At 37.5% G+C, this 133,305-nt stretch overlaps 9 protein-coding genes, 1 non-coding gene and 2 pseudogenes across 15 annotated transcripts in view; 4 read left to right on the top strand and 8 right to left on the bottom strand.

Moving 5' to 3' along the window:
- Positions 1-295: 295 nt before the first annotated feature.
- Positions 296-4,909, top strand: MAN7 (Glycosyl hydrolase superfamily protein). Its single transcript, XM_077364463.1, has 5 exons — positions 296-730; positions 814-1,008; positions 1,361-1,483; positions 3,549-3,751; positions 4,177-4,909. Exons 1-5 carry the CDS (start codon positions 410-412, stop codon positions 4,631-4,633), a joined length of 1,299 nt encoding a protein of 432 aa, XP_077220578.1. The 5' UTR covers positions 296-409; the 3' UTR covers positions 4,634-4,909.
- Positions 4,910-7,203: 2,294 nt separating this feature from the next.
- On the bottom strand, positions 7,204-18,473 carry LOC143854721 (glucose-1-phosphate adenylyltransferase large subunit 1-like). The gene is made up of 15 exons (XM_077364820.1): positions 17,919-18,473; positions 17,083-17,205; positions 16,350-16,523; positions 14,674-14,766; positions 14,453-14,536; positions 14,289-14,344; positions 13,903-13,996; positions 13,604-13,716; positions 13,236-13,308; positions 12,900-12,980; positions 12,517-12,603; positions 12,335-12,439; positions 7,899-8,005; positions 7,753-7,813; positions 7,204-7,630 (listed from the first exon to the last, which is right to left on the bottom strand). The coding sequence occupies exons 1-15, from the start codon at positions 18,132-18,134 to the stop codon at positions 7,529-7,531; spliced, it is 1,569 nt and encodes a 522-aa protein (XP_077220935.1). The 5' UTR covers positions 18,135-18,473; the 3' UTR covers positions 7,204-7,528.
- Positions 18,474-26,403: 7,930 nt separating this feature from the next.
- On the bottom strand, positions 26,404-30,471 carry LOC143854373 (ent-kaurenoic acid oxidase 2-like). The gene is made up of 9 exons (XM_077364285.1): positions 30,203-30,471; positions 29,206-29,536; positions 28,477-28,626; positions 28,118-28,366; positions 27,934-28,020; positions 27,758-27,839; positions 27,138-27,244; positions 26,737-26,858; positions 26,404-26,621 (listed from the first exon to the last, which is right to left on the bottom strand). Exons 1-9 carry the CDS (start codon positions 30,436-30,438, stop codon positions 26,528-26,530), a joined length of 1,458 nt encoding a protein of 485 aa, XP_077220400.1. The 5' UTR covers positions 30,439-30,471; the 3' UTR covers positions 26,404-26,527.
- A 3,343-nt stretch (positions 30,472-33,814) lies between these two features.
- CYP722A1 (cytochrome P450, family 722, subfamily A, polypeptide 1) lies at positions 33,815-41,438 on the bottom strand. The gene is made up of 10 exons (XM_077365377.1): positions 41,080-41,438; positions 37,777-38,098; positions 36,750-36,899; positions 36,447-36,618; positions 35,976-36,055; positions 35,789-35,872; positions 35,253-35,331; positions 34,892-34,998; positions 34,255-34,373; positions 33,815-34,057 (listed from the first exon to the last, which is right to left on the bottom strand). The coding sequence occupies exons 1-10, from the start codon at positions 41,295-41,297 to the stop codon at positions 33,955-33,957; spliced, it is 1,434 nt and encodes a 477-aa protein (XP_077221492.1). The 5' UTR covers positions 41,298-41,438; the 3' UTR covers positions 33,815-33,954.
- A 1,242-nt stretch (positions 41,439-42,680) lies between these two features.
- LOC143854876 (diaminopimelate decarboxylase 2, chloroplastic-like) lies at positions 42,681-52,891 on the bottom strand (annotated as a pseudogene).
- Positions 52,892-56,456: 3,565 nt separating this feature from the next.
- On the bottom strand, positions 56,457-69,251 carry LOC143853735 (diaminopimelate decarboxylase 2, chloroplastic-like). Its single transcript, XM_077363477.1, has 8 exons — positions 68,590-69,251; positions 62,379-62,553; positions 61,675-61,824; positions 59,694-59,855; positions 58,746-58,931; positions 57,632-57,754; positions 57,429-57,518; positions 56,457-56,750 (listed from the first exon to the last, which is right to left on the bottom strand). The coding sequence occupies exons 1-8, from the start codon at positions 69,063-69,065 to the stop codon at positions 56,670-56,672; spliced, it is 1,443 nt and encodes a 480-aa protein (XP_077219592.1). The 5' UTR covers positions 69,066-69,251; the 3' UTR covers positions 56,457-56,669.
- Positions 69,252-70,243: 992 nt separating this feature from the next.
- On the top strand, positions 70,244-82,059 carry LOC143853734 (phosphatidylinositol/phosphatidylcholine transfer protein SFH3-like). The gene is made up of 15 exons (XM_077363476.1): positions 70,244-70,445; positions 70,848-70,978; positions 73,334-73,616; positions 74,416-74,515; positions 74,669-74,935; positions 75,221-75,298; positions 75,413-75,514; positions 75,603-75,652; positions 76,123-76,222; positions 76,302-76,400; positions 76,508-76,624; positions 78,249-78,372; positions 79,965-80,359; positions 81,199-81,276; positions 81,478-82,059. Exons 2-15 carry the CDS (start codon positions 70,933-70,935, stop codon positions 81,493-81,495), a joined length of 1,857 nt encoding a protein of 618 aa, XP_077219591.1. The 5' UTR covers positions 70,244-70,445; positions 70,848-70,932; the 3' UTR covers positions 81,496-82,059.
- A 3,566-nt stretch (positions 82,060-85,625) lies between these two features.
- Positions 85,626-87,784, bottom strand: LOC143855116 (clathrin coat assembly protein AP180-like). The gene is made up of 2 exons (XM_077365308.1): positions 87,247-87,784; positions 85,626-86,804 (listed from the first exon to the last, which is right to left on the bottom strand). The coding sequence occupies exons 1-2, from the start codon at positions 87,776-87,778 to the stop codon at positions 85,747-85,749; spliced, it is 1,590 nt and encodes a 529-aa protein (XP_077221423.1). The 5' UTR covers positions 87,779-87,784; the 3' UTR covers positions 85,626-85,746.
- Positions 87,785-88,418: 634 nt separating this feature from the next.
- On the bottom strand, positions 88,419-95,348 carry LOC143855040 (bifunctional nuclease 1-like; annotated as a pseudogene). Its single transcript, XR_013237657.1, has 10 exons — positions 95,043-95,348; positions 94,556-94,740; positions 94,366-94,415; positions 94,191-94,247; positions 93,776-94,075; positions 92,414-92,532; positions 91,687-91,778; positions 89,201-89,259; positions 89,003-89,052; positions 88,419-88,881 (listed from the first exon to the last, which is right to left on the bottom strand). The product of XR_013237657.1 is annotated as a bifunctional nuclease 1-like (transcript).
- A 4,724-nt stretch (positions 95,349-100,072) lies between these two features.
- Positions 100,073-107,281, bottom strand: LOC143855136 (transcription factor bHLH110-like). Of its 4 annotated transcripts, none has more exons than XM_077365344.1 (8): positions 106,881-107,281; positions 106,659-106,810; positions 105,269-105,920; positions 104,070-104,192; positions 103,884-103,949; positions 101,795-101,860; positions 101,622-101,681; positions 100,073-100,495 (listed from the first exon to the last, which is right to left on the bottom strand). In XM_077365344.1, exons 2-8 carry the CDS (start codon positions 106,766-106,768, stop codon positions 100,349-100,351), a joined length of 1,224 nt encoding a protein of 407 aa, XP_077221459.1. In that variant the 5' UTR covers positions 106,769-106,810; positions 106,881-107,281; the 3' UTR covers positions 100,073-100,348. The 4 variants fall into 4 exon arrangements, with proteins under 4 accessions (XP_077221459.1, XP_077221461.1, XP_077221462.1 ...); XM_077365346.1 differs by having other exon boundaries at positions 106,659-106,779; XM_077365347.1 differs by having other exon boundaries at positions 106,682-107,281.
- Positions 107,282-120,791: 13,510 nt separating this feature from the next.
- On the top strand, positions 120,792-120,863 carry TRNAH-GUG (transfer RNA histidin (anticodon GUG)). The gene has a single exon. It is a non-coding gene; the product is annotated as a tRNA-His (tRNA).
- Positions 120,864-128,950: 8,087 nt separating this feature from the next.
- LOC143854003 (mitogen-activated protein kinase homolog NTF3) overlaps positions 128,951-133,305 on the top strand; it is a 7,122-nt gene continuing 2,767 nt past the window's right edge. Inside the window, exons 1-2 of one of the 2 annotated variants that reach the window (XM_077363702.1) lie at positions 128,951-129,858; positions 132,709-133,100. The gene's annotated coding sequence lies outside the window, so the exon portion shown is untranslated. The remainder of the gene's footprint in view (positions 129,859-132,708; positions 133,101-133,305) is intronic. The other variant, XM_077363701.1, reaches the window with a different exon arrangement.

The raw sequence follows: 133,305 nt of genomic DNA, 5'->3' as shown, positions 1-133,305 counted from the left end.
CCCGGCTCGACCCGAAACCCATGAAACCTGAACCCGACCCAGGCTATTTTCGGGTCGGGTCGATGCGGGTCGGGTTTTACCCGGCTCGAGTTGCAGCCCTAGAGGGCAAACCATGGCAAGGCCTAGGAAATAAATGATTTGGACATTATGCAAGAACAACAATTTGGGTATTCTCACTCATTGGGAAAATGCTTAGATTAAAGAGGGGCTGTATTTATCAACTCAAGAGTCAAGAGTAACTTTTAACTTTGACACAGACACATACACATACAGAGCTATTTAAAGTAAAACTCTCAATCACCCTCTTAAAACAAAGGTTCTGTATCTCTGAAAGCCCACCACCATTTATGCTTCGTCCCTCCTACATTTCTGAAAAAGAGAGAGTATAGTGAGTGAGAGGGCTTCTGAAATGAAGCAACTGAGTCTGGTTTTCTTTGTGCTCTTGTTAATCCAACAACAAAACCTTCTGAGTGTTGGAGCAGATAGTGGTTTCATCAGAACCAAAGGACTCCATTTTATATTGAATGGCAGTCCTTATTTTGCAAATGGCTTCAATGCATATTGGTTAATGTATATAGCTTCAGACCCATCTCAGAGAAGCAAAGTTTCATCAGCATTTCAAGAAGCCTCTTCACATGGGCTTACAGTAGCAAGAACTTGGGCCTTCAGTGATGGTGGATATGGAGCTTTACAGTACTCTCCAGGATCATATAATGAACAAATGTTTAAGGTCTCACTAACCCATTTTCTATTTTTGCTTCTTTTGTCATATAATGTCTTGATTTGGTTGCTGATTTGATTTTTTTTTAACAGGGGTTGGATTTTGTAATATCTGAGGCAAAAAGATATGGCATTAGGCTGATCTTTAGCATGGTGAATAACTATGACAGCTTTGGAGGGAAAAAGCAGTATGTTGATTGGGCTAGGAATCAAGGGCAGTACTTGAGTTCAGATGATGATTTCTTTAGCAACCCTGTTGTTAAGGGATATTATAAGAACCATGTGAAGGTAAGAAACAGAATGCAACTATTATTTAGTATTTTTCATGATTTCAATTGTTTTCTTGGGCTTATCTGTTCTTGATATGAGTTTTCCTTGGGTTTTATTTTTTGGTAAAAGATAATTTTTTGCTCTTCATTTGGGATTAATGCTTTTTTTTTTTTCATAAGCCAAAGGATACTATTAAAATCATAATCAGGTGAAAATATAAAATTTCAAATCATGTTGTGTAGATTTTTCATTATGCTGTTTTGATATATATTGTTAATAGTATCATTTCTGGGAAGAATGGTGTTCTATCTCTGTATTTCTATCTTTTTTTCCTATTTCATGATGGTGTTTTCCCCCCTTTGTTTTAAAGGCTGTCCTCACAAGATTTAATAGCATGACTGGAGTTGCTTACAAGGATGACCCAACAATCTTTGCTTGGGAACTTATGAATGAACCCAGATGCACTTCTGATCCATCAGGAAGAACCATACAGGTATAAAACTCTTTTTTCCCCTTATTTTAATTTTGGTACATTAGTTGATTTACTTTTGCTCCTATTTTTCTACTTTTTACTGCTAGGCCAGGACAGCTCAAGAGCGTCTTGATTGCAGGAAATGCTAAAGTTTTTCTTAGTGTTATTATTACTTTTGAACAGCATAGTCCCTGCTGTTCCCTGCTGACTTTTAGCTCTTTTTTTCTGGGGGATATTGCAAATTACTCTGTTTTTAAATAGGAATCAATACAACAGACAGACCCCCATTCCTTGAAATTTTGTCAATTGAGAGCATCGGTGGATCATTAATAAGCATCCATGCCTAGTTATTTCTAACATTTCACTGATTTTTCTTGAAAAGTATACAGTTTTACAAAAGGCTCTTAAAATACTGTTCCATTTTGGTAATAAAATGGTGGATCAAAATGACAAATATACCTTTATGTAAGGGCTAGATTTTCATCACCACTAACACTGCCACTAGCAACCAAATGAGACCAACACCGACCAGAGTTTCTCCAATCAGCCAATTCAGGCGTCGGAGAATTGTTCAGCCAGCAAAAAGTTGTAGATTTTGGATTTGTCTTTTGGTGGCCCATGGGCCTGTTAAAGTATAAAAGATGAGATAACGCCATCTTCAACGGCTTAAGCTTTTGGAGTAATTGGTTGTTTCACATGGTATCAGAGCCAAAAGTCCTAGAGTTCAAAACTTCTTGATATTAAAAATCAACGTGTAGGCCAACCCAAAAGAGGGGCCACATGTAGGCCAACTCTAAAAAGAGGGGCCATACGTGAGTATAAAAGATTAGATAACGCCGTCTCCAACGGCTTAAGCTTTTGGAGTAACTGGCTGTTTCACAGGGCCATCACGGGCCACCTTTCGTCAGTTGAACTCTCCTCCAATGCCTTGTTGGCCAGATGCTCCAGTTTATGTGGGTCTTGCCTGTCCATAGCAGATTGATAGCCTTTCATTTTAAAGCTACCCTTGCAATTAGGGATTTTTTTTGTTTTTATGATTTTGTTGGAATCTGATTTTTGGCACTCTTTCTTGTCTCAGTGTATTCCTGTTCCCAGGACCCTGTTCGTTTTAGATTGTGACAACCGATTGTTAGCCCCTAACATTTCTCGTCTTAAAATATGTTTCAATTAATCACTGAGGCCATGTTTGGCAGCAATGAATATTTCTTTCCTGGATTATTAGTTTATCCAGTGATGAGAGAGGCCCAAGGAAGGTGAGAGACAGAGAGAATTGAGACATTGAGACAGCATGAGTGAGGGGAAAGAAAAACTCTACTCAAAATTGAGTTTTATTTTTTTCCTATTTTTTCAGCCACTTCACTAAAATCATTTTTTCCTTCTAGATTAAGAAAGATTGATTTTTTTTTTCAAAAGATTTAATAACAACAGTTTTGGAGCAATACATAAGGCATTTTTTGTCCCAAAAAAAGGTTTGTAAAATCATTTTTTTGCCTTCTCATATAAAACAATTGAAGTTTTCATAGAAGAAAACAAAAGCTGTTGGGTAAAAACATTTTGCTTATAGAGTAATACTCGAATGGCATATTTCTCAAGAAAAATTGTCTAAGTTAAGAAGTAGCCATTGAAGAAAATTTTAACATAAGTAGTACTTGGGGCTTTTTGACAATATTTTTCAAGTTATTCCATTTGGCCGTTGTACGATTTTCAAGACTAATGGGGATATACTTTGCAAATTGCAATTTATTGGGAAAAATCCCTTTTCTATTGTTCTTTACCCTGCCAGACACTCTAATGTAAAGTACTAGATCATGTGTACGTGTACAAAGATCTAAAACAGGCCCCATCATGAATGACCTTAGCCTCTAGCCACATATTTACATGGGTTCCCTTTAAACTGTGCCAATGGTGGCATTATTAATAGGTGCCACATGATCTGGCCTTGGCATATTGAATGCAGGCTTTGAAAACTCTTACGTGCATGAAAATATAGAGGTTCATTTAAGTAACTATTCTTGGCATTAATGTTGTGTGTGGCAGTCTTTTGTGTAGTTCTTGCTAAAATTCTCTTCATTGCTGCTTTTTATAGGCTTGGATCACGGAAATGGCCGCTTATGTGAAGTCCATAGACAGTAATCACTTACTGGAAGCTGGTTTGGAAGGATTTTATGGAGAATCGTCGCCTCAAAGGAAGCAATTCAATCCAGGTTTTCAAGTAGGAACAGATTTCATCTCAAACAATCAGATCTCGGGCATCGATTTTGTCACAGTTCATTCATATCCAGACCAATGGTAACACTCTAACCAAACAACATGAAGAATAGCTCAATTTAGAAATTTTAGGAAATCTTCTTAGTATTTAAGCTTAAGCTTTTGGGGTAATTGGTTGTTTCACATGGTATCAGAGTTATTGCCTCACAGCAGGTCCTGTGTTCAAAACCCAACAGCTCCTTGATATTAAAATCCACGTGTAGGGCCAATCCAAAAGAGAGGCCACATGTGTCACGTGTACGCTCAACCCAGAAAAAAAGAGGGGGGCCACACGTGAGGGGGAGTGTTGAAGTATAAATGATTAAATAACACCAACTCTAACAGCTTCAGCTTTTGGAGTAATTGGTTGTTTCATAGGGGAGATTTTCAAGTACTTGATTGTGTTTTTCTGCCTTTTAAGCTATAATTCAAACTATAACAGAAATCCCCTTTTATTCCTTGATCAGGCTATCCAGTTCAAATGATCAAGCCCAACTTTCTTTCTTGGAAAATTGGCTCAGTGTCCACATCCAGGATGTGCAAAACACGCTCAGAAAGCCATTACTCTTAGCTGAGTTTGGGAAATCTTCGAAAGATCCAGGCTTCAACAATTACCAGAGGGACATGGTGTTCAGTACAGTTTACAATAAAATCTTTTCATCAGCAAGAAGTGGCGGTGCGGCTGCCGGTGGACTGTTCTGGCAACTTTTGACTGAAGGGATGGACAACTTTAGAGATGGTTATGAGATTATTTTGAGTGAGAACCCCTCAATGGCTAGTATGATTTCTCAAGAGTCTCATAAGCTTTATCACCTTGGGAAGATGTATGCCAGGCTAAGAAATATTGAGAAATTGAAGAGAGCAAAGGGCATTCGCCAAGCCCAATGGTTGGCCAGGAAGAATGGAAAAAATGTGGGAAATTGAAAGATGAAAGCTCTTAGATGAACTTACAGCTAGAAATGTATAATCATAGTAGTTTGATATATGTGTTTTGGGTTTGATTAATGTCGAGGAAGCAGTCTCTTTGAGATGAGATGTTCATCCAAGAGAAGGATTATGTGGTTTTCTAATATTAGTCTAAGAAATACAGTGGTTGTTTTGGTTGATAAGTTGGTGGAGTTTTTGTAAAATTATACCCTTGCTTCTTTGTTCTGTTTTGTTATGCTATTTAAATGACAAATTTACATTTGTGTTATTCAACCAGAGGATCAATATTTAGGGTTTAACCACTAAATGGAAGCTACTTTGTGAAGGTAAGAGGCTTTGTTTACTATGTGCAGAATGATGGAAGAAATACAATTAATGCATGGGAGTCTTCAGAGAAGCGTAACAACCTCTCTCTGTGAGTTTTCATAGAGAAGAGTAAACATATCCCAATTCTCAAATAAGTTTCCTGAACCTCATATAGGTCTCTCTCCTCACTACATGTATTTAAGTGCCCCTTGCTAGAACTAGAATTCAAGGCAAAAAACTGATATAATTAACCCTACTTTGGCTTGAATTCTGTTGAGAAAATCCGCCTGGCAAACCTGTTCCAATCATGCATGCACAAATAAACGGAAAAAGTAAAAGTAAACACAAGCCACAAGATAGACACCAAGATTTACATGGTTCTGCAAGATGCCAACATCCATGGGCGAGAACATGATCTTTCACTATGAGAAAAACAACATACAAGATTACAATGGATTAAACCCACAAACCCGCAACACTTTCCTTGCCCTCTCACCCATGATCGTACACAAGAGAAACCCAAGAGAAAACATAACAGAAAAATCCATGAGAGAACCCGGTAGAGAATCCTCTCTCTCTCTGAAAACCCAAGAGAGTACCCTCCCTCCTCTTTCTCTCTCCTTCTCTCTCTCTCTCTCCCTCTTCCCTTGAGGTAGCCGACACACCCAAGCCTTGAGCCGCCCACTCGATCCCTTTTATAGCTAGGTTTTCGAAAACCCAGAGCTGTACCTTACTATTTTGGTGTCTCACCAAAATAAGAAACTAAACTTGGGAAATAAGACACTTTCCCAACAAATTCTATCAAGCTTTTAGAGTTCCTCATCAATTGTCTTATCCAATAAACCCCTTAGGATGTTCCAATCAACTTATAAAATGTTGGTCCAGTCCAAACAGTGCTTAAACCCATGTACAACATCATATTATCATGTGACTTTCGGGAGTCCTTGTTTTCACTCGATCAATATGTTTCTTTTCCCTAGGCAATTTTACTGATGCCGAGTTTGTTTCTTGGGAAATGTCTCATTTCTTCACTCATTAAAAACTTTTTTCCTTGCTACAATTTTTAATCATTAACTGCTTATGTTTGGATCTCCTGTCAAATTTTCTTAATACCCCAACTTTAATTGTGCCTTTTGTTATTTGTTACTTCGACATCCAAAACTGAGAGTTTTCCTCTACTTAGTCTTATTTATCTCATTCATCTTAGAAAGTTTATGAATCCACAATGTAATGTTCAGAAAAGCATGATGTCTACCTCTTCCACCTGCAAAGATGGTGATGGTTCAACTCCACTTGTACAAAGTCATGCATACTCTATAATCACATATTGTATAGCCCCATCACCATATGCAATAAAAATAAGCATGGCATGAATACTAGTATAACAACCAAATATCTTGAGATATAACTAATCTAACAAGTTTACCAGACTATACCTTTTCTTCCTAAAGAGTAGAAAGGCTCTTCTCAGAATACATTTCTTTGCAAATTTAATTTCCACCTTTCATCCACTTGAGATTCGAAGCTTTGCATAGTTCTAGAGAGGTGAAATTTAGAGATGCACCATGTTAATATAGCTGTGGGTTTAGTTGAATATCTTTATTAAAGAAACTGTCCATATAAATCTGTTGGATTGTTTTAAGGGCTGATGCAGCTGTTCTTGCTCTTGCCAGATCTCAGTCACTGTAGGTTTGCTTAATTTCAGTTTTTCACCTTACTAAAACAAAATAGATGGAATTGATATCTGCATTCCCTTATTTCAATAATTACACTCCACTCCTTTGTACTTCTTAAAGAAGTGTTGCAATCTTCGAGATGCTGCTAACAGCCAATCAGAGAAGTGGTTAGTAAAGTGTAGGCCTGTAGGGTGTCATTATCAAAATAAGGAAGTGCCAACATCATTTCCCTCAAGAAAAGGCCTTTGATTTAATCTGTCCCACCACATTACTGTTTAGACAATGACACATACTTCATTAAACACTTCTTTAACCGGCTGTTGATAGTTTTTTGGGTAATGCCAAATGCCTTTAAGGAGTCGTTACAGAAGTGCAAAATGAAGAAAGAAGTGTATTAAAACAAGGGCGTGTGGATATGATTTCTGTAATATAAACCAAGACAGGTTATAGTGGGAGTAAGTTGTAGTAGAACTTTCACTTTCAAAGATCCAATTGCTTGAAATTAATGCCACAAGCACTCTTTCTTACCAATCAAAGCCAAGAGCTTCAACATGGTCTGAAAGATTGCCACTGAACTTATATACAGAGAGAAAAGCATACAGCCCTTCAATTTATTCAGGAACACATTAGGCTTTTCTAGCATAAGGAAAGAAAGAACTAATTTACATACAAGATTTAGATGCTAGTTTCTTCTACTTGAGCTAAGTATCCCAAAAACAGTTCATCTAACTTCTTAAATACGAAAACATGCTAAGCCATTTGTACGATGATATTTTGATATGGATGGACAATACTTTCTAACGGATTAGCAGCTTTCTGAACATGCTTTGATGAGCATATGGTCATCGGCCTTGATAGTGACAACTTCATCTTCAACAAGAAGAGAATTGGCGTAAGATATCAGCCAGTTCTATATGACAGTCCCATCCTTGATTGTTGAGTTCTTCAGTATAACGGTGATCCCTGATCGAATATAGAACCCTTCTTCTGGCCTATCTGCTTCTTGAACATCCTAAGAAGTTAAGCATTCAAATCAGTGAAAGGGTATAGATATTTACATTTTATAATTCATGCCATTATTCTTCCAAGAAAGCTTCTAAATGAGTTTAAATGACAACAAACAGCTGTACTTACATCTTTATTTTTTATGATAACGCTCTTCCCTATCTTAGCATTCTTGTCAATGATGCAATTCCTTGAACAACATAGAGAGAATTATCAGTAACTTGTTATGATCTGTTTCATGTATTATTCTTAAAATAATGTGATCCAAATCTCACCTGATCTTGGTATTTTGTCCTACACCAATGGGAACCTTCCCCTCTGCAAGTAGAGCTGCTATTTCAGCTTCAGTTTGATAATAGTCTGATCCCATCATCATGCTATCCTGAAAAGAAGACAAGCATATGTTATATATTATTAAGTATATTATATTACTAATAATGTACTTTATATTATAAACTATATGATATTAAATTAGTGTATTTGAAGGGAAAGTCAAAGTTTTGAGACTTGTGCAAGTTCCCTCCATTAATTTGAAGGGAAAAATCAAAGTCTTGAGAGTTGTGCAAGTTCCCTCCATCTTTTTCATTTTGGAATCTTTTCAATTGTTTTGGTGGGAATTATTTGAAATTGTTGAATCCCACTTGTAGATCTGGGATTCAAACCCCTTCACTCCTTCATCTATAAATAGGAGATGGTTTCACTCATCTCATTCAAGTTCTACTTTCTTTGGAGCTCTTTCTCTTTGAGAGAGCACCACAAAAGAACTTCAAGTTTAATAATAATAATAATATATATATATATATATATATATATATATATAGAGAGAGAGAGAGAGAGAGAGAGAGAGAGAGAGAGAGAGAAAGAGAGAGAGAGAAGAAGAAGAACAAAGGAAGGAAGAAGAAGAATAAGAAATAGAAAGACGGTTAGGCCTAACGGCTATAACGGTCGTTTTAAACAATTTTAATTTTAATTGCCGAAACAGTTAACTGTTAAACGACTATTGTTAGAATATGTGACATCTCACCAATAGGTTAGATTAGGCAACTATGGTTTGATTATGTAGAATAAAATCACATCTTCCAAGATTTGATTTGGATTAATTGGGGAAGATTATGCAGAGAGGCTAGATTAGGCATTGAGATTATCTTCTCATATCTTGTGAAATCTCTTTCCATAAATCTTGTGATACTAGTTTCTATGTTTATCCTCTTGAGTGTTCTATATAAACACTCATTAGGCTTGATTGTAAGATAAGCAAAGATTAGAGGAAATCTTCAATATTTAACATGGTATCAAAGCCACCGATCTTGGAGTGACCACAAGACAAATAGCTGCTCTCTCCGGCGGACGGCCGATCTAGCCGTCCGTCCAGCCACCATTGCTCCCACATTCTCTTTCTCAAATTAACACCACTAGTAGTGCCTTCCTTACCAGCTTCATTAGTTTCAATCTCCTTGCATCCTTAGCATAATTCCTTAGCATTCTTGTTCAATCTCCTTGCATTCTTTTCCCATCTAATTTTCAAGACTTTCTTGGTTGCCTTCAATAACCCCTCATCTTCTTGAATGCGCCCCTCTCATCATCTTGTGCCAATTACACGGTCTCCATATTTTGCTGTCAACACCTTCACAAAAAAAAAGAAAAAAGGGATTTGCATTTTCAAAACACATATTTGATATTTGCACACTTTTTCCCAATATCCAATTTTTCGTCGATAATTGTTGCCACCATTCCTAGCCGCTATTTGTCGCTTTCTCTTCTATTTCTTTCCTCTCTTTCTTTATATTTTTGTCTTTCGCCTATTTCGGTTGAGGTACCTCTTTGTGGTGCGTACCTGAAATAGGAGCTCTACTCAGTTGAGGGGCCTCTCTCCTTGAGGTTTGTGCCTGAGAGAGCAATTTCTCTCTTTCATAAGGATTGGTATCTCAAGCTGACCTGTGAAGTCTGCCCATTGAGGCTTTCTTTTGCCCATAGAGGCCATTTCTTGCCCATTCTGGCACTGATCCATTGTGACCCATTTTCAGAAGGTTCGATATTCTAATCGGCCTAATGACTCGCCCATTCAGGCTTGAGTCCAATCCAGTTCATTGAAGCTTTTTGCGGCTCACCTTTTTAATGCGACACATTCTTCAACAACATGCGGCCATCATCCATCATCTTCAATAATATTGGCAACATACATCAAGCAGACATCAATCGTGACAACGTGCAACAAAGTTGGCAAATTTTTACATTTTTTTGGGGATATTCATTGTAAGCAAACGTATATCGATTTTCAATCCATGTACGTTTGAGGGGGCATGTTAGAATATGTGAGATCTCACCAATAGGTTAGATTAGGCAACTATGGTTTGATTAGGTAGAATAAAATCACATCTTCCAAGATTTGATTTGGATTAATTGGGGAAGATTATGCAGGGAGGCTAGATTAGGTATTGAGATTATCTTCTCATATCTTGTGAAATCTCTTTCCATAAATCTTGTGATACTAGTTTCTATGTTTATCCTCTGGAGTGTTCTATATAAACACTCATTAGGCTTGATTGTAAGATAAGCAAAGATTAGTGGAAATCTTCAATATTTAACAGCTATAAACGAAGAGTTGTGCCTCTTCTTTAGAGGGTGCAAGTCTCTTCGGAAAAGGGTGTTCTTTGCATCGATTCTGAGTCTCTTCAAAAGGGTGTCTTTGCACCTATTCGAAGTCTTTAAAAATAACTAGATTCGAGTTTATTAAAATCTTCTTCTTCTGGAATTTCTTCTATCTTTCATACTAGTTTTAAAAGTTTTTCTGAGTGGGTTATGATTCGTGAGAATACAAGAAGTGCAGTCATGTTAAAATTCTTAGTGTTGGGCATTGTATCATGGAGATAGAATTTCAAGAGTCAATCTACATCTATACGTGGGAAATTACTATCTTAAAGATAGCTTCCTGGAAGTGCCTTGCCCAACTATTTATACTGTTATGTTTTCTGCATTATGTTCTTATTATTTTCTACAACAGCAAAAACTCAACTCAACTCAACAAAGCCTTTGTCCCAAACTAGTTGGGGTCGGCCAAATGAATCCTTTAGAAAAAAATTATCAAGAAGGTAAAAGGAATCTATCCGGCTCTAATCCTGGTTCTAGTTGGGTTCTTCTACGTGGATCATTTTCTTCCACTCTATCCTATCCAAGGTCATGTTCTCTGTTATGTTCCTAGCTATCAAGTCTTTCCTCACTGTTTCTACCCAAGTTGTTTTCGGTTTGCCCCTACCTCTTTTTACTCCATCAATTTCGCATGAGTCGCCTCTTCTCTCCGGAGCATCTAAAGGCCTACGTTGGATATGTCCAAACCATCTTAAGCGGTGCTCTCTCATCTTCTCCTCAATTGGAGCCACCCCCACCTTTTTACGAATGTCTTCATTTTTAATTCTATCTAGTCTTGTGTGGCCGCACATCTATCTAAGCATTCGCATCTCCGCTACACTCATCTTATGAACATGCTGCTTCTTGGTGGCCCAACATTCTGAGCCATACAGCATGGCTGGCCTCACAGCTGTCTTACAAACACCGCCTATGTTTTTCACAGCCTGTCCCAAGCCAGGATAAAGGAGGAGGGTTGGCGTCAGGTTGGCAGCTGACCGAAAAACTTTGCCACTCTTCTATTAAATGAATCTTATAGAAAAGCAGACAAGCATATTCCCATATAAAGAAAATCATTTCAAATAGATGTTCATATAGTCGGAGCCCACCTTCTTGTGTTTGAGAAAGTGGTGTGTGTGTGTGTGCGCACACGCGAGTATGCTAGTTCACATATCTTCTACCAATACAATTCTTAATATATCTTGTACCAAAATATCTAGTATCTGCCTATTAAAATACGTTTGTTAGCATTATACGCGTAATCATTTGTTGCCACTTGCCAAGTGAGTTTAAGTTAGAACATCTAGTTAGGTGCTTGCATCTTCCATTAGATTCAACATCTCATCAAAGTGGGGCCTGCTGCTGAAAAAACTGAACCCAACACTCTATTGGGCTTCCTCATATTAGCATGTATCCCACTCACTCAAGATTTACTTACAATTTTAGATTCAAAGAAAGAACCTACTGAACTCAGGAGGAACTTCTATATATCATAAAGCTCAAGAGGAACTTCAGAGAGAGAAGTATTACCATTAAATGAGAACTTTAATTACTCTTCTCTTATAGCTTAAGTAACCCATACAAAACTTCACTTAACAAATAACTATTGGTGACACACAGGAGAAACCGAATGTTAAGCTTTATTTCTGAACTTCTACATAGATGTTATATACAATGAGAACATTAAATGAAACATGCACTCATATGCACCTTCAACACATGCACTGTGTATAGAACCCAACCTCACTACAGTGAAGGGGGAAAATATAATTTCAAATTTGATGTCTCTCGATTCTAAATATGCAATGACTAAAAACTATATCCCCTCCGTTCTTCATGATATAATTATGAATATAAGTCATTTGTGTTCTATTTACTTATTTTCATTTCAATGTGCATGTTGTTGGAAGTTTATTAATGTACATGTTGGATTTGTTACAACAATCGAGTGGTTTCATTGGTGGATTTTAGTGGTCAAGAATGGTTTTCTGTAGCTTCTAGAAATTTGCAGATATGACGTTTCAAAGAAAAGAAAGGTTTGATTAAAAGAGAAGAAAGAGATGGATTCTCACAATCTACAGTGCCTCACCTTAAGCTCTACACCATATTCTAAACGGGAGCGGATACCCACAATAGAATGTTGAACGCTACATTCCCGTAAGAAGCATCCATGGGAGACTATTGCATTTTGAATCTGCATGATTAGACCAAATATCATGAGTGTAAAAAATGAAATGGAACAAACTCGCCCCAAATATATCAGCAGCATACCCGGCATTTTTCTACTTTGCTCGGTGGCAAGAATCGAGGAGACGTAAAGAAAGGTGTCATTGGGTCATAAAACTGAAATTTTGGAGGCTGCATAAAAAGAAACATTCATGAGTTTGAAAAAAGTCAGCCCTGTATTCCAGAAGGAAAACTTTGCCCCAAATAATCATGGAACTAAATACAGGTTGATGGCATTATATGAAAAATTGAAAAGTTTTCTCGTGCCTTAACTGAAATGTGAAATACCAGTGAGAAGAGGAGTATCTGGATTAATTTCATTGAGATATACACATAAATATCTATCATGGATGTTAGGGGTTTAAAAAAATAAGTATACCTAATGTAAATTACATATTAGCAACATACTCTATTACAATAATACCAACCTCATCTGTGAGGGCCAAGTTGGCATCAAAGAATGATTTGATTGTTCCAATGTCCTCCCAGTAGTCATTAAATAAATATGCCTGCCAAGATATGAGATTCAACAATTTCATCAGTCTCACTATCCCCTCTCCATTGTACAATTACACATACTTAGTATCTAGAATGTGTGATGGATAGAGTAGGATATACATGTATTAAGGATAAGTTCTTTCTTTACAAGGGAAGATATGGCCGGTTTAGAACACAGCATCACAAAACCATTCCTTGTTATATACATGAATATATTGTTTTAATGGGAAGCAGATGAACAACAAGGAGGCAGTGTTCTCTCCCACCTGGACATTGTGCTCCTTAACAGCTGAAGGAATGATTTCTGATCCAAAGTCATTGGATGTTGGATACCTCCACCTTGAAGTATAATGAAATAACAAATAAAAAATATGTTGTTTTCAATTAAAAAAAGGGAAATGATATCAACAGAATCGTACTTTAATAATTGCAAAAATGCAGCTTGTCTTTTCCTTTTTTAATTGGTTTGTAAGAGCTTTTTGGGAACTGTAATAACCCTTGAGGCCTTGACAGTTCTTTAAATAATAAAAGACAAGATGGGTCATTGAAATTATCAAAACATGGTTGTGCTGATATCACTTCCCTTAAAAAAAACTAAAGAAACTGTTGCACTATCAAGTGGGATTGCACTTACCTCAAGAGCTTTAGTAGAGTATCTGTTCTAAAGACATATACTCCCATAGATGCAATGTAGGGGGATTTTGTGGCTTCTTGCCGAGACAATCCTAGAAGAGTGGTGTCAACTTTCTGCAAACCATCAATCGAGATTTCTCGTTAGATAAAAAGCAATTCAACAACCGCTAGAACTAGACAATAAGAATAGTTATTATCCACCACTGCCAGGAAACAGAGTAGATTCTTCGAACAAAATGGAATAAAATGCAAAACAAAAATAAGCAAGGGAAACCATGGTATGGCACAAAATTTGCATACCATGGATTGAAGATCGGCACCCTTGGGTTTCTCAGAGAAGTGGATGATGCGACCGGTATCATCTATCTTCATCAATCCATAATCAGAGGCACGACTGCCAGATAATAGAACAATTCAGATTCAGAATGCATTTTCAAGAACCATAAGAAAAGTAATTTGCATTTTATAGATCGAATGTATATATTTGCAAAGTTCATTAAAGAGAAAGGCTTTTGCCTGAGCTGGATGAGCAAAGACTAGAGCCAAGCCATGTCAAACAATGAAGATGCAACCGTTCATCCACGCAGTTTGCCTACTGAAAAATAAAGAACCACGATTTTGTCTCTAGTCTTTCTAGAATACTAGCATGAGTGCATTTGTGATGTATAAATATCATTTTGTTTTACCTGTCATCCATGGGTACACATGAAACTGTAATGTCAGCACCCGTGTCAATGTGCTTCTGCAAACACATCAATACCAGCAAGCAAAATCCACAAATATAAGAGAAGTATCAGCTAAAATTTTAGTGAAGGTTGAGAGAATAACCAATTAACTAGCTCCTATGTACCTGCAAAAAGTCCATGTAATCCATTCGATAAAGATGATCGCCAGACAAGATTAGTATATGTTCGATTTTCTTATTCTTGGCATCCTACATGAATCAATGGACGAAATGCATTAGACATCATTTTAAGACTGATTGAGTAGAGATAAGTGCATACGTGCATGAGATCTATCACATTTAATCCATTTTTAGAAAACATTGTACAAGTTAATTGATATTCCCACCTCAAATACCCAGATGAATTGTCTCACTGCGTCTGCTGTGCCCTGGAACCACTTCATTCCAGCTTCACCAGGTGTCTGAGTGGCTGCCAAGACCTGTTCGGTGAATGAAATCAAATTCACATTCGTCAAGAACAAAAGGAACTTGCCGTAGAACTGTTTAAGAAGATAATGATCAAATGAAAAATATGCTGACTAAGTTAAAGATCCACGTAACAAGGACACGCTTTTAATGAAGAATTACCATGTCAAAAATGTGCTGATGCACACACTGAACACACGTCACATCGACATGGCTTATTGAGTACAAAACCTGAGTGTATCTTTATGTAGTTACTTTTTTTGAGTGGCAAAAATTTATTGAGGAGCAAAGTTCAGCGACAGATGATCAAAACAAGCCAAAGAGGCGAAAAAACAAGAAAACAGAGCTAAAAACAGCAAACAAAGATCAAGGAGGAAGATAATCACAAGTCTCAAACTCCAGCCTAGCCACCCCAGATTTGGCCTGTTGGACACCTCAGTATTAGTCGAGCACCACCACACATGCTAAAAAATATGCGGTGTACCCTTTGACCCAATCCAACACCTTCTCAATCGCATCCACAAACCTCTAGGGATAGCTAATCCCATCTCTTACCCAACGAATAATGTTAAGGGAGTCTCCTTCCACGATGAGAGTCAAGGAAACATTAACACCAGGGCTTCTCTCTCGTTAGAGTCCTTCATGCAAGTCGGACGAGAGTGGGCCCACTAAGCTTCCTTCTCCACACTATTCAGCAAATCCCCTATGCCAGCAGGACTAGGGTCCCCCAAGCTAGAACCGTCGAAGTTCAGTTTGAGATGACCAAGTGGTGGAGGAGACCATCCCGTAGAAGGTTAATCAACTTTATCTTAATCAAACGAACCTCATCCCAGGAATGCCAAATAGAGGACTCTAAAATGCCTCAGAAATCAGGAAGCACTGCCGCCCAAAGAGCACACGTCTCGTTATGTGGTTACTTGTGTATTTTGTTTCTCTTTATCTAAATACATTTTTATATATTTCACCCTTGGATATTTAAAAAATATATATTATTTCACGCTTGGATGAACTAATATTCATACAAGAGTGATGATCTTGTTGGACATGCATCCAACTGTCAATATGGACGGTCTGATCATTGATCCAGAACATTTTACAGGTTTGAGCAAATCTTCCATGGGCCAGGCCCAAAAGCCTTTCTCATTGGACAATCCTAACCACCTGACTAATGGCATGGAGGTGGGGGTTAGGAACAAAATGAACGGCGGTCCAAATTCAACAGGCAAATTACTTATGATCAAACCATTATGATCATCAGAATGAGTGATCCTTTATACATCTTTCAGTATATCATATAACTGTATGGATGTTTCTAACATTGCCATGTTTGACAGCATGTGTGTTGTCTGGAACCAGCACAACTGTGTCGAAGTTACACAGAAAAGAACAATGAAGTTAGACATTATACAGTCATGAAATTATTCAGAGATATGCTTTACAGTTACCTCCCTTAAAGCAGGGTCTGATGTTTTGCATCTAAGTTGAATAGTAAGAGAACAATAAAAGTAACTATAATACTCGTGGAATTTATACTGGGATAAGCATATAGATACTAGAGTTGACTGTCTTAATTCAATCTCTGAACCAGAGTTCATACCTCTACAAATCCATCCCCAAAGTTGACACCATTCCCAAAATTATATGCACGAGCAAGGTGGCGATTGAGGGAAGCTGAGTTGAACTGGGTCATGATAAATATCTTGTTTATGCCGCTGTTGATGCAATTGCTCATTGGAATATCGATAAGCCTATAGCATCCACCAATGGGAACCTAAATGTGACATCATATCATGTTAAAATGTAATCCAAATATTTGAATATCGAGGATGATGATAAAAACAATATAAAACATTTTTCAGCAGATTTCACAAATATATCTTTCAAAAAAGGAAGGGGAGGAGGAGAGCAGATGGCACAAATATCAATCATGGTGTTTCTCAAGTCATAATCAACCACACAAGCAGTCAAGCAATTCAAAGTCAAAACATGACAGTCCTATCTGAAATTCCAACAATTTTTTACCAAAACTTCTCAATTTCCAGTTACTTTGCCTAATAAAATCCTAAAGACGCAGAGCTGAGAAGACACAGATTTTCTAAAATATATAACATCAATTGTAAGAACATAATTACAAACAAAAAGATTCTAAATACATGAATTCTTTGAGGGCATTCAGATCCAATCCCAACTACAACCGGCACTGGCACCAACTATAAGAGGCACCCATCTCAGGAACACTGGCTCTAGAAATTGTTATGATACCAACATTTAGCAGATATTAAATCAGTACGAAGGGAAACATCTATAAATTGGATTATATGATTTCTTACAGCAGGCTTGGCTCTTCTGCTGGTGAGGGGAAAAAGACGAGTCCCAGCGCCTCCACCCAATATGATCGAAGCCACGCTTTTTGGGTCTACTTGTTGCCTCTCAAACATGGGTGCCTCAAATGTCTGAAATGCAAAAACTTGAGGTGAAAAAAAGGCTACTATCAGGTTAGAGGAAAAAAGGAAAACAACAAGCCAAGCACATCAGAAGTGAATTATGAAGAAATTGAACCCACTACATATTTTTAAAATTCAAGCTATCAAAGTATCTGCATTATAGTGAATTGTCAAATTAAGATACATTCAACACCATAGTCAATTACTGAATAACAAAGGAAACAGGAAACTAAAACTTTGTTGAGTTGGGTGTCTTGAATTCAACCCGGTTAGGTCCGAAAAATGTGCGCGACCCAAGACGACCCAACCCGCTATTTAAGTGAGTTCGACCCAGTTCGGATAAGCTTGTTTTGACCCACTTTGTATAAGGGGTATTAGGGCTTATTTCACATACTAGGTTTTTGAAGAGGGTTGAGAGCTTAGGAAGGGCTTGAAGGGTGTACTAGGGACTCTGAGTGGGCTTGGTGAGAGATACCGCTTTTCTCTTGTAATCTCCAGTTTCTATAGTGGGTTTTGTGTCTTAGTGTGTTTGCTTATGTTTGCCTGTTTCGCTTTGTTTTGACATTGAAATTACAGGTTGCTACTGAGGGGTTTTTGACTTGCATAGAAGGCTTTAAACAAGACTTGGTAAGAAACAAATAGAGACAGTGAAGATCACTGAAGGCTGCAACTGATATGAGATTTACAAGAAGGAAATGAGTGTTAGGAAGGAAATTGCTTACCAGAGTCTCTTTGTTGATGTCTGAGGTAAGAGCAGAATAAGTAACACTAGCTTTACCACTTCTCAAACTCTTCCCCAACTTGTTACTCCAAGCCTTGTTTTTCAAGCTCCCTCTAATTCTATCCCCCCAGAACCCATTATCTCCACTCTTAATACTTCCTTTTTTAACTTGCACCAAATGAGGAGTGGCATTAAAGATTACGTTGCAAGAATCCATCAAAGTTGATAGAAGGCCACAAATATAAAACCCAAATGATGAAAACTCACAAAGAAAATCCAAAAGTCAACACCAAACAAAAACAAATTTCACAATGAGAAGAATTGAACCCAAATTCCAGAACCCAAACGATGGAACCTCACAAAGAAACTCGATCAACACAAATTTCACAATGAGAAGGCTTGAACCCAAATTCCAGAAAGCTTTTAGCACCGACCACAAAAAACGAAAAGAGCTTTCTCTCTCTTATAAGTTCTTACTTTCAGTCAGGTAGGAAAGTCCAAAACTCTGGTCCCAAAAAGGTTGAAAATTTTGGGAGATGATGTGGTGGTTGGTTTATTGGCATGTGAACTCTCACGAGAAATCCTGCCACATTATTCATTTTATTATGGGGGACTTGGTAGGGACACTCCAGAAGGCAGTTCGCTGGCCCGCAGTTGCATCAGAGAGCAGCCGCATAGGTCCACTTTTCAACAGATTTTGTCTTATTCATTTAATTCATCTGAAATTTGCAAGAAAGTTCTCCGCCAGAGACGAAGCAGGAAAGCATGAGCTTATTTCCTCCAAAGTAAAGGGAAATGATGCATTCGGCCCTCCTTTTTAACTTGGGACAACCCCCTCTAGTGTAAAAAAAGTAGTTATACCATGGTTTAAAATTTCGACCGAAATCCGAAATTTCGGTTACCGGTGGGGACCAAAACCGGAATTTTCCGAAATTCTATTTTTCGCCCTTTATGAAATTTCGGACCGAAATTCCAAAATTTTGTAACACTTTTCTTTTTTAATAAATAATGTCATTAAACCGAAATTTCGGACCGAAATTACCGAAATCCGAAATTTCGGATACCGGTGGGAACCGAAACCGAAAATTTCCGAAATTCCATTTTTCGCCCTTTACCAAATTTGGGCCGAAATTTCTGTTTAATGACATTATTTATTAAAAAAAAAAGTGTTACAAAATTTCGGAATTTCGGTCCGAAATTTCGGTTTTTGGTGGGGTCCGAAACGGTTACCGAAACCGAAAATTTTAAACCACGGTTACCGAAACTGTAACCATGGTTTAAAATTTAATCCGCAATTTCGGTTACCGGGGTGGGGACCGAAACCGGAATTTTCCGAAATTCCATTCTTCGCCCTTTACCAAATTTCGGACCAAAAATTCGGTTTAATGACATTATTTATTTAAAAAAAAGTGTTACAAAATTTCGGAATTTCGGTCCGAAATTTCAAAATTTGGAACCAAATTACCAAGGACCGAAATTTCGGTTTTTGGTGGGGTCCGAAACGGTTACCGAAACCGAAATTTTAAACCTTGGTTATAACCATGGTTTAAAATTTCGACCGAAATCCAAAATTTCGGATACCGGTGGGGACCGAAACTGAAAATTTCCGAAATTCCATTTTTCGCCCTTTACCAAATTTCGGATTTCGGTAATTTCGGTTTAATGACATTATTTATTAAAAAAAAAAAGTGTTACAAAATTTCGGCCGAAATTTCAAAATTTGGAATCAAATTACCAAATTTCGGCGAAATCCAAACTTTAGGTTTTTGGTGGGGTCCGAAACGGTTACCGAAACCGAAATTTTAAACCTTGGTTTCCATGGTTTTAAATTTCGACCGAAATCTGAAATTTCAGACCATTTAAAGGGAAATGATGCATTCGGCCCTCCTTTTTAACTCAGGGCAACCCCCTCTAGTGTAAAAAAGTAGTTATAACCATGGTTTTAAATTTCGACCGAAATCCAAAATTTTGGAGCAAAATGACCGACACCGAAATGCATCAAGACTGAAATGGTCATTTATTTCGGCCGGAATTTCGGTCGAAATTTTGGTTTTTCCGAAATTTGACCCAAAAAATATTTTTTTAATATTAATTTAATATTTCACCGAAATTTCGACCGAAATTACCGAAATTTAATATTGAATAAATATTAGTTTCGGGTCAAGTACCAGATTTCGACCGAAATTTCGAAATTTCACATTCCGAAATCGGTACCGAAACTGAAATTTTAAACCTTGGTTATAACCATGGTTTAAAATTTCGACCAAAATTTTGGATACTGGTGGGGACCGAAACCGAAAATTTCCGAAATTGAATTTTTCGCCATTTACAAAATTTCGGTTTAAAGACATTATTTATTAAAAAAAAAAAAAAGTGTTACAAAATTTAGGCCGAAATTTGGGTCCGGAATTTGGAACCAAGTTACCAAATTTCGGTTTTTGGTGGGGTCCGAAACGGTTACCGAAACCGAAATTTTAAACCTTGGTTATAACTTATAAATACACTATAGGTGGCTGTCCCAAGCATGGTTTAAAATTTCGACCGAAATCCAAAATTTCGGATACCGGTGGGGACCGAAACCGGAATTTTCCGAAATTCCATTTTTCGCCCTTTACCTAATTTCGGTCCGAAATTTCGGTTTAATGACATTATTTATTAAAAAAAAAAGTGTTACAAAAATTTTGGCGAAATCCAAAATTTCGGTTTTTGGTGGGATCCGAAACGGTTACCGAAACCGAAATTTTAAACCTTGGTCCCAAGTAAGAAAAGGGCAAATATATTACTTCCCATATGGATATACATCGGAGTTTTGCCATGGTGGGTGGCACACTCCGTAGGATAATCCAAATCGTTCATTTCTTGGGCCACAAAGTAAATACATTGTGACCTACCAACAAAAATTTCCATAGGATGATCCTAGCCATTGGATCTATAGAAGTTTCCATAATGTACAGCCCCTCCATAGATGGAGGGTTAGAATCATCTCCGAGGTTCTATTTGTTTCTTCCACAAAGTCTTGGCACTACCATATTTTGATCATAGTTTTAAATTTTGACCGAAATCCAAAATTTCGGACTGAAATTTCGGATTTCGGTGGAGACCGACACCGAAATGCATCAAAACCGAAACATTTATTTCGGCCGAAATTTCGGAATTTCGGCAAAAAATATGTTTTTTTTAATATTAATTTAATATTACACTGAAATTTCGACCGAAATTTAATAAATTTAATATTGAATAAAATATTAGTTTCGGGTCAAGTACAAGATTTTGACCGCAATTTCAAAATTTCACGGTTCGAAACCGGTACCGAAACCGAAATTTTAAACCTTGATTTTGACAAGCGTACTAACTCGTCTCATTGTATTTAAACCATGGTTTAAAATTTCGGTTTAGGTAACTGTTTCGGACCCACCGAAAACTGGAATTTCGGCGAAATCCGAAATTTCATAATTTGGTTTGAAATTCCGGACCGAAATTCCGAAATTTTGTTAACACTTTTTAAAAATAAATAAATAATGGCATTTAATCGAAATTTCGGACCGAAATTACTGAAATGGTATAGACTAATCGTTTGGAGGTTAAGTGATTGGGCCCACCCACATGGCATTTCCGTTATATAGACCAATCATCTGTAAGATTAACTGATTGGGCCCCACCCACATGGCATCAGCTTGATATAGACTAACTTTGTGTTCTCCAACGCTTCACATTTTTCGCTTTCTAGAGTAGGCGAAACAGAATTGTACACAGAGACCCCACGAATCTGGCTCCGTTTTGACAAATCATGGTCTTGATCATAAAAATGTCAAGTGGGTGGGCCCCATCAAGTCAGAAGTGCATCTCAAATAGATTAAAACATGATTAGTGAAATTTAATTAAGTTTGCCGTAATAATCTCAAAATAATTGAGGAATTTGAGGCTACACTTATTGACCCACGAATTATGGCCCTACGAATTATGGCCCTGCTAATGAGGGGAGCGAATGCGTACTGTAGGGGGAGTGAAAATATCATTGCCATAGCTTAATCTTTTGGAGTAAATGGTTGTTTCATGTTAAATAAAGGTCTCTAGTAAATGATTTTTTTCATGTGTAATCAAATAATTGAGAAACAGAGAATTCTGAAAAACTTGACGCACCGATGAGATTGCGTCATGTGTGCAATTTTGGTCTCGCCAAAAAATCGTAAGTGACGTGAGCATACCTTAGGTTTAGAAAAATCAAGAAAAAGTAATTTTTTAGGGCAATGATATTCAAAGTCCGTGCCCTCTTTTTTTTGGGTTCGCTATACACGTAGATTTTTAATATCAATGAGTGGTTGATTTTTGAGCCCGTGGGTGAGGCGATAGCTCCGATAAGATTACAAGGGAAACTCACTTTGAATATGTCATGAACATGTGATTTTCCTTTAAAAGTTGTCATCCATCAACAGCAGAAAAATGTGATTGGATTATCTCTTTTTGATTGATGTTTGTAGAAAAGTCACAAATCATTCATGTCCTTTGAGACCTTCTTCTACTTCTCTGAAAGGGATGGGTTATTGGTTAAAGAATCTACAATATTTTGACCCTTTTTTTCTTTTAACAACCATTGATCTGGACCATCCCACTTGACGCACCCCCATTGGATTGCCCACTTGACATGAGCATTGCACCAACCTTGGATTGTCATAGGCCTCATCCATCCCATTATTGGGGCTATTCAGAATGCGATAGCAAGAAGAGGTTTATTTTATCCATAGATAGGCTTGCTATCTTCAGTTCATGTCTATCATTATTCTTGGTTGAAAAATCATTAGAACAAAAATGATGAACAACCGAGAAGATAATTTCAAGATAAACTTAACCAAACAAGATTGTCAATCCCAAGAACAACTTATCCAAGGATTTCTATCCCCACGGCAGGGTTTGCTTGGTTTCCCAATATCATTTGGGTGTTTTAACCAGTTTTAGGGTGCCTCATCATCAAGGGGTGGTGTTTGGTTGCATATTTTAATTCAAACTACTAGGAGACTATTTGCCTTATCTCTCACTTGCTGCCCATGTGGCATGACTTTTGCCCCCCACCAAACTACTTAAGAAAGGTGTTATAATTTTTGCTAGTACCGTTTTGGGGATTTATCCATCTTCTTCCCTTTTCTCTCTTTGCTCTCTCTCTATATTGAGAGCGGCATCGCTAGTGCCCCCTTATTTTGGTAATGACACTCCGGGAAACTATTTCAATTGACAATCGTACAATGCTTACAACTACCCTACGAGGACTACATTGCAGTTTGTTTTTCAAGCTTTCTTTACTTCTTTGATGAATCTTAATCTAAGATATTGTATCACAACTCTTAATCCGAGATTGAGTTAACTCATATACCAATCCTCATCCAAGACACTGCAATTTCCATGGATTACAGTTATTATCAGAGAAGACGATGTGGTTGTAGCCTAACAATGAGCACAAACAAGATGAGTAAAGACAGTAGATACAGAAGGTAGGGCCTGTAAGGCATGACTCTTGAGTTAATGCAATCCAAGGCATGCATGAGAGATACATTCAACAAGAATACAAAAGATGCAAAGAACAATTTATAACATGACAAATCTTCACATGGTTTGTTAATGAATGAATCCTACCTTTTTTTTATCCAATGGCCCCAACTACATAGGGTTCTTGTAAATAAGAACGGTTTCTTTTTCCTCTTTTTCTTTTTTTGATGGGTAAGCTGGGGTTAGGCGGACTTGTACCAGTATATTAGATAAAGAAAGATGATACAACAGCAGGAACTAGAACAGTGCCTACTTCTTAGAACAAATGTCTAAGGAACAAGATCAGTTTCCTCTCCTCAAACTAGAAATGTTACATGTATAGCTTGTAAAATCGAAGGAAAAAAAGTGTCCTTCTCTTTACAAGAGAGACCCTCTCCTTTTTATCACCATGTGAAGCTCGAAATAGGAGTGGCCATCGGCACCTTATGGCGTGCCGAACCTTGTGCAAGCCAATTTTCGAAGTCGAGGGAAGATTTTTTTAGGAATAGTTGAAGTAAGAAGGTTCCATCGAATAAATTTTGTACTCACATTACAACTGTGCCATGAAATAAGGTGTTAAGCCAATCCGCTACATGACCATTCTCTTGTAGATGCATCAATGTGCCCTTGTAGAATAGTGAATAAGCAATCAACTGGTAGAGTAGTGGGTTAGTAGTCCGCTGGTAGAGCATGAACCTCATAATGGGTTTGGTTGTCAAGGGTGGATTAGTAGTCTTCTAGTAGTCTCGTGGGAGAGAGAGAATACATAAATCCCACAACTCGACTACCAAAAAACTACCCTTTTAAAAGTATTTTAGTAGTAGTGTTAAAGGCTTCCACCTCAACAAACAAGGAAGTGACAAGTAGAATAGTGGGCAAGTAATCTTCTGGGTTTTGGCTCCTTTTTTGCAACCAAACACAGCATAGACCCAACTTTACTAGTAAACTACTAGTAATGCCTTCCAAAATATACAGCCAAACAAGCCCAAGCGATGTAATTTTGAGACAACCTACGGTCATTTGTTGCCAAAATTTCAGGAATATTACCCCTAGAAAAGAGAGAAACAAATGCCAAAAATGAGAAAAAGAAGCAAAGAATTATAGATGAGGTTTCATGTCTACTCTCTCTCTCTCATTCATTTCTTAAAAGAAGAAAAATTTTAGGTTCTCCATTGGTGATTGACTAACATTCATCAAGGCCGAATCACAGGATGTGCTGATTATCCAAATTGAGAAAGTATGATCCAACATTCAGATTTTCATTGCCCAGTTATGGTGAGAATGAAGAACAAGAAGATTTTGAAGGTATAACTCGAGGTAAGCCTTCATTTGTTGGGCCTCAATTCGGTTCAAGTAGGCCTAAAATGATTATTAGACATCCAACTAAATTAAATTTTGTTGTATCTCTCAAGCCTTGATTTTGCTATCAGAATAGTGTGGGCCAGGTTCTTGTACTGATTTTCATCATTACAATGCAGTGTTCTTGATCCTTAGCTATCTAAAGGATATGTTTAATTTTGTTATAGGTTATGGTGTTATCGATCTTTGTTTTAAGTTTATGACATGGATTTTGTAGGTGAAATGGATAGAAAAAGCTCTGGTTATCGCTCTATTTAGTTGGTTAAAGAAGACATGAGAACTTTAAAGTTTCTAATGCAAAGATGCATACTATGAGAAAGAAAGAAATCATTGGTTCAATTTAGCGAAGAATATCACTGAATTATTTGATTCGACAACAGAGAAAGGTGATAAAAACAGCCTTCATTTGTTATTAACACTTCAACCCAATAAGTGTCTCAATACAATAATCGCTTCAAAGAATATTATCTACACCATAAGTCCCACATAAAACAATCAATCCAATTCGAGCAATAATAACAAATGTTACTTGTGTAAACAATCAACCTAGGGTTCAATGGGAACACAAATAAACAGAGAAATTAGCTAAGACCACAATTGATAACACAAGATTTGCATGGTTCGTCTTGTCATGTGGCTAATGTCCACAAGCTGATGCAATCCAAGAGTTTCCACTACAAGATATGTCAAAGTGGCAGACACAAGACAACAAGCAGGAATCAAACTACATAAAAGGGGAAGGATGTTAGGTACCTAACCAATACGCCAATATCTCCAGAGCTGATGGAGTGCGTTAGGTTAGGCCCATTAAACCTGTCGCATAGTTAGACCGGGTCACAGCTAGTCCCATACCTAGGCAGGCCCCACTTGGGGCTTTAACATTCCACCACGCTTCCATATCTGACGTCCTCAACAGCCCATTCTGTTGTCCCATTCGTGTCTCGAACAGATGATGTGGTGGTTGCTCTGATACAACATGTTAGGTGCCCAACCAATACACCAAAAGCTTCAGAGCTGATGGAACATGTTACACTAGGTCCATTAAACCTGTCACATACCAGGCTAGGTCCCACCTAGTCCCATATAGGCAGGCCCCCCACTTAGGACTGTAAAATAGGTTGTTGTTAATTAAACTGAAATAAAAGGAGAACATATTTGGTGCCCGACCGTCAAAATATAAAGGGCGGAGAGAGAACCCCCTCCACCCTTGATTTCCGATCCAGCAAAAGCCGCTTTTTTTACTTTTTGCTGGATCGGAAATTGGGGGGGTTGCCTCTCTCCGTCCTTTATGTCTCACGGTCGGGCATCATATAATTTCTCTAAAAGGAGAAGGGGAGTTCTGAAAGTGTTTAATCTTTTGACCACCAAATGGGTACCTTTAAAATCAAAGATTACAAACCTTAATCAAGAAAGTCAACGTGCAATTTCTATTCAATCTCAACCCTAATCTCAATACAATAGAATCTCAACCCTGTGGTCTTGGTTAATGTTTTGGTTTTAAACTTGTCATAAAAGGTAATCTGTGTGCTTAACAAGACATGTCGTTGTAGACAGAGGACTTACAAGCATAAATCAAACTAGATAATGTAAATGGAGTAGGATGTTGCTAATTAAACTGAAATAAAAGGAAGTCACTCTATTTATTAATCTTAACTAGGAAAGTGTTGCATTTCAATATGTTAGGCCTTGAGAGAACATATGCAACAATTAGCTTCACATGAAGAACATGTACTTTCATGTTGCACGACTAAAATACATTTCAGCACCATCAGCTGGTTTTGGGTGTGGTTGAAATTTCATTCCTGCGTCAGGATTAATAAGCTCCCACCTGTTTAAGATCCTCTTGTTGATTAGTTACAATAATAAAAGCCTTAGCTCTATATCCCTATGAACTACCACACAATGAGTTTTGATATGTTTTTTTTTGTAATGGATTTATTTACCTGTACTTTAGGCATGCATGATAGAGGAACATCATCACTTGAAACCTTGCAAAGTTGTTTCCTGGACAATATCTCATTCCATGGCCGAAAACGGTATAAGTTCCAACTTTTGGCTTGTAATCCTGCCACCACCCAACTAATGGTTACTGTTGTTTTTCCCTGAGCATAGGTTTTATGCCTATGCAGTAGAGAAATGATGAAAAAAAAATAGCCTTAAGACTGCTAATTTAAATGTTCAGCTAAATTTTCAGTGATGACAGGATACACTAGAGGATAGAGCTGCCAAAAATAACCAGTTTCGCAATATCATAATTACCAAGATAAACTATTAATTAATTCAACAAAGCTAGGATGTGATTTGAAGTCTGAAAAGAAAGAAAAGAGAAGGGTTTAGCACTTACACTCCATCTGTCTGGATTGAATGTTAATGGATCTTCATAGTAGGCAGAATCAACATGTATGGCACGGATCCATACGATAACTTTCCAGTCCTTAGGGAACTTGTATCCTGGTGGATTATAATCATAAGCCACTTCGAAACCACATTAACAGGATGCAACATAAAATCTATATTAAACACTTAGAGGCGCACAAGTGTGTGTGCCTCTCTAAGGTCCTAAGCTCTCAAGCACGTACATATTCTCTGACTACTTAGTACGAGACCAGAATGTTAGGTCCTTTTTTCTCGAAAAATGCATATGTAAGGTATATTAGTGTCCAAGGGAGAACATGCACTTGCATAAGCATCGCTAGCTCGCATCGCTAGCAAGCTAACAAATGATCTGTTCTGTGAACATCTGTGATAGTATTGTTGAAGTATAAATGATTAAATAACATTGGTTGTTAAACATGGTATCAGAGCTATTGCCTCACGGAAGGTCATGGGTTCAACCCAAAAAAGAGGGGCCACATGTGAGGGGGAGTGTTGAAGTATAAATGATTAAATAACACCATCAGCTTAAGCTTTCGGCGTAATTGGTTGTTTCACAAGGTTGTTTTTTTTTTTGAGTGTCATACTCACCATTGAGAACTACATCATCTTTCACAACTCTTCTGAATATGAAGGGTGACACATTTGATAGGCGAATCAATTCATCAGCCACCTGAGTCCATGAGAGATGGGTTCAGATGAAAAGATTTCCAACTCACTTGCCTACTTGTGAAACTCTTCCATTTTCTTCTGTCTTAGAAATTTACCTTAGGAGTATACTCCATAGCTTTGATGTCTTCAATAGTAAGATACTCATCCCCAGATTTTCGCTTTTGAATCAAACGTGTCTCATCCTACACCAATCCGTCACACCACGAATATCAACCAGGAAAGTAATTTACAAAGAACTAGTAGTAATTGCAGCAGATCATTAGTTGTAACAGTTTTTACCTTGAGTTTCTCCAATACTGCAGGATATTTTGCCAAATAATAAAGGGCCCAAGTCATGACATTTGCAGTAGACTCATAACCACCCAAAATCAAGGAAACTATATTCTCCACAGCCTCTGTTTCAGTCATTTTTTCTCCATTTTCATCACTAGACTCCAACAAAATTTGCATAAAATCTTGTTTCTGAATGCCCTTCGCTTTCCTCTCCCTAATCTCATCTAGTATTATGCCAGTCAATTTCTTACGACACTGAATTTCATCAATGAGAAAAAGAAAAGGTTTTCATTAAATTTATTACCATGCCACACAGCATCAGCTAAAAGTTTTATTCAGAAGTGTTGACTTTTGAATTTTCTGACCTTCAGAGCATGGTGGAATGCAGTCCCTGGAACATTGATTGTCATTGCTCGGATTCCTGCCATGAGTCCTCTATAAAGAGATTCCATTCTCTCCAATTGGGTCTTTGATTTGAAGCTCACAAGCATATCACAAATGTTGCTAAATGTCGCCTGAAAAGAACAGGTTTGATTAGTCTCTCAATGAATATCTTTGCTACTAAGGAAGTAGCAGGAAAAACACAAACATGTATGAGCAACAAAGGATGAAAGGAAGCAACTCATACCAATTAAGAAGAAAACAATTTCTACCACTTCACAATGTTTGATGAGTTGATTCGTCAAGTGATTCAATGGCTGAGATTTTTATTGGAATCTGTGTGTCTGTGTGTGCGCGTGTGTGCGTATGTGTGTAAAAAGTATTTACGCAGTCAGTTATATATAAAATTTGATCGATGGCTTCTCGAGCCCCAAATGACTTGGTTGAGTTGATACAACTCGGGTCACTACAAACTGAGTCAAGTTTGGGATTTTAAACACTGAGCTAGACCCACAAATTTTGTAACTCAACCACATTAAGCATGTCACTGATCAAAGTACAAACTCACCCTTCATAATTCAGAAGCATGACATATCAAAATAAACTTTCAAGTTGCAACAGAAAGATGAAAATGACAACTAACATACAAAACAGAAAAAGAGAAAACAACCCACATCAGTTACTTGGAGAAAAGCAAAGCCACACACACTTACAGTTTTAGTTTCATCATATGCAACTATTCTTCCCTTAGAAGCCCAATCTTCGAAAGCTGAGTTGAATATGGGCTGTGCAGTTGAAACAAAGGCCTTTAGTCCCCTTGGGCTGTTGAAAGCTTCCATCAAATGCCTCCTTACCTTCTTATGACTCAACCCATCTATGACTGCCACAGATGAATTGCCCAATAGCTGATTGGAAGGCCAGCCAGTGCTCAAACACCCTTCCTCAGTCATACTACCAAGGATTTGCTTGTTTAGTTGTGGGCTGCAAGTGATTATTGTAGGACACCCAAATAAGTGGGTCTTGTAAATACCAGTATCTCCATACCTACAAGTCAAGCCAAAAAAAAAAGATAAATTTAGAAGGAAAAAAAAGAAATACATGAATTTGATACTAAAGAAAGGACTGAGTTTCTTGGAGAATAAACTTCAGGAGGAACTTCTTTGACAGAGAGTTGGGCAGGGTGGCAAGCTTGTTGGAAGCTATTGAGGCTATCTATATCAAGAAGTCGGAGAAAGTCAAAAGGATTTGGATCTGGAGCTCGTCCGAGTTATTCAATGTCAAATCTTTCTACTAATAGATTGTATCTAACTTTGCTAAACAAAATCCTCACATTGGACCACCTTCGAAGTCGCCGCATGATAATTATACATCATTTATGTGTGTGGATGCGGAAGGATTCTATAAAAAAAATTGGGATAATTTGGGTTTTTCCTTGCACCATTACTGGGCTTGTTGGATAGTTGGTCCCTTTGTTTCTTGGGGGAAGAAAGGAAAATTTCTTTTAGCCATCATTTGGCTTCTATGGAAGGAGAGGAATGCCCGAGTGTAGGGGTGCAACTTGGGTCGGGCTCAACCCGAACCCGAGGGGTTCAACACGATTTTGAAGGTGTTCAAATGGACGGTTTGGAATATCCTAAGATGTGGGCCACACATCATCTAAAAACTTCCAATTTCTTTCCCCAATCAACTAAACCATGTGAAATTTCATACCTGGCTTTTCTTTTGGCTATGAAATCATCAGGGCTTTTCAAGAACTTGAAACACCACAAGAAATCGAGAAGCTCGCCAATAATCGGAAAACCCAGTGAGCCTGGAGGGATCTTTGGCCCATCCGACTCGGTTTTGACTCGTCTGAGGTACCAACGATCGGTAATCCATCTCAGAAACAAGGGAAGAAAAGAAAAGAAAACAAGAGCAATAGAAACTGAAAAAACACTCATCTCCATCTCTTCTAATTCTGCTACTGACTCTGTGCCCTTTTGTTATTTATAAAAGAGAAAGTGGTGACTGTGGAAATGCGTATATTCTGTCTCTGTCTTCATGCCATGTTTCATTTGATTCCTCGTCCCCATCTTTTGGACGCATTATCATAAAGAGTGATGCTATGGAAACCGTGAGTTGACGGAAAAGGGGACCGAACAAATTGCTAGCGTCCATCGCAAAAGGCATTTCAATGCTGGTCTGTCGCATGTCAGGCCACCCACCTCGTGAATGGGGACAACAGACATGGGCAAAATGCCTTTTGCGAAAATATTATGCAGAAAGTCACTTTTACATGCAATGGTAAAACGGTAAAAGACATTTTTTAAGTCACTAGAGCTGATCTGATCTAATATATTCTAACATGGCTAAGGGCATATAAGTTAAGACTTAAGAGGAATAATAGAATGAAGGGCAGCGTTGAAAAAATCAGCTCCAAGGGCGCCCCTATTGGTGAGCCCACCGGCATGTTCTTGGTCCCATCCCAAATGTATATCCCAAAGGTTACAAAAATCAACGGTTTATATTTACTTGTTGGCGAATTCTAAACTAGGCAAAGTGGGACTGACATAAAATTGACTTTCTTTTTAGCATTTTTATCATCAGTAAAGTAGAAGGGCTGTCCCGAGTTTAAAAAAAAAAAGGCGATTTCATTTTCATTATTCATGACTACTCTTTTACACTTAGAAGGAGCTGTCCAAAGTACAATAAAAGGGGCGAATATATCATTTCCCTAATTTAATCCATTTAACATATATTTGTATTTAGGGATTTGCTAGGGACCATCATTGAAGGCATTTCGTGGGCCGGCTGTTGCATGAGAGACCAGCCACGTAGGCTCACTTTTCAACAGATTTTGTCTTATTGATGAAGTGGCTGCTCTCTCATGCAGCAGCAAAATGCCTTCTGCAATGGTCCCTAGCAAATCCCATGTATTTAACTCTGGATTTTTATATGGTGTATGGACAAAGGTGTGCTTATTTTTAAAAGAGGGTATCCAGTCGGCCATTAAGAACTTTATATTTATTTTCAAAGGGTTAGGTTTTTAAAAACTAATTTCGGAGGCTTACCTCAAAGCAACTTCCTTCCGTTAGTTTTTGTTTAGTATTTGTGTGAACATTTGACTATTGGAAAATGGATTTTTTGTCATTTTAGAGCACGTTGGGCTACCAAGAATTTGTTCTCATGATAAATCAGTTTCTCCAAGTGGAGATATATAAGGGTGGATTCTTTAAAATACATCAATCTGACCATCAATCGGTTTCTCTAAGTGGAGATAAGGGTGGATTAAGCACCCTCTCTCTCTCTCTCTCTCTCATGCATAAAATCCATCAATCTGACCATGCATCTATTGCCTTCTTTATCTACTTTACCTAATATATATCATTAAGAAAAGGGAAATGATAAATGCACCCCTTTTCATTACTTGGGACACCCAGATACAGTGTATATATGACTGCAACGGTGCTGATGTACTTCACATTTGAAGGAATGAAGTGACCAGATTGCCACGTACAATGCAGCTGGGTGTCCCAAGTGATGAAAAGGAGCGCATTTATCATTTCCCTAAAAAAAGGGAGATGATATTTTCTTAGGGGCTGTTTGGAAATGGAAAAGTGCACAACTAATTTCTCAGTTCCAGTGATTTATACATCACCATGTATGGAAGCGTACAACTGCAGGTGTCAATGGATCCACTTAGGATCGGATCCACCTATGTCTTGGTCACGATCCGTTCAAAGTTCTTGTTGTCAGATCCTTTATGAATTGCATTTGAATTCTCCTTTTTGAGTCTCGGTCATGATCCATATCGAATTGGATCGTCCATCTGAGTATCTCAGGTCTAGCTTCTTGAACACAGTTAATGCTTAGTGTTAGGGAAGAAAAGAGGGAAGAAATTCAAGCACAAAATTTATTCAGAAGGATTAAAATTTATGATAATATCCGTTCATTGGATCGTCCATTTGGATGACGAGAATTTTGTGGAAAAGTTTGGAAAGCAAAAATATTTCTTAAAATTTGCTACTTTTTTTAACAAAAGAAAAAAGATAATTGGAAACAACCCTATTCAAATTTTATTCAGGACTTAAAAATTTATGATATTATCCGTTCAATATAACCATAATCATACCATTTCCATCTAAATTGTTGAAAGTTTTCCATCAAAAATGTTTTTCTTGCAATCCAAATAGGGCCTTAGATCCCGTATATTGTCTCGTCCATTGACACCCCTGTACTTGCAGCTATGATTTTAAATTTTCATCGAAACCAACGTGAAAGCATCAAAATACTTTTGTTTCCATCCAAATGGAAATGATACTGAAATCGAAATGCATTCAAAAACCAAATTTGCAAGTGCATTAGTGGTATACTATATTAGTACATGTTACAGAATTAAATTTACATGAGTTGTAAGTGAAATGTTGTGTATGTATTATGTATAAAAATTTATATGTGAAATGTGGTATTTGCTGAATTATCAAAGGCATGCATGACAGCACATGTGACTAAGTATCCGATAATATTAGGCCTTCATGGATGGTTGCCTTGCTTATGTAACGTTTTTTAAGTAAGTATTTGTGCTTATTCTAGTATTTTTTGAAGTTTTATCTTAAAATTCTATTATTTGTATATTACTCCATATGTTTCTGTAATTTTATAGGATGTCGGTGTAATTTCCAACAAAAACCGAAATGTTTCCGTAGTGACCGAAATTTAAAACCCTGCTTGCAACAACACTTTACCTTTCTATAACCCATAATTGGTATTTGAATACAAAACAACCCACAATCAGACATTGCCCACATTTCAAGACCATGAATTGAAATTTCGTCCACCATAAAAAAAACTACTAAGATATGCTGATCTTGTAAGATCAAGGTGTTGGATTTTTTTGGATGTTAGATTAGATAGTTGGATAGATAAGGCAACTAAGCTAAATGAGTTTCTAGGTTAAATTGGTAATCAACTTCTATGCTTACCCTATTCATTTTCTATGTTGATTCGTATGTTCTATATAAACACTTATTAGGGCTGATTGTATAGCATCCAAGCTAATAGAATCTATTTTTTAACAGAGAAATCAAATAAAAATGACATAGAACTTATGCATATATAAACCATATAATATATCAGCGACAATATATAATTTTCTTATTGGTGGGACCCCTACTGATCACTTAAGTCGTCTTGACAACCACATGGTTTCCATTAGAGATATTCTTCCCACATCTGAGGTTTAATTGGGCTCAAACCTCGGCCCAACAGTGATCTAAATTGGGCCAGACTCAGAGCCCAGCCCATCTGCAACTCTACCAAGCAAGTAGATATCTAGGTAGGAGATGGTAAGATAAAGCCTTAATTAAAAGTAGCTTAATTATCATAAAAAAAATAAAATACTACCATTAAGATTCACACAAAGCAGGACATTATTAATGTTGCATAATACATATCCCTGCCAATTCAAGGCTTAAGCAGATGGATTAATTTGGCCTAATACGCATCACACTAATCGGACACCCATTTTTCAGCCTAGGGAAAAGCGCCCACGTTTCGAGACTTGGATCTGTATCAATCACCTTCCACCTGCTTAAAAACCCATAATTTTGATTAGTATTCAAATTCATTCCTAATAACAAGTTGATGAATAGTAGATAACAAACATAGCCTCCTTTAGCCATGCTAAGTGGCGTCAATCTCAACCGTCCATTTGGATTCCGTTGATCTGATGCAAGAATGGGGCCCAACTATAGATCATGTGGACATCTTAGGGGTGGACCCACCTGTAAGTAGTAACCAGGCGATGTAGAAAGACTAGCATCATGGCTTTGGCAAGGTTCATCCCTAGACATGTTCTCGCACCTGTTCCGAATGCTAAGAAGCTATAGGCTTTTGGATCTTCCTGTGTAGAAACAAAACATATGAATTTAAGTAAGGGTGTCAATTTTGACTCGGGCTCGGAAGCTCGCTCGAGCTCGGCTCGAATCCTTAACGAGCCGAGCACGAGTTAGGCCAGGCTTGGCTCGGCTCGGCTCGTTAAGGCTCGTTAAGAATTTAATATATTTAAATATATATTATATATTAATATATACATTAAAAGGGTTGTCCATAGAGTGAAAAGGCGGAGCAAAATATGTCACTTCATTTTTGGAACCCCATTTGTTACTAGGACCACCCCCCATAGTGTAAAAAAAGTAGTCAAATTACACTAGTAGGGCTGTCCAGGGAAGATGAGGGGTGTGAACATAATATAACCCGAGCTCTGTAAGGCTCGCGAGCCTGACCGAGCCGAGCCTCACTTGTGAGCTTAACGAGCGGAGCCGAGCCTGGCCAAGCTTGGCTCGGCTCGGCTCGTTTACACCCCTAAATTTAAGTATAGAAATCAAGAGACACTCTCTTGAGACCGTTGGATCAACTTACATCGAATCTTGATGGTTGGAACTTTGTAGGTTCATTGTAGATCGTTGGATCGTAGTGTACTGATCGGGCATCCACGTTCACAATCCAACCTTTTCTTATACGAAAGCCTGTAGAAAATTAAAGCCATATCTTGTGATGATTATCAATTATCATAAACATTGATCAAGTCCAGGAAAAATTTAAACTTGTGCTGAAGTGGTCTTCCTCATCATATTAGCTACATCTCCCAGTTGATCTTTTTCAGTAGGATCCCACCGTACATGTGGCACTCGTGTATAGTGATTGGATTTGTTGGTCAAATGGGCCACCACCTTAATAGAAAAATAACATCATTTTAATTAAGGATTTTTAAAAACCAAACCTTGTAGCTCGCAGTCCTTGAGTGCAATCCTAGGAAACCATGGTACTAAAGATGTCATCCTTAATGACTCCTTCACAACCTAAACACAACACACAGAGAGAGAAGGAATTACAATCTTCCCTACTATCAGTATCTACTTATTATTGTGACTGAAACTATTCAACAATTCATAATGAAGGAAGACACTTCAATTAAGGGTGCATTTAGATTGCCGGAATCAGGTGTTGGAATCAACATCCTATTCCGATTCTGCATGATTCCCGTGTTTGGTTCGAAAAATAAACGGAAGAAGAGGGGTGGAACTGACACCGGGGCAGAATTAAAGGATGGAAAAGTACGAGATTCTGTTTCCTGCCCCAAGGGAGGTATTCGGATTCCTCTCCGATTGGAATGAAATTTTTATTTGAATTTTTTCAATTAATTTTTTATTTAAAATATTTTAATTACATTTAGCCGGGAATCAGAATAGGATGCTGATTCTTATTTCCGGTTCCAACAGTCCGAATTGTATTAGTTTATGTGATTGGGATGTTTACCTTAGAGGCATATGGCATTTTATTCAAATCTTCAAGTTTGAGGGATGACCCAAGAGCTTTGTCCCCTAATAAGAAATGTAGGTCCTGACCAAAGAGATACCATAATAACATTTCATTGCCTTAAAGGATATAATTGAATAAAAAGAGCAGTAACCCCTATTTATTATTTTATGTCATTTCTTCTTACTCTGACTGTCTCTTGAACCTGTTGATTCTCATCCAAGTACTTGACCATCCATGTCATTGTACTTGCAGTAGTATCCACACCTGAAAACACCATTTTCTTGTTAGAGAATGAGCATGATTTGGGTTGAAGTATCAATGATTATTAAATAACACCAACTCTAGCTTAAGCTTTTGGTGTAATTGGTTGTTTCACAAGGTATCAGAGCTATCGCCTCCAGGCATGTCCTGGGTTCAAAACCCAACAACTCCTTGATATTAAAAATCCACGTGTAACTTTACCCAAAACAGGGGCTACATGTACGAGCAACTCAAAAAGAAAAAGAAAAAGAAAAAGAGAGAGGCCACACATGAGCAGGAGTCTTGAAGTACAAATGATTAAATTAGACCAGCTCTAACAGCTTAAGCTTTTGGAGTAACTGGTTGTCTCACAATTTCCCACAGAAACAATTCCAAATGGTAATCAAAGCCTAACCTGCAATTATCAGTGTCAAAATATTGTCTTGGATTTGTATATCTGTCAATGTAGCATCACATGGAGATTCCCCCTCAGCAAAAAGAGACTGCAAGAAATCTTCATGATATTCCAAGCCTTTTCTTCTTAGAGCTATGATTTTCCTCAAGGTATCCATGATTCTTTCTCTTGCCTGCCTCAACACACCAAAGAAAAATCAGGGTCAAAATATTATCTTGGATTTGTATTTCTGTGAGGAGGACAATAAATGATAGTCATTCTATCATTCCCTGGTATCCAATATATTGACAACTATAAATTCACCTTCATTCCTTTGTAGAATCTAGTCCATGGTAACCTCAAGGGGAATGCCAACATTGCATCAGATACTTCAGAGACATCCTTCTGCAACTTTTCTACTTCTTCCAAATTCTCTAAGCTAATCAGCATCTTACAGATGGCAATAAAGGTTATCTGCAACAATTAATATAATGAGATACATGAATTTTTATCATATGAAAATCCTTTTTCGGGGGGTTGGTGAATATGGATTTTACAGCTATTCCACGGAAAGGAATGATCCAATGCTGCATGCTTAATGCAAATAGGTAGGCCCCACTTTGGATTATACCCATGGTAAGAATCACTTTGATCAGAAGATCCTAACCGTCTGATCGATTGTCCAAGACCATGCATTTGAAAGCATTTGAACAGTAAAAAATACATTGATCAGATGGTTAAGATTACACCATTGGATTGAAGTTTAGGCCTTCTAGATCAATCAAAGGACACCTGGACGTGCAGCTACTGATCAATCCTCATCTATCCATCTATCTAATATATACTTTCTATTGTCATTCATTTTCTTTTTTCTTGGAAAAGTTTTTTCGTTGAAATTTTTCAAGAGGAATTTTTTTACTCCTCAAAAATAGCATGGGTGGGGTCCATCGTTTTACAACACATGTTTTGAAAAGGTGGGCCCCATCATTTTGTACCCATACATAGCATTGGCGGGCCCCACAATTTTACACCTCATGTTTTGAAATGGTATCATCATCTTTCCCAAACCATGCATATGGTGGGTGGAACCCACCAATTTTCACCCATGAGTGGGCTTACCATCTCCACCAAAATACATGCATAGGGTGGGGCCAACCATCAACCCCCTGAAACCCGTGCTTACCTCATGTTTTGATAGCGTGGGTCCCAAAATCTCCACCAAAGCCCTTGATTAGGGTGGGGCCTACCAATTTACACCTCTATGTTTTGATAAGAGTGGTGCCTATTATTTTACTTATGGGCATGCATCATAATAAAATCAGAGCATTGATGAAGAAGTGAACGAGCAAACCTTGAGAGCTTCGTGGTGCACAACCACATTCTCTCTCCCTTCCCATTCATCTAAAGCCCTTAAAGTCGCATCATCGAACTGCTTAATAAATGAGGACATAGAATTGGTGGTGAAGAGAGTGGAGAGACGACTTCGAATGAATTTGTGTTCATGGTGAGGAACACAAAGCAAGCTCCTATCTCCAACAGTGGCAGCAATAGATTTCATATACCTCTTTGTGAAGTCCACAAAATCGTTGCCAAGAACAGCCTTTGCTGACTCTTTACCTGAAACGAAGACGTGGGTGTTTCCAAATATATTTGTTTTAAAACAATTTCCGTACCTGCAAAATCAACATGAGATATAATAATCTGTGTTTCAGATAATCCGCAATCTGATGATGCTAGCACCTTGATCAAGGGTGATTTAATAGACCAGAGTTTGAGAATTTTCCAAGCCAAGCCCCCTTGAGTGAAGTTTCTCAACTACAAATCCCAAAAAATTGGATAATAATTGCACTAACTCATCTTGTCTTTTATTATTTAGGATTTTGCTAATGAGTGCTCTTAGGACATAAGGTGCATTGGAAATGATATTTTATAATCATTTTACACATGTTTTTGATATAAAAAAATACACAAGTTTCCACACTTTTTTATCAAAAAATATGTAAAATATCATTCCCAATCCACCTAAACAACTGCCTTCCCGGGAGGCCAAATCCCGGGAAACACCCCCTTTTTTTCCCGAGAAAGCTAAAATTCGCATGTTCACTTGTCTTTATAGGATTTTGAAGGAACCTAGGTGAAAAATGTCACATCTGACATGAAAATTGGGGAAAATGATGTGGAAATGAGTCTTTTCTCACAAGTGTGAGATTCCTTTTCCCTTTATTTTGGTCGAATTTGCTTTCCTAGGAAAACTAGTGAAAACAGTGTACAAGTAGTTTCTCGGGAAACCTTTTCTTGCACAGTTCCTGCGCACGTGAACAGGCGCAGGAAACCTTTTCCTACACAATTTCCCTGGATTTCTTTTCCTAATGCCACGTCAGACTCCCGGGAAACCTTTTCTTTTCCTTGGAGTCTGACGTGGCATTAGGAAAAGAAATCCAGGGAAACTGTGCAGGAAAAGATTTTCCACGCTTGTTCACTTGCGCAGGAAAAGGTTTCCCGAGAAACTGCTTGCCCACCTTTTTTCACTAGTTTTCCCAGGAAAGCAAATCCGACCAAAATAGTGGGATTTGGTTTCCCACACTTGTGAGAAAAGAGACCAAAATAGCGGGAAAGCAAATCCGACCCCTATTATTTAAACAACTGTCAAAAGTTAAACCGTTCCCAAAATGCTGTCAAAAGCCACTTGAAAAAGAAAAGACATGTTGAGTCTGCCATTATTAAAAAAATGGTAGTGCCAATATCATTAGCCTTGCTAAAACCATTGGTCATTTGCTTAAAGTGACTTTTTTTAAAAACTTAAACTGACTCATTTCTTTTATTTCCAACCTCTCTTTCTTTTGGTTCCTCTTCTTTTTGTCCTTTTTTCTTTGTTTCTCTGCTTTACCACCCCCCACCCCCCCCCCCCCCCCCCCCCCCCCCCCCCAAGAGGAAAACAAAGGGAGATGATATTTTCACTTCCCATGCATTACGAATGCGCTCCCCTTTTAATGTGATTTGACCTGAAAGTGGGCAACTCAACTTCAAACGTTACGGGGTGAATTTATCCTCAAGCAGTGAATCATTCTCACAAGCTCATATCGTTTTACAAGTTTTAACTCGTTGCCAAGAGCTTCTTGGGAATTGTTTATATCTTAGCACTCTTGGCTCATGCATATAGGTGTAAATTAATGGGTCCCACTCTATGCATGGGCTTGGGTGGGGATCGTGGGACCCCATCAAAACACGAGGTAAAATGGTGGGCTCCACTCAATGGATGGGTTGAGTGGAGTTGGTGGAAGTGACCCTATCAAAACATGTGCAAAATGGCAGGCCCCACGCTATGCATGGATTTGGGTCGAGATGATGCGCCTACTATCATGGGTGTAAACTGGTAAGCCCCACGATTTGGGTGTAAAATGGTGGACCCTACGCATGCTATTCATGAGGTATGAAAAAATACGCCATTGTCATAGAAAGAAAACAAATGCAAAAAAGAAAGAAATTAAGTATAGTTTCACTTCTTTCATGACTAAATGTGTCACTTACAAATCAGCCTTTCACTTTTTTATGAAAGGCTGAGATTTTTACTGAGAATAATCTTAACCCTTCACAACAAATTGAAAGGGCTGAAATAACTTCATATATTAGTTAGGTTGGCCCAATAATACTGTCTTCTAATTGCTTAAGATATTTGATGTATATAGGAAAAGACTGTTATGTTACCGTTCTTTTCACCATATGGTAAGAAACATCTACAGAGGACTAGGATCATCCTATGGAAATGATTTTTTTGGCACAACCTATTTATGCTGTGGCCAGTCAAATTGACGGTTTGGATCATCATACAGCGTGGCCCACAAAGTACTTTTTGAAAAATACTTGACTATACAGGCTTACACAAATCTCAATAATAGATTGATAGTAAATAAAAAGGTAATGTTGTATGTAGGCTGTTCTCCACGGGGATAGCAAGTTCAGGTTTATTTTATGCGTGGATTAACTTAGAATATTCTTTGTTCATGTCTAACTTTCTTAGATAGAATATTACTATTAAGAGGAATAATTTAAAAATAAAAATAGCCAAGATAGCCAATCCCAAGATCAGCTTGTCCAAGGATTTCTTTCGTTCATAGAGGTTGTGGGTCCACAAAGCAAGTTCACAGGATCCTACCGATGTTCCCCACTACAAAGCTCCTATCACAAACCAGTAGAAATGACTAGGCATAAAATCTCAGCTGTTGGTCGCAAGTCAGGAAGATATCTTATAGTTCATGTATGTTTTAAGAGGGAATATTTTGATATGATACATGTATGTTCATGTATGTCAGGTATAGGGTGTGTTTGGATTACCGGAATCAGGAATTCCAATCCTATTCCATTTCCCTTCGTAAACGGAATGGTGATTCCCATTCTAATGTTTGGGTGAACATTGGAATTCACAAGGGAATCGTCAACATTAACTTTGTCTTCTTCCCAAGAGTTCTGGTTCTGCTAAGATTTCTTCCCATTCTATTCAGCTTCAGTGAATCAGCACCAAGGAACTAAAGAACTGAAACCCAATAGCCCGCAGATTTAAATATTTTGTAATTTTTCTATGATGGGTCAACTTGTGACGTCATGGGAATTGGAAAAGATTATCATTCAAAAAAGGAAATAAGGGGAAATGGATTACCGGATACGGCGAATCCGAACGAAATCGTAGAATCCCCTGCTGCTGTTGTTGGCGGCTAGGAACGATAAGGTTTCTCCTATCAAAGGGAATCCGCTGCTCCCAGGAGGATCCCCAGCCGTTGATTCCCTCACCTTGGAGAAAGTCTTCACTATCTTACGGATCAGAAAACCCACGAGAAGTAAAGGAATGAGTGGGAAGAAGAGAAAAACAAACACCATACTGGTTTTTCTTGGTCCAGATCACTGAAACAAGCAGAGTTTGAGAAACTGCATGTTCTTTAGGAGGGACTTACAACTTACAAGTAAAGAAAGGCCGGCAAAAATGAAAGTGGAGGGGAATATTTTTTTTTTAGTGGGTGAGTGTTGTCATAAAGCTATTTAAATATCTCTTAATCATGGTTTTCATCGTGACCCAAGACTGATATGATATAAGACAGCAGCAGAAAGTTATTTTATTGATGTATATATCTAATATATTCGGTATATATTAGTTTTATTTTTAAATTTTTTTTTTTGCTGGGTATGCAGAAATTTATCAAGGGCAGGGAAAAGTCCAAAGCAGAAAATATATGTTTCAGTTTCTTGGCTGATAAATTTAAATTTTCGAAGCTTTTGCTGGTGATAAGTTGTGTCCAGCGACGAAGATGAAGATTAGGGACATGGTGGATTTTTTTATTCATCAGCTGCATTGTTTTCCAATTTATTGGCTGACTGATTTAAATTTACTGGCGTGTATATTTTCCTCCCAAAATAATAACAAGAAAAAGAGTATTTTAAAATGATAATATAAATAATAAAAATATATAGAGAGAGAGAGAGAGAGTAAAAAACAAATGACAAGTACAAAAATCTGACTAAACATTCTCTCTTGTCCGTTTGTGGAAACGGAATAATGAGACTCTTCCTAGTTCCAAAGTGGATAAAAGTCACTTCATAAAACCTCATTATTGAGCATCTTCTAGGCATAAAAAAAGAGAAAAGTAAGGAATGCAGGCTTATTTTTCGAGAAATTTTGGATTTGGGGCACCTTTTAAAACAAGAATGAAACACGGGCTAATCTTCAAAATCGGGTGGTCAAAAGACCCCGATACCCTTTTGACATCAACGGTCCTCCTTTTTCATTATTGCCTATTAAATTGGAGCGCTTCACGAGGTTTCTTTTGGTTCGTTTGAATGTGTATTTGAACCGACAGAACCTTGGATTTGTTTCTATCTTGGTCGTCGGAAATAACTAGAGACAGATGGTTGCTTGACACGTGTTGAAAAACTTATTGGAACGGTGACAAGTGGGCCGCATGTGCAGGGGAATGTTAAAATATAAAAAATAAATAACGCCTTTCTCCAACAGCTTAAGCTTTTGGAGAAGTTGGTAAGTTAACAGGTCAAAAATCAGAAATTAATGCAACACAAGACATTTGTTAATCTATCAATGGCTGTTGGACATATCTCTTAATGATCCATGTTTTCCTTTTCCGTCTCATAAAACACTATGATTATAGATAATATAGGCATTTTGCCAACTGAAATCATCAACTAGATAACTTAAAATTCTCACGTAACAGAAGGAATTACAAAAGCATGAACTTATGACTTTGAACTTAGTTATAGGCCCTCAAAATACCTCAAATGATCTTCAAACATCTCGTCGTGCCTAATCTTTGAAACAGATCCATATTCTTCGACCTATAAAGTATCCAACATATCCCCCCATTAAATATTTTGATAGATAAGTGCATAAGAGAAAGCAGATTATGTTGCAATGAAACCAACGAGGTTAGAGGGAGAAGATGAGTTTCAAGAGAAGAAGATTGTTCTCTTGATATCAAACACACAAATAAAGTAACCCAAGTTGTTGTACTACTCAAAACCCTTCAAATTTCACTTAAAGAACTTACAAATGAAGAAGATACATAGTCTAAAACATAACTTACATTCCAAATCCGAATTTAATAAGACTTAACTAATCTTAGCTTCCCTAAGTACCACTAACACACTATCACATGAAAAGTAAATGACTAGCATAATTCCAAAACACAAAACATAGTCCCTAGGCCATTAAATGCCACAAAGAAGATTTCCAATGTGGTCAAGAATCTTCCAAGCCAAGAAGTCAAGTGCATAGATGATCATGATCTAGTGGTCAAGATTAATTTCCAACAGCCCCCCTTAAGCTAGACCACTACAATACCGAGTTTTGCCTTCATCTTGATGAATGTATCGGTCTTCAAAGCCTTTGTAAAAATATCCGTAACTTGATCTTGGGTCTTGCAAAAACGAACGTTGACAACTCCACCATTTTCCAAGTCTCGAATGAAATGATACTTGATCCTTATGTGCTTGCTTTTGCCATGAAAAACTGGATTCTTTGTGAGTGAAATAGCCGAACTATTATCACAAAATAAATGTGTACCACGTTCTTGAGGATGTTTGAGTTCTTCTAATATCCATCATAGCCAAAGAGCTTGACAACCTGCCGAAGATAATGAAATGTACTCCGCTTCCGCCGTAGAAAGAGCAACAATCGATTGCTTCTTTGATGCCCATGAAATTGCACCCGAACCAATGTTAATGTTATAAACATAGTCGGAAGTACTCTTGTTATCATCAACACTTCCGCCCCAATCACTATCACAATAACCAATCAAACTTGAATCTTTAACTCTTCCATAACGTATCCCATGATCAACCGTTCCACTTCCATACCTTAGGATTCTTTTACCGGCTTCCCAATGACTTCTTTTTGGTGATTCCATAAATCTACTAAACATACTCACCGCAAACATAAGATCCGGTCTTGTAGCCGTCAAGTACATGAGACTACCGACAAGACTTCTATACAGAGTTGCATCAACTCCTTTCTCATCCTCATTCTTGCATAGTTTCAAACCAACTTCCATAAGTGTGCTAATATGTGTAGCACCTTCCATTCTAAACCTCTTTAGCAAATCCTTTGCATACTTCTTTTGAGAAATAAAAATTTCATCCTCTCTTTGGTTGACCTCAATACCAAGAAAGAAATGGAGAAGACCCATGTCGATCATCTCAAATTCTTGCATCATATTTCTTTTGAATTCTTCACACATACTTGAACTATTGCCGGTAAAAATTAAATCATCAACATATAAGCAAACAATCAAAAGCTCACCTTTAGTGTTCTCTTTGATGTAGAGGGTGTGTTCATAAGGACACATTTTAAAACCATTCTTTATGAAATATCCGTCAATGCGACTATACCATGCCCTTGGTGCTTGTTTCAAGCCATATAAAGCCTTCTTCAATCGGCACACTTTGCTTTCTTCAACTTTCTTCACATAACCGAGAGGTTGATCAACATACACCTCCTCTTCAAGAAACCCATTTAAGAATGCCGATTTGACATCCATTTGATAAACCTTCCAACTATTTTGTGCCGCCAAAGCTATAACAATACGAATTGTCTCAAGACGAGTAACGGGAGCAAACGCTTCTTTGTAATCAATGCCATACCTTTGCTTGTAGCCTTTTACTACTAAGCGAGCTTTATACTTTTCAACTTCACCACTTGCATTCAACTTTGTCTTGTAAACCCACTTCACACCGATAGTCTTTTGCCCATTTGGAAGCTCCGTTAGCTCCCAAGTATTATTCCTTTGGATTGAACACATTTCTTGATTCATTGCTTGCTTCCACTTTTCTTCTTGACATGCTTCCTCAAAACTAATCGGATCGGCATCGGCAAACAAAGCAAAATTTGCTAACTCTTCATCGGTAATTCTTCTAAACTTTTCATAAATTTCTCTTATGCTTTTTGTCTTCCTTGGAGGAGAGTCGGGGCTTGTTGAAGACGATGAAGATGATGGAGCCGAAGAAGATGGAGAAGAATATGGAGTGATAGTAGGAGCCACATCCTCTTCATTTTCTTCAATTCCACCATCATGTATCTTTGCTTTCATCCATATCTACCAAAACTTCTTTCTTCTTCTCACTTTGATTCCAATTCCAACATTCTTCTTCATTGAACTTCACATCCCTACTTATAACAATCTTCTTAGTCATGGGATTGAACAACTTGTACGCTTTTGAACTTTCACTATATCCAACAAGGATACATATTCCAGATTTATCATCCAACTTTCTTCTTGTTTCATCTGGCAAATGAGAGTAGGCAATACTACCAAAAATTCTCAAGTGAGAAACACAAGGCTTATGACCACTCCAAGCTTCTTCAAGAGTCATACCTTGAACACTTTTTTATGATGCCCGATTCAAAAGATAAATAGCACATGCAACGGCTTCCTCCCAAAACATATTAGGCATCCCTTTAGCTTTCAACATACTTCTAGCCAATTCTATAATCGTCTGATTCTTCCTTTCGGCAACCCCGTTTTGTTGAGGTGTGTACCGAGTGGTAAGTTGATGTCGAATCCCATTATCTTTCAAGAAATTCTCAAACTCATGAGAAACATATTCACCACCTCTATCGGAACGCAAAGTTTTCAACATGAAACCACTTTGCTTTTCAACCAAGCTCTTGAAAGTTTTAAAGCATCCAAAGACTTCCGATTTTTCTTTAAGAAAATAAAGCCATGTCTTTCTATTATAATCATCAATGAAGGTGAGAAAATATTGATTACGTCCAATTGATGTTGTTTGTATAGGCCCGCATAAATCCGAATGCACTAGCTCAAGAGGATTAGATGCCCTCCATGCCTTTCCAATGGGAAAAGAGTCTCTTTGATGCTTTCCAAGTGCACATCCTTCACAGACTTGATCTTGGCGGTCGATATTCGGCATGCCTCTCACCATATGCTTCTTGTTCATGAGAGATAAAGTGCTAAAGCTCAAGTGACCATAGCGAAGATGCCATAGCCATGACATATCTTTGACAATAGTGTTGAAGCAAGGAAAAGGTTCACTTTGAAACTTTAGAGGAAACATCTTGTTTTGAGTCAATCTAACCTTGGCTATGAGAACATGATTCTTGTCTTTGATTTCATATACACCTTCCTTGAAATGAACATCGTGCCCTTTCATTAGAAGTTGCCCAACACTCAAGAGATTGTGCTTTAGACCGGGAACATAGAAAACATTGGAGATGCGCTTGACGCCTTTCTTTGTTTGAACAAGAATATCACCACTTCCCCTTACGGAAAGCCTCTTGTCATCACTCGTTCGAACTTCACTTTGGAGAGATTCATCCAACTTTACAAATATGCTTTTGCTGCCGGTCATGTGGTTACTACAACCACTATCAATATACCACGTCTCTTCAAGAGCCACTTCTTGCACATTACAAGCAAGAAAAAGTGTGTCTTCTTCTTTACTTTCTTCTTTCTCATGCATGAAGGTGGAGTCATTCTTGCTTTCTTCCGCAATCTTCTTTCTACAATACTTCATGGTATGACCAAACTTTTGACAATGATAGCATTGAATTTGGGATAGAGGTCTTCCTCTCCCTCTTCCTCTTGTAGAAGAACCACCTTCATCTTTTTCATATTCTTGATTTCTTTCTCCACCATTTCTCCCCCTTCTACGAAAATAATTCCTTCCTCTTCCTCTAGAGCCTCCCCTAAAAGAGACTTGAGTTTGAAAAGCTTGTTCTAGAGGAGAAGAATCAAATTACTTCATTCGGTTCATGGGATTTGAGTGATCCCAACAAACTTTCTATGGATAAAGAAGCAAGATCCTTTGATTCTTCAATTGCAACAACAATATACTCAAATTTTCGAGTCAAACTTCTAAGGATTTTCTCTACTATCCTTTGATCTTGAATATCTTCACCGTTTACTCTCAATTGATTCACAAGAGAAATAACACGATTGAAAAAATCTTCAACCGATTCCAAATCTTTCATCCTTAATGCATCAAACTCACATCTAAGGGTTTGTAATCTTACCAACTTTACTTTGTCTTCTCCTTTGTACGATGTATAGAGTGTATCCCATGCTTCTTTTGCCGCAGTCACCGATTAAATTCGTTCAAAGATGACTTCATCCACCGCTTGATAGATAAAGAACAAAGCCTTCTTGTCTTTCTTTCGATTGTCCTTCAACTCAACTCATTGAGTTGTTGTGGAGTGAGAGCCGCTTGATCCTCCGGTTCTTCAACGCCCTTCTCAACAATATCCCATAGATCTTGAGATCCATACAAAACCTTCATTTGGATGCTCCATTGGTTGTAGTTCTTGCCATTGAATCGAGGAAGTTGAGGTTGCAACATATTGGAAGCCATGATCAACCTTCAACATATGCTTTGATACCACTTTGTTGGAATGAAACCAACGGGGTTGGAGGGAGAAGATGAGTTTCAAGAGAAGAAGATTGTTCTCTTGATATCAAACACACAAAAAAGTAACCCAAGTTGTTGTACTACTCAAAACCCTTCAAATTTCACTTAAAGAACTTACAAATGAAGAAAATACATAGTCTAAAACATAACCTACATTCCAAATCCGAATTTAATAAGACTTAACTAATCTTACCTTCCCTAAGTACCACTAACACACTATCACATGAAAAGTAAATGACTAGCACAGTTCCAAAATACAAAACATAGTCCCTAGGCCATTAAATGCCACAAAGGAGATTTCCAATGTGGTCAAGAATCTTCCAAGCCAAGAAGTCAAGTGGATAGATGATCATGATCTAGTGGTCAAGATTAATTTCCAACAGATTAGTTCGGTAGTTTCAACTACCCGAGTTACAGCACAAGTAAGTGAGATAAGTAGAAGTTAAAAGACTGGAAGAACAAAGCAATCAGAGGAAGGGGAGATTGTAAAACCAATGACAGATATCAATGACGAACATAATGCAAACCAACAGTGGTTACATAAAGAATCGGCTCATAGATGGCACTACGGTAATATGTGTAAAATGATTATCTTTTTCATGTACTTTTTTAACTGGGGAAACAGGATAGTAATCCACCATTGTACCAAATTAGCTACTCCCTAATTTAATGGCAAAGCAAAGGTTGGTCCCACTGTTTCCAGCGATGGTGGAGTAGGTAATTTGGCAAAATTGCAGAGTACCAAACTGTGCCTCTTAATTATTACTGTTTGTACGTAATGTTATCATAATAATAATAATATCAGGTACAGATGGTAAGAAAAATACTATCACCATTCAAATATATATTATCACTCATTTTTATGCACCCTCGCTTTTACTTAATTCACTCTAGTGGAGTTTAATTCAGATGTAACATGTCAACAGATGACACTGCTATGTTAAGTCAATGTTTTTGGCAGCCGTCATTATATCTAAATGATAGAAATATGATACCTAGTACTTTGGTGGTCGCATCTTGAGATTGTAAGTCGATGCCATGCTCATGCAATATGCTCCAGCATCATGCACAACCAAGCCCATACCCTGAGAAATCACAAATTCTGTGAGCAACAAGCTCAAAATTTCTATGATCACACTATGAGAAAAAAAGGAAAAAAGAAAAAAGAAGGACGTGCTAAATGAATATCCAACATATCACCTTCGCAGGAGTCGGGAGCTCCCTATCCTTCCTAAGAAATCCACAAACTCATAGACAGGGCCCACCACATCGAAGGTAGACATTTCAGCATCAGGTAGTGAGGGAGAGATAAGCTCTATATGCTGCACCAAAATGCCAATCACTACACTAGATCGATACCAGAAGAAACATAGAACAGAACCCAGGTGTTCTTTAGAAAATGACCACTTGTACCACAGAAAGTACAAATGGTGTCTATTTTTCCTTTTTCTTTGTTTTTTTTTTTTTTGGTAAACAACAAAGTTCCAACACCTCATTGAATGCAAATTTAATGAATATTCCTCAGACGGCTGGAGGAGTTCGCTTCACATGACAAGAAGGGTGTATAGTTGGTTTCTTAGAGAAGAAGATGAAACAGTGGTATCAAGGATCTACATCAGCAAATAAACATCAAGATACCCAATGAAATACAGACGAAATACAAAGGAAACCCATTTCTTTTAGAAAATTAACAGTACAAATCAGCAGCAAATTGGAATTTGTGAAAAAATGCTTCGACACTTGTCAGTAACTGTTTCAGGTATTTGTGAAAGATAAAGATGTCATCATCATTCCTACAAATAAAGAAAATCAATGTTCAAAAATCACAAAAGACACTTCCCGCAACCAAATTTCATTTCCTAAATATGGAAATTGATTGTTTGTTTTTTCTACTAAACCAAGAAATGCACTCCAAACATTTGGAACGCATAACCAAGAGTATAATTCACAACAAATATATGAACATAATACATAACAATCAACTCAGTAACCATTTCTGGAAAAAAAAAACAATCAACTCAGTTCACTCAAAACTTACTTGATAAGCCCCGTAAAGACTAGGTCGGATGAGTTCCGACATGCTGCCATCAATCACAATAAAAAAAACTTGTGCCATTTGTTTTAACTCCAGTGACATGATTAACAAAATAGCAAGTGTTGGCGATAAGAGATCTTCCCGGCTCAATAATGAGGTTAAGATCTCGCGAAAGAACCAACTCGCGGACCTACAATTGGGAACCAGCATACAAATGTAACAATATCTTTAAGAGTTGTAATTATTTAAGAGAATAATGTTGATTACTTGGCTATCAGTAAGAAGTTGGCAAACAAATAAATACTAAATTTTCTAACATGAAAATGCTTTACAGAATACATGCATGTATAGACATTGGAATTTTGTACGTGCATATATGCATGCAATATATAGACGTAAAGATTAATGCATGATTATAAAGTACGATATTTGCATGTAGTTACGCTTGCAAATGCATGTCTTGAATCCTCATGTTATATATCTATGTATTCATACCATGCCATGCATACAATGCACAGTGTTATGCTTACCGTGTTGATAAGATCCATGGGTGTTGGAAGGATAGCACCAGTATGATGGTAATCTATTCCCAAACCACCTCCGATATTTAAGAAATCAATTTCAAAGCCTTGGGCTCGAATTTGGTCTATGTAGTTCACCATCAGAACTGCAGCATCCTTGAATATGTCCACCTGAAAAAAAGAGAAATGAAACTACAAATATAGGTGCATACTTAGGGTTCGTCTTTCCTTCAAGGAGAACTCTAGAACGTAAAACTATCTATTATTCAGTAAAAACAGCACTAACAACTCAAGAACAGGTTAGGCACCCAAATAATGATCAAATAACATCCAGGGTAACGCTCAATTTTTCTGGTCATACTACAGTTAAACGATCTTCTTCGGATAATTTGCCCGGCCCAATGATAGCTATATTGTCCTGAAGTTCTTTGTAAAGTTGGAAATGATACCTTGGGACAGAGTTAAAGCTGAGCAAATCGCTCCAGCTCTAAGATCAGAAGACTGTGTAGGTTGTAAAATTTACTCACACACACACACACACAAAAATAAAAAATCATAAATAAATAAATAAAAAACATAAAAAATCATAAATAAAGAATAATAGAACAACTAATCATTCATTATTCACCCAAGTCCATTAATTTAAATAGAAACTACCATGATTAGTTATTCGATATCATAATATGATTTATTTGCTGACATACTTATCACATACTAATCATCTATTTCTCATCTAAACTCATGCATATTGGATAATAATAAAAGACACAAGTTCATATCAATCCTCAAAGTCTTAAACATCAAATGACAAATGCACCCCTTTTCATTACTTGGGACACCCAGATACAGTGCATATATGACTGCAACGGTGCTAATGTACTTCACATTTGAAGGAATGAAGTGACCTGATTGCCATGTATAATGCAGCTGGGTGTCCCAAGTGATGAAAAGGAGCGCATTTATCATTTCCCTAAAAAAAGGGAGATGATATTTTCTTAGGGGCAGTTTGGAAATGGAAAAGTGCACAACTAATTTCCCAGTTCCAGTGATTTATACATCACCATGTATGGAAGCGTACAACTACATGTGTCAATGGATCCACTTAGGATCGGATCCACTTATGTCTTGGTCACGATCCATTCAAAGTTCTTGTTGTCAGATGATCAGATCCTTTATGAATTGCATTTGAATTCCCCTTTTTGAGTCTCGGTCATGATCCATATCGAATTGGATCGTCCATCTGAGTATCTCAGGCCTTCTTGTACACAGTTAATGCTTTGTGTTAGGGAAGAAAAGAGGGAAGAAAATCAAGGGCAAAATTTATTCAGAAGGACTTAAAATTTATTTTGAGTGGAAAATATTGCAGTAGATGGGAACTTCAGGCCACCCCCAAACGTTTGGTTGACAGAGGGATTTACAACTTACAAGTAAAGAAAGGCCGGCAAAAATGAAAGTGGAGGGGAATATTTTTTTTTAGTGGGGGTGAGTGTCATCATAAAGCTATTTAAATATCTCTTAATCATGGTTTTCATCATGACCCAAGGCTGATATGATATAAGACATCAGCAGCAGAAAGTTATTTGATTGATGTATATATCTAATATGAGGAATTCTAGACTGAAGGGAGCCCTTGCAAAAAAGAGGTGAAAGGGCTCTCCTATTGGCTGCACATCACCATCATGTATTAACAAAGGCTGAAAAGTCAAGCATGATGGTGATGTGCAGCCAATGTGGGAGCCCTTTCACCTTTTTTTTGCGAGGGCTCCCTTCAGTTTAGACTTCCTCATCTAATATATTCGGCATATATTAGTTTTATTTTATTTTTATTGTTTTTGCTGGGTATGCAGAAATTTATCAAGCGCAGGGAAAAGTCCAAAGCAGAAAAATATGTTTCAGTTTCTTGGCTGATAACTTTAAATTTTCGAAGCTTTTGCTGGTGATAAGTTGTGTCCAGCGACGAAGACGAAGATTAGGGGCACGGTGGATTTTTTTTATTCATCAGCTGCTTTGTTTTCCAATTTATTGGCTGACTGATTTAAATTTACTGGCATGTATATTTTCCTCCCAAAATAATAAGAAGAAAAAGAATATCTTAAAATGATAATATAAATAAGGAAAAATTATTAAAAAAATACAAAGTTTTGTCTAAATTGTGAATAAAGGGTAGTGATTTGAAATTTATAAAAAAGGTGTTGTCAGGTGAGAGAAGATGGCTTTTAGGACAAATATACCCCTCCTACCTCTTTTTTCTCTCTACCTTTTTGCACATATCCCTATGCACTTATTACCTTCTCACCTACCACCTTCTTCTTCCTCAAGATTTTTCTAACGTGGAAAACTCCATGGAAGAGTTTTGAAGGTTGCCACTTATAACAAGGTTTCGTATTCATGAGGGTTTATTCATGATAAACTTATCGAAGCAGTGTTAAGAAATGCAAAGAAAATGAATTTTGAGCTTAAAACTGAATTTTGTTGTTTTCCCCATTTTCAAGATAAATCCATTTTCTTTGCATTTTTAGATTCTAAAACATCAAAACCAAGCTTCAATTTATGGTTGCCTGCATGACACTAAGATCACAATGTATATCCCTATTATCCTTGGAATTATTACTCAATTTGAAAATAAAAATCTTTGGAATTATCCCTATTCTACCGGCTTCCGTCGGAAGTCCGAACAAAACTTCGGACTTCCGAATGGAAGCCAGTATACGTAACCAAAATACTGGTTCCATTCGGAAGTCCGAAGGTTTGTTCGGACTTCTGAGTCGAGCTTCCAAACAAACGTTCAGACTTCCGATGGAAGACAGTCAGACTTTATAGTGCGGTAATTTTCATATGTTAGTGCATCATTTTGGTATTTTTTTCGTAATTTTACTAGTTTGCTTCCATTTTTTTGTAATTTTTCGTTTAAAACTTAGCACTTCAGCCACAAATCCGTAATGATTACTATTTTTTGCAATTATGTTTTTGTTAGCCACCTTTGCACCCATATTACTTCTGCCAATCTTTGCATCAAAGGATGGGCCACAAGCCAAGAAGTTGCCTCGGCAAAGGTGGCTAACAAATTCCTATACAAAAAAAGGAAAATGTTATCCACACTACTGTATTTTGATGAGGGCACTCCTCACTTAATTAAAAGTACGGTATGGACCCCCATAGGATGATCCAAAGCATCCATTAGATGGGCCACAGCGTAAATAGGTTGTGTCCCAAGAATCATTTCCATAGGTTGACCCTAACCCTCAGATTTATAGAGGGTTAGGACCAACGCTCTAACATTTTGATCAGAGGGTTAGGATCAACCTACGGAAATGCTTTTTGGGGCACAACCTATTTAGGTTGTGGCCCATCTAATTGACGGTTTGGATCATCCTATGGTGCGGGCCATACCGTACTTTTAATAAAGTGAGGAGTGTCCTCATCAAAATACGGTAGTGCGGATAACATTTCCCAAAAACATCTTAAAAAATACGGCAAAAATCCAGGTGACCCGCGGGTCGACCTGGCCCGTACGGGCCCAGAGTGGGAACCACATTTTCTACCCCGGAACCACTAGGGAACCACATTTTCTACCCCGGAACCACTAGGGAACCACATTTTATACCTCGGAACCACTAGGGAACCACATTTTCTACCCCGGAACTACTAGGGAACCACATTTTATACCCCGGAACCACTAGGGAACTACATTTTCTACCCCGGAACCACTACGGAACCACATTTTATACCTCGGAACCACTAGAGAACCACATTTTATACCCCGGAACCACTAGTGAACCACATTTTATACCTCTGAACTACTAGGGAACGACATTTTCTACTCCAGAACCACTAGGGAACAAAATTTTATACCACGGAAGCACTACGGAACCACATTTTATATCTCAAAACCACTAGGGAACCACATTTTATACCCCGGAACCACTATGGAACCACATTTTATACCCCGGAACCACTCGGGAACCACATTCTATACCTTGGAACCACAGGGAACCATATTTTATACACCGGAACCACGAGGGAACCACAATTTATACCTCGGAATCACTAGGGAACTACATTTTCTACCCCGGAACCACTAGGGAACAAAATTTTATACCCCGGAACCACATTTTATACCTCGGAACCACCAAGGAACCACATTTATACCCCGGAACCACTATGGAACCACATTTTATACCCCGGAACCACTCAGGAACCACATTCTATACCTTGGAACCATTAGGGAACCACATTTTATACACCGAACCACTAGGGAACCACATTTTATACCTCGGAACCACTAGGGAACCACATTTTATACCCCGGAACCACTAGGGAACAAAATTTTATACCCCGGAACCACTACGGAACCACATTTTATACCTCAGAACCACTACGGAACCACATTCTATACCCATGAACCACTCGGGAACCACATTCTATACCTCGGAACCACTACGGAACCACATTCTATGCCCTGCAACCACTCGGGAACCAGATTTTATACCTCAGAACCATTATGGAACCACATTTTATACCCTGGAACCACTACGGAACCACATTTTATACCTCGTAGTGGTTTCGAGGTATATAATGTGGTTCCCGAGTGGTTTCGGGATATAGAATGTGGTTCCATAGTGGTTCTAAGGTATAAAATGTGGTTCTGTAGTGGTTCGGGGGTATAAAATGTGGTTTCCTAGTGGTTCCAAGGTATAAAATGTGGTTCCGTAGTGGTTCTGAGGTATAAAATGTGGTTCCCTAGTGATTCCGGTGTATAAAATGTGGTTCCCTAGTGGTTCAGAGGTATAGAATGTGGTTCTCGAGTGGTTCCGGGGTATAGAATGCGGTTCCGTAGTGGTTCCGAGGTATAAAATGTGGTTTCGTAGTGGTTCCGGGGTATAAAATGTGGTTCCCTAGTGGTTCCGAGGTATAAAATGTGGTTCCCTAGTGGTTCCGAGGTACACAGTGGGCCCACATTGTTTGGATCATCCAAGGCGTTCATTTGATGGGCCCTCACATATATAGGGTGTGCCGAAAAAATCAGCTCCATCGGATCATCCTAACCCTTCAAAATGTGGTATAAAATGTGGTTCCCTAGTGGTTACGAGGTATACAGTGGGCCCACATTGTTTGGATCATCCAAGGCGTTCATTTGATGGGCCCTCACATATATAGGGTGTGCCGAAAAAATCAGCTCCATCGGATCATCCCAACCTTTCAATCTGAGGACGTACCATCAGCTCCTAGCCCTACTCGGAAGTCCGAACAAATTTTCGGACTTCCGAATGGAGTCCAGTACAACGCCCATTCTACTGGACTTCTGAAACTTTTTTCGGACTTCCGAATGGAGTCCAGTAGAATGGGCATTCTATATATGTGAGGGCCCATCAAATGAACGCTTTGGATGATCCAAACAATGTGGGCCCACTGTGTTTTTGGTAGTGTTTGGATTCGGGTATGGGGTTTGGAGGGTTGTATGGGGTTTGGAGGGGGTCTTCATTAGCATTGACAGTGTTTCAAAAGAGGGGGCCTACCTTATACAAATTGAACCACAGGGGGTTTACTTGTAACTTTTTAAACATTAGGGGTTAAGTTGGATGTGTACAGTCATTGTATAATATGGAGGGTTAGGATCTTCATATGTAGATATGCGGGTACATCCTATATACGTCATGGTCCAACAAATGAACGGTTTGGATCATCCTTTGAAGTGAGCCCCACTGTTTGCAGCATATAAAATTCCTGAAGAGAGAGAGAGAGAGAAGGTTTTTAGAAGATAAGGGTATTCTTGTCATTTTCCGTCCCTGACAAGACCCGACAGGAGATAAAGATGGGTAAAAAGATGGTTTTTAAAAGAGATGGGTATTCTTGTCATTTTTCGTCCTTGACTGCCCCTCTTTCATTATTTTGAAATGTCTACCCTTCATTCACAATTTAACAAAAACTTTGCATTTTTTTAATAACTTTTCCTGTAAATAATAAAAATGAGAGAGAGAGAGAGAGAGAGAGAGAGAGAGAGAGTACAAAACAAACGACAAGTACAAAAAATTTGACTAACCATTCTCTCTTGTCCGTTTGTGGAAACAGAATAATGACTCTTCCAAAGTGGATCAAAGTCACTTCATAAAACCTCATTATTCAGCATCTTCTAGGCATCAACAAAGAAAAGTACAGAAGGCTCATGTTTTGAGAAATTACGGATTTCGGGCACCTTTTAAAACAAGAATGAAACACGGGCTAATCTTCATAATCAGGTGGTCAAAAGACCCTGATACCCTTATGATATCAACAGTCCTCCTTTTTCATTACTGCCTATTAAATTGGAGCGCTTCACGAGGTTTCTTTTGGTTCGTTTGAATGTGTATTTGAACCGACAGAACCTTGGGTTCGTTTCTATCTTGGCCGTTGGAAATAACTAGAGACGGATGGATGCTTGACACATGTTGGAAAACTTTTTAGAACGCTGATAAGTAGGCCACATGTGCAGGGGAATGTTGAAGTATAAAAGATAAATAACACCTTTCTCCAGCAGCTTAAGCTTTTGGAGAAGTTGGTAAGTTAACAGGTCAAAAATCAGAAATTAATGCAACACAAGACATTTGTTAATCTATCAATGGCAGTTGGACATATCTCTTAATGATCCATGTTTTCCTTTTCCGTCTCATAAAACACTATGATTACAGATAATATAGGCATTTTGCCAACTGAAATCATCAACTAGATAACTTAAAATTCTCACATAACAGAAGGAATTACAAAAGCATGAACTAATGACTTTGAACTTAGTCATAGGCCCTCAAAATACCTCAAATGATCTTCAAACGTCTCGCCGTGCCTAATCTTTGAAACAGATCCATCTTCTTCGACCTATAAAGTATCCAACATACCCCCCCATTAAATATTTTGATAGATAAGTGCATAAGCGAAAGCAGATTAGTTCGGCAGTTTCAACTACCCGAGTTATAGCACAAGTCAGTGAGATAAGTAGAAGTTAAAAGACTGGAAGAACAAAGCAATCAGAGGAAGGGGAGATTGTGAAACCAATGACAAATATCAATGACGAACATAATGCAAACCAACAATGGTTACATAAAGAATCGGCTCATAGATGGCACTACGGTAATATGTGTAAAATGATTATCTTTTTCATGTACTTTTTTAACTGGTGAAACAGGATAGTAATCCACCATTGCACCAAATTAGCTACTCCCTAATTTCAATGTCAAAGCAAAGGTTGGTCCCACTGTTTCCAGCGATGGTGGCGTAGGTAATTTGGCAAAATTGCAGAGTACCAAACTGTACCTCTTAATTATTATTGTTTGTACGTAATGTTATCATCATAATAATAATATCAGGTACAGATGGTAAGAAAAATATTATCACCATTCAAATATATATTATCACTCATTTTTATGCACCCTCCCTTTTACTTTATTCACTCTAGTGGAGTTTAATTCAGATGTAACATGTCAACAGATGACACTGCTATATTAAGTCAATGTTTTTGGCAGCCGTCATTATATTTAAATGATAGAAATATGATACCCAGTACTCTGGTGGTCGCATCTTGAGATTGTAAGTCGATGCCATGCTCATGCAATATGCTCCAGCATCATGCACAACCAAGCCCATACCCTGAGAAATCACAAATTCTGTGAGCAACAAGCTCAAAATTTCTATGATCACACTATGAGAAAAAAAGGAAAAAAGAAAAAAAAGACGTGCTAAATGAATATCCAACATATCACCTTCGCAGGAGTCGGGAGCTCCCTATCCTTCCCTAAGAAATCCGCAGACTCACAGACAGGGCCCACCACATCGAAGGTAGACATTTCAACATCAGGTAGTGAGGGAGAGATAAGCTCTATATGCTGCACCAAAATGCCAATCACTACACTAGATCAATACCAGAAGAAACATAGAACAGAACCCAAGTGTTCTTTAGAAAATGACCATTTGTACCACAGAAAGTACAAATGGTGTCTATTTTTCCTTTTTCTTTTTTTTTCTTTTTTTGGGTAAACAACAAAGTTCCAACACTTCATTGAATGCAAATTTAATGAATATTCCTAGGACGGCTGGAGGAGTTCACTTCACATGATAAGAAGGGTGTATAGTTGGTTTCTTAGAGAAGAAGATAAAACAGTGGTATCAAGGATGTACATCAGCAAATAAACATCAAGATACCAAAGGAAATACAGACGAAATACAAAGGAAACCCATTTCTTTTAGAAAATTAACAGTACAAATCAGCAGCAAATTGGAATTTGTGAAAAAATGGTTCGACACTTGTCAGTAACTGTTTCAGGTATTTGTGAAAGATAAAGATGTCATCATCATTCCTACAAAATAAAGAAAATCAATGTTCAAAAATCACAAAAGACATTTCCAGGAACCAAATTCATTTCCTAAATATGGAAATTGATTGTTTGTTTCTTCTACTAAACCAAGAAATGCACTCCAAACATTTGGAACGCATAACCAAGAGCATAATTCACAACAAATATATGAACTTAATGCATAACAATCAACTCAGTAACCATTTCTGGAAAAAAAAAACAATCAACTCAGTTCACTGTTTCAGTAACTGTTTCGACACTTGTCAGTAATGGTTTCAGGTATTTGTGGAAGATAAAGATGTCATCATCATTCCTACAAAATAAAGAAAATCAATGTTCAAAAATCACAAAAGACACTTCCAATAACCAAATTCATTTCCTAAATATGGAAATTGATTGTTTATTTCTTCTACTAAACCAAGAAATGCACTCCAAACATTTGGAACACATAACCAAGAGCATAATTCACAACAAATATATGAACATAATGCATAACAATCAACTCAGTTCACTCAAAACTTACTTGATAAGCCCCGTAAAGACTAGGTCGGATGAGTTCCGACATGCTGCCATCAATCACAATAAAATTTTTTGAGCCATTTGTTTTAACTCCAGTGACATGATTAACAAAACAGCAAGTGTTGGCGATAAGAGATCTTCCCGGCTCAATAATGAGGTTAAGATCTCGCGAAAGAACCAACTCGCGAACCTACAATTGGAACCATCATACAAATGTAACAATATCTTTAAGAGTTGTAATTATTTAAGAGAATAATGTTGATTACTTGGCTATCAGTAAGAAGTTGGCAAACAAATAAATACTAAATTTTCTAACTTGAAAATGCTTTACAGAATACATGCATGTATAGACATTGGAATTTTGTACGTGCATATATGCGTGCAATATATAGACGTATAGATTAATGCACGATTTTAAAGTACTATATTTGCATGTAGTTACGCTTGCAAATGCATGTCTTCAATCCTCATGTTATATATATATATATGTGTGTGTGTGTGTGTGTGTGTGTGTGTGAGAATAGAGTTCCTGAGGTTAACCTCATATAAGCTTATATGAGGTGGCGCTCACAAAACATAAGGCGCCCATTTTGTTTGGATGATCCTAACCATTCATTTGCAAGGCCTCATCATAGATAGGGTGTGCACCAAAAATCGATCATCCTAACCCCTCCAAAAGTGGAGGCAAAAATGGGCAAAAAGTGTTTATCCATTTTGCCCTCCACTTTTGAATGGGTTAGGATGATCCAATGGAGCTGATTTTTTGTACACACCCTATATATGATGGGGCCTTTCAAATGAATGCTTTAGATCATCCTAACAATGTGGGCCCCTTATGTTTTGTGAGCGCCACCTCATATAAGCTATATGCTCAGGAACCCTTCTCTCTCTCTCTCTCTATATATATATATATATATACCATGCCATGCATACAATGCAGTGTTATGCTTACCGTGTTGATAAGATCCATGGGTGTTGGAAGGACAGCACCAGTATGATGGTAATCTATTCCCAAACCACCTCCGATATTTAAGAAATCAATTTCAAAGCCTTGGGCTCGAATTTGGTCTATGTAGTTCACCATCAGAACTGCAGCATCCCTGAATATGTCCACCTGGAAAAAAAGAGAAATGAAACTACAAATATAGGTGCATACTTAGGGTTCGTGTTTCCTTCAAGGAGAACTCTAGAACATAAAACTGTCTATTATTCAGTAAAAGCAGCACTAGCAACTCAAGAACAGGTTAAGCACCCAAATAATGATCAAATAGCATCTAGGGTAACGCTCAATTTTTCGTGCTCATACTACAGTTAAATGATCTTCTTCGGATAATTTGCCCGGCCCAATGATAGCTATATTGTCCTGAAGTTCTTTGTAAAGTTGGAAACAATACCTTGGGACAGAGTTAAAGCTAGGCAAATCGCTCCTGCTCTAAGATCAGAAGACTGTGTAGGTTGTAAAATTCACACACACACACCAAAAAAAAAAATCATCATAAAAAAATCATAAAAAAACCATAAAAAATCATAAATAAAGAATAATAAAACAACTAATAATTCATTATTCACCCAAGTCCATTAATTTAAATAGAAACTACCATGATTAGTTATTCGACATCATAATATGATTTATTTGCTAACATACTTATCACATACTAATAATCATCTATTTCTCATCTAAACTCATGCATATTGGATAATAATCTTAAAAATAATAAAAGACACAAGTTCATATCAATCCTCAAAGTCTTAAACATCAAATGACAAATATTAATTATATAAAACAGGCAAGTCACCAATGTTGTTCTCATTAAAGGCATCGCCCTCCTCGATGGAAGTAATGCCCTCAAGCCCGTGCACTCTCTGTTGTTAAAATCTTACGATTTACGATTTGAGTCGATTCGTGGGTTCAACGATTCAAATCGGACATAGAATCTTTTTTCGTAAAAATCTTACGATTCTACTTTGAATTGTGCGATTTTTACGATTTTTTTACGATTTTATGATTCTGTCTATTTTGGATTTTGAAAACTTATTGTGATTTCAAAATGAAAATCATTTCAAAATACTTTGTTTGTTGCTGACATTTCTTTACATGATGATTATTATAGATTCGAGTATGTACTTTGTTTATTGTTGTGAGAAATTATATAATGATTTATTATATGATGAATATAGTTTGTGCTTTGTTTAGTAATTTATTGTGTGATGAATATTGTTTGTGCTTCGGATTTCTAATCATGAAATTTTATATTTAATTTAATAGTTTCAAATGGAAAATAGATAATTACTCATTTTATTCTTATTTTTTACCTTTTTATAATTTTTAATATTTTTTCTCATTTTTATATATAAATATGAAAAAATCTTATGATTTACGATTCGAACCCTGTTACGATTTACGATTTGATTCCGATTTTCAGAACCTTGCGTGCACTTTGCATGACTAGCTCAAATTGATTCAATTTATTTGAACTCCTTTGTCTACTTCCTTCTCAAGAAAAGGTTTTTGAAGGCTACTTCTAACGCAGAAGGGGAAGGGGATCTTTCAAAAGAAAGTCCTATTTTCTTTTATGCAAAACTTAATTAGGATAAATTGTACAAATCATAATAAAAAAATCACAAGATTCATATGATTAAAATTCAATCGTGGGATGTACCATTAAAAAAAGGATTCAATCATTGGATTCAAATTGAACTCCATAAGATTTGATTTGACTTGTAAATCGTAAGATTTTCAAAACAATGGGAATATCTATCTCTAGCACAACATTTCTGCAGAAAATAAAGATCATGTTTAGTTTAAAGTTTATATTATACATCAAATGAAAACGAAAAGTGAACAAAACCAATACTTTTTAAGTATAACTAAATGATAAATCGAATAACAAGAAAAATTTGCTTTGAGGAATACCCTGAAGTCAATAAAGTACCTTTGTGATGGTAGACCCAAGATGGCAATGTGCCCCTACCAACTTCAGCTCATTTGGATGCGACTTCACCTCATCTAGAAACCATTGCAGTTTCTCATTTCTAATACCGAATTTGGAATTCTTGTTCCCAGTGGCAACATAAGGATGGACCTAAAAAAATTATCATACAAACATCAGGTGTTAGAATCAACTTAAATGGCTGATCAAAGGGAAAAATATCAATTTCTGGGTCAAATTTAAGTATTTGGCATTGGTTAAAACATCAACTCGGTACTCAATTTGATTTACTACATTCTACCCCTAGGATCTTGGATATAATACAGAAGCCCCTTCCTCTAAGGTTTAAAAGCTTAACATTCAACTCCCATTTCATCTGGTCCTGAGTCAAAGTCAGCTTCAAAGTCAAAAACTCAATTCAGCACTCAATCAAGTTTTTCAAATTTAAAAAGCTAATTCTGCAGGTTTTTTTTTTTTTTGAATTTTGAATTTTGACATTAGATTAATTAAACGAGTTCTTCAGGTACTCAAGTTAAGTGGTTAATAAATACTCAATTTATTTCTTTTAAAATTTGGTTTCCAAGTATTTTACCTCATAACATACACAAATATTAAACTACATTGAAAGACATAAGCGGACAACCAATCCAAGTAATAAAAACACTTGCAATTAGCAAAGTTAAATCTGCTTAGACAGCCTTATATACCTGAGGATCTACATCAGGATTGATCCGGAGTAAAACTGGAACCTTCTTCCCAGCAACTCTCGCGGCAGTTATGATATTCTCCAAGTCAAATTCACTATCTACATTCACAAAAACTCCTACTTCTGCAGCTAGGACTAGGTCTTCCAACAGCTTTCCATTCCCATTAAATATGCACCTGCTCTTCAGAGTATTAATGTAAGAAAGTGTAAATTGACTGAAATTGATTGACAAAAGAATCTTTCCCTCAAAAGAAGTAAATGAAATAAAAAGAAGCGAGCAAACGAATTAATGAAGTAGTGTTAGGGAAACCAGATCCCAACAAGCAGCAACCAAGCTTCTCAAGAATGGCATATAGGCAAGGTTATAAATTTTGTTTCGTTTCATCCGAAATGGACGAAACATTTCGTTTTCGTTCCAAAAACGAAACGAAATCTTCAAAATTTCGTTTCGTCCGAAATTTCGGTCATTTCGTTCGAAATTGACCGAAATTTCGGATTTCGAATTTCGTCCAAAATTGGCTATAATGGCTAGTTTAACTGGATTTTGCAGATTTTACAACAATGCCCCTGGAATGGCTCTTTTTGGTTTTTGACCATTTTAACCTCAAAATGTAACCGTTTACAGCTGTTGGGAAGGGTATTTTAGTCATTTTTAAATGCACAATCAATTAAAAACTCTATAAATAGCCTTTTCCCTACCTTCTTATCCTCCACCTTCACATAAGTGATTCTCCTTCTTTCTCTGCTTTCACTTACATTATCTATTCTACTAAATTTCCTACAAGTCTACCCTCTTCTTCAACTCAATCCAAGTCTATTTTAGAGCAAAGGGAAGGCATACATTCAACTTACCACTACAAGAAGTCAAGAACTATTTCCAAAGGCTTATTTCAAGTGAGTGAAGGCTAAGGGTGTCAATTTTGGCTCGGGCTCGGAAGCTCGCTCGAGCCCGGCGTGAAAAAAGCTCGGCTCGAATCCTTAACGAGCCGAGCCCGAGTTAGGCTAGGCTCGGCTCGGCTCGGCTCGTTAAGGCTCGTTAAGAATTTAATATATTTAAATATATATATTATATATTAATATATACATTAAAAGGGTTGTCCATGGAGTGAAAGGGGGGGCAAAATATGTCACTTCATTTTTGGAACCCCATTTGTTACTAGGACCACCCCCCATAGTGTAAAAAAAGTAGTCAAATTACACTAGTAGGGCTGTCCAGGGAAGATGAGGGGTGTGAACATAATATAACCCGAGCTCGGTAAGGCCCGCGAGCCTGGCCGAGCCTGACCGAGCCGAGCCGAGCCCGAGCCGAGCCTCACTTGTGAGCTTAACGAGCCGAGCCAAGCCTGGCCAAGCTCGGCTCGGCTCGTTCACACCCCTAGTGAAGGCTAATTTTTTCTTCTTCTCTTCAACTCAAGTTCAACCTCAAGGTTCTCTTTATTTCTTTCCATTTCCTTTCTTTTATTTCTTACTTTATCTGTCCCCTTCTACTTCATTTTTTTGTAATTTGTTTCAATTTTCTTTCTTCTAATTCATTTTTTCCCTTCTTCTACTTCATTTCAGAATGAGTGGGTCGGGCTCAGGACCTTCTGCAGGAGCATCCTCTATTGGTTTGGCACCCGCTAGATTGGATGACCTGGCATGAGCTTACGGTACATTGGTTCCGGGTAAAAAAAAATAAAGTAACTTGCAGATTATGTGGCAAAGTCATATCGGATGGAGGTATAACCCGCTTGAAAGAACATTTAGCGGCTGTTCCTGGTGAAGTAGCATCAAGCAAAAAAGTGACTGAAGATGTAAAATATCGAATGAAGCACTTTTAGATGCAAAGAGAAAAGAAAGGGCTAGGATGAGCCTATCCAGGGCAGAGGTTGGAGGTTTTTATGGCACACCAGACGAAGAAGACGAAGAAGAAGAGGAGGATGAAAAAGACATTGGCACACAATTGCCTCAACGAAGAGGTAAGGAAGTTCTTGTAGAACCGAGTGGTACAAAAAGGAAGAAGAAAGGAATCACAGGAGGGATCAGGAATTTCTTTGCACCACAAACGACCCTTGGAGCCCAGCCAAGCATTAAAAGTGCTTTGGCTACCAAAGAAACAATGGATAGAGCAGACATGGCGGTTGGCATGCTTTGCTACGATGCCAATCTCCCTTTCAACATTGCCAATTCACCTTTCTGGCAACCTATGTTTGATGTTGTGAATGCTGTGGGTTAGGGTTATAAGGCACCTACTTATCATGCTTTAAGGGGTTCCATTTTGAAGAATACAGTGGATGAGGTAAACAACTACTTGGAGGAGATTAAGATGTCATGGAGATACACTGGCTGTAGCATTATGGCAGATGGATGGACAGACACCAAACAACGTTCCTTAATCAACTTTTTGGTGTACTGCCCTAAAGGAGTCATATTCCTCAAATCCGTTGATGCATCTGGCATAGTGAAGAATGCCGATGAATTATATAATATCTTTGAAAAGATTGTCGGAGAGGTGAATCCGGAATATATGGTGCAATTTGTAACTGACAGTGAGCCAAGTTACAAAGCTGCTGGGAAAAGACTAGAAGCCGCGTTTGGTACATTCTTCTGGACTCCGTGCGCAGCTCATTGCTTAGATCTCATCTTGGAGCATCTGTGCAAACCGACTGTATTTCCTCACATAGCAACCACAATTAAGTGGGCTCGGACGATTACAAAGTTCATCCACAACCATGGAAGCCTTTTGAATTTGATGAGGAAGAAGTTCACAGGTGGGAACGAGTTGTGCCGTCCTGCTGCAACCAGATTTGCTACAAATTTCATTAGCATACAAAGTCTGGTGTTTAATCGGAAAGCACTTCAGCAGATGTTTGTGTCTGATGAGTATAGTACTAGTAGGTTTGTCCAACACCCACTGAGTGAAGGAGTAGTTAGTACTGTGTTGGATAAATCTTTTTGGGACCAATGCAAGTACATTCTAAACATCAGCGAGCCTTTAGTGAGAGTGCTGCGTTTGGTAGATCGGCAGGACAAACCGGCGATGGGTTACCTATATGAGGCTATGGATAAGGCCAAAGAGAACAACAAGGAGAGGTTGAAGAGAAAATCAGATTACATGCCCATCTGGAGGATCATCGACCAAAGATGGGATAGGCAACTCCACAGTCCCCTCCATGCAGCATGATATTTTCTTAACCCTGCTATCTTTTTCACTCCTACCTTCTCTAGGCACAGTGAAGTAACCAGAGGCTTGTTGGCATGCATCACTCGACTGGTACCTGATGAAGCTACACAAGACCTCATCACCAATCAGATTGAGGATTATCGAGAGGCTAAGGGTATGTTTGAAATGAAGCTTGCAATCCGCAACCGAACGAAGTTGGGACCAGGTATATTTGAGTTGTTTGTTTAATTAAGTATAATTCATTTTAACTTTCAGTTTCTCAACAAATAATGCTTTACTGTTTGTTACTTTACAGTTGCATAATGGAATCAATTCGGAGGTAACGTGGAAGAATTACAGACCTTTGCGATCAGAATCCTCAATCAGACCTGCAGTGCGACTAGGCGTGAAAGGAATTGGAGCACCTTCGAACACATTCACTCTGCAAAGAGAAATAGGTTGGAGCACCAGAGATTAGATGACTTGGTGTTTGTCCATTACAATCTTAAGTTTCGAGAAAGGTATACAACGTAATATAATGTTTTCAACTCTCACCTCATCACTTTAAGCTTTTAAGTTTAACCTTTGACATTAAACTTGATGTTTTCCTTTTCAGGGACTTGTTGAAGAAATCATCTACCACTAGTGACCCTTTGAGCATAGACCATCTGGATGTCATGATGGATTGGGTTGCAGAAGAAGATGTCATATTCACGCCGGAAGACATTGGGTGGGAAAATCTTGAAGCATCTACTGCTGTGGTTGGGGCCGGGGACGACGATGACGACTTTCTCATGCCTCTTGAAGAAGATGGTGATGACGGCGGCGATGACGATGACGAAGAAGACATTGAATATGATCATCCGGGTTATGATGACTGAGAGTTGTTGCTACTAGCTATTGTCTATGTTTCACTTTCATGTATCTCTTTTTTTTTATGTTTTTCTATGTATCAGACTATCAGTTGGACTTGTGCAAGACTTTATGTGTTTAAGTAATGAATATGCCTTTTGGACACATATTTTGGACTATTAATTAGTTTTTCATCTTTTTCTATTGATTTTTTATTTTTTTGGATTTTTCTCATATTTTTTAATATATTTTTTGTGTAGACGAAAAGTTTCGACCGAAATGCACCGAAATCCCACCGAAATGAAATGGCGACCGAAACGGAATTTACAACTATGCATATAGGTAGTTTACAAGAATACTTTTATAACATTGGGAAGCCCGAAATAATGAAAGTCGAGCTTAGATGTAATAAGTAATGCATTCAAGGTTTAAAAACTCAAGACTCAACTAAAGATTTATTGAGATGGGCTTTTCAAGTTGGTAAACCTTATGTCGTAAGACAAGTATGAAGTACTCAATATATGTTCTTCTTGGGTTTTAAGGAAGGTTAGTTACACCCTTAACCAAATTTATGATTAACCAAATTCACGATTAAGCCGACTCATATGTTTTTACTGTATTTAAATGACTATACCATACATATGACAAAATTATACAATACACACATTTTGACAACGTTTGTCTTATCATTTACAAATATCAGGCAACCAATAGAAATATATGTACATACATAAACCTCATTAATGATTTCTGGTGAGTAAATTACTGACTCTGTGAAAAGGAACAAAATAAAGACTTGTAACTACTTTAAAAGTAAACTTAAGTATGTGATAATAAATGATAAGAAAATTTGAGATAAATATATGTGCGCGTGCGCGTGCATCTTTCTGTGAAAACAAGCATATATTGTTCAAAATAATTGATGCAGGGCAAAAAAAATCCAACAATAAAAATTCACAAATTATAAGCAAGAAGCTTTTGCATAAAAAAATCAGTGCAACTGAATCAAGTTCATGATCCATCTTTTGATCCATTCCTATGTTTGGTCATTTGCAGATTCATAAGTTCTAAATAAAATTATGAATTTTGAGCAACTGTATAAGAAATTTCCAAACACAAAAAATGCGAGATTTTCTTTTTCAACTTACATGCTGAAATGAACATAACAGCCAAACTCAAGGAAAAGATGTAGATGAACAAATAAGAGAACTGGGGTTTCGCTAGCAGGATTACGGTTTTCTTTTAGGATGCGTTTGAATTGCAGGAATTTTCTGGAAAATTTTGGAAAGGAGAAATATTTCTAATTTTCTTACTATTTTACACACCAAAAAGATAAATTGAATCAACCCTATTCCATGATTACTCAACGAGGGCTTCAATCTATGATAATATCCCTCTAAATTAACCATAATCATAACAATTCCCTCTAAATTGTAGAAAGAAATTTTTTTCCTAAGAAATGTTTTTCTTGCATAATCATATAATGATTACCATTTTACACACAAAAAACATGAATCGAATCAACCCTATTCCATGATTACTCAGACAGAGCTTCAATTTATAATAATACCCCACTAAATTAACCATAATCATATCATTTCCCTCTAAATTGTAGAAAGAATTTTTTTTCCTAAGAAACATTTTTCCCGCATAATCATATCATGATTACTATTTTACACGCAAAAAAAGATGAATTGAACCAACCCTATTCCATGATTACTTATAGAGAGCTTCAATCTATGATAATATCACACTAAATTAGCCATAATCATATCATACCCCTCTAAATTGTAGAAAGAAAATTTTTTTCCTAAGAAATGTTTTTCTTGCATAATCATATCATGATTACTATTTTACATACAAAAAAGATGAATTGAACCAACCCTATTCCATGATTACTTACGGAGAGCTTCAATCTATGATAATATCCCACTAAATTAGCCATAAACATATCATACCCCTCTAAATTGTAGAAAGAAAAAAAAATTCCTAAGAAATGTTTTTCTTGCATAATCATATCATGATTACTATTTTACACACAAAAAAAGATGAATTGAATCAACCCAAATCCACAATTACTCAGAAAGAGCTTCAATCTATAATAACATCCCTCTAAATTAGCCATAATCATATTCATATCCCTCTAAATTGTAGAAAGAAAAAAATTTCCTAAGAAAATATTTTTCTTGCAATCCAAACAAGGCCTTAAGGTTATTACCTTTTGGGGTCAAACCCAGCAGAAAGAGCCAAACGAAGCTCATTCCCACTCACGAGAACTGCTCCACAGCCTAATGCTCTCAAATGCTCGAGAATTTTAAGGTTATTATTGGCTTTGATAGCGTATCCGATAATGGATTGAAGCCCTTCTAAAGCCTTTTGATAAGCTTCGAAGTTTCGAGTAATTTGGGGTTTACTGTAGAGGTAAAACGGTCTTTTTTCAACTAAATCAAAGACGTCTTGAACTTTCAGATTCTCGCAGTAAAGAAAACCGTCTTGGGATTTGTTGAAACAGTGTTTTGAGTGGGGAGAGGAGATAACAGTTGGGGGATTTGAGGAGAGAATTGCATTTAGTTTTAGGGGTTTTGGGGAGGGTTTAAGAAGGGTAAAGGGTTTGGAAATGATGGGTTTTGTAGGGTTTTGAAAGGGTTTTGAGGTGTGGGAAGGACGAGGGAAAAAGTGTGCGGTAGTGGCCATTGATCTGTTCCTATGAAATGGGTTTGGTTTTAAGTATGAGATTAATCTCTCACTACGAGAACTATGAGATTAATCTCTCACTATGAGAGAGAGTGAGAGAGACTCGGAGGCAGTGTAAACGGGGCGGCAGAGTGATATATTTGTAGTTTGAAAGGAAGGGTGGACTAGGGTTTAGGGTTTTGACTTCAGACTATGGTTTGGAATTTTTGTAGGGTTGATTTTTAATTTTCTTGGTGATGAAATTTTTAAAATGAATAAGACAAAATCTGCTGAAAAGTGGGCTGTGTGGCTGCACTCACATGCCATAGCCAGCCGCAGAATGGGATTCTGTGATGGTCCCTAGCAAATCCAATATTAAAATAAGTACAAATGCATGGTTAGAAATCATTACATAAATAAGAAAGGGAAATGATATTTGCACCCCCCCCCCCCCCCCCAAGCCCCTAAATTTGTCCAATCAAGATGTACTCTCAACATAATTTGACCAATCTACCGTCGCCCATTCAGATCAACGGATGCCAATCAGATGCAAAAGCGGGACCCATTAAGTTCTCATTAGTCATTACCAGGGGTGCAACTCGGGTTTTCCAAAACCCTACCTACCCGAGAATTATCTCAGGCGGGTCGGGTCTAATTTTATACAGGAAAATCCGAGATTCCTAAACCCTACCCTACGCAAGATAGTTTTTCGGGTTGGGTCGGGTTTTCATTTTTAGCGTAGGATGGAGACTACTTTTAAAGATTGTAGAAAAAAAAACAAACCTCCACACTAAAAATTTCTAAATTTATGTCATCAAATGTACAACTTTAAGAAGGACACTATATTTTTCACATACGGACATGATCACCTCAATCAAAACAATTGTATCAATATATTGAAAATAATTTTTTATGTCATTCAAGAAATATTTAAGAAAGTCACAGTGCACCAATATGAGTCGGGTCGGGTTTTGGGTTTCGGGTTTTTTTTCTTTAAACCCGGCCCTACCCAAGATTGAGTCGGGTTTTCTAATTTAAAACCTGACCCTACCCAAGACCCATGATTTCTAAACCCGACCCATGTTATTTTCGGGTGGGGTCAAACCCGACCCAAGTTGCAACCCTAGTGATTACGAAGGAGCCTCATAGCCCTTATTATTTTAAGACATTCCCAAATTTAAAAATGAGACAGGCATAGATAGAGAGTTTGAACGGAGTGGCATTAATTTCGGAGGTGAAGTGGAGAGCTCTGAGAACAGAAATGGAGATGAAAATGTCAAGAAAAGTCTTTCCACCTCACGACGTGTCTTCCTCATTCTACTTTCTCCTCCTCCTCCTCACGAATATTCTCTCATTTATAAATCTCCCTCTCCAAATCCTTTCTCTTTTCCCCCCTCAAAGGTACCTCTCTTTCTCTTCCTTTTCTTCTCATCACGAAATTTCTTTCTTTTCCTTCATTTCTCGGGTTTATAATTTCCTTCTAAAATGCACGCATTTTATCTAATTTCTTTTCTTTTCATCTCGATCTGCTGAAATATGCATTGTTTTCATCTTTTGTTTCTCTAACCTAGCAATTTTATTTTATTTTCTTATGGTATCGATTTGAATATCTCAAAACCAAACGGATGGATTTTGATGATATTTTAGATTTTCTGTTTTGATGTCGAGCTTCGTGAGATTAGAATGTTTTTCAGGAATATTAGGCCTTTAATTTTGATGCTTAGCTGGTAGGAATGTAGACATAGTAAGATTTGAAGAATTCTTGTGTTTGGGGTTTCTGATGTTTGTCTGGTGGAAATGCAGGTGTTTGGAGAGGGCTTCCATTCTAGTTTTCTTTACGAATTCTTGAGTCTGACGTATCACAAGAGAGAGCTTGCAAGCACAAACCATGAGTGACCTCATGTCTGGACCCCTCGATCGATTCACGATACCTGGTAATTAAATGAATTTCCATGTTTTTTCGGTTTCTTTTTATTTTGCGGATTGCTTTTCAGATAAGATGAAATGTGGCTCTGAGCATCTCCATTGATTCCTATTAAGATGCAAATGAAATTCAGTAAATCAATGCATATGATGTGTATGAAATTAGACAATTGATTACCAAAATGTGAAAATATAACAAATATTATATAACGGAGGTATTTGGCATCGAGCATTGGGGTGTTCATAATTCAGATCTCACAACAGGGTAAGGTAATACCGTAATACATGTGTTAATATTGTAGTTTTCCAGAGTGGAAGGCGAGTCCGAGAAGCACCATGGGAAGCATAAGCTGGAAATGAGGGATCTAGAATAGTAAAAATATGGGAAGCAAAAAGCTTCAATTAAAGAGGGAACACATGGGAAGCGTCATGGAAAGTCAATACGAAGCATGTAATAAGCCTCATTTGAAGTGAACAAAAAGTGTATGGAAATATATCGAGTTACAGTAAGATAGAGAGGAATGATATTATAGGTTAGGATTACAAATAGTAAAAACGACTATGTTGCTTGCATCAGTACATGTACGAGTGTCGAAATCCGGGACGGGTATCGAGTGTCAGATTTCTCAAACCTCAAAAAGAAAGAAAAAAAAGATTCGTGGATTTGCTAAAGTACTTTAATCAATTCTCAAATTTTAATTTTTTTACACAATAATATGGTTATGACAAGTAATATATGGAAATTTTTAATAAGTAAATATAATGTTTTATTTCCATATTAAAAAACTTACTATTAAGATGGATAAAACTAAAAAATTTGGTAATTACAAAATTGTGGTAGTTGTATTCAGAAAAAAAGAAGATGAAAGAGATATAGAAGTGTTGCGGTGAATCTTGAAGTATTGGAATCCGACATGTGTTCGACACAGGTATTTCGCCAATTCAGAAGAGTCCATGTAACATAGAAAGAGGGATTCACGATAGATTAGAATTACAAATTTAGAAGACTTGTAGATTTATATGTTTTATTCATGTAAATTCCATGACCATTAAAAAAAATCATGTAAATTCAATGTTAATATTTTGAAAAAAGATACACAAATTGTATTTCAAACTTAGGACGAATTTTTAGGTTTTAAATACACTCCTTACCCCTTATCAAAAGAAAAAAAAAACACTCTTTTAGAATAAGTAATCACCTACATAGGAACTCTTAATTAATAGAAAGCATGTAGGAAGTGTGCTTCCTCTAAATTTAAGAAGCGAGAAGAATTTAACTTCCGATGTGAGCTTCCATAGAAGCGAGCTTCCCATCCAACTAGGAAGCTTCAGGTAACTATGGTTAATATTGCCACAATAAATGTGTTTTTTAGCATCTTCTTGTGATTTGACCAAGCAATATATGGATGCATATGACTGTTAGGGGGAGAACATTAGATTTGTTAAAGCTTGGTTGCTAAAGCATATGTTTATTGAGAAAAGTTGTGGATAATAATGGCTGAAAGCCCATTAATACTACCGGTGTCGCTTAATCTCAAAAAACTTCACGGGAGATAAAAAGGTTTTGGGGTTCATGTCGAGGGTTGTACGGTGTACCTCAGGTCTGGTGTAATTCCAGCACCTCAAAGGCACACCTTTGAGGTGGTTTCAGGATGACGAATACAGTTTGCTCTTCGAAGTGATAGTGAAAGGTAATTCATTTGTATTTTTTCTTCATCACTGTCAAATTTATTTCAAAGGGTCAACAGCAGGCCCTTGGCTCCCCCCTTCCAATGTTATGCTCCCTTTGATCAAAATTCCTTCTCTAGAAATTAAAACAGATTTTCGCCACTCCTTGACCTGCAAGAAAAAGGATCTATGTAATGCAAAAGATGGAGACAAATAATGTGAGCCATTGTTCAATGGACTGATTTTATTTTTGGTCAAGCGATGCCGTTGGAAGAATCATCTTCCACTCTCAGTCTTCCCTGTAATTCACTATAAAAAAATATAATCTGGTAAGAAATGCCCGACAGTTGGCCTTTAACTCGAGTCGGACTGAATAAACCTTCACCACTTCTCCTCTATTGTTTCTGAAAAATAATTGCAATAAGATTTGTGCAGTTATCTATTTTTGTGGAAATTATTTTATTTCTCGAGTGCGATTTACCATTTATTTGGTCATTTTAATGAAAAATAAGAATTTTTGGTTGTTTTCTTGAAATAGGTTTGTTCTGCTCCTTTCCTAAAATGGTGAGGTCATTCTAGTTCATATGCTTTGGAATGCGATGCAATAGAAATAGTAAATTTAAATCCTTAGTTTTTTCTCTGTTCTTGTTTAATATCGAACGATATAAGCCTGTCTCCATCTTATTACTTGTTTACAGGTCTCGAAGGATCCTCTTTCCATGACAGAAGATCTGATGTTGAGAACTCTGAGGATGAGAGGAGGACTAGGATTGGATCTTTTAAGAAGAAAGCAATTAATGCGTCTACAAAGTTCAGGCATTCTTTGACAAAAAGGGGTAGGAGAAGCAGTAGAGTTATGTCTGTTAGCATTGAGGATGTACGCGACGCCGAGGAATTACAGGCTGTCGATGCATTCCGTCAAGCACTTATTTTGGAAGAATTACTACCTTCAAGACATGATGATTATCATATGATGCTGAGGTCGCTTCCTTTCCTTTTTCTGTCTTTATTTATGTATATGTGATCTGGACACAAATACTGATGTAGGGTTAGAGCTAGACTAGTATTATGGGCCCATGCTATTCATGGCGTGTAAAATGGTGGGCACCACACCATAAAAAACATGATGGCTAAAAGTTGGGCCCAACCCCATAAAAAATTTGACATGTAAAATGGTATGCCCCACCCATAAAAAAAACATGGTGGCCACATCCCATCAATAACATGAGGTGTAAAAGGGTGGATCCCACACAAATGCATAAGTTTGAGGTGTAAAATGGTGGGTCCCACCCCCATCATAGCATTAGGTGTAAAATAGTGGGTCCCGGCTATACATAGGTTTGCGTAGAGATGGTGGGCCCACCACTTTAAGTGTAATATGATGGCCCACACCCATGCTATGCTTAGGTATAAAATGTTGGGCCCCTCCGTATCAAAACAAAACATGAGGTATAAAGAAAAGGTTTTCCAATAAAAAAATTTCTTGGAAAAGGCGAATGACAAATGGAAAGAAACATGCTTAGTGTATATTATGGATGGATAGATAAATAGATAACGAACTGCAGATGCACTGTTATCAACTTTGTTTAGCAGTTCATCAAAGTGGAATGTTTATTGTAGACGATCTGTCCAATTATTGTACTTTTAATCCATTGCCATAAAAGTGTTGTGGAGTGCCACTACAATATGCTTTCGATTTAAAACGTCTGTAGAACTAGAATATTCTTGCTGATTCCATTTATCAATGAATGGCTTATTAAATTGTTATTTTATAATGCAGATTTTTGAAGGCAAGAAAATTCGATATTGAGAAAACAAAGCAGATGTGGGCTGATATGCTTCAGTGGAGGAAGGAATTTGGTGCAGATACTATTTTGGAGGTAATAGGTGTTCCCATGATTAAAGATGTCTAAATGTGGTAAAATTTGATGTTGAATTTACATGAACTTTTGTTGCTTTATCTATGTGTGTTTGAGATCAGATGTTGTTAAAGTCACTGATTGTTTTGTATTTTCGTATATTATTTTATTGAGGATTTTGAATTCAACGAAATTGATGAAGTCCTGCAACACTACCCTCAAGGACATCATGGGGTAGATAAGGATGGAAGGCCTGTTTATATTGAGTCACTGGGCAAAGTTGATTCTAACAAGTTGATGCAAGCTACAACTATGGATCGCTACGTAAAATATCATGTGAAGGAGTTTGAGAGGACCTTTGTTATCAAGTTCCCAGCTTGTTCGATCGCAGCGAAACGACACATTGATCAGAGCACGACAATTTTGGATGTGCAGGGAGTGGTATGTGAGATTCTTGCATTTATCTTAGGGCCATTTATAAAAAAACTCTCATTTTTGAATAAATCAATATATCGCTCTATGAATATATGAAAATGGCTAAAATCTCTTTGCTTGAGTTCCTAAAATGGTGTGCTAACTCTATTGGAGTTTAGGGTGTGAGGCCATGGAATGATCATTCCAGGGATGTTTTGGGCAATTTGACAATTTTGTGCCCATCATTGTCTGTTCTCTAAAAATAAGGAGATCTTTACAAGTTCGTCTTTGTTTTATGGCTTTACCCTGCAGGGACTTAAAAATTTCAATAAGGCTGCAAGGGATCTTATTGTTCGCCTTCAGAAGATTGATGGTGATAACTATCCGGAGGTGTTTCCTTGTCCTCTTTGTTAAATCAATACATAAAAAATGTTTGATTTCTGGCTAACGAAGTATTTATAATGCCATATGGGATATGTTTGTTGTTGGTACTTTGTACTGCAGACCTTGTGTCGCATGTTCATTATCAATGCTGGTCCTGGCTTTAGACTGTTATGGAACACCATAAAGACTTTCCTGGATCCAAAAACCACTGCAAAGATCCATGTACGCGGAGTTCTTTTCTCACTTAGTCTATAGAGTGCTGGTTTGACCAACAAAATCCAAATGACCAGTGATAGATTTTGTCCTGCAGGTTCTTGGGAGTAAGTTCCAGAATAAGTTGCTTGAAGTAATCGATGCTAGGTGAGTTTTTTTGGTGAGAGAAATATGGAAGGTTTTATCATTCAAAAAAAGAAATATGGGAGTTTTTCAGGCATTTTTTGAGTTTGGCTTGCCACTTTTATTTAGCTGTTCAAATCAATTTTCAAAATCTCATGCCTCTTGGATATCTGCCTTCAATGTACTTGGATGTTTCAGTGAAAACTTTGTCATTAAAAAAAAATCAGACAAGTTGATGATTGACTTAGTTGATTTTTTGTTTTAAAATAAATATTGATGCTTGGAAACTGGACTCGAGCCTGACCCCATTTTGATTTGATTCAGCCTATCGCCAAGTCATTAACACAGTCCTAGATATTTCTTTAAATTTAGTAAAGAATCCTTGTACAAAGAAATTCTGCAGTTTCTTTACATTATGAAATTCAAAAGAGTAGACAGTGGACTATTTTAACTACCATTCCAGCAACTTATTTGCCCACCTTGGATTGCACTAGTGAATTGCCAGAATTCTTGGGCGGAACTTGTACATGTACTGATCAAGGTGGCTGTATGAGGTCTGACAAAGGCCCTTGGAAGGATCCAGAAATGTTGAAGGTAATCAATTAAATTTATTCCTCGGGCACTTCATTTAATACATTATTTAGCAATTGTTAGTTGATGTTTTGATCCGCAGATGGTTCAAAATGGCGTGGCAAACGGTGCAAAGAAGACCTTGACCACTTCAAGCATTGATGAGAAGACGATTTCTGAGGACGAGATCGTGTACCCAATGGTATCTGCCTGGTCTTCTAACCTCCTCAGCAAGTATGAGATTACAAATGTTTATTTATACTGATAAATATGGTTTATTTTTTTTCCTTATTATTCTGCATCATGAAGGGCTGTGAATCTTTCAAAAGGGAGATGGGTCTAGACGCAAATGACAAGCGGAATCTCTCTCCCAGAACTCCACGGGAATTTATAGTGCATCCTCATCTGTCTCCTGTTCGTGAGGAAGTAAGTGTTCCACATTCCATGGGTATGATAGTGGATGATATGCATGATAATTTGCGGGGCTTTATTTGTCCATTGATCTAGTAGACATGCCAAGAAATAGTTCTGTAGTTAAGCAAGTTGAATATTTTGTTACTTAAGCAAAATAACAAATGCCTTTATTGGAAACTGAAACATTACAGCTAGGTCAGAAATTCCCAAAATTCTTGTAGCGAAATCATCCAACATTCTTTCCTCACGATTGCCCAACTAATGATCAAACATTTGATTTCAAGTATTATCCTTATTTCCAAATGACCTGCGCCACATTAAACAGAGCCATAGACCATAAAACTTGACTTTTTCTCACTTATCTCAGTAAGATAATGATGCTTCTACCCTTTCAAGATTATTGAATCGGAACCTATGAAAGCCCAAAACACCTTTGAACCACATTCCAATCTTCTCTGCCATCATACAATGAATAAAAGTGTGTTTCCTAACTCCTTGCTTTCTTTGTACATCACACAACCATTTGTCTATTTCCCAATTGGAATTTCTTCCTCGTCAATGCATTATTCCAACAGAAACCTTGAGCCCTTGTGGGTATGTGAACTCTACATCGATTCCCCAATTAGAGTTCCAATCAGCCAAGCGTGGTCCTAAAAAAATTTAACAAAAAGCTACCTCGAGATTCTTCTGCTAAAAATCTTTTATTGTCTTGAATTGATGGAACATAGGCTCTTCTAATAAACAAAGTAACTCGAGAATAAGGGAATTCATTGCCTTTGAGAGTTTGGCAAAAAAGTCCTCTCCCACACAACTTAGACTCCCACTATCTCATAACAATCAGCAATATGTACCCCTCTCACAGACCACCTTGTATATGGTCAACAGAGACTTCACCCATGATGTGTTATATTTATTTGCTTGTTGAGTTTTGATTTTGGGTAACTGGACTCCTTGACATACCAAATTGACTCATGATTCACTTGCAGAATCAAGTTTTTTATTCTAGAATTAGGTAAGGATTAATGTGCGCTTGTTACAAAGTACTTTTTGAAGAAATATACTCGAATGCGTTCCTCTTAATTAATATCTCAGTACTCTGAAAGATGGGGTGTTTTTTTCTCTTATTATGGAAATGATATAATTTCTCCTAAGAGGCCAAGTGAGTAATAATATAAAGATTCAGAGTAGATAGGTACGTTTTATGCTCTGTTTCTTTGACAACATTATGGAAATGAACCACTTGTCAATCAGTGGTGCTTCTTAGGGGACCAGATGTGTACATCTCTATTGCCAAGGAATTCTTATTAATAGCTAAAATCCACCAAATTCTATGGATGGACATTTTCAATTCACACCCTCATTTTCTTAACATAGTGACTTACGTCATTCTTTCATTAATGACCTGTTGGGTTATCTAAATATCTAAATATCATGGAATGTGGGGAAACTTGATGGTGCTTTATTTCCTCCTTTCTCACGAAATTTCTATGGAATGATTATTTGGAAAGCCTGTATAGAATTTAGGTTATTATCAGAATCTTTGAATATCTTATTCTCCTTCCTGCCAGTTTAATTTTATCAAATTGGTAGAAATTAGTGTTATTTCTACTTATTTTCTTTTCCAAAACATCTGCAGGTTACAATTGGCCATGAGAGTTTCCCTAATGCTTATGAGTATGATGAGTTTATCCCAATGGTTGATAAGGTTGTGGATGTTTGGAAGAATAATGTACAAGATGAAAAACAGGCCATCACTAAAGGTATGCAATTTATCACTTATGTTTTATGATACTTCTCATTTTATATATTGATGATAAATTGCAAAAGGGAAATGATAAATGCGCCCCTTCTCATCACTTGGGACACCCAGCTGCATTGTACGTGGCAATCAGGTCACTTCATTCCTTCAAATGTGCAGTACATCAGCCCTTTTGCAGTCATAGATACACTGTAGCTGGGTGTCCCAAGTAATGAAAAGGGGCGCATTTATCATTTCCCTTGCAAAAGTACTTTTTGACCAAGTTGTTTGGATTGTTGAGTAAAAGTTGGATTGGGCTTAGACTTTATACTTAACAGCTCAAAACCAGACATAGCTAATATATCATCAGGACTAAATCAAGGCTACTCTTCCCGATTTGGGCTGGGGTCTGATAGCCCATCGGGCTGCTCAGTCAATTGGACACCTCTTATTTGTCACCTCTTGGATAATTGTAGCCAAAAATCCCATCAATTAAATGATCTTAACCATCCAATGAATTGCTTTTTTTTTTGGATGGTTAAATTAGTGTATATGAATGTCCAAAAGGACCAAAACAATGTCATCAATTGAATGGTTAATATCATCCAAAAAATGCAATTTTTGGATTATTTATGGCCTGTCTATGAGACCTATGGATTAGGCAGTTTGGATCGATGAGATGTTCTACCAATTGGACGACATGTGGGGTGAATTTTAGAGTTTACATAAGGCATTGCATCATATAATATCTATCCAATCCCTCTGTCACATTCTGAGAAGAAAAGAATATAAGGATATCTTGCATTGGGTGATTTTCGGCTACATATTGCTAAACTAAGACTCACACATGGCACACAGATGTGGTGATTGGGGCTGTTCATATTCTGGACCACCATATGGATGGGCTATAGCCCAAAAAACTCAGCGCTCGAATGATCCTAACCGCCAAATCTGTTTGATTTTTGTATGTTGACAATTCCTCAAATTTTCCCAACTTATTTTATACCAACTCTTGGCAGGCTATTTATCTCATGGCTAAGATAGTCTAATCATTTGATGTTTGGGCTATGGCCACCCACATGGTGGCCTACCAGATCAGTGGCCCTAATCACCATACACTCTTGCGACAGGTAGGGGTCTAGTTGAAAAGCATAGTGTGGCATGGAGCTCCACATAATGCTCAAAACTTAGAGGAAACCTCTTTTACTACTTTTCAAACATGCAGTATCTTGCCTTTTCCCTAAAATCAAGGCATTTTGCTCATGAATATTGGTTTCTATCTTATTTGCACTCCTTATAGATATTCATGGTATTAGATCCTCTCTTTCGTACCCTCCTTGAGGTTTTTATTTTGAAAAAAAAATATGGATAAAAGTAAATAAATGAATTGAAAAAGAAGATAAAACACAAAACTATCGGAACGGATCAGGGGTCTTACATCTGTAGCGATAATATGCATTAACATATCTCAGTGCTTCTTGGTTTTCCCATGCTTGAAATATCAAAATTTGTTTTTTAGTTTTTTTTTTTATAGTTTTTGTGAGATTTCGATTGTTCCAAGAGTGCTCGTAAATTTGTAATATTCTACATAATTTAAGTTTCTTGTTGTCGCAGGTGTATTTACTCTACCTGAACCATACAAAGCTCCGGGAGGGGGCAGTACACAGATCTTTGCCGGAGTGATGGCCTTTGTTATTGGAATTTTCACTATACTGCGAGCAACGCGAAACATGCCGAAGAAGCTAACAGAGGCAGCCCTAGGTTGTGCTCCTCCTGTTTACTATGTTGACAAGATGGTTAAAGGCCAGGCATATCATCACCAATTGCCTGTGCCAGTTATTTCCGGCTCTGAATACTCCTCTGTTATAAAACGCCTTGGTGAATTGGAAGAGAAGGTGAAAATTCTCAGCATGAAACCTTCTGAAATGCCAATAGATAAGGAGGAAATGCTGAATGCTACTGTAAGCCGTGTTGATGCATTGGAAGCAGAGCTTAGGACGACCAAGAAGGTATTTATGATTATTCTGAATGCTCACTGACTCGTGAATGTTTATTTATTTTTGTTGTTGAATGCATGGTTTTAAATTTCTGCCGAAATTTCAGATTTCGTTGGGGGCCGAAACCGAAATTTCAGAAATATGATTTTTTTTTTCAAAAGTGTACAAAATTTCCAAAATTTTGGCCGAAATTATTGAATATAAAATTCTTTTTTTTCCCCGGATTTCGGCCAAAATTTAAAACCTTGGTTAAATGTGAGCTATTGCCTAGATATAGTTTTTTACTGTCCATGTTCAATGAGGGAAAGTACATATTATTGTATGTTAGCAAAGGCTATTGGTGTGACTTTTTTTTGCTATAAAAGATCCAAAGCAACACCTGTCAAATGGACGGGTTAGATAATTCAAACGTAGGACCGACTACTACGTAGTGGGTCCCCTCACAGTACTACAATGAGGTTGCTCCCTAATTTGATTTTGATTATATTGTTATCCTTGTCCTAATATGTACGTACAAAAACAGATCTTTCAATATTATGAATTTATGGACGTGTCGGTATTCTAGGTTTTCCAAAGTTCCTTCTGCATGACACATTGCTCATATCTAATATTAAGTATTCCATCACTGTTGTACAATATTTAGTAGTTTGTATGGATAACATCGTATTGTACGGAATGTTTTCTTTTCTTTTCTTTTCCATTTTAAAGTTTAAACAACTAACCACCTATACTTTTAGCTTCTTTAACCTGATATTGTGATATCCTTATTGTTTCTCTCATGATTGGAATTTCTTCATTCAATTTGGAATTTGGCTTGATTAGTTTCTGCTTGCATTGCTCTCATTTCACAGGCACTGGAGGATGCCCTTGTGCTCCAGGAGGAGCTTCTTGCTTACATTAATAAGAAGAAGAAAAAGAAGAACAAGCTGGTATGTAACTTTGGTTGCTGTTTTTGAAGAATTTTAAGGCCTAGTTCACAGAAAAGCTTCATTTTAAGGCTTTGAAGAAACATGGAATCATTTCCTTGGCATTCATCCTGTTGTCATTGTTACTTGCTGTTTCCAATATTAAATTGTTCCTCTTTTTTCTGTTTTGACTTACGAAATGTATTTTCACTTTTTTATTCACAGAATCCATTCTCCTGGTAAGGGAGGAGCGAGATATAGACGTTTGGTTGCTCGAAATAAAGCTGTGAATTTGTTGAAGCCAGTGGCGATTTTTTCTCCAAACCATCTGAATATAGTTTCTTACATTTGCATTGCCAATCAAAATTTCAGTTTAGTATACATTTTGTAATTTCTTCCATACTTCCAAATAAAATTCTGTGTCCTATTTATTTACATATATTTCTAAATAACTTTGTAAAATTATCTTATATGGACTCAAGTTTGGACTGTACACTAATTGTGCGGGTCCAGCTCTCTGCTCTGAGGGTTGTTCCAGGGGAGCTGCGCCCACTGCTTGGGGGTTCGACGGCGGAGTTCACAAGAAATTCTTTTATGGGTTATAGGGTTACTTTGATAATTACATGTCTCTGTGAGGTTATAATAATATTAGTAATGGTTACAGTTATACTAACTGAAATTTTAGTTTTTCTCTTAAGAGTGAAGGTGGGGTTGAGATTGTAACATTGATTCTTTCACCACCAATGTAGTGAAAATATCTTATTTGTATTGATTTCTCTATATGTTTGTTCGTGATTATTTGTTATTTGATTGTCTCAATTTCATCAAATAAGAAGCAGTCTCTAAGATACGCCATTTGAACGCCATATCACACATTGCCATCTATCATGTGTCCCTGTAGCCTTTTAGAGTATTGGGGTGAGCAGCAATTTATTAAAAAAAGAAGGAAGAAGAAACAAGTTCTGCTATTTTTACTAGAAAAAAGCTAATAACTCCTCTAGTGCGAAGCAAAAGACTGACTTTTCTATGATTATTCAAGTGAGTCATATATGTTTTGGTTATATAGTGAAGGCTCAAAATGATGCATAAAGATCGGATCATCTATCCCTGCATAGCTCGATTGGGAGGAGCGTGATGAAGTCCCTATATTAACTTCCGTACAATACAAATACAAATCCTGATCATAGGCAGAAATAGGTGTGGAACTCGGGTTGGGTTGGGATCGGGTTGACGCCAACCCTAGCCCGACACAAGATAGTTCCCTCAACCCTAATCCGACCCAACCTGAGCATCGGTTTGAGGATGGTCAACCCTAACCCAACCGCCTCTAAATCTCTCAATCCTGACCCAACCTGTCTAACGTATTTTTCCAAATTGGGTTGAGTAGTGCTGGGTTCAGATTAACCTAAGGCCAAACAAAAAAATACCAAAAAAAAACATAACCCTAAGAAATCAGGATAAAATTGGAGGACGAATGTCAAGGTTCGGGTCGGGTTGCCCAAGGCCTCAACCCTAACTCAACTCAAAATTAAACTTGATTGGCTTTTCCCAACTCAACCGGAGGAAATGCTAGACCAACCCGAGCCAAAATAGAGTTGAACCCATCGGGTTAGGGTTGAGCCCAACCTAAGTTGCACCCCTAGGCAGAAATCGTGCGAGAATTCTCATTTTGTATCTTCTCAAGTGATGAGTGAGAACCACATTTGCGTCTTCATATATCCACTCCTTTTTCTTCCCTGGGCCACGCCCTTGTAGTGGAAAAAGAGTAGTCATAAACACACTAGAGGGAAGGGATTGAGCCTCTAGCTCAGCGGCAAAGGCTTTGTTCTTAAACCTGGGAGGTAGGAGGTTCAATCCCACCCTCAAATTCAAATTTGGAATAAAGCTCACATGTGGATTGCAAAAGGGTCAACTTCAAATTTGAAAGAAAGATCACATATTGATCGCAAAAAGCTCGATATCAAATTTTGAAAGAAAGATCCCATGCTGTTGTAAAAGGAAGAGTAGTTGCAATACGCTTACTCAACAACTACCACGGCCAAAGTGTGTAAAAAATGGAGAATAATTTCAAGAGAAATCCACACTTCGATATACAACTTGTTTCTTTTTCTTTTTCCTAGGAGTAGTTTGTAACTTATATCTCTTCTTCCCTCTACTTTTCATTCCAACAATTCGATTGTCTACTTTGAAGGCATCAATGGACATTGTTTTGAAGATGGTATTCTCTGCTCTTGTTCTTTCGTGAAATTCTCTGTCTTCACACTAAGGCCTTCTTTGAATTGCAAGAAAAACAATTCTCAAGGAAAAAACTTTTCTCGGAAAATATTTACTTTACTTCCCTCAATTAAGAGGGAAATAATATGTTTATGATTAATTTAGAGGGATATCATCATAAATTGAAGGTCCCTTCAAGTAAAAATTGAATAGGGTTGGCTCAAGTTATGTTTTTACATTTGTAAAAATATGTAGGAAGCTATAGAAATATTTTTCCTTTTCAAACTTTTCTAGAAAATTCTTGGAATCCAAACAAGGCCTAAACGGATTGTTAAGTCCGAATAAAACTTGGCTCCAGACCGGTCTGGAGGAAGTTCCCTCCAAACCCTTTGGTAATAGTGTAAAAATATGGGGTGTGGAAATATCAATTCGTTTTGAAAATAAAAGGTAGATGTGGATTTGATATTTATACACCCCCTGCTATTAGAGGGGCTGGAGGAACTTCCTCTCTGGAGCCAAATTTTGGAATAGAAGTATCAAAATGCCGAATGACATCTCTAAACAAATACATAATGATTTGAAATCTCTAATCGAATGGAATCAATCGGTTTTGGGTTTGATAGTACAAGATGACAATGAAGCCAATCTCCAAATTCTGCAAATGAAAATTCTACAAATGAACCAAGAGGCAACTGATAAACTCATAAAGATGAGGCAAGAGGAAAAATCTAGGACGCATCTTATGTTGGAAAGCCTCATGGTTGTATGTGAACGATTGGTGAGTACAAGACAACAACCACCCCATCATTTAAGCCATCGACACCATTTGGTGGATCGATTCCTTGTGAAGGCCAGACTAGTGGATCATCTAGTGCACTGTTCGTGGGGGTGGGAGAGTCGATTGATCACATGTTCCTTCATTGCAAAACAACCAAATATGTGTGGATTCAAATTCTAAGCAAATTTGGTACATCATAATCGTTCACTTACAAGCTTTCAGCACTGGGAAAGTTGGTCTTCCATTTCGTGGCGTAAAAAAGCTAAAATCTTATGGAATGTGACATTACTAATCACCATCTTGGTGTTATAGAAAGAGAGGAATGCTAGGATGTTTAGAGGCTTAGTGAAGAGCTCTCATTACCTTTTCATTACTGTAGTTGTGCTCACCATCTCTTGGGTTACGATTCTGCCCCGTTTTAGATTCATGTCAGGGAATGATTTATGGCAAGGTTAATTGGTCATAGGTACGAAATAGCAGTGAGCAGAGGCCTACCATTTCACAGGCATGAGAACCTCCTAGCAACGGATATCTAAAGCTGAACTTCGATGGTTCAAGCTTAGGGATTCTAGGGCTGACTGGAGTAGGTCTTCATCTACGAGATGATAGTGTGCAACGATATGGGCTTTCTCAGGCCCCATTGGGATTACATGTTCCAATGAACGGAGATCAGAGCGGATCATCAAGGAATTAGGACATGACTGATCCCAATATTCTTGATCAAGTCATAGTTGAAGGTGACTCTCATGAAGTTATAAAATTGTTGGAGAGAAGTATATACCATCATTGGCAGTTTGCGAATTGGATTGATGAGATCTTGGATTGAGTGATGGGATCCTTCATCTCTTTTCATCATGTAAAAAGATTGGCTAATAGTGAGGAGACCCATAGACTGGCTGGAGAGGGAGCCTCTAGGGGGCATTTGAAATCTTCGATTTCCTCCCCCCTTGACGGGTCTATCTTGTGAATGTTTTCTTTTCCTTTGCTTGCTGTCTTGTTTTAATCATCTTGTGTTCCTTTTTTCTACTAATATATATTAATAGTTCTCTGCCATTAAAAATGACAAATTATTAATATGTTAAATGCCTTTCTTCAAAAGTCCCTAGCAAATCCCTAATTATAATCATTGGAGCTGGAAATAAGAAAGCCGAATCACGTCCTCCTCGTAATATGCGATCTCATTCTTTGTAATTATTCATTGGTAGAAAAATAGACAAGTTATTATCTTAAAGAGCTTTTAAAGATAATTGCAATGTATAAAAAAAATTGCTCAAAAAAAGAAAATAATTACAAAGAATTCTGAAAAAAAAGTGTAGATGATAACAAGCATTACCATTTGGCCATCTTGCCCAACCCCAAACCCTGCCTTTTCCCTCTGCTAACTTAACTTATGGTGTCTCTTTTTCTCTTTGTGAAGGTGATTTCATAGATTATACATAAAAATGATTCAATCGCCAATGTAGACTACACCCCATTCCGGTTGTGGTTTTCTAATTCTGGGTCTAGTGTTGCAGCCAATACTGTTGCAAAGTTGAATGTTGTTCCGGGTTGCTCGTGCCGAATGTTGGGGGACGTGGAGATGAAAGAGAAAACGTCGAGAAGAAGCCATTGCTCTGTAGAAATGGGTTACTATAGTTGTGGTGATAATACTGATGGTGCTGATAGAGAGAAGCCTGCTCATACAAGCTATCTAAAAGCTCCGAGTCGAACCCTCCTCCATTACTAAGATGATAATTCTTATGCTTAGACATGTTTGTCGCGCTCTCCACCAACACCATCTCCCACCCGTCCTTTCTACCCTCCTCCGCCGTTGTAATTTGTTCTTCTTTCTGTTGTGGCGGTGTCTGTTGTGTCGGTGGCGATGGATCGTTGAACAATACCAAGTCTAGACATGAATTGTTAGAGGAGATACTTGCGTTTGTTTCCATAACATCTATCAAATCTTCTTGTTCTCTCTGTTCTTTCTCTTCGTCTTTGGAAGGAGAAGGCGAATTGGGTTGTTTGAGATCTCGGTCCGCCTTGGCATCTATCATATTTTCTTCTTTCTTTTCTTTCTCTTTTGAATTGGGTTTTTTAAGATCCGGATCCGCCAGAGGTGGGGCAGGAAGGCGGAGCAATTGGCAACGGGGCTTATTTTTGGACTTGGGTGGGGGTAAAGAAGGCTGTTGTTGCTTGTCTTTAAGGAATTCGTCGAGAGTATCAAGGAGTTTCTCCGATATCTTTTGCACCGACGGGTACTCCGGCGACCTTCCGATGCCGAGGTTTCGACAGAGGGAGTAGAAAGAAGCTAGCTCATCGAACTGTTTGGCAGCCTTACAACAGGCGTGAAAGGCTTCGATGCATGATTTGTATTGGAGACGGAAGAAACTGTCTAGGACAACTGCGAGACCATCAGAGATATCTCGGTAGAGATCGAAGCTCTCGCGCACCACCGTGTAGACGGAGATTTGAACGAGTCGGTTGTTTTTGGCAGCACCGGTGGGCCGAGTTGCAAGAACTCGGTCAAGAAGTCGCTGCCAGTAAAGGATCTTGTCTAAGAGGATGGTGGGTTTGGTGTTACCTGTTGAAGTATAAATGATCAAATACGACCAACTCTAACAGCTTAAGCGTTTGGAGTTGGTTAACATGGTACCAAAAGGTCCTAGATTCAAAACCCAACAACTCCTTGATATTAAAAATTCACATGTATAGCCTATATATTTTGATAAAACGACAAAATTCCGAAATAATCCAGAGAATTAGAAAAATATAGCGATATTTTCATTAAACCATGATATTTTTACAATATTTTTTTTGTCTTAATTCATACATTTTATATCAATTTATTATGTTGTTTTTCCCAATATAAACCCAAAAAAAAAAATATATATATATATCCCAAGATTTCTCCTTGCAGAGAAATTCCCGAGAACAATATTTATGACACAGTGTTTGTATAAATGATTAAATACCACCAACCCTAACAGCTTAAGCTTTTGAAGTAATTGGTTGTTTAACATTACCGGCATTGTGGAGGGACAAACGTCGGTGGCAGTAGGAACCAGCAGGGGGGAGGCGGTTGAGCTTTCCCATGAGGGTGCAGTCAAGCCGCTCGTCGAGGTAAAGGGCGAAGGTTCGAACAAAGGAGGTGAAATCCCAAGGGCTGGAAGCATTGGATTCGTCGCGGAATTTGGAGAGGTTGAGGGGACTAGAGCCGCGTTTAATGGAGGAGAGGACTTCATGGGTGAAATAAGAGTCCCCTTCTTGGAGGATTCGAAAAATGAGGGAAAGGGATTTGAGAACGACGATCCAGTTACGGGTGCGGCTTATGCGGCGGGCGAGGGCATGGACACAGGCTGCGGAGTAGATTTTGGAGGAGGAGGTGAGGAGGAGGACTTCGTTAATGAAGCGGTCTTCGACGGGAAGTTCTTCATGGGTGGTGGCTTTAAGGATGGCCACTTTGAGGTTCGAGTAGTTGGTGTCGGAGACTTTGGCCAGAGAGATGCTTGTCTGGTCCTTGACAGCGCCCAGGGCCTTTCTGAGTTTGCTGGGCATGGTGGATTTCAGAGGTAGAAGGAAGCTGTGAGGAAGAAAGAGATTAGAGAAGAAGGAAGAGAATAGAGAGAAGAAAAAAAAAATTCTTTGTTTTTGTTGTTTATGCATGGTTTATTCCTGGGGGTGTGAGGAAAAGGTGGGGAGGCCGTTGAATCTTTGGTGGTAACAGATTTCATGGGCTGACTTGTTTTCGTTTGTTGAAAGATAAAAGGGGAAGAAAAGTCAAAGGGAAAGGACGAAAAGTTGGACTGTTTTTGACCGAGTCTTTCCCGGAATTGGGAGATCTTATATAATGTGTGCGCGTGAAATTCCAGTATGTTTCTAAAAGTATATTGAGCCCACTTCACGGGATGATCCAAATCGTCCATTTGTTGGGGCCACACTGTAAATTGAATTGATCGTACTGCGTAAATCATCTCCATAAGATGATGCTAACCCTATGATCTAGAGAGGTTTCAATAATGTGCAGTCTCTCTAAAGATCGGAGGGTCAGTATCATTCTATGGAAATGATTTTTGAGGCACAGCATGTTTAAGTTGTGGCACAACAAATGACCGGCTTGGATCATCTTATGAAGTGGGCCCCTACTAATTGAAAAATACGAGATTTAACATGCACCACAACATTAAATCTCGTCCGAATATAGATGCGAGGAAGCGCTAATTACCCTAACAAATGTTGCTACCTTTGAACGGTGAAGATCTATTCTAAGACCCTACACGAGAGATGTGTACGTGGAATCAAGACCGTTGATCTTATAAAATATGTCTTCTTAGGATTTTCCCAGGGTTGGCTTGCTCACTCTGGTGAACCAATCTGATTCATGTTCCCCTTACCGCTCATACGTCACTGTTGAGTCAAGTCAGTCTTGTTTTACAGAGAAGAATTCCACCTCTCTCATCAAAAGAAAGCGAATCTCTGCAGTTATTGATAACATAAGAGGCTCTGGAACTTTAATTTTGAGTCCAATTATCTGTTTTGGACTCAGCAATCTGTTCTCAAAATCCAAAACAACAGGGCCTAAAAAGAGGCTTGAAGGATCAAGGGCCTAGATCATCCAATCAAGGCGTTCTCAGACGCATTTCTCCAGATGAGGTTTCCACCTAAGAACAGTTCCCAAATTACAAGACATTCAATCATAATGTTATTTTTGTTTATACATATATTCACAAACTTATACTATAGATACAAGTAGAGAGACATATAGGACTACTAGAGCCTGACCTCGTCCGGATTGAATATCTGCTTTTATGTACAATTTGTGCATCAGATAACTGCAAAAATAAAAATATATAAAGCATTTTCTAGTGAGAAAACAGGGTTTGAAAATGTGCATAAATCATTTGTATGTAAGAGGCAGAATATTTCAATTCTAGCAAACACGGAAAAGAATCATCAACAACGAAAGGAGAACATTTATACCTATTATTGGAAGTTCTTTTTCTTGGATCGGAATTGAGTGAGCTTGTCCCTCCATTGAGCTGTCTCACAACATTGCAAAAGAAGGGATTTCTCATGATACATGTTTAGTTGTATAATAGAAGAGAAAGCAATGGGAATGTAAGGTTTTTAAACTTGAAATATGACTAGGTTTGGTGAAGGCTATGCTCTTATTGAGTGGAGTATCAAATGGAGCTTTTTCAGCTTATGCAGTAATTTTGTCTTAAAGACTTAAAGAAGCCAAATTTTCTTATAAAAACTAAATTTTCTTTTAGGCCTTTATCAAGATCAAGTTTAGTCGTTGGCAACATAGATTTTAAGTTTTCTTGAGTATTATAACTCAAAAGAATAATGGGAAAGGAAAGACAACATGAGAGTGACACCTCATCTGTGTCATGTATTGAGCTTCTGATTACTACTGCTCTTGATTTCTGATTACAGTTTTCTCTCCACATTAATGAGAAAGAAATGATATTAGTGTGTGACATGGGTCCATAATAATAGAAACATTTACTGCTTGGAGAAGGGAGATTATGGGTTCTATATAAGAAAACTCTAGAAAACCTAACATGCTGAGACTCTGGACATTTATACGAATAACATTAAAGAATAGTTCCTCAAAAGCACAAAATGGAGAAAAAAAATCAAATCTAGATAGAATACATGACCACAATGTTAAGAGTATCTAATTAATACCCATAAAACAAGAAATATAGGATTTTCCCCTAACTTTTTTCCATTATTGTATCTCAATTCTTGATATTGATTTCTTAAATATGAAATCTGTCACACGCACATATGTGTTTCTTTAATCTGAAAAACTTTTCTTATGTTTCGAACCCAGATTTTCCTTCTTTAGTGCTCTTCCTTTCCTGTTAGGAATCATCCTTAAATTTCTGGTATGAGATTCCTAATTAAGAGCCTTCTTCTAAGGTTATTTTATTCATCTCCATTGGGTTTTCTTTCATCAAATTATTGGTGTTAAGAGTCTAGGCTTCAGCACCATTTCTACAAGAGGCGGGATAACTTCTAAGGGAAAGTTGACATACCTTCAAAGGGATGACCTTCTCATCCAAATTTAAGAATTGCTAGATGATCAGCTTGTTGCTACAAGGAGTGGTGGTTATTACAGGTTCTTGATGAGATGAAAGAGTCACCCACACTCCGATAACACTAGGATCACACCTTTCATCCACATTCTGATAACACTAGGATCACAGCACCAGCACCAGATTCTCAGCATCTCAATCCAGATCTCCGCAAGCAATACATTTTTTTTTGAAAGGTACTTTGTGTGCGTGGATCGAACATGGAACCTTCAGATCTTCAGTCTGACGCTCTCCCAACTGAGCTATCCCCACGAAGTAGACTCTACAAGCAATACTTCTCCATCCATTCGCAGGAGACGAATGCTTTCAAACCCGGGAGGTTGCTACAGACCATCAATCGAGAAAGCAGGAGAGGAGAGGAGAGAGAGAGAGAGAGAGAGAGAGAGAGAGAGAGTAGGGGTTTTATTGGTTTTCCATTAGTCTCATTGGCAATAGAGGTAAGATTGTCAATTTTTTGTATTTTTCTTGGGAAGTGCTTTTTTTTTGTATGAATGGAATTTGGTGGGTGGTGGTGTGGGTGTGTGTAGTGAAGTGGTGGGGCACAAGTCAGCGAAGGGCGCCATACCCTGGCCTGTCAGGTTGTTTCTAACACCCTATCGCGTCAATTGAAGTCCCCCTTATGTAAGATGAGGCATTCGATCGATTGGGTCGACCGGATCAGGGTGAAGAAATTTGTTTTTTTCCGTTCATTCCTACTACTTATCATATTCATTTCTACTCTATCTTTCCCGCGAAGTTGTTTATTTTTTTTATTATTTCATTTTTATTTTATGAATTTTACATTTTTTTTCTTCAAATCCCACTAATTCTTCTTATTTTATACACAGGCCAGCCATCCCTCCACACCTTTCGATCAACGCTGCATGACCTCTCAATGTGTAACACCATCCAATACCAATGCCAGACACATGTCGAAAACAAAAATTATTGAAAATAAATGGTGTCCTTGTTATATAGCTTTATTTAAGATCTGAACCAGCTTTAGAATAAGCACAATTCAGAATGTTAAAGTATAAAAGATAAATAACGCCTTTCCCCAACAGCTTAAGCTTTCGGAGAAGTTAGTAAGTCAACATCGTATCAGAACCAGAACCAGAGGTCTCAACTTCAAACCTCCTGGATAGCAAAAAACCACATGCGGTGGTTGGCCCAAAGTGGGACCACATGTGCCACATGTTTGCCAAGTGGGCCACACACGGGGGCGTTGGTGGGGGGGAGTGTTAAAGTATAAAAGATAAATAACGCCTTTACCCAACAGCTTAAGCTTTCGGAGAAGTTGGTAAGTTAACACAGAAAATTACCACTGTTTTACGATCCAGTACAAACAAAATATGAGAATAACAGATAAAAGGAACCAACCTGCATCTCCATACCGTTCTTCAGCAGCTGCAATCAGCATGTTACAAACCAGGTCAAATTCTTTGGTTTCAACGCATGGATGACCATCAGGCCTACAGGCATTGCTAGGTCACATGAAATCCTTCACTTGTAGTTTAAAAAAAAAAAAAAGCATCACTTGCACAAATCACGTGCAAATGATGAAATATGGATATTGTGACTATCATGAATGTAGCAGACCACATGTCCATGAAATCAATTAATAATAGTCCAAGTGTCATAGATATATTAGGTATAAGAAATGCAGTATTAAAAGGTGCACCATGATAAGTGGATTGATACAAAGTATGAAGAGAGATCTAAGTATGAGCTGACAGACACAAGAAAGACAAATGAAGATTTTCTCTGAATCAACATGTTGGCATGTGTTATCCTACATGCGTGTCAGATGTGACACCTTTTGTTAGAATCAGCTTTCTACGAGTTTCCATATTTTTTTGTTTTTCTTTGAGAATGTTGTGACCATGGTTTAAAATTTCGACCGAAACCGAAATTTGGCAAAATTTCGAATTTCGGCCTATACCAAATTTTGGAATTTCGGTCCGAAATTTCGAAATGAATTAAATAATTTTTTTTAATTAGTACCAAATTTCGACCGAAATTTCAAAATTTCAAGGTCCAAAACCGGTACCGAAATCGAAATTTTAAACCATGGTTGTGACCACGTAAAGAGATTCTTCACTCTTACCTGTCTTGTTCTGTGAACAGCAAACCATTTGAGGGACAGGCCTTGAATGCACGCTTTGCTGGTTCGATGACTCTCATTCCATCACTATAAGCAAGATATTTGTTAACTTGAATGGGTACCTGCAATGGTTAAAAAAGACCAAAATTCATTTAACATGAAAAGTGAACTTTTTAAAATATGGAAAAGAAATTAGAAATATCAATCTGTAGGCTCATCCATGTATAGCCATGTTATATGTGCATTACAAATAAGAATCCATGAATATTAAACTGCTCACTATAATGTGCATCAGAAACATATAGCATGCACTACCATTTAATAGCTTCAAGTTTCATCCTGGTAGGGGTCCGCCTAACACCAGCTCACCGATAATAATAAAAAAAAAGTTTCATCCCTTTCTTTTTGAAATGGAGAATTTTCAAAAACAGAACTCTGAGCAACACGTGTCTGCCTGTGGAAAAGCTAACCCTCATGGAAATCCTACCTGACACTGTCGATTGGAAACACTCACAGGCCCATTTATCTATTTATTTATTTTTTGAATGGTCAAAGATTTCATTAAAAGGGCCGAGATGGTAAAAAAAAATACAACGAGAAATAGCAGGAATCTATATACAATCAAAGAAAAGAACAACACAAAAAGTCGAGGAGGAAGGAAATCATAAAGCTCCAGGGCCTCCAAATGAACCCCACTCCTAGCTATCTTATCTGCTACTCCATTGGCCGATCTCCTAATATGGCGGTAGGAGATACAAGAATTGCCCACAATGTCCTTTATCTCGTTAAAAAGATCCGTGAAATGCCAAGGAAAAGAATGAATGCCAATCATAGAGTACTAACCTGGTCTTCAAAAGGAGTAAGTATCGTGACCTTTTCAGAATAAAAGAAGTGGGCACCGCCTTAATGGGCTCACACACAGAGAGATTCACATTGTAATTAATGCATCTATGATGCATGATACCGCAACAAAATTTGCACAATGTGAGCCCACATGAACATGAGCATCTAAAGATTCGATGCACGCAAATAAATATATCGAAGTGCATGACTGCTTATGATGCATGCTCAGATGAGCTAAACTGTGACAAGCACATCATATGATTGCCATTTAGATGTGCCAAAGGCGATATTACTACTTGCTGAAGCTCTTCATCTTGCAAATATGTCCATAATCAAGGATCCTAAAAGCTTTGTGGCATTATCAACATTATACCAAAAATTCCAAGTGGTTTGAGTGCCTATATCAGTATGCATGATAACATACATGTAAACATTGTCTACACATATGCATTTATGCTACACATAACAACATTGTCATTTATTATCACATGCAATATTAAGGGAGGAGGGAAAAAGAAATACCTTGCATCTAACTGCAATATTAATGGCATCTGAAGGTCGGAGGTCAAATTAGGAGCCAACAATTTGTTATATTCCAATTATCGAGCAACCGTTAGGTAGAATACTTAACTAAGAGCTGAAGGCAGAATGCAGAACCTTTTTTCTGACAGATAAGAAAATGTATTAATGAAAGAACAATAAAAGTTGAGCTGTGGAGAAAATGCCTAATACACTCACAAGGACTTAAGAACTTGCCTCTGCAAGGAATAATTCAGCAAAGAACACCTCGTGTATTCTTTTGGTGACTCGAACAAGCTGCACCTGCATCAGAAAGGCACCCCAAGTAAATGAAATGTATATTCACAATTAGAAGATAAACCTAAATTTTACAAGGGTTATGCAACTGATGACTATGTCAAATTTATATAAGACTTACAACATATCCCATCTTCTCAATCATCTCCTTCACTGTTTGATATAAAGTGGGCCTAGCCTGAGGCACAAATTCCAAGTTAAATACTCTCTTCAAAGTGCTATTCATAATAGAACCCAGCTTTTAACAGCTAAAATCTAACTAGTAGTGCGCTTGATGTGAAATGTAAAAGACTTACAATTTGAACATTGCGGACTGCAGCCATGAGCAACACACTTGGCATCTCCACTGCAATTAACATGGACAATCACTTGTCAGAAAGGTTTTTGAAACATAAACAGACTAAGTTGAAAGCACCCCAAATACAACTGTATTACCTTCTTTCTGAAAAACTAAAGAAAGATCAAATCCAAAAATATTATACGTACACACAATGATTGGAAGGAGGAGATCACTTCCATCTTCCATCTTCCATCTTCCATCTTCAGCACAATAGCAGGATGTGGACCGTAATCTGGTAGGTTTCCTCCCTGAGGGTTGTTATGAATGCATCTTAAATGCCTACCACCTCGCATTTTAATCATGAAACCATCTGCACCACTTTTCACCTCAACTGCATACGTACAGAATGCAAACATATCATACATGTCATCTATGACAGCCCATATCCTTTTCTATAATTTCAGAACTAGAATATTTACAATCAAACCAATTTGACACCCTAGAGCATGATCCTAGATCAACAACAAACAAGGCGAACCAAAATCAAAGACAACTAAAAAAAAACTACCAAATGATATGAGGAAAGATCCACAATAGCACATGGATCTTTTATTAGTGAAAATGAAATCCACGCCTTCAAGGGATACATGGATATGAGATATGAATAATAGCCTCATGGTGACACAATCATACCAGTTTCAACCACACTTGAGTTCACATATTCTTCGTTGTTCTTGCCGAAATTCTCTGCCATGCTGCCATTACCATTTGATGATGAACTGAAACTACAACTAACAGCACTATCGACTCCAACAGGTTTAGGAGATAGAGCCTTGACCTTTGTTCGACCTCGGAAGCTACCTTTAGATCCCCAAAATCTACTTCTAAACACCCTAGCCTTTATGGAAGGCCCATTCACTGGGAGAGTAGAAGTTCCTGATTGTTTTGAACAGACACTTGGGCAAATAACTGGTCCCTGTAGAGCTCCCATCTCACCTCCTTCACTGGTTACAATAAAAAGAAAAGAAAATGGATAAGCTCATCCCAATACCAATAAAATGGAGTATAATTAAGTTCCATCAAGAGTGACAGGAAAGAAAAACAGGTAATGGGTACTTGTAGATTCACCATTGAAAATAGAAATAGAAATAAAATGAAAAAGTGAGAAAGAGAAACAGGAGCAATATTCATGATGCCAATATCCAAATTGTGAATCTCTAAATGTTGAAAAACTTAAACTCATTGAATAAGATGAGTGTCTCAAAAAACTGGGTGATATGCAAGTAAAAATAAAAAAGAAAAGAGAGACCAAACAACAGATAAAAAAGGAAAAAAAACAAAGAGACGGAGAGAGATTATAGTTAGACAGAGTAGTTCAAAATGAGTGTATCCATTTCTCGCTAATGGAACTCTTTAGAAACAGCTCTTTGGCGAGTCATAGCATGTGTTCTTCTCAAGAATAATGCAAATGAGAATGTAAATAAATTCATCGAAACTTGGTAGCAATTATCCATACATTTTCACAGCCGAATAAAACATATGAGAAATCACAAATTCCTCAGGAAATCAGAGAAATTTTGATCATGGAAGCTAAATTCGATTTGCAGCGAGAAGACTCTAACCCGAATCTAAAGCTATCTGTGAATTCTTAAAATCGGGAAGCTCCGATCTGCATAAAAAACTCTAGACGAGCGCGAGACGAGTACCGGAACTTTCCTAATTCCAGATATTTGAAGCGATGAAAACGTAAATATAATATCGTAAAATGAGAGATCACTAGAAGAAAGGGAACTATACATAGACGAATTGGAACACCGCCGAGAGAGAGAGAGAGAGAGAGAGAGAGAGGGGCATTTCTTTTGGCTACGAAAGGTCTAATACCCGAAACGGTACTTTATTTGGTCCGAAATTTCACCCAAAAACATCAACTCAACATAACAAAGCCTCTGTCCCAAACTAGTTAGGGTCGGCTAAATAAATCCCCTAGAAAAATTTCATGATGAAAGAATGGCTACAACTCGAGCCGGGTAAAACCCGACCCGAAAATAGCTTGGGTCGGGTTCAGCTTTCATGGGTTTCGGGTCGAGCCGGGTTCAGCATTCAAAAGCCCGCATGAATCTCGGGTCGAGCCGGGTTTGAAGGGGCCCGACCCGACCCGAGTTACATAAGTTATAGTATGTACATTTTTTTCTATTGTTAGTTAAAAGTTAAAGGGATAATTACATTTACACCCCCTCTAGTTTCTGACACATCCACTTCCACCCCTATAGTTTAAAACGTGACAAATACACCCTTGTAGTTTCAATTTGTTTAAGGTAGGCCCCCTCAGCTGAAGGTTCGTCCAAAGATTGAAGGGTTAGGATGATCCGATGGAGCTGATTTTTTGGGCACACCCTAACTATGTCAGGACCCATCAAATGAACGCTTTGGATCATCCAAACAATGTGGGCCCACATTATTTGGATGATTTTTGGTAGTGTTTGGATTCGGGTAGAGGCCCACATTATTTGGATGATCCAAAGCGTTCATTTGATGGGTCCTGACATAGATATGGTGTGCCCAAAAAATCAGCTCCATCGGATCATCCTAACCCTTCAATCTATGGATGAACCTTCAGCTCAAGGGGCAAACCTTAAACAAATTGAAACTACAGGGGTGTATTTGTCACGTTTTAAACTATAGGGGTGGAAGTGGATGTGTCAGAAACTAGAGGGGGTGTAAATGTAATTATCCACTGTTAAAAGTGAAAACCCACGCACCCACTGTTACTGTATGTGAGTGTAATTTCTGCTTCTATGAGTTGAGTTGATTCAAGTGTTTGATTCAGCATTGTTTGATTGTAATTACAACATTGTTTGATTACAGCATTGTTTGATTCAAGTGTGATGTGAGTGTAATTACATCAATGTTTGATTCAAGTGTAATGTGAGTGTAATTTCTGCTTCTATGAGTTGAGTTGCCTGGCCAAACAAGAATTTTCCTTAAAAATTTGCGTCGACGTGAGAAAACCCGACCCGACCCGAACCGACCCGAGATTTATCATGGGTAGGGCCGGGTTTGGGAATCGTGGGTTTTCCGAAAAAAAAACCCGACCCGACCCGACCCGAGATATTTCTTGGGTAGGGTTGGGTTCTCCAAAACCCGACCCGCCCGACCCGAGTTGCAGCCCTAGAATCTATCCAGCTCTAATCCTGGCTCTAATTATGTTCTTCTACGTGGATCATTTTCTATCATTCTATCTTGTTTAAGGTCATGTTCTTCTTTATGTTCCTAGCTATCAATCCTATCGTGTTCTTCTACGTGGATCACCCAAAAACTTGTTTTTATTTATTTATTTAATATTTTACCTAAATTTTGACCAAAATTTCTGAAATCTCAGCTGAAATTTGGTATCAAATAAGATATTGTTTTTATCGTTTGGCCAAATTTCGGGCGAAATTTCAAAACTTCGGTCGAAATTCAGATTTCGGTGGGATCCGAAACCGGTACTGAAACCGAAATTTAAAACCATGGTTAGAATCCCCCCGAGAAAACTATGAGAAGCCAGCTAAAGAAGAAAATACATGGTGAGTTCGTCCCATTATCAAAACAGCGCCGCACACAAATATGACCAAAATATCCTTAGGCCACGTTTGGATACCCACAAGATTTAGATTTGGATTTCTCACACAGTTGAGATTTGGAATTGATCCTTAGGGGCCATTTGGATAAGCGGATTTTATAATCCAGGTTTTAGTTTGAAAACAATGTAAAAAAGGGTTCATGAAAAGCTAATGTATGTTGTCCTGACATCGTTTCTTGGATTTTAAGCTAAGAAATCAAGGTTTTAGAAATCTTTCCCCCGTCCTGAGATTTTTAAAACCAGGAAACATGGGACGATCTGCTGCCCTCTTGCTGTCAGAAAGAAGGGTGAGAAATCAGAAAATGATAGCTGGTCTCTTTCTTCTCTCATCTCCCATCTACAATTTTGAGGAAGTACAGGATTCTAAAATTTGCATATCCAAACAGCCCCTTATATTTCCAAATCAACTACAACAGTGAAAAAAATCTGAATAATTTTCAAATCTGTTCTGCAAGACATTATTTAAAAATCAATATTAGTGGCAATTACCTTCACCCTCGCTACTCCCCGACCTTGCCCTTGGAGTAGCAGACGTCCCTCCCCGCTCCCCCGTCTCTCTCGTGCAACATCAGCATGAGCATAGGATGATTATGTATTTTGTATCCAAAACTTCAATCCAAATACAAAAGGTATCCAAACTCACAAAATGAAACTTATTAATGCAAGGGGTATTAATGCAAGGGGAGAAGGCATTTCGCAGGCAGGTTGTTGCATGAGAGAGCAGCCACATGGGCTCACTTTTTGTCTTATTAATTTAAATAATCCTATGCAGCTGCTCTCTCGTGCAACAGCCGATCTGCAAAATGCCATCTGTGTTGGTCTCTAGCAAATCCCTGAAGCGAAAGGTATTTGCTAGCTTCCATCGCAAAAGGCATTTCGTGATGGTTTGTTGCATGTGAGAGCATCCAACCAAGGTAAGGGCATTTCCGTCTTTGGGTGAGATAAGAACAGGTTACAGGATCTTTTACCAACTAAAACCGGTAAATACAGGTGAATGAGGTAGATACTCAGGAAGTTGCCGGTACAAAAATATCAAAGCTCCACCAGCAGATGCCGCGTGCAACACTGACCAAACAACGAGACGGCTAGATAAGGTCATATTTCCTTTTCTTGTTTTTTTACTTTAAAATCTCTCTCTCTCTCTCTCTCTCTCTCTCTCTTCGGGATCATTTTCAACTATCAGTATCATCATTTTTATTAATAAAATATAGGGAAATGATATCAGTACAACCATGTTTTAATAATTACACAAACTCTGCTTGCCTTTTCCTTTTCAATTGGCTTGTCAGAGGTTTTTGAGAAGCGTAATAACCATTAACCACTCTTTAAACAATAAAAGACAAGATAACTTAGTGCAATTATTAAACCATGGTTGTGCTGATATCATTTCCCACAATATAAGATCAAACTTGGAAACATTACGAGGGAATTGCTAGCGACCATTGCAAAAGGCTTTTCGCGGCTGACAGACCAGCCGCGAAAAGCCTTTTGCATGGAGCTTAGCAAATCCCTCATTAGGAATACCAATTCCAAAGATACCCTAAGAAACACCCTTCGATTTTGTTGATTCGTTTTATTTGGATTACAGTAAAATATTTATAAAATTTCCTACTTTTTTTTACTCATTAAAAGATAAATTCAACTAATCCTATTCATTCTTTACGTAAAGGGACCTTAAATTTATGATAATATCCCTTTAAATTTACCATAATCATATCATTTCCATCTGGCTTTCTAACTCATGGTAGGAAAAGAATTCCAAGGAATTTTTTTCCATCAAATATGTTTTTCTTGCAACCAAACGCGGCCTTAGTTGCTGCAATCCAAACAAAGTTCCTGTTTCTCTGGACATAAAATGGGTGTAAAATAAAACAAATTTTACGCCTACTTTAAGGGGGAAAATAGGCATAAAATTTGTTTTACGCCAATTTTACGGCCACAGAAACATAACCGAAAGTAAAAAATTCCTAAGAAAAAATTTCCACCATAAATGTTTTCCCTACTGTCCAAACAAGGGCTACCACAAGGTCTGTAAAATTACAACACAATTTCTCTTATAGTACTTGCTAAACCAATGCAAAAACCCATGAAGGAAAAAAGCTAGAAAAAGAAAATGGGAAATTTGATTCCATGAAATCAACATAATTATGATATCATATAGGTTCCAATTACATAAATTGGTAGATAGTTTAGCGGACCAAACTTGGTCTATCTCGGAAATTCTTCAGATGATGACCAAATTTGTTCCGCTAAAACATCATTTCTTCTTTAAAGAGACGACTCAACAAAAATCAAGCCCCTGACTCCTAACCTAATGCAATGATTAAGAAACTTAAATAATATTTATGTCCCCTAACTTATATTATTAAACACATGTTCAAGTGCCTCCACTAAAGTTAGGGGGTGACCAAACACCTCCATTGTCATTAGTAACATAAGATGTGCATGACAATGGCACAAGACAGAGCCCTCTGCTTCTTAGATCTTGCTTTGGTTCTTCGTCTTGTCCTTGCTCGCCTGAGCCCTGGTTATTGACAACATTAAGAAAACAAAGGGAGAAAAAATAATTAGCATTTAATTTGCAAGGAGCAAAATTCTCTTATATTTTCCATCTTTCTTTTCGGGCTCTTCTCAATGGAGATAGAAATCCTTGGAAATTGTTCCTAGGATTTTGTATCTTGCTTGTATTGGACACCCTACCCATTGAGGCTATTTGGTAGAGGATTTAGTTTGCCATGGATAATTTCTTTTGAAAATAGAAGAGCTATTAGGGGGATATGATATGGAAGAAAATTTTGGGAGAGGGTTGAGATTTTTGGTAGAATGGGATAAAATAATCAAAGAAAATTAGGAATATTGAAATCTCATGGATTGGCAGACCCTTTGGCCAAATTACCCTATCTCAGTACAAAATAACTAAAGTACCCTAATCTTTCTTTCACCTCTGCCTCATAGGAACTAGGGGTATTTTGTTTCATTTTCAATGAATTGAGGTACCTTGGTTATTTTCCATGAGATAGGGATGTTTTTCTTAGGGAAATGATTTCAGCGCTCCAATGTTTTGATAAACATCTGCTCCACATGTTTGTCGTGTAGTATTTAAAGGGCTTTAAGAGCTTTTTGAGAACCGTAATATTCATCTGACAGCCCTTTAAATACTACACAACAAAAAACATTTGAGTGCAGAAATCATTTCCCTTTTCTTACTGTGCATGGGATTGGATATTTTGATTATCTTTCATGAGAAAAAGGCATTGTCACTATTTTTTATAATATATGGGTATTTTGGTCATTTTCCATGAGATAGGGTTGCCCAAGTTCTAATGAGGGACGTGGATCTAATAGAACGCCCTTGTCGTGGGGCTCTTGCAAGGGCGCCCATTACTTTCATTCCTCTAGATAATTTTCTATGAAAATCTTGACGAACATCAACCAAACAGTAAAAGTTAAAATTTCAAAAAATCGAAGGATATGTATGAACCATTCTTTTCTCCACATTCTTCTGAAAATAAAATCATTTTCAAGGAAAAAAAAAAACGAATCAAATGTGGTCAATATTATCTCTAGAGTGTCTTGAGATGCTAGAAGAGAGTCGTGGAAATATCATTTTGCTCATTTAAATATTTAATGGCGTAAAATTACTATCTTACCCCTTTGTTTGTCCTACAAGTACTGTTGTGGAAAGACTTCATATAAGGCACGCTCAGAGTCTGCAAAAAAAAACAAATTTTAGTTTAAGATTTTTCGAGAATGGAATAATAAATTTAGGAAAATAATATCTACACTCCTTATTTTGATAATGGCACTCCACAGTCTATTTTACCTCGACCTGATCTTGGAGGAACTTGATGTACCCGATGGCCTCCATCAGTACAGATGCCGTGTCAGTCTGTAAATTACACATTCCAGGATTATAAGGCACTTCACAAATAAGAACAAAAATTGATATAGACACAACCAGTTTTGATAATCTGCATGAAATCAACTTGTCCCGTATGCTTTAACCAGCCGAAAAGGGTGCCGGCAGTTGTTTTGGAATTGTCGTAAGAGTTGGTTAAAGAATATAGGACAAGGTGAGTTAGTGCATATTATCAAGTCATGGTTGTGCTCAAATCATTTCCATAAAACCACATTTAAAAACTAATAAATGGGGGTATCGCTAGTAAAACGAGGACCATAGTTGCCATCTCCGATACATAGGGCAGTGATAAAGACACATAGGGGTCGATTTAAGATATATGGGGGTTGATTTATCACTGCTCGATACATATTATGAAAACTCTAAGTTTTATTTGCCCAAACTAATTATGTATTGCTGGTAAAATCTGGACTGAAATTCGGAAAAATGAACTGTGCTACTGGAAAGATGACCAGCACCCTACGAACAAAGAAGAGAGTCGGAAGGGGGATTGGAGTTGGACCCAGTGGAGACTCTCTGATGCCTAAGTCAGACACCACAACAGTATGAACCAAGCTCTTTGAAGGCTAAAAAATGTGAAAATTAAAGGGAGATGATATTTTCACCCCCTCTGCAATATGCATTCGCCCCCTTATAACGTGAACGGTGGCAACTTTAACGCTTTTTGACTGTCATGTTAAAAGGGGGCCGAATGCGTGCTGGGGGTGTGACAATATCATCCCCCAAATTAAAATGTGAGATGTTATGTCATGCATACCTTAGAGTTTGGTCCCCCTTTATAGAGTAAAGTTCTAGGCATGAAAGGAATCTTGCCTTTCTAGAGTCTCGCCTGATTGGCCGGGTTTTCCAAAATTCCGGTTTCTGACTTCATCCTTTGTCAAGGCTGCAATATCTAGGGTTTCTAAAGCTTCTAAAAGTGTGGTGGAATTACCCTTTTATCCTGACCAGCCTTTAGATGACACGAACAATTGCATATAGAAAGATGAAGTGAAGCCCACAAAAATATGGGGGAATCAACTCACGGAAGATGGTCAAGCCAGGATGATAATCCTTATTTCATTCTTCCGCCTCCCATGTTGAGTTTTGATTGAGGGCCAAAATTTACGCCAAGATACTTCCTCCCACTTGGGTCGTTTAGGGGCAAGGAAGTAGCCTGTTCGGTCTAACCTGTCGGCTGACTAAGGCAATGCCATTAAGTTGACATCTAGAGTTCTTGGGTGGTTGGAGACTATTCATCACAGTCCAGAGAGGTCGGTGTGGGTGCTCAACTCGATCCGATGTGTGAAACACATCTCCATCCTTGATTTCATTGGCCTTGAAATCCTCTTGTAGAACTAGTAGGAGAGCGCATATTTTAATTATTATCTTTTCAAATGACTCCCACCTCAGTTTATCTCAATCGGTTCACCAGGCTTCAAATGGTTGATGGAGGCTGTACGTACTCCCATGAGTGGGCACCTATGGACCTACCTAGTTGTGGGACTAGGTGGGACCTAGCCTGGTATGGGACATGTTTAAAAGGCCTAGCCCAACAAGTTCCATCATATCTGGGGCTTTTGGCGCATTGGTTAGGTACCTAACATTTGAAGTCAGAGCATCCACCATGTCACGCGTTCGAGTCACGGAAGGGACAACATGTGGAGAGGATTACCTGGAAATGCTACCTAGTAAAAAGGCTGGGTCGCCGCAAAAGGACAACCTGTGAAAAGGGCTACCTAGAAAAAAGGTCATAGTGAAAGCCATCACTGCGGGCCGCATAGGGGTGGAACCTAGCTTGGTATGGGACAAGTTTAAAGGGCCTAGCCTAATACGTTCCATCAACTCTAGAGCTTTCGACCTATTAGTTAGGTGCCTAACATTGATCAATGATAAAGGCAGTTTCCTCATATTTAAAATGATGACATGAAAAACTCAGAGGGTATTTACCGTGGAGATTTTCTCGTAGAAAATAATACTCAAGCTTGTAAGATTGACAAGGTCACAAGAATTCTACCTTGCCAAAGGGTGCCACCAACTGCTGAAGTGCTGCAACTCTATCTCCTAATTTCTCCTTTCTAACCTGGATGAAAAACACAACACCCAAGTAAATATTAAACTCAAACAATACATTATTCTAATAATGCCACATTTATAAAGATCTACTTAAATAAATGAAATTTTCTTTTGTAAATTGATGCACCTTAAATGGTGGGAATGAAGAGCGTGTCTCGAATCTAGGCTTTTTGGGTGGTGCCTCTGATGCTTTCGGCTCTGTAATACCATTAGCTCTCTTTGTTTCTGAAACTCCATTCATGAACGATATCTTTGAAAATGCAGAGAGGAAAGGCCACTTATTTAGTTATTTGATCCATTGATATCTTCACCCATGAAATGCCCATCAAATACTAAAAGTGAAAAAAGATCTAAGCTTTTGAAAAAGGCCAAGGATGTGTTTCATAAAGCTGAAAAGAGATGCTCTTTATGGGCTGCACAGATTTGAGATGGAAAAAGAGATCTTTTTGGTTTAATTTATTTACTTTGCAATACAGAAAGAGGAAAAAAACTGATGATCTATAAAAAGAAATATTCATGGAAAAAATAAGGAACCTTGCTATTTGGTCTATATTTAGTCTAATATTTCACTAAATTCATAGGGCATCAATAGATTTCAGATTTTCTTCTATATTGAAACTTGAAAGAAGTAATAATAAACTTATCTTGATGGGTTAGAGGCAAGGTTCTAGATATTTCCAGAATGTGAAATGATTGCACTAATTCTTAGAGAATGGGAACGATACTTCCATTCCCATTTGTTTGTCTTTTTCTAAAAATGACTTCTTTTTAAGGAAATCACAAATAAAATGCTGGAAACTGGGTGAAATTATCATTTCCCTATCATTAACACAATTCAAAATTTCAAAGATAATTTTTTTTTTTTTTTGGGTATCTTTCAAAAAAAAAAAAATTCAAAATTTTACATTAATAGATGTAAAGACAGTTTTTTGATGAAAATTCTTGAATAATGCAATTTTTTTAGGTTTGGTATTAATTCAAATCTTTATAACAAAATAATCAGCTGAAATAGATCTGTTGGTGTAGAAATATGAAGAAGTTATTAAGAAAATCATAAGTATTTCATCATATTTTTATCTTCATTCCATGTGCAAAAAAAAAAAAAAAGAGCTGCCTAGTCTTGATGGCCTCTTTGTAAACCATTGCCCATATCATTTCTCAGACTGATATAATCATTATTTGAAAATAATAATCACATTTAGATTCAAAACCATGTGCATTGAAGATAATATGTAAATAACTTCTACTAGTATCCAAGGAGGCCCTAGGACTACAAATCATGCTGCTAATATATTTTTGTACAAAGAAGAAGTAGAGTATACTCACTCTTGGGGGGCTGTTTGATGTCTCCCGATTTGGCTTTTGTAGAATGTCGAGACCAAGAGGCATAACTTCACTAAACAAATCCAGATTATGAAGTGAGGTCTGGCTAAAACTCCCTCCAAGTTTAGTAGAAGCCAAAAGATCCAAAGCTTGTAAGCTCGAAAATTGCAAAGAAGATGGATTTGGACTTGAAATATTAGCACTGGGATGAATGCGGCTAAAGTTTCCTCTACCAGATGTAGCTAAACTTCCAAAAGTATCAGAACTTTGAGGGTTTGAATACAAATCTCCAGCTGATAGATGGAACCCATTAATTTGGCATCCAGAAGAGAAGGTTTTGTGCAAGAGCTTCTCGTTTAGATCTTGTAAATATTGTTGTTCGTTTTTTATGTATCTTGTAGAAGGCAAATGGAATTCTTCAAGATTAGAAGCATTGCTAAATTTGGGGAAGGAATATGATAGCTCCTCCTTGATTTTTGTCAGAGGTAGTTCATGGGTTGAGTGATTTGTGTAGCTCTCTCCATTATTAGCCCACTGAAATTCTGGGTCTTGAAACATGGATGTGGTAAGAGGGACTAGAATGTCATGGTTTTGCCTTAAATCTCTTGTGCTTGAAAAAACTCCATCGACATTTGGACTGACATTACCACCATTCCTGCATGATAAATTGAGCAAAACACTTTAAGCCATAGAAACAAGAAATTAATCACTACCATTTGTAATCACTAGGAGAAAGGAAAAATTGAAAAGAAACCATTAAAACACATTGAAAAGAATAATACCCAACAGGTTTTCTTCTATATTAATATATATAAATTTTTTCCATTCAAAAATAAAATAAAATAATACCCAACAAGGTAACAGGAAATCCAACCAGAAAAAATCACAGTGAGTGCCAAATCAATAATCACTACAATTGTAAAGACCATTAGATTTCTAATTATTATAACCAAACCAAGAAAATTCTAAATAACTAGGAATATCTGCCAGTATTTGCAATAAATAAAATAAATAAAAACTGAGAGTTATTAATTATTATAAAATCAACAAAAACCAACAAGTAAATTCCAAACCCTAGGTTCAAAACCATGTTAAGAGTTAAATAAAACTGTTATCTTAGTGTTTCTAAGATTGACAAGAACCCAACTAAGCAAATTCCAATTCCTTGGATTTTATTGGTGAGTAGCAAAGCCCTAGCCACTATATTAAAACCTCCGATGTATAATGAAAACAAGAAACAAGAAACAACAACAGAAGGTAAATTCCAAATTCTGTGAATAAATCATCTTTGCTTAACAAATCCCCAAATACAATAGTGATTAAAAACACAGCTAGTTTGACATTCAGATATTAGAAAAAATAAATTTGAAAATTAAGTAATCAATGAACTTACAGTATGAAATTTTGGTTCCATACATGGTCAAGGAATGATGGGAGTGCTAAAGAAGACCCACTAAGCTGTTCTTGGTGTTGATGCTGGTGGCCTAGATTTGCAGACTCCATGATTTTAAAGGCTTGAAAATCCCAAGATGGTATTAAACTAACCTGTGGAATCTCACTCAATTTTTTTCTTTAAAAATAAAAATAAAAATTCAGATGATACCAATAACCTTACTTTTGGAAACTTTTTCTCCTTAGTTTCCTCTTTACTCTTTCAAGTCAGAAGCATAGCTTAAAGTAAAGACAAGAAGATGAGAAACCCATCAAAGCCCTCCCTCTCCCTCTCTCTTTCTAAGCCTTCTATTTAGATGCAAACTTGGTGTAGCTCTGGAACTAAAGAGACATAGATGATCATACTCCCTCTCTTTCTCTCTCCAACTCTTAAGTCTTGTCCTTCTCTTTTTCTTTTTTCAGGTGAAGCTTTTTGCACTCTCTGCAATTACAGGGAGATGATTATACTTCCTCAACGCCATGATTAAATTCCCAGCCTTCGATCCCAAGACTTTCAAATGAGAGGTCTAAAGAAAGGAAATGATAACAAGCATGCCTCTCTCTCTCTCTCTCTCTCTCTCTCTCTCTCTCTATGTTAAGACTTAAGAAATAAGATTCAAGACCCATATATCATGTCACACTTACTCAGCATCTTATTCATAACGAGGGATTTGCTAGCGTCTATCTCAAAGGGCATTTTGCGGATGGTCTGTTGAATGTGAGAGCAGCCACCTCATGAATGAAGACAAAATCTGCTGAAACCATCCTAGAAATGCCATTTGTGATGGACCCTAGCAAATCCCTCATAATAATACTCTTTTATGAATACAAGTTTACATGAAAAAATATATGAAGGGGCTATAATACCCTGATATCGGGTCCAATATTGAAATTATGGATTTTAAATGGGTAATTTATAGTGAGGATGATTTAATTTAAAATTCAATTAAATTTTTTTATTTTTTTTATACAAGCTTTGTAGGGCGGTATTTTCAAGAAAAAAATTGTAAAGTTCTTAATCTTGTTTCCCTAAAAATCCACGTAATTCCCCGAGAAATACCCATGTATTGGAAAATAGTTGAGTCTCTTCATGTGATGAAAACATGTTTGTTTATGATGCCAGCGAAATAATAAAAATAAAAGAAGGGAAAATGAATTACTTTTTATTGTTGGAAACGTTTTCCATAAAGGGTCGCCCACATTGACTAACCTAGCCTAATTAGGAGTTTTAGGTATTTCTAACTATGATTTTAAGGCTAACTAAAGTTTGTCTCTCTAAAGAGTCTCCTAGATTAGAAAGAGTGTAGTGCATAGAGAGAAACTAATCCTAAACCGTAATTATATATGAAGTGGCTGCTTAATGGGAGAAACAAAAATTAAGATAAACAAGAGTGATTTAGAGTTCTTCTCTGGGTGGTCCCTGATATCTGCCAAGACAAAGCCCTAGATTCCATTGATCGAAGCATAAGGATTTAAGTAGATTGGAAGGCCTCTTCAGTGACCCTTGTATGGTGTCTGTGGGGAGCCTCTTCAATGGTCAGATCGTGAGCATTGTCTATCAACTCCATCTAATGATCATAGCCATAGCGGTTTGAATGAATCTAATGAGATGGAGATCAGAGCGGTGTATCAAGGCTTAAGGATAATAGATCCAAGGATTCTTGACAAGGCAGTCGTGGAGGGAGACTCCCTCAAGTTTATTAGGCTGTTGAGAGGGAGTTCCCGCCTCCTTGGCGGTTTGCTCATTGGATGGACGAGATCTTGGATTGTGTGGAGGGATACTCCATTTCATTTCATCATGTATATAAGGAGGTCGGCAAATAGTAAGGCCGATAGGCTTGCTAGGGAGGGAGTTTCAAGGGTAGCTTTGGAATCCTTCAACCTTCAACTTTCTCCCCCCTTGATGACCCCTTTTTTTTGTGAGCTTTTCCTTGTTTTAATTTCCTTGGTGTTCTTTTGATCATCTCAAACTCCAGGTCCTCCCTGTATATCTTTTTCTATATTAATATAATTCTTTGCTATTCAAAAAAAAGTGTGAATGAATCAAACATTTATTACTTTTACTTGAAACATCATTATGATAGATCAAGCAGGAACAATTTTGAGAGTTTTTCCATGCTTAAGCTTTTGGAGTAATTGGTTGTTTGCATGGTGTCAGGGCAAAGGTCCTGAGTTCAAAACTCCTTGATATTAAAAATCCACAAGTAATGGCCAACCCCTATAAAGAGGGGCCATGCGTGAGGGAGTGTTAAAGTATAAAAGATTAAATAACGCCATCTCCAACAGCTTAAGCTTTTGGAGTAATTGGTTGTTTGACATGTAAATATGTAATACCACCTAGAAATACCCATGTAGCTGAGAAGTTCAGATTTTCTACTCTTCATCTCAAAAAAACATGTCTGTTTATGACTTGTATTGGTTCTAGAGAAATGAGAAATAAAAAAAAAAGGAAAATATATTACTTTTGCTTAACACCTCATTATGAGAGATCGAGCCGGAACAATTTAGAGAGTTTTTCTCAATGATATCCCTTAGTGGCAAGCAAGAAAACCCTAGCCCTAGAAATTGTATTACTTTATGCCTAAAGAAAATCCGGGACACCCAGAAATTATACCTTTCTTTCGCCACCTTTTTCCATTTATTTTATTTTGGGTGGCGTACTCTCTCTCTCTCTCTCTCTCTCTCTCTAATCCGGCACAGTAATGGTCGACTAAGAAAAAGATCCAAGTCAACTAAAAGTACACCCCCCCCCCCCCCCAAGTTTGTTTTTCTTGTAAGACAATAACTTTATTTATTACCAGTATACTAGTGTAGCGAATATTGTAAAGGAGAGGTATTTCTACTAATCTTAGATGATCTGCATTGAACCCTAATCAGTACTTATATAGAGCATTTACAGATAATATAGAGATGAAGTTAACTAGTAAAGTATGTAATCCTAATCTAATATATCTTACCATGCCATCAAGCTTATTGCAATCCAATGGCGACATCTCATTTACACTAACAATGTTTACATGATGATTGCATAGAAGATTAGCAACTTTTATTCAATAACTTCATGCATACATTCATTCATGCATGTATACATAGCAACGACGAAAAGGTTCCTCTCATCTGGCAACGACTGAGGAATGAAGGCTGAAATTACCAAAAATGCATATGCAAATTTATGTGCGTTGGTACATACATTGAGAGGATGAACATTGCTTATACACGTAGTCACAAATATCTGTGTCTTTTTCAAAATATCACAATTTTATCATGACATTTTTATAAAACGACAAATCCCGAAATAATCATGAGATTTAAAAAATATATATAGTGATATTTTTGTTTCTATCATTTATCATGAAATTATTGCGATAACATTGCGATTTTTATGATATTTTTTATTGTTCTTAAATTAAATATTTTTTTTCATTTTTTTAAATTAATATGACCCAAGATTTTCCCTTGTTGAGAAATTACCAAGAACGATATTTGTGAAAGCCTATACATACTAAGTGCACACAAGTGCAACATATAGTCATATGAAAAGTACACCTAGAGTTTCTATGAGAAAGAAATGAGACCAAGGTCTCAAGCTAGATAGTAGCAGTACATAACATGGAGGCAGGGTGAATATCGATATTTCTTAATTGGTTATACGAGAGAGAGAGAGAGAGAGAGAGGATTAGGATTGGGTTTTTGGTGATTGTGATGATAGAATGGTACTAAGATTGAATAAGCACGGTTAAGCTGGACTTGCTCAAAAGAAAGTCTATAATAATCACCTCAGCCCCACAAAAGTTCATGTCAGGAGAAAAGGTGATAGGGGACTGTGAAATTAGAGTATGGGCAAGCTTTCCTTTGCCTTTGGACCTCTTTTTTACTTATCGAAAATGCCGACCCATCTACATCTGGTTTTAGAAAAAGCATGATTTCTTTATTTAGTCCCTCCTTGCTTTGCTTTGGGTGCCACCTTTTCCCTATTTCTTGGTATCACTATCATCCAAAATTTATTTATTTAGTGTTCCCTTTCTAAATTAGGGTATTAAGAATAATGTAATCCAAATTAAGTTTTTATATCTCAAAACACCCTGAAACTGATGTTGAGGCAATTTTTTTACCAAATGACCCTCAATTATTTGCATCTATACTAAAATAGCCACCCCTAAAATTACCATCATATCCTTCTGCATTCCCTGTCTGAGACTAGGGTCACTCAACCTGTGTTGGGGACATTTGGTTAAGGAGGTGAGATCTCAATGTTTTTACTATCTTCTGTATAACATTAGCTCAATTGTCTGAGCTAGGGACCAAAACCCTTGGACTTCTTATTCCATCTTTTTTAGCCAATCAGTTGAAGTTGCAACACAAGTTGATGTCAAAAGAAACAATTTGGTCATTTATTAGGGGGAGATTTTGTCCATTTTAAGCTACTTTGATTAAGCACATGATGGTTGTCCAAGTGAAAAATAGCCGAGAGAACTTGAATCTCTCAAAAATAGGATCAGACTCTGTGTAAACTCTATTTGTAGCCAATAATACGATGAGATGCATTCGAAAAACAATAAGAGACACAAGAGTTGCATGGTTCAATAATGTACCCGTATTCACATGCGAAGAGTGTTTCACCATCTTGATATTATGGTTAAATTATTATTTTTTACCTTTTCTCTCAGCAAAGAAACACCAAAACTCTATATCATGTTAACCCTAAAACCAAATATGTGGCACTATATGTGTATGTTCCTAAAGAAGAAATCCAAAAATCAGTCAGTCTATGTGATAATTATTGCTAGAATACAAGAGGGAAAATATTGATAATTAGGTATTATTCCCATCATTCAAGAATTGTTGGAAGTAATTGGATGGAGTGGTCTTTGGCTTACTCTAACCCAAATCGGTGCAACTCGAACCTAAATTTGGTTACTCGAACCATAATTTAGTGTTACTCGAACCCTTATTTTATGTACTATTGAAACTATATATCATAATGAGAATAAAACTGTAAAAGTCAGCTTGTACTTATCGATTTGACAAAAATCCCTTTGTAAAATTTAGATTTTGATGAAGAAGGAAGAACGGTTGAGTTGTGTCACATGGCTACTCTCCTTAAGAATCCTATCCGCCCCCTGCGGTGCAACCGGAACCTACAAATTGACACTCTAATATAAAACAGCCCTAACAGGCTCCAGCAGACGTGCACTCGCTTAGTAGTCCACTTCGAATCATCTTAGTAGCATGCCCGTGGTACCTGTGGAATCAACTGTATGCGTTTGGGTGAAAGTCAGACACGGAATAGGACGGGGGAAGAAGATGAAGCAAAAACAAAAGGAGAAATATATGTTTCTATAAAGCAGAATATATGTTCTGTAAATCTATAAATCAGAGTGCTTTCTTCTCTCTCTTTTATAGAGAAGAAGATGACCCTTGGGAGGAGAAAACACCCTTCTAATTAGAGCAAATGTTTCTCTCTCCAACAATCACATGGAGAAGATGAAACATTTTAAAAACGGTAAGAAAAATTAAAGGGTGTAGTTACAAATCCATTTAGGAGATAAAATCCCAAGATTTTATCTTAAAGGAGTGCAAAATTGTTTTGGACTAAAAAGATATTTTTTATTTAACCCAAACTCAGACCCCGGCCACGGCCCAGAACGCATGTGTTTATGAACTTAGTTCATGTAAAAGTGGGTCACCCAACAAATTCCAATGCTCCTTGAAAGGCCCAAGCCTCTCCTCCTTTCTACCTGTTATAAGGAGGTGAAAGCTTCTTGAACTTTCCAATGTGGGACTAAAAATCTAGCATTGGAGTTCATACCCACTTACACATCACACCGGGTGATGGGTTCAAGTCACAAAACACCACAATGGACAAGACCTTAGGAAAGAGAAAAGGATATTCTTATTTTGAATCTTCCCTCTAAAATTTTGAGTTTAAAATTTCACTTTTTGCCTTTCAAAATTTCTAACAAGATGAGAGAGAGAGAGAGAGCAGGATACTCATTGTCAAGAAAATAGGGCATTTTAGTTGTTTAAACTTTAAGCCATAGGTAAATGTTCAGCGTGTAATGTGGTTGATGAGCTTCATGGGCTTAAAAGAAAATGCAGCTGATATGGGTGTGTGACCATTAGTTAATATGTGAAATTAATGAACTATTGTTTGAACCAACTTAACATGCATGAGGCGCATGCCTAATGGCTTTAGTGGAAGAGGGAGAGAGGGAGAGAGAGCTCATATGGAACAAAGCAATTCATGCATTACATATACTAACAAACATTCAATCATTGGATTGCAAGAATTTTCTGAAGAAGTTTGGAAAAGAAAATCTTTTTTCAAAATTTCATGTTTTTCCGTTGTTTGATTACACATGAAAAAGGAATTCGAACCACCACAGTTCATATTTAATTTATAATGATATCCTTCAATTTATAATGATATCCTTAAAAGCTATAATTTCCCTCTAAATTGTGGGGGGGGGGGGGAGGGGGATTCTAGAAAAAAATACAAACAGCGCACATTCTATAAATTTGAAATGTTTATCTAAAGGAAGATGATATTTTCACCCCTCTGCAGTACGCATTCGCCCCCTTTTAACGTGATTTGGCGTCAAAAACCGCTAAAGTTGCACACTGTTCACTTTATAAGGGGGCGAATGCATACTGCCAAGAGGGGTGAAAATATCATCTCCCTTATCTAAATTCTAATGATTTACAGCTATTTAGGTAAGAGTTCACTTAACTCTGGTTGCTTTATCTTAATTCTCTTACCAAACAAGCTGCATAAATGTAGATAGGCTACTAGATGAATGGCTTATAATTGAGAAATCACATCGGTCGTAATATCCAAGCCGTCCAATAAGTAGCTCTCGCGAAAATTGCCCCAATCATCATTCACATGTGCAACGTGGACAATTGATAGAGATACCTATAATTTTCTATGGCCAGTGCGATCCATGCTGGCATTTCTCTTTAAAACTAGGGTAAAAGACAGATCAATCTCTCTTTCTCTACCTCTGTCTAAAGCAAAAGGAAAAATAAAAAATAAAGAGATGAAATACTACCAAAATAAAGAAAGGAGAGACAAAGGGTCTGTCTAGTCCATAGTTCCTAGACACTAAAATGGTGTCCTTGTTGGATTCACTATACCCAAACCTCACATAACAAAGTTCAAAAATCAAATAAGCCCTTAAAAGCAAATTGCTATCATTGAGAACTTTAGGGTCCATCACCATCATCATAAGAAAATCAAATCCCTTTTTTTAAGTCATAGCTAGTCAACCTTAGAGTCAAATTCCCATCAGATTAGTGACATTTACCAGATTAGTAGTCCATTAAGAACAGACATTAATAATAATGATATTTTAGTATTTATTTCTCAACCTGATTCAAGATTTTGATTTTTAAAATTTGGGCTAATCCCTTTTTAAGTAGAGAAGGCCTAGAAAAAACCCTAATTTCAGCATTTATTCTCAACCTGATCCATGATTTTGATTTTTAAATTTTGGGTTAATCCCTTTTTAAGTAGAGAAGGCCTAGAAAAAACCCTAATTTCAGCATTTATTCTCACCCTGATCTATGATTTTGATTTTTAAATTTTGGGTTAATCCGTTTTTAAGTAAAGTTCTAGAAAACAAAAAGGGAAATGATATATCTGCCCCTTTTGATCACCAGGAACACCCCCTGTCAGTGTATCAATGACTGAAGAGGGGGTGTTGTACGTATGTCAGAAGAATTCAATGCCCCTGATTGCCACAAACACTGACAGGGGGGTGTTCCTAGTGATCAAAAGGGGCGGATATATCACTTCCCAAAAAAAAAACCCAACTTGTCATTAATAAATATTATCCTATTTATCATGAAATTCGGGGTTTATGCTCGACAACATGCTGTTCAATAATCTTAATCCTTATAAACTATCATTAATCAGTGAGTATACAATCCATGATTAATATTATTTTCCCATATGTTACAAATATCAAGAAGATTAAATATAAAAAAGTGCATTCATGCCTAGCCCTTAAAAGGAGGTTTAAAGTTTTAGACTACTAAAGGTGTTGAGAAGAAGACAAAGCATTCCAAAGAGAATATATGCTTTGATGTTTGCTTTTCTTAGTTTTAGAACATGAAATCCAACACTGTGGGCCCATTGTTGTCTTACTTTTTATGCCCACTAGATGGAGAAATATTACCTTATTGCATCCTATTTCTTTATATTACCAAGCATTGGCAACTGTCGTTTCATTATTCCAACATCTACCTATCTTTTGTGAGTTTGACGGTTCGGATGGTGCCACGTGATCTATCCCATTCTCATCTATGTGACACATAGGCTGCGTTTGGATTACGGGATCAGGAATCAGAATCAGCATCTTAATCCGATTCCTATTCCTATTAGCTTGAAAATGAAGTGGAAAAATAAATTTAAAAATTTAATTAAAAAATAAATCATTCTGTCTGCTGTGGAATCAAAATACCACCGATTGGGGCAGGAAACAGATTCCAGGAATTTTTTACCCCGTTTAATTCCACCCCCGTGTCATATCTACCTTTCATTCCGTTCATTTTTAACCAAATGCTGGAATCGGAATAGGATAACAATTCCATTTCTGATTCCGGCAATCCAAATGTGCTCATAAGGTCATGTCTGCACCACAAGTGAACTTACTAGGGATTTCTATAAGTCCTCATGAACCTTTTATATTATATTATAAGAGCATCCTCTTCAGCCTAAAAATTATAAATAAGCCCTTGTTTTGTATGTAACTTCAACAAAAGCCTAACTTAAGAAAGACATGCGAAGGCCTACAAAGGGTAATGTGTTCATTTATTTTTAAAAGAAATATTGGCACTATGTTTAAGTCATTTTACAAAGAGGAATATGTTCGTGCGCTCAAGCTCTAATATGAAATGGTGCGCTTGAGTGCACCAATCACATGGGTCCCACAATTTCTGTGAGGATCCAAACCATTCATTTGCAAGGCCCTATCATAGATAGGGTGTGTACCAAAAATTAGCTCCATTGAATCATCCTAACCCCTTCAAAAGTGGAGGGCAAAATTGGGCAGATTTGTGGTATGTCCATTTTGACCTCCACAAATGGATGGGTTAGGATGATCCTATGGATCTGATTTTTTGTACACACCCTATCTATGTAAGGCCGTTTCTAGTGAATGCTTTGGATCATCCTAACAAGGTGGGCCTCATTGGTTTGAGAGCTCAAGCTCACCATAAGGTTCCAACGCTCAAGCTCACAATCATTTTCCTCTTTTACAAATGCAGAACTGTGAGTAAGAACCTCCATGGAGGTGAAACAACTTCCATCTTATAAGAGAATTTATATGGTGGCCGACCGTCAAACAACAAGGGCGGAGAGAGAAAATACTCTCTCCCTTGATTTTTGATCCATGTCAAACTCCCTTTTTTGACTTTCTCTCTCCGCCCTTTATCTACAGATAAAGGGCGGCCACCATATAATTTCTCCTTATAAGCTTATATATATGATATCACAATATATAGATATTTTAAACCATTTTAATTAACCAAATATATTTCTATTTTCAAGTATTTTACTAGATTATCTTATGAACACGATCTGGAGCATGGCCCGTTTATAGTGGGGCCCAGATGCGCCCCGGTAAGAAAATGGTTATGATCATTCCTTCATTAATATAGCAATTAGCAAAGTGGTCTGTCTAGGTCCCACCAAAATTCCAAAACCTCCAGAGAAATCTTAGGCACATGCAAACATGGCCAACCGCGTGGCTTGTCTCTGCTTAGATGCTACATAGATTACAAAGGGTCATCTCAACTTTCCAAGAAACACTTTTCCAAAAGCCTGACCACTAAAAACAAGAGAAAAAAAAAAACAGGATGCATGATACCTTACCAGCATACGTACGAAATTAGCTACTCTCTATGCGGGCTCCCACTTATGTCAACAATGGGCCCAAGCAATAGCTAAATATAAAGTGGGCCTCAACAAGAGCCCATGAAGTCCCTCATTCATGGTTTTAATATTGCCATGTATCGGCTGATGTATATTGGTATCGGCAACCTTTCGATATGTCAATATATCAGGAATATTTTGGAATAGAGAAATGCTAAACTGAAGGGCACGCTTGCAAAAACCGAGCCGCAATGGGCACTCCATTGGATCCACGTCACTAGGGTTGCAACTCGGGTCGGGCAGGTCAGGTTTTCCAAAACCCTACCCGACACAAGAAATTATTTCAAATCAGGTCGGGTATAGTTTTTTATAAAAAATACTTGAGATTCATAAACCCGACCCTACCCAAGATAGTCTCTCGGGTTACTGAAACTTTTGAAACTTTTGACCATTCAAAAAAAAAAGAAGATAGTCTCTCAGGTTGGGTTGGGCCGGGCCGGGTTGGGTTTTCATCTTTAAACATAGGATGGGTTGGGTTTTCATCTTTAAACATAGGATAGTGACTAATTTTAAAGATTGTAGAAAAAAACAAATCTTCACACCAAAAATCTCTAAATTACGTCATCTGGTGTATAAATTTTAAAAGGAAAGTATATTTTCTCATCGTAAACATGATTACCTCAATGAAAACAATTATATCATTATATTAGAAAATAATTTGATGTGTTGTTCAAGAGATATTTAAGAAAGTCACAGTACACTTATATGAGTCGGGTTAGATTTCGGGTTTTTTTCTTTAAAACCGACCCTACCCATTAACCAAGACCATGATTTCTAAACCCGACCTATGTTATTTTTGGGTCAAGTCGATGCGGGTCGAGCAAAACCGCCTTCAGTTTTAACATTTCTCTTTGAAATATGAGAAATTACATGATGAAAGACCGGACAAACACTACAAGGTGGTAAGATGGATGTACCACGCTTGATATTTGATCCAACAACAGCTTCTCAAAAAGTGAGTTGCTGTTTTATCAAATATCAAGGATGGGATGGTGTGTGTTTGTAAGCCCTCTCATCATATAATTTCTCTTGAAGTATTACCAATATGAGGTCTGATATGGCCGATTTGTAGAAATCGAAGGACCCAAGCAAAATGAAAGTGGTCCAGTAATCTCAGATGAATCCGACGATTTCCCACCAATGGAAAAAAGGTGAACCAATAATAATCAGTAGGGTTTTGATACAGATCAGGCTCAGGGGGAGATTACAGCGGCTAGTGATACAGATCAGGCTCAGGGAGAGACTACAGAGGCTACTGATATAGATCCTCAGCGGATTCGCACAGGTAATAGAGCAAGGAAGAGGCCTGTATGGGCTAAGGACTACAAACTGTAATAAAGGGAACATATGCTTAGTTAGTTACTCAGTCAGTTGGTTAGTTACAATTAGAGTTGTGTAGACTATATCAACAGGCATTGTAATTCAAGAAGTCAATGAAAGTTGAATCTCATTTCTTGCTTTTCTTTTCCCACTTCTTTCCTTCTTCTTTCCTCCTCTTCTCCTCTCCTCTGTTTTTACCCAAAATCTCTGCAACTTCTTTTAAAATTCTGTCCAGGAGCCATCTCTGGTTCAGATTCATTAATTCTATCCTGTAACAGGACGTAACCAGTTAACAGGTTTCTTCCTTTTAAACAAGAGATGAACCACCAATGGAAAAAGGTGAACCACCAATCGGTAGAGTTCGGTCCTTTTTAACAGGAAAAATGAACCTTAAAAGCCTTGGATCTCTCACTTTTGTTCAAAAGGCGGTACAAAATTTGCAAAGCATGCCTAGAGAATAGCAGGCATGCACCTATTATCTTCCCATTTTGCAATTTTAAATTTTCAAGTTTTCTGTCTAATCACATAGCTTTTCATCTGTGATCCTTCCCGTTGGATAGTGTGGCCATCAGTATTTGATCGGAGATCTGTGATGGTAAAGATCATCATGTTGCATTCCCCAGATGAATAAGCTTGATATCAGTGACTCATCATGTGGTTTACAAATGTGTTGGACCCGGGTAGAACTCACTCTTAAAAGCTAGCTTGTAAGCCCATCCACATCCATCCACTTTTCCGATGTAAGATTCTTTGCTTTCACGTGGAACCCTCAACAATCTCCCCCTCCACGTGGCAGGAACGCAGGAACTACGAGATCTTCTCCAAGGACTTTTCCGTCCTCGGAGGCATCTAGGGTTACCAAGATCTTCCCAAGAGATTAATCCGTCCTCCGAGGCACACCAGGGGTTACTACGCCCAGGCTCCGATACCACTTGTTGGGACCCGGGTAGAACTCACCCTTAAAAGCTAGCCGGTAAGGGGTGGGTGCCCAAGCACTTATAAGCCCATCCACATCCATCCACTTTTCCGATGTGGGATTCTTTGCTTTCACGTGGAACCCCCAACAAAATGTCCACTCCTACCTAGTATGAGAGGGTGGTAATCTTAAGTAGGTATGTTGTGATTGGTTTAGACAATGAGCCTCGATCATTTCCCTTCAATATATTTTTTATAATATGCCTCTAATTTAACCATGATTTAATCATTTCCCTCTAAATTGTGGAAAGAACAAATTTTCCGAGAAAAAAAATCCATAAGAAATGTTTTTCTTGCAATCCAAACAGGGTGGTTAGAAGACCAACATCCTAACTATCTCCCGATTTTATTTTCCTTTTTGCAAATTAGAATTGCTTGGAGCGCCCCAGATCTTTACTCCCATCAGAATTTCGGAGAGGATTTGAACTTGAGGTTTAATATGCAGCAACTATCCTTCATAGATATTTTTCAAGGGTATGAGGTTTAATATGTTTCTCAATGGTAGTAGAAACATCACCTAAAGAAAGGGATAAACCACATTATCATCCATATATGCAATGATTATTAAGCAAAGAACAAACATTGTTATTAGGTGTTTCTCAACAATGTCGTTTGCTTGATGCCAGGAGAAAATCAATGCAATCCTGTAGATGTTTGCCTTTTATCTTCCATAGATATTAGGGAAATGATAAATGCTCCCCTTTTCATTACTAGAGACACCCAACACCCAGCTGCAGTGTATCTATGACTGCAAAGGGGCTGATGTACTTCACATTTAAGGAATGAAGTGACCTGATTGTCACATACAATGCATCAGGGTGTCCCAAGCGATGAAAAGGGGCGCATTTATCATTTACCTAGATATTAATGTCCTGTTTCTCAAATAATGAGACAATAAATTAGATGATGACAAAGGCTATTTCTCAAGATTACAATTTCAGTCAAAATGACCAAATTTCGGCCGAAATCGAAACCAAAATTTGAAATTTCGAATTTAGGAAGAAATTTTAAACAATGCCCCCAACCCAAAAGAGGGGCTCAAAAGCCAACAACTCTTTGAAATTAAATATCCACAAGCACCCCAACCCCGAAGAGGGGCCAACCCTAAAAGGAGGGGTAACGAGGGGGCGTGTTCAAGTATACATGATTAAATAACACCAACTCTAACAGCTTTAGCTTTTGGAGTAATTGGTTGTTTTAATCAATTTGAATACAAGCTAGGATTACATGCAAGTCTGGAGCATGGTTTAAAATTTCAGTTTCGGTACCAGTTTCGGACCCCTGAAATTCCAAAATTTCGATAATTTAAAAAGCTTATTTAATTCATTTCGAAATTCTGTAACATTTCTTTTTTTAAATTTTTTTTTTTTTGCATTTTCTCGAAATTTCGGACCGAAATTCTCGAAATTCCAAGACAGGCCGAAATTCAAAATTTCACCGAAATGAATATCGCCAAATTTCGGTTTCAGTCCCCTCGGTCGAAATTTAAAACCATGGTTTGGAGACACATTGTGCAGCATTGGAAATTTTGCTCCTACGTTTTGAATCGTTTGTGTGATTTACGAGGGAAAAAAAAAGGGAAATGATATCACCCCAACCCCCACTCCCACTCCCACTCCTCCGTGGTAATAAAATCCCCCCTCTTATTGGTTACTGTGAGAATGGTTCACTGGTTGAGGATAAATTCACCCCATTTAACATTTTTCATTGCCTTTAGAATTTAACGAATAGCGTTAAAGGGGGAGATTTTATCCATTGCCCAGGGTAGGGCATCATTTCCCCAGAAAAAGCTTTATTGCTTTGGTTTTGTATTGTTCTATTTTTATTACTATATTGTTATTTTGTAGTCAGCGTATAACTAAAGTGGCTGTAGTTTAGTGGTGAGAATTCCACGTTGTGGCCGTGGAGACCTGGGCTCGAATCCCAGCAGCCACAGAGTTTCCTTTTGGACTTTACTAAAGAACCGAATAGAGTATTTTTTTTCCTTCCTTTACACCTTTGTTTGGATTGCAAGAATTTTATAGAAAAGTTTGGAAAAGAAAAACATTTCTAGCATTTCCTACTTTTGAATTACAGTGGCCCAAGTTTTATTTAAAGGGTCCTTCAATTTATTTTAAAGAGTGATCATCATTGATACAAGTCCCTGTAAATAAAACTTGAACTTCAACAGTTCAATGTCTTTTTCCATGTGTAATCAAGAGCAGGGAATTCCAGAAAACTTTTTCTTTTCAAAATCTTCCAAAAAATTCCTGAGCCTTGGATTGGAAAATGGGGAAAATGAAGAAAAATTAAGGGTTAGGATCAGCCTGTAGCCCTCATTTTCAGGACGGCCTATCGACAGTGGGGGACCGAAAATGAATGGCTCAGATTAATCCATTCATATGGGGGCCACTTTAGTTTTTGGGCAAGTTCTAAACCACTGGAATGTGTCTAGAGGGGTTAAAAATAGTTAATCTGATTCAAGTAAAGCAAAATCATTTGCTCTCATTCTCTCAACTATTATGAAAAAGCTTATAATAACCCACAATCCAGAAACTAATCTTTTTTTTTTCATATGCCAGAAAGATTATATAACTGGATGTGTATTAGTGTATAAGTACAAATGGGACATGCTTTTTTGGATTATTCCCATTTCAAGACCTTCAGTTATTCCCCCACCTGCACATTTTTTAGGGATAGGGTTTGAGGCACTTGATCCATAGGCATGTTAGGGTTCCAATTTCCTCGACAGTACCTCACTTATCAGGAAAAAAATTTGTAAAAATAATAGCTAGATTTGTGTTAGGTCAGAATAAGCTATAATAATCTTTACCTATGTCTTGTGGGGAAGAAGCAGTAGGACTAGCATAATTACTCCATTCATAGATAAATGGATTTTCATTTAACCCCTCACTACTCTGAACCTCATGTTCCCAATCTTTTGGCACTTCTTCCTCTTTTATCTCAGATTTCTCCACATTTTCCAGTGTATAAATGATCCCAAAATGAGGTGAATATATAGGTGGGTCACAACAAGAGGAATTGAACTTTTAACCAAATGGGAATAGGAGAATCTTTTTTTTTTTTTAATGGGCAAGCTGGGGTTAGGCGGACCCCTACCAGATATATTAAGAAAAAAGCATATTACAATCTTTCATAGAGGGACCCCAAGGAGTCCGAGGACAAGACCTCTACAAGGGAGGGGGACAGAAAATAGGGGGGATGTTATCACCCTTACAAAAATAATCTTGTTTGGAAAGGATGTCTGCTGCTGCATTTCCTTCTCTCCAAATATGGGAAATTTTCCAAGAATTTAGATTTCTGAGCTTACTTTGGATCATGGCAAGAGTTTGGATTTTCCTCCAAGGGCATGCTTGGGTACCTTCGATCACTTTGACGCCATGGATTGAGTCGGATTCAATACATAGGCTGAGATTCTCTGCTAGATATAGACCGTGAAGGATGGCTTCAATCTCCAGGTGATGAATAGCTTCAGGGGGACGATTTCCGAGAACAGGCCAATGGGACAGCTGAGATGGTCTCTAATAAGGCCACCGACAGAACCAGAATTGTCCATGAGGGATGCATCAATATTAAGTTTATGGTGGCTGAGGTTGTCATCCATGAGGGAATAGGAGAATCTGTATGAAAATGAGTTGTCATCCATGAATTGATTTTGACCTTTACCTCATTTTTACGGGTCGCATTAGAGAAGTCTGCTTGTATGTTAGAATTCTTTCGGGATCTCGTGTCTCTGTTTGAATTTTCCTCGGCCTGAGCTTAGTCTTTCAATCACCATTTCAAAATGAGAATAACCTGTAAGAAAAACAGGAAATTAATTTAGACTTCAAGTGTTTCAACATTCTCAGACATACTGAAAGTGAACTTCCAAGGTAAATGATTTGAAGTTTTCTTGTCTTTCCCGAATGAAAAGGAGAAAAAACAAAAAAAGATTGGTTCAAGGGAAAAGAGTTTTATCAACAATTTGCTTGTCTAGGTGGGAGATCCAATATTTTCTGAGTCCTGATGTAAGGAATTACAAAAGGAAATTTTTTCAACAAAGATGTAAATTTAGAAGGATTGGTCTACGAAATGTGAGTTCAAGAGTATAGGTTTTCTCAATATCCTTATATCTTCAATGAAAGATGTATAGGTATTATTAAAAGCAGGTAAGAGAAGGTACTCCATGAAAGGTTTACAATGTAACCCACAAAATGCATATTTAAGTTACTAGTGGCCAGGAGTGGGTGAAGAAAACAGAGCGGCAGCAAAGAGTAAAACAGTTAATGGTCCAAAAAGCGTAGGAATCAACAGTTTAGGATGGTAAAACAAGAGCAAATCTAGATTAATGGATACGTCATATTTATAAACCTCTCTACTTTAGTATCCAAAAGGCCACTTAAATAATTAGTAGAAAATTATCCCAAAATTGCTCTTAGAATTGAGTTGCGAAATTAATTGTCCTTGGGCGGCCCGAATGCTCAAGGATAATAATGAAATTCTTCTTCCAAAGCTAGTTAGTTGGAGAGTCGCCCACACTTCGCGTGAAGCAAATTCAGTGGATGATTTCATGCATGCCAAAGCAAATGCAATTTGAACAAGATGATACTGATTTATGTCCATTATACCAATTGAAGAATATAGATAATTGAGGTGGAGAAGGTTGCAATATGAACAAGGGATATGATATTTACGCCCCTTTTGATCACCAGGGACACCCATTGCCAGTGTACGTTGCAATCATAGCCAATGGATTTTTCTGACATCAAGTTCATTAGTTCCCTTTTTGTCATTGATACACTGACACTGGGTGTCCCTGGTGATCAAAAGGGGCGTAAATATCACTTCCCTATGAACAAATGTAAAGTTCTTAATTCCCTTTTATTATTAATGAGCTAGTAGGGGTCCTTGCCAACCCCATGCAAATCCACAAAGAAATGAATAAATAAAATAAAAGAAGTGTAGGAATCACTGGATTCCAGAGAAGGAATGGCACCATTAGAAAACTATTGAGTGGTTAGTTCAACAAAAAAACTCTTCCAAGAAGCATATCTATATACAAAAGCCATGCCAATTCCATGCTCCTTTTCACGTCTCACCATGCATATGCAACTTAGACTAGGAAATGAGATGGATCTTAGACATGGAAACAAGGTGTCACATAGGTGACCCATAAAGCTTGAGACACTAACACATCTATAGTGAAACGATAGTATTAAAAAAATGTATTGACATTTAATATTAGTTTCGTAAGGCACAAGGTATAGGAAAATGTATCATGATTGATAGAAAGGGATTATAACTTTACCAATCGTATGTGAGTAATATAAGAATAAACATGATAAATTAATATTATTCTTTTTTATTAGCCAAAAATTAATATTATTCTTCCTCATAGTCAAATCAATGAATTTCTAATGTTTGTTTGACAAGGCATTTTGTTTGTAAAATGACTATTCAAAAACATTTCCATAAAATGGACTGGCATTATTACACAGTGCACTCTGACACTGAATAAGGGCAAGATGTAAAGCTCCCTTCTGTCATGAGATTATATTTCTAGCAGTGAAATCTTTTTTTTTTTTTTTTTTTTTTGAAATGGTAATTTATATATTGAAGGAAGAGAAATCGAGATGGTTCTCAATGATTACATTAAAAGATAAACAACAAAATAAAATGACTCAAGGCGGAAGATAGTCGAACCATTTCATACCCAACCTAGGCACACCCGATCTAGCTAGAGCATATGCTTCACCATTAGCAGATCTCCTTACATGATTAAAAGTTATAGAAGATCCGAAGGTTAAGTCTGAGATCTCATTAAAGAAAGAGAGAAACCTCCAAGAAGGGTCAACCTTTCCCGAGAGCCAGCTGATCACATTTAAGGAATCACCTTCTACAACCACCTTATTATAGGAATCTTTATTCAGATGCTTGATGCCATGGAAAACCGCCCTAACCTCTAGCAGTGAAATCTATAATGCAGTAAAAATAAGTCAAGACTCAGAGACATAGAAGAGGAGTAGCTAAAGATGCCTTGGAAGGTGTTTCTCCCCACTTCCCAAACAATAAAAAATGAAAACCAGGAAGAAAATTTCCAAAACATTTTAAAACTTAACAGCAGAGCTCAAAACAGGAAAAAAGAGTTGCCTCCCATAAAATAAATCGCATTGTAATAACACAATAGAAAATACTAACATAATTTAACTCGCGTGAGATTACCTGTTAGAATTTTTGAACAAAAATAATAATAAAAGATTTGAAAAGTCAAAGATGCTTTTTCTTTTTGTTTAAAAAGTTGGAGGGAAGATTCAAATTATGTTTCCCTCTCTTGTTTTAAAGCAAAAGACTTTTGCATGTGTGGGGACTTGAACCCAAGATCTTGGTGAGTGTGCTTGTGGTGTGTTTTCAAAATCAAAGGCAAATTAATAGTCTCACATCGCTTTGGAAGAAAATTTTTCTCATCCATATAAGATGGAGAGTTGGAGAAAGGCTTGAGCCTTCAAGGGGCTTTAGAATTTGTTGGGTCTTGGGCTTTTAGAAGAGCACAAGCCCATATGTAAATCACATACGCACGCGCGCGCCTCGCCTCGCCGGGCCGTGGTCCGGGTTTGGGTTTGGGTATTAAATAAAAAGGTTATTTTTATTGCCTAAAAACGGTTTTTCTTTTTACCCCATGTTTTTTATAAAGATACACCCCTTAATTGCAAAACCGTTTCAAATCTCAACAGTCACAAATATGACTGTTGGAGAGAAACGTTTTTGTCTTTTAATGGTGATTAATTATCTTCCAACAAGTCATATTCTCATCTATAAAAAGAAGAGAATAACACCATTGGAGAATATAGTTTTTACAGAAAACATCAAAGTTTCTGCTTGTCTTCTTCCTTTCCTCCGTTCTGATCTGAGCACAGTTCTACGGTGATTCTGGGTGGACCAGTCAGCGAGTGCACGTGGACTGGAGCCAACTTTGGCTGTTTTATCTTGAAGCATCGGTTCGCGGATCCCGGTTTGCACCGGTAGGGGGCGGATACGATTCTTAAGGAGAGTGACCAGTGGCACGACTCAGCCTTCTTCTTCTCGATCTGTTTTACATAAACGTTTTCTACAAAAGCTAAGTACTGATTTATTTACATTTCTAATTTCTGGATTCAATCAAGCCATATATCAGACCCTACTGGACAACATCTAATTTGTCCAACAATACCTCATGTCTTAGTTGACGGGAAAGGAACGATATTGTCATAGATTACAATTAACATATCCTGCTTATAGACCCCAACTCTATGATTATTTATCTATTTATTTGAATAAATAAATAAATATGACTTAGGGGTCATGAATTAGAGAGTAGAAAGTAACCAAAATTCGTACTTAGATTAGATTTAGAAGCATTAGGATTATTTTCGAGAGTATGGAGGGTTTAGATTGAATTTTATGAAAAGAATGTTTGTTTGTCCTTAATTTGATGGGCATGGTTAAAATTAATTTGTTTCACATTTAGGACTTACCCAGTGTTAAATTTCAGTAGGAGAAATGCTTAGAAGAGTCATAATTTAAAATAAGGGATTTGCTAGGGTCCATTGCAAGGCATTTCGCGGCTGGTCTGTCGCATGTCGCATGTCAGACCAGCCACCTCGTGAATGAAGACAACAGCTTTTTTCTCCATTCATGACGTGACTGGTCGGTCTGACATGAGACAGACCAGCCGCGAAATGCCTTCTTGGATGGACGCTAGCAATTCCCTTAAAAATAAATACTTTGGAGTTAATTTGAATATTTTTTAAAACTTGATTTCTATGTTCTTCATTTTCTTAGTCATCGAGCGATCAAAACCGTTAATTGTCCAATTTTTCTATCGTTCGATAAGTTTACATACAAACGACGTAAAATCCAGTTGGAACAATTAAATTTTACGCCCTATTGTTGTATTTTTCCATGTCCCAGACCAATATTACACCACTTAAAAGGATTTGAAATATGTATGACTTTTATTTTTAAGCATGAGTGATTTAAAACGAGATTAAGCTCGAATCTCTACAATTATTTTCAAAAGTTTTATAATAGATTGATTTTTCCAAAACATTATCCTTTCAGCCAAGAAATGTTCTGACGGAGTTAAGAAGAGAACAACTAATCATTATTAGAATACACAACTCAGGGGTGACTAAAGTCAGTCAAAGAACAAAATGAGGCATCTACAAATGCATGAGAATGTGTCTACGTCGTATAGTAATTGTTTTTTGTTCATATTATGCCTCTTTTCGACTTCTTTGACGAGACGGATTATGATGGCTGGTTACAATTGTGACCCGAGAACATGAATTTAAAAACAAAGCGGTGTAGAAACCTGTTTCTAAAATGAATGGTAAATGGGATTTGCTAGGGACCATCACATCACAGAAAGGCATTTCCCTGGTGGCTGTGTTGCATAAGAGAGTAGCCACCACCTCGATGAATTAAATAAATAAGACAAAATCTGCTAAAAAGTTACCCTGTGTGGCTACTCTCGCATCAATAGCGAGCCGGAAAATGCCTTTCTGCTATGGTCCCTAGCAAATCAAAACGTGGTAGCTACAGTTTGGGCCCAAAAGTGCCATGCGAATATGATCGATCCATTGATTCAAATAGCAACAAAAAGTCCGGCCGATTGTCGTTGACCCCTACATTGTATGATCCTAGCCACTTAACCCACCAAATCTCGCTTAGGCTCGGTTTGTTTGGGATTTTGACAATCAATTTTAGTCCAAAAGTGACTATTGGGCTCAAAATTAAATGCAAATTTCAGTTCAGTAATCAGTTTTGGAACCAAAATTCAATTATCAAAAGGGAAGTGATATATTTGCCCCCTTTCCTTCCCTGGACCATCCCCCTCTACTGTATTTATTATTACTCTTTTTTACACTACAAAGTGGTGGGCAGAGGGAGAAAATGGGGGCAAATATATCATTTCCCTTATCAAAATCCAAAATGAACGGAGCCTTTTGCCCCCACCAAGTGGGTCACCTCATGCTGGCTACAGAATCAACGGTCACGATTACACATACATATCCCGTGTGGGACCCAAATAATTGATCGTTAACAACTTAACATCCATCACAAGTTCACAACTACGATCCCATATGCTCTGTTTGGTTACGTTTTTTTGAGTAAAATAGCAGGGAATGTAATTCTCCTGATTACGTATGGTCGGTCTATTCGAAAAATATCTTCACAAGACTTGCGGGGTTTCCACTCAAAGGTATGCCGCCCAGTCGGCAATCTTGAGAATACCAAACTGATGAGCAGGTGGTACGACCTTTACTTAAGACGGAAAGTTTTGATATTTGTTAGATAATGAATGCTGTTGAAACATTTTTTTTTCTTTCTTTCTTTCTTGTCACAGGGAAAAGGGTAGGTTGATTAGAGCGAAAGCCAAGCGAAAACTTCCAAAGTTCCCGTGACAGATCGAATCTTATCTATTGGTTACACCTAAAACTATAAGGTAAGGGCGTATGTCGATGGGTGGCTCCACCCAAAAGCCTGTTTTGAGAACTCACTATTCCTCATAAATTCAAGCACCCCGTTCAGGTTTGGGGTAGAGATGGTGGCCCCACCTCATCAAAACATTGAAGATGTTAGGCCCCACCCTATAAAATACATGTGCCGTAAAGCAGTGGGCCCATCCAATCAACAGCTTTAAAAGCGAAATAATATATTCGCCCCTTTTTTACTTGGGACAGCCCTCTCAGCATAAAAGAATAGTCATAAATCACAATTCATAAATACGCTAGAGGAGGGGCTGTCCCAAGTGAAAAAGGGCAGCAAATAAATCACTTCTCCTTTAAAAAAATGATTTTGTAAGCCATGGACCATGAACGTGTGAAAGACAAAAGAGTATGCGTACTGCACACCACCACGTAGGAACGTACAGAAAAAAGGCCGGCTTTTAAGATTATAAAACAGGGCGTACGCCGAAAGTTCGCCGAGCAGTCGAGCCTAGCCTAGCCGAGCTGAGCCGAGCCGATATTTGAGGGTATATACTTTTGGGTATCGTCCTAACGGATAGAAGAGTAGCTGTCGCAGAGAGAGCGAAAATCGGATTGTTCGTGTTCAGGCCAAAAGTCCAAAACCCTCTCTCTCTCTCTCTCTCTCTCTCTCTCTCTCTCAATTTTAGAAAAAATCCCTTTGATGGAGATTAGAGGAAACTGTAACGTGAATTCCGTGCAATAAGGATGGGAATTGTGAAAGAAAGTAAGCGATTATGGAACGGATTTGAGAAGAATCAGGAGGTTTTGGTGGAATTTTGAAGAAAAAAGACCATTAGGGCAGGGATTTAGAATAATCTGTGGATCGATGAAGGTCTGAGAGGATTCCTGCGGAATCTCGAACAAAGGAGCGGATTTTGAAAAAAATTAGGAATATTTTCGAGAATTTGACCGAAAATTCATGGAAAAGGAGGGGATTTAGGGAAAGGAAGGGTTAGGCGTGAGAATTTCATTGTGAATTTCACTTTTTGGACAAAATAGTGACTGATTTACGATTTGTGGGGACTAGAGCATCGTTTCAAGGAAAGAAAAGGATTTGAGATTCGGAATCAAGGATAATGGGAGGATTTTTGAAAGCTTATGAGAGTTTAAGGAAGAATTCAATGGTTTTCAAAGGCTGATGGATTTGGAGACTGGATTTTGAAGAAGAAGAAGAAAGAGAAGGTGTGATTCGTCAGGGGGAAAGTTAGGATAGCTGCCTCAGTTTCAGAAATTTTGGTGAATTGCGGGATATATGAATAGGGTAAATTTAAGGAAATTAAGGAGAGGGAGAGTAATAGGAGGATTCTAAGAGACGATTTGCTCAAGATTTGAACAAATTTTATAGAAATCCAAGAATTAGAAGACTTTCTTTGTTTTTGTGAAAGATCTCATTAACTTCCATTCATTTGATAGGTGATTTGTGCCAGTTGAGTACGAATAAGGTAAGAATGAATTTGTTTCTGAAGTTTCTTTGTAGTTTCTATGCTTATATATTAACTTTTTTCTTTCCATTTTTATCTTTATTAGTCTTGTTTATTTCTGGATTTGGTTTGCCTTCACTGTTTTAATACTCTATATGGTTACTTTCACCCATATAAAGGGTAACTTGTCCATTAATCATTTCAAACTAACTAGAGACTTAGTGGATTTGTGTAAGGATTCACCTCTGTACCAGCGAATCCTTTAGAGAGGATTGATCTCCTACATGCAAAACCACACCGACTTTTAGAGTTATGTTATTTCTTGACTTCGAAAAAGAGAACTACAGATGTCCCTCCAGTCCACCATAGGATAACAGTTCAACAACTAACAAAGTCTTATAAAGCGTATCCCTTATTCAAATATCAACAACCTAAATAAATAGAAGACACCATAGCAATCCTACCACTAACAACACTGCAAAAGTCTCCATGTGTGCAGTGCTCTATTGTGGTTGTTACATCCCTCCCTGGTCCGTGCGTCAAATAAGCCTTGTCCTCAAGGCTGAAAACATGGAAACTGCTCCATCAGCCCCATTTGACTAATTCCTTAGTAACAACGTGGTTATGTCGCTGACCATGCGATGACCCAAATTTATTTCAGGTTCAAGTTGAACCTGTCCCTCATCTGTTAACGACTTCTTTAAATAGGAAACATGGAAAGCATTATGCATCTTGGAACCAGGTGATAGTTGCAACTGATGTGCAACGGGTTCAGATCGATATCGATGCTGGTCAGCTTGATACTTCATCTGAGCTTGTGCAGCTAAGAGTAATATTATCCTTTAGATTCTGAAGAACCGTGTTACGATCAAGCAAGTCTCTTTAAACTTGATCCAAATTGGTGTCACCTTTGTCGTAAGTTATGATCACAAAAGGAGGCAGGCCATAGACCGGCTTTAATGGTGTTGAATTTGTTGAAGCATGAAAGGTGGCACTATTCCCATGGAAACAATTTAGCCCAGTGCTTCGGAGTGGAGCTGGTAATGATTAATGATCCCATCAAACTGGGGATGATATGCTGAGCTCACACTGAGTTTGGTGCAATGAAATAAAAAATATTCTTACCATAAGTTGCTAAGAAACACTTGGAGTTCACACAGAGTTTGGTGCATTGCAATCGAAAATATTCTTACCATATGTTGCTAAGAAACACTTGATCATGATCGTTCCTGGTCAGTTTTAGCATGCCATGTAATTGAGCAACCTCTTGGATGTATACCTGGGCCACTCTCGGTGTTGTATTAGGATGGGAAAGAGTCATAAAATGTGCATACTTAGATAAACGGTCAACTACAACCATGATGGTTGTCTTTCCATGAGAATTGGGAAGCCTGTTGATGAAGTCTATGGACAATTTTGACCACATGTGATCAGGAATAAGAGGGGCTGTAGGAAGCTTGGTGAGGAGATATTTTCTGCCTGGCTCCGTTGACAAACATCACACTCTACCCCATATCAACTGACTTGCCCCTACATTCCTCGCAATAAAAACCCCGAATTAAGTATTTGTATGTGCGCAGACGCGCAGTGCTCCTAAGTGACTAGCTTCTAGAGTGTTACAGAATTAATAAAGAAGCTTCTCCACTGTAACAATTGTGGAAGGTACTATCAAATGCCCATGATATTGCCGGTGACGTCCATTCCAAGTATAACTCGGAAAAACGGTGGGGTCTTGCTATAGTTTGGTGTTGAGATTCGAGTGTTAGCGCATTGCAAGCCAACCTTCATATAGCTCGTCGATCAACGTAGAATAAGAGACAGAAATGGCCTCCACAAAACGACCCTCATATTATGGAGAAAATCATGTGCTGCTTGGTTTTCACATTTGGAAGTTGAAAGCAACGTGCATGTCGGACAAAGCCTTAGAACAATAGGAAATCAACCGTTTGTTCTACATGAGAACCCCCACCAATTCCATAACATGATGCATCACATTCAACCACAAACTGTTATGAGAAATCTGTTACCAATTCCATAACATGATGCATCACATTCATCCACAAACTGTTGTGAGAAATCTGGTAATGTGAGCGCGGGGGTCGTTGACATTGCCCTTTTTAAGGAATTGAATGCAGCCTCAATGTATGTTCATCCCATTGTAAATTATATTTCCGTAATAGAGCTGTCAGGGGGTCATTATTATGTCCATAATTGCGCTCAAATTTGCGACAATATCCGGTAAGGCCTATGAACCCACATAGAGCCTTAAGATTCTTAGGTATTGGCCACTCCACCATCGTATTGATCTTCTCTGAATCAGCTTCACCCCCCTTTGCAGAAATTGTGTAACCCAATGTGAAATTGATGCCATTAAAGAAATGCTCTGCTTGTGATTGACCAAAATCACATTTTGATATTTTAACAAACAACATATTTTTGCGAAGGTGGCTTAAAACACTACACAATTGTTCATTGTGCTGCTCCCATCTTTTGCTACACACAAGAATGTCATCAAGAAATACCAACACAAATTTGAGCAAAAAGGGTCAGAATACTTCATTCATGATCCTTTGAAATGTCAAAAGGGCATTAGTAATCTTGAACGGCACTACAAGAAACTCATAATGGCCTTCATGTGTACAAAATCCTGTCTTAGATATATCCAGTTCATAAACATGAATTTGATTATATTTCGACCCGAGCATATATAAAGCTCAGAAAAGTAACAACATTTAACTCTTCCAAAAGTTAATCGATGACAGGAATGAGAAACTTATCTTTGATAGTGATGTGATTTAATGCGCGATAGCCCACGCGCATGCATGCCCCATCTTTGATAGTGATATGAAGTCTTTTTTGTTTTGATACCAGATGTGAGGATTCACCACTGTACCAGCGAATTCCATAGAGAGGATTAATCTCCTACATGCAAAACCACGCAGAGTTCTGGAGTTATATTATTTCCTGACTTCCAAAAAGAGAACTACAAGAAAAATATAACAAATCACTGGCATCCCTACCATCCGGAATAGGATAACAGTTCTACCACTAACAAAGTCTAACAAAGCCTATCCCTCATTCAAATAGCAACAACCTAAATCAATCAGAGACTCCATAGCAATCCTGCAACCAACAGCACTGTAAAAGACTCCAAGCATGCAGTGCTCCACCGAAGTTGTAGCAATTCGGTGAATTAAGGAGAATATTTACCATTTTTGCTTGCCTCCAAGAATTCGACTTCCAGGGTTTATTAACCTTTGCTGGTAATTACTTTATAAATTCAATATCTTTATGGTGCATCGCATAGGTGACTTGCAACAGGCACCATTGAACTGACTGATGTGAATCTAGAGTTAGCCAGATTGTATATGCTTATTCTTTTGCAGATGGTGGAAGTCAATTTATTTGTCTTTGTACTGCTCTTTTACCAAGGTGTAGGGGTGTCGATGTTTAGTATCCATTGGCTAA

This window comes from Tasmannia lanceolata, unplaced genomic scaffold (assembly GCF_043159265.1).
Source record: "Tasmannia lanceolata isolate RefF3 unplaced genomic scaffold, GAP_Taslan_0.1 ptg000020l, whole genome shotgun sequence".
Lineage (NCBI taxonomy): Eukaryota > Viridiplantae > Streptophyta > Magnoliopsida > Canellales > Winteraceae > Tasmannia > Tasmannia lanceolata.
The sequence above is the reverse complement of the archived record's forward strand: the minus strand, read 5'-3'. Positions and strand labels throughout refer to the sequence as shown.

Bases quoted from the DNA above. Each gene is read 5' to 3' on its own strand.
- LOC143854721 (XM_077364820.1), bottom strand. From the start codon at position 18,134: ATGGATTCTTGCAACGTAATCTTTAATGCCACTCCTCATTTGGTGCAA. The intron at 17,206-17,918 runs GTAAGCAATTTC...TTTGCATTTCAG, and splicing joins ACATCAACAAAGAGACTCTG to ACATTTGAGGCACCCATGTT. The intron at 7,631-7,752 runs GTAAGTACAGCT...TTAACTTCTTAG, and splicing joins TTATCATAAAAAATAAAGAT to GATGTTCAAGAAGCAGATAG.
- LOC143855136 (XM_077365344.1), bottom strand. From the start codon at position 106,768: ATGGAGTCTGCAAATCTAGGCCACCAGCATCAACACCAAGAACAGCTT. The intron at 101,682-101,794 runs GTAAAATAGACT...TTTTTTTTGCAG, and splicing joins TCCTCCAAGATCAGGTCGAG to ACTCTGAGCGTGCCTTATAT. The intron at 100,496-101,621 runs GTAAGATAGTAA...GTCAATAACCAG, and splicing joins CTTGTAGGACAAACAAAGGG to GGCTCAGGCGAGCAAGGACA.
- LOC143855116 (XM_077365308.1), bottom strand. From the start codon at position 87,778: ATGCCCAGCAAACTCAGAAAGGCCCTGGGCGCTGTCAAGGACCAGACA. The intron at 86,805-87,246 runs GTAATGTTAAAC...ATACTTCAACAG, and splicing joins TTTGTCCCTCCACAATGCCG to GTAACACCAAACCCACCATC.
- CYP722A1 (XM_077365377.1), bottom strand. From the start codon at position 41,297: ATGGTGTTTGTTTTTCTCTTCTTCCCACTCATTCCTTTACTTCTCGTG. The intron at 36,619-36,749 runs GTGAATTTATAG...GTGTTGAGGCAG, and splicing joins GATTCTACAAAGGAATGAAG to GCAAGAGAAAGAATCATGGA. The intron at 36,056-36,446 runs GTTAGGCTTTGA...TGGTGTTTTCAG, and splicing joins TTTGACACTGATAATTGCAG to GTGTGGATACTACTGCAAGT.
- LOC143853735 (XM_077363477.1), bottom strand. From the start codon at position 69,065: ATGGCCACTACCGCACACTTTTTCCCTCGTCCTTCCCACACCTCAAAA. The intron at 61,825-62,378 runs GTATATAAGGCT...TAATTTTTTTAG, and splicing joins ATCCTGATGTAGATCCTCAG to GTCCATCCTTATGTTGCCAC. The intron at 59,856-61,674 runs GTACTTTATTGA...CTTTTTTTCCAG, and splicing joins TTGGGTCTACCATCACAAAG to GTGGACATATTCAGGGATGC.
- LOC143854373 (XM_077364285.1), bottom strand. From the start codon at position 30,438: ATGGAGATGAGTGTTTTTTCAGTTTCTATTGCTCTTGTTTTCTTTTCT. The intron at 28,367-28,476 runs GTCAGAAAATTC...GATGAAATTCAG, and splicing joins CATTCCACCATGCTCTGAAG to TGTCGTAAGAAATTGACTGG. The intron at 27,840-27,933 runs GTAAATTTCTAA...TCATGGACTCAG, and splicing joins CTATGGAGTATACTCCTAAG to GTGGCTGATGAATTGATTCG.
- LOC143853734 (XM_077363476.1), top strand. From the start codon at position 70,933: ATGAGTGACCTCATGTCTGGACCCCTCGATCGATTCACGATACCTG. The intron at 73,617-74,415 runs GTCGCTTCCTTT...TTTATAATGCAG, and splicing joins GATTATCATATGATGCTGAG to ATTTTTGAAGGCAAGAAAAT. The intron at 78,373-79,964 runs GTATGCAATTTA...TTGTTGTCGCAG, and splicing joins AAAACAGGCCATCACTAAAG to GTGTATTTACTCTACCTGAA.
- MAN7 (XM_077364463.1), top strand. From the start codon at position 410: ATGAAGCAACTGAGTCTGGTTTTCTTTGTGCTCTTGTTAATCCAACAA. The intron at 1,484-3,548 runs GTATAAAACTCT...TGCTTTTTATAG, and splicing joins CATCAGGAAGAACCATACAG to GCTTGGATCACGGAAATGGC. The intron at 3,752-4,176 runs GTAACACTCTAA...TTCCTTGATCAG, and splicing joins CATTCATATCCAGACCAATG to GCTATCCAGTTCAAATGATC.